Genomic DNA, 135,536 nt, shown 5'->3' on the forward strand with positions numbered 1-135,536 from the left:
AGGTGTCTTTGTTAGACCGGCGATGAAGAAGTGGCACACCCAGATATTTACCCAAATCAGAAGTAAGAGAGATCTGGGCTGCACTACTCAGCTGATTAGCCCGCACCCTGCTGATATTACGGGAAACCAACATCTGTGACTTCTCCAAACTAACGTTCTGGCCCGAGGCTTCGCAAAAGCGTTCCAAACAGGATCTCATGACATCAATCTGCTCAAAAGTAGCCTCCCCAAACAGAAGCAGGTCATCCGCAAAGAAGAGGTGAGAGATTTGTGGACCACCACGGGATAGGGCCACAGGCTTCCACGCACCGTTCTCCACCTCCGCCTGAATAAGATGAGCCAAGCGCTCCATACAAAGCACAAATAAGTAAGGAGAAATTGGATCCCCCTGACGGATCCCGCGAGAAGGAGTAAACGGGGTAGTCTTTGACCCATTAAACAAGACCTGAAACGAACAGAGACTAACACAGTTATGGACCAAGTCACAAAAGTCATGGTGAAAACCCACTGCCATCAAGGTATCCTTCAAGAAATCCCAGCTGATCCTGTCATAAGCTTTTTCAAGATCAATTTTAAGCGCCACCCAACCTTGCTTCCGCTTCAAATTCCGCATGGAATGAAAAACTTCCTGTGCAATTACAATATTATCTGAGCTATGTCGTCCCGGAACAAAACTGCACTGATTAGGAGAAACCAAGGAATGCAAAACAGGTTTCAGCCTATTAGCAAGCACTTTAGTCATAATCTTGTAAACCACATTACAGAGGCTGATCGGCCGGTATTGCTTCAAGTTATCCGGTTTATCCACCTTCGGTATGAGTACAAGCAAGGTCTCATTAATCTCCTGCACCTTGGCATGGTCAAGATAACAACCCTGGATTAATTTAACAACTGATTCCCCCACAACCTCCCAATGCTTCTGAAAGAAGATGGGTTGAAGGCCATCCGGCCCAGGAGCCTTGAGAGGGCCCATGCTGAACACAGCCTGCTTGATCTCCTCCGCTGTGAAAGGAGCTTGGATCTCCTCCAACTCACCCCACCAAAGCGGGTTAAAACCCCGAGCGGCCGGTAGTGTTCTAAGCGGGCCTGGGGACGTATACAAAGAGTCATAGAACGCCACTGTCATTGATCTCCTTTAGGTTTTTTTTAAGATATTGATATATTGATTGATGGCATATAAAGAAAGAAATACATCCTCGGCAGTCCTTACGATCGACTGATTGATCTTCACCTACACAGTTTTGGTCTATGGGTGCGGATAATTGTGGTCGTTCTCCTGATGATGATGATGTATTGAAGAAGAAGCTTGAGCACTTGGTGTCAAGGTACTCGCCGAGTTCATCATCGACTTGGGTCGTTCCTCTAAAAACCTTGAGGAATTCCACGCGAAGCTGATGGAAAACGGTGCCGTAATGTTCGATTATTTAGAGCTAACCCTCCTCACCATTATTCACGTGGAAGGGAGAATGTCGGTCGTAAGGATTCAAGACGTGAGCCTGAGTTGTATATGGTTTATAAAGGGACAGTTTCAAGGGTTATGGCTACTGGGTGCTTTGTTCAGTTCAGTTGAATGATTTCAGAGGGAAGGAGGGTTTAGTGCATGCTTCTCAGATTGCGGATTACTAATGCTATGGGTGTTGTTAAGAAGGATCAAGAGGTTTATGTCAAGGTCATCTCAGTTTCTGGTAACAAGTTGAGTCTTGCCATGAGGGATGTTGATCAGCATACAGGGAAGGATCTTCTGCCATTCAACAAGAGGATGAGCTCTCCGGAGATATGGGGGGAAGCTAAACAGTTGATTGCTGAGGAGGAAGAAAGTGCTGAGGAAGAGCTTGAGATCGAGTTGAATCAGGATGAACCTGTCTTCTTGCAAGGGCAGACCAGATACTCAATGGATACATCGATTTGTAAGAATCCAGAAGGCTCTCTAGGTCGTGCTGAAGCAGCTAGTGAAGCGTAGACCTGAATTGCGTTTGATTGTCACATCTGCTACTCTGGATGCTGACAAGTTTTCAGGATATTTCTTTAACTGTAATATATTCTCAATTCCTGGGAGAACTTTTCATGTGGAGACACTTTATACTAAACAGCCAGAGACTGATTACTTAGATGCATCTTTAATCACTGTCCTGCAGATACACTTGACAGAACCTGAAGGAGATATTCTTCTATTCTTGACTGGTCAAGAGGAAATTGATTTTGCTTGCCAGTCTCTCTATGAGAGAATGAAGGGGTTAGGTAAGAATGTTCCAGAGCTGATTATTTTACCTGTTTATAGTGCTCTTCCTAGTGAAATGCAATCTAGGATATTTGATCCTGCTCCTCCTGGGAAAAGGAAAGTGGTAGTGGCAACTAACATTGCTGAGGTTTCTTTGACTATTGATGGAATATTTTATGTCATTGATCCTGGATTTGCTAAGCAAAATGTTTATAACCCCAAGCAAGGTCTTGATTCTTTGGTGATAACTCCAATTTCTCAAGCATCAGCCATACAGAGAAAAGGACGTGCAGGGCGTACTGGACCTGGGAAGTGTTACCGCCTCTATACTGAGAGTGCATATTTGAATGAGATGTCTCCTACTTCAATTCCAGAGATTCAAAGGATAAACTTGGGGACGACTACTCTTAATATGAAAGCTATGCCTATGGGGATAAATGATCTTCTGTCCTTTGATTTTATGGATCCACCATCACCCCAAGCGCTTATTTCTGCCATGGAGCAGCTTTACAGTCTTGGAGCATTGGATGAAGAGGGCCTTTTAACCAAATTGGGGAGGAAAATGGCAGAATTTCCTTTGGATCCACCGTTGTCCAAGATGCTGCTTGCCAGCATAGACCTTGGATGCAGTGATGAGATTTTAACCATAATTGCCATGATCCAGACTGGTAATATTTTTTACAGGCCTAGGGAAAAGCAAGCCCAAGCAGATCAGAAGAAGGCCAAGTTTTTCCAGTCTGAGGGTGACCATCTTACACTACTTGCTGTTTATGAGGCTTGGAAGAATAAGAATTTTTCTGGGCCCTGGTGTTTTGAGAATTTCGTTCAATCTCGATCCTTGAGAATAGCCCAGGATGTTAGGAAACAACTTCTTGCCATCATGGATAAGTAAGATATTTTTCTATCAATCGTTCATTCCACACGTTTTATTTGCTTTTATGTTTCCCTTTGCTATGTGCTCGACATGTCTTTTATTTTTCTGCATATTTAGTTCCTACGGAATTGTTGTTGCTCCCAAGATTATTATCCATTGTTCTTTAATATAAAATTCTATATAATGATTGGTAGAAATTCTTCTCTGTATAGTACGTTGTGCTGTGACATGTAGTTATTATGTTGACATTGTTCTCATGCATTGTTATTTTATTAGATTGAATTGTGTTCTAACTCCCCACAACTTATATTCAGGTACAAGTTGGATGTTGTAAGTGCTGGGAAAAACTTTACGAAGGTTAGGAAGGCTATCACTGCAGGATTCTTCTTTCATGTAGCTAGAAAGGACCCTCAAGAAGGTTACAGAACTCTTGTTGAGAACCAGCATGTGTATATCCATCCAGGTTCAGCTTTATTCCAAAGACAACCAGATTGGGTCATATACCATGAGCTCGTGATGACTACTAAGGAATATATGCGCGACGTCACGGTCATAGACCCTAAATGGCTTGTTGAATTGGCTCCAAGGTTCTTCAAAGTGGCAGATCCCTCGAAGATGAGCAAGCGAAAGCAGCACGAGCGTATTGAACCACTTTATGATAGATACCACGAACCGAACTCGTGGCGTTTGAGTAAGCGCCGCGCATGATATGTAACTCATATGCTTCCTTTCTTATGCTATGTTTTGAACACTATTTGTAGATCATGTTTGGTTTCAAGATTAAATGATTTATAACCAATTCTGTTTAGAAACTTCAAGATTTAACTTCGGAGTGGACGTGCTTTAGACTGTCATTGAATGCTATAAGCCATTTGTGTTTGTTAGTTGGAAAATATAAATTATGCTTCTGAGTTCAGAAAGTTATTTTAATCGAAACAAAGTGTTTGGATCTTGTCTCTAATTCAAAGAAATAGAGACAAAATTCATGTTTAGTGTTACAGATCAAGCTTATGCATACTTGGCGCGAGGGAAACCAGGTTGCTGACTGCCTTGCTCACCTGGGCCAATTTGGCTCTGGAAATCTTAACGTTCTGGACCAGTCTCCAGTGGAGTGCTCTAGCCATCTCTTTTATGACATGTGTGGGACTTTGTTCCCTAGGGGTTTTGTTAGTTAGTCTTGGGCTGAAGCCCACCATTTAACCAAAAAAAAAATACCAAGCCTTGAAATATAGTGAGGTAAGAGGATCTGGTCTTGACATTTAAAGATTATTCAACTTTTTTGCTCTATTAGATTTTTTTAAGCTGTATGCAGCCTATTTCATCTTTGGAGACATGAGATGATAATTTCAAAAGGTTTTGAAAATATGAGAAGTAATTAGTGTTGAATTCTTGAAAAAAAGTGAGCCCGTGTTATAGACAGTGTTGTTAATTGGGGATGGTCGGTTGTGGCTGAAAGCCAAAACCTCGCTACACATAACAAACATTTCCGTCACAAATTTAGAGAAAACTGCGTGAATTCTAATCAAACGGGCCAACTCATTATCTTACATGACCCAAATAACTATACTTCTCTAAATAATTTATTTTGTACATAGATTCTCTAATTATTTTTTTAACAATATTAAAAAAAAAGAGATTGTTTCTATTTCTATGGTTTCTATGTTTTTTTATAAATATAAAACATATTTGTTTCATTTATTTTTCTAAACATATTTCTATTAATTATAATAATATATTATTACTTTATATTTATTTTATTTTATACATAAAAACAGTTTAAGATAAATTGGCTAGTCTATCAAGTTTTTTTGTAAGCCTAGGCTCAACTTTTTAAGTTGGTTAGACTTTTAACTTTTTAAAAAGTCTAAGCCTTACTTTTTGACTCAACAGCTCGAGCCGAGTTTGGCCTATTGTGGGTCAGGTCGTGGGCCCCTGCGAGCCGGCCTAGCCTACTTCTACCTCTATTCGTTGGGGACAATTTTTGCAAAAATTAAGCAACGTTGGAGAGTGCGAAGTGAGCAACTTGCTGGATGAAATCAAGTTTTCTCATGTTGTGGTTAGCAAGGTGGTCTTGCCAAAGGAGAGTGCGAGAAACTATGTGAACGTGCATGCAAGATATGCACTGTACAAGATCCTCAATCGCATAAAGGTAAACCCAGCATATCTGATTTGGGATTATTTGATAAGGTTATTGAATAAACCCCAAGGGAACTTGCCTCTGGGCTCTCTGATCACTGTTATGATTGAGAAGAAAGGCTTGATGGCTGCTTATATTGAGACAACAGACCGTCTTGATGATGACCTTTTGTGGCCTACTCCAATAAGGCTTTCTAATGTTCAGAGAATGAACATTAAATTTGATGTCTCATCTGTTCCTGAGGAACTTTTCCAAAATCCAAGAAGAAGACAACAAAATCTATCAAATGAAAAGGAAAGGAGAAGACAGTGGACACTGTCAAACGATCAGTTTAGGGAGGAAAGGGAGATGAATGGAGAGGGGACGAAGGGGAATGGAAGGTAAGCTCTGTTCGTGTTTGGAAGTCCAAAAACCTCCAATTTATTCAAAGTCTTGGGCACATTGGAGGGTTTTCAAAATTTTACCCAAAGTGTTTCTCCATTATTAAAAAACTCTAAAACGGGGGGGGGGGGGGGGGGGGTCTATCATAAGTCTCCTCTTCCCATTTAAAAGACCAATGAAAGTCGCAGTTTTGAGGGTTGTTCTCAATATTATATATTTATTATTCTTTTTGGTAAATAAGAAATAGTTGTAGTAGAAACTATTTATCAAAATCCTAAACCAATTCAAAAGAATATTAAAATATCTACTTACGATATGGTATAGTAAAATGAGTCAAGAACATTATATATCCTACTTGAATTTCTTCCCTCTTTTTAAATCAACATTCCAGAGTCATTATAATACTTCATGTTGCTGTGTTTACGGTGTCTGATTATATTGATCAAATAAACGCACAAAGATAACATTAAGGTTCCTTTAAGATTCTTCACATGAAAAGTTCTGCCCTTTTTTTTTCATGACACATTTTCTAATCTAACTTGTACATAGTTACTTCATAATAGAATGAAAAAAAAAGTGAAGATGAGCAGAAAAGAAAAGGAAGCACTAGAACAAATTATTGCAAGTCAGTGGTTCAGGCTATACCAGCGTACATTATGAGCTGTTTTGCTTTGCCACAAACTTTGTGCAATGTAGTTCAGCTTACGATTAATCAATTTTTCTGGGGAGGAGATGTCACTATTCGGAAGATGAATTGGATGTCCTGGGAGAAGCTTGAGAGGCCTAAGAAGGGAGGAGAGACCAGAGGCGCGACCTGCTGGACCAGCAGCAGCATGAGCTTCCAGTATGGAAAAGAGACGCTCTGGAGCTCAAAAGAGGAGTTATTGTAAACATTATAACCGCAGCTACAAAAAGTAGAATACAGTCCTACTTATATAAAATGTTTTATCAATCTTCCCGCTGTAAATTTCCAAATTAACAGACCACTCAAAATTTGTATATCAACATGTCAAAAATTCATAAAAATATTCAACAAAAGGAACCTCCAGATTAGTTGTCACGAATTCTTCATTCTGAAGAACCAAAAACCTAACCAAATAAACTCATCCAAATATTCTACTGATAAAGCCACCCTTAGCTTTTCTATCCTTCTTCATCCGACTCTCGATAGATGGGAATTCAATCATGTTATAGGCCAGATCCAGCACAATAGGATTGCGGGAGATTGATTGGAAAGCTGGAGGGAAAGCTGCAATACGGGGAGCACGTTTCACATTTGAATCACCCACAGCAGACTCATAGATATCAAGTTTCTCAAGAAGGAATTTCTCCAACTGAAACAAGCAGACACACGTCAGAATATATGAATAAATGTTTCATGCAAATACCACCCCATATTGAGATCATATGAGAAGTAGAAACTTATGTACCCGCTCAGCTCCAGTTAATGATATATTAGAGATCCCTTCGGAGAGATTCTCTTGAGCCTTCTTCTCCTCCATGATCCCCAACGCGTGCTCTATACAACTGTTAGAGCGGCATTCATTGCACAAGACCTCTAGCTCTTTCACCATAGTCTGCCAAACCAAAAATCAGGGGGAAATTTATAGGAATGTACATCAGCAATCAAATCATGTGAGGTTTGATAATTATTGATAGGGAATGTTAAACAATACTACTATACATTATGAAGTTTTTTTGTACGATGGATGTACAATGACAATACATGAAAGTTGAAAAACTAACTACACAGTGCCATGTTTCAATTTGTATCAGTTCACGTGAACTTCTTTTGTACTCAAGCATATCCCAGTCTTAAAACATGAACCTACCCCAAATACCATTAACCCACGAAGGTTCGATCGATACAAAAATTTCAACATACGAAGCACATTCTCATCTTACATATTACCAGAAAAAGATGAAAGAATAAACATTAGTAATATGGAAATACTGTGCAGACCTGAAGTTCTGAGTGTAAAGTCAATTGTTTTTCATAGTAAGAAATTTACAAAAATAAAAAAACCACTTGCACAATGATCTTCTCAGACTAGGCAAGGATTCAGAGATTGCAACCTATTGTGCCTGTTGTACATCGGAGAAAGCCACAAGACCAATAAATTGCCATCTATGTATCCTATGGCTAGTCAAAGGAGATCATTAGACAGACGAGCTTTCTTTACTTCTTTACCTTCAACGGCATTGGATTCCACATTCAAAATTTCAGGTCTACCAAGATGTTCCAAGGTATTATCAGTGAGGTTCATTAGAAAAAATATCACAATGCAGATGATGGCCCTGGTATTGATCAGTGAGGTTCTTCAAACCTGATTTAAGAAAAATAATTAAAATTACCTTATTATCACCATCTAACATTTGAAACTTTCTTAGGGCATCTTCTGCCAGTGTTCGAGCACGACAATACAAAGCATATGCTTCAGCCCTCTTTCCAGCAACACCATATGACTTCGCAACGTAAAAGCACCTACACAAGTCATAAGCACATGTACCTTTAGTTCAGGTAGGAATGTCTCTACAAAAACAAGATACACATTTGGCTGAACCAGCAGCGAGAAATCATCACCCTTCTACTTAACTGCCCTTTCCCTGGAGCCCTCAATGAAGGGTAAAAACTAAATCTTGATTACACAAACATCTAGGCATTAACCAAATAATAAAGGTGGTAATTGCACACACTGTAGCTAACTAAAAAGTAAACCACTTTAGGATTTATTTCTAATTATGTTCATCTGCTGAGATAAAAATAAAAAACTCTAAGGATGACAAAACTATGTAACTATCTATGACATATAACTAAAGCAATAACTGTCAAAACTGTTTTTCAGAGGGAAAACCAAAACCAAGAATATGAAATTTCACATTCGAGGAAAAACCAAATCAAATCCTAGACATTCAAACTACAGAGAAAGCTCTGATTATTAAAAGCATAAGGAAAATAAGTGAGTGGTCATCAATGAGCATATTTGTCAATGGGATGAACAGAAAAGCTCCGCAGCTCAACAGTAATCTGTATGTTCTTAATGAACTTTCTTCAGTGCTATTGGTACAAAGATTTCTTTTAGAATAGAAAGTGAAAAAATTTAGCTTTCAGAAAAAGCTGAAAATAACATGTGCGCGTGTGCAGTTTGTAAGCACCAAACTGAAAGCAAGGATATTTCTAAGATCAGGAAGAAAATATTCGGTTCTAAGAAGCAAACCTTTCAGCTCGAAAAGCCAAACTTTTGCACGAACACACTTCAGCAAAGTTAACTTCTTCTGAGTTTCTGTCCCTTCCAGAACTGACTAAATCTGATAGATCAGCTGTATTCTGCCAAATACATGATCCATGCAAGCATTGTCACTTCATTTGAGGAGCTAATACCTCAAAAAATAAATGCAGCAGCTCGGGGGATCACAAAGAAATGTGTTCAATTAATGCAAGTTAACAAACAAATATATGGGCACCTGTAGCAAGAGATCATATAAGCGAACAAGCTCTTCAGGTTTGGTGACTTTTTCATTTTTATCATCACTACGCCTTGCAAGTTTACTCTTCGCTACCTTAACCAACAAGAGGTTGCGCTCAATGGTTCTTTCTCCTAAGACAGCACTGACAGCCTTATCAAGGCCATTCAGATCATCTTTTACACTTTCAGCACTTCCTGTAGTAGCCTAAAATTTACAAAAGACCAAATATAGATTGAGAAAAACAGGGTATTATAGAGAATCTATCGTGAAAAGTATTAGTAACTTTGTATAACTAGTAAAAAGATTTGCTGGTAAATCATAATTAACAGCAAGAACATCAAGTAATTTCCATTACCAAATCAGCCCGAATAAAGCCTCTAGCATCATGATATGCGGAAAAGATTTTGTCAAAAATAACCAATCTTTTGTCTGCTGGAATAGAATCTGCCGAGGGACCATGTATATCTTTCTCCAGCTCCTGAGCTGAGAAAATTATTCAGATAGAAACATTACTTTATATAGTTAGTTCGAACTACCTAAGCTGAACTACGTAAAAAATAAAAGTTACCATATGTTAAATAAGTTAAGTATATTACCAAACTATTATCCCAAGGACTTGGTCAGCAGATTTACTATAATGAATGTCAGGTATATTACTAAAAAAATACTACAATATTAACCCAGCATTGCACTAACAAGCTCATCAACCAAACATTTTCAGCATATATTTTAATGTAAGAAATTGTGTATCCCGAACTGGCATTACAAACATCCACAAGAGGGAAAAGGCTAAGTTCTAAATGATAAAAATATATGCCATCTAGTCTATGGAAATTAGCAATCAATTAATTATAATAGCACGCTCATGGAAGAAAACACAGAAAAAGAATTCCTAGCCACACTAGTAAATGTCATTTAGCAGAGTGGTCAAAGACGCAAGTAGGTGGATTCACATGGGACAAAGCATGAGGTTAAGACTTGGAAATATGATTATGAAGTTTAATCAATAGATAACATTACTTTTCTTCCAGCCCTCTAATTTATATGAGAAGAAGGCTACCAACCTTTCAAAATGGCAACCCTTGTTTTGGCATTTGAAATTGGAAATCTATGGCCAAGCCAATGGAATTCAGTCAAGGAAGCAGCTTGTTGAGATCTTGCCTCAGCCATGACAGCCTGGAACAAACGCTATTCAATTATGTATTTCTATCATAGAAAGGACATGCATGAAGCTATCTATCACAATAGCAGCCTATTGATTCAAGTAACTGAACTGATTAAGACTCTTGCATGGAAATGAAACATTAGGAGTTTTAGAATTTCAAAAGGTTTAGTTAAATTAAAAAGATCATCTTATGTATGCATGTATGATTGTGTTCCCTTTTTGAATAGGCACGAAAATGAAAGATTATCTCAATGCAACACGTCCTTATAAGAAAAATTTGAGTATACTGATTTGCAAAGATATGCATATTACATTACTGGTTTCCACTATTTTCCAGTAACATATATAAATGAAATCTACACCAACCTCTAATTTAGCTTTAAAAAGGTCTAATGCAGGCCCTTCCATATCACCAATATTTAACAGTTCAGAGGCTTGTAGATTTGACTCGCCAATTTTGTGAAGGCAGTATCTGATACTAGGTTCGAGTTCCTCAACTCGCTCACGACACATCACTTGGTTATCCAGATCTCCATATTTGCCTAATTCCTCATATACGGCCCTGTTAAATATGGACAAGGTTGAAAACTTGAGCAAGGGGAGCAAAAAGAACGAAGCATCACAAAAGCTAATGTGCTAGATCACACAAACTAAACAATTTTTTGCCACAAAAAGGCATAGATTTTCAAATTATGTATGCAAAGATCTCATTTATGATTTAACCAAGCATAATCATCATGTTCCTTTTTTATGTTTTATGAAAAAGAGCATGGTCTCTTCTTCTTTTCAAAGAAGTATGTATAAATCAAGGAAACAGAGTAGATGTACCTAGCACTTTTGAAGTGCTTTAGCGCCACGTCCCAATTCTGATCTTGTTCAAACAACAAACTCCCCTTCATATAGGATTCATAAGCCTAAAAATCAGTAAATAAACAAAGAAAAACAGTTATCTGCTATAGATTAACAATAAAAAAGAGTAAAGCTATCAAAGCATTTGCATTTTGGAAAGCTTTTCTTCTAAATGTTTTTGTTGAAATTAATGATTAAAAGACACACCTCAGCTTCCAAAGATGTTCTAGAATCTGACTTGACTGCACACAATTGTGAAAACAAAGTAGCCCATTTTACTGCCTTCCGCAACCTGCCAATCAAATAGATACGTTGGCGTGCATTTGGCCCATTTGGAAGCTGCCTTTTCTCCATGGCATGACTCCATGCTCTCTCTGCGGAATAGAGAATCACATGAAGAAACCTGAATTGAAATCAAATAACTTACAATGTTAAACTGCATAGATAAGTAAAAAGGTTGCTAGACAGAAAAATGTTCATTTTCCAATTCCCAAAAGTAGTAAAAAAAAATTAAAACAAAAATAAAGCAAGCAGAAAGGAGACAAAGCAAGGTCTAAGTGATGGTTAATACTTATTGATGGTTTCAGATTCACATAATGATACCTGTTATCTCCAAACTCCAGGGGGTCAAACTCAGTGACCAACACACAGCCTAGCCCTCAGAATTAGAGAAAGAGTGAAGATGCCTTAATCTTTGTTATCTTAGGCTTTAAATAGGTTTAAGATTGCCTCATGGGCATTTAGCTGTTCCATGTTTTGTTACGTGATTTTTTGGATCATTAAACGGTATCACGGTTGGCTAATGAATGTGGGTATTACGAACCGCTACATAATTCAGGAATTACCGCATCACTTCAATTCGAGAAATAATTCAACAGCAACATAGATGATAAACCGACCAAAATACATGCAACCAATCATTCATTCTACTATCCTTTACTTCTATAACACAAATTCATAATAAGTCAACCACCACCAAAAAGTTTCAGAACTACAGTGTAAGAGAAGAGCTAAACAGTAAGCAAAGCATACCTTACTTCAGTGACATTGGACTCAGATATGGTTCTTTTTGAATATTTGCCGCGACCATGGGTAAACTTCAACGACTTATATAACCTCCTCAAACGAGCCGTGCAATACCTCCTACAATGTAAAGGAAAAAAAGCACATCAATTACCAATCTACAGATATTTCAACCCTTTACCCACTGAATTTTCAAAAAACGACAACGCTAACATGCCCCATGCCATTTTCCCTAGTAAAGTTCAGCTGTTTCAGCTATAGAAGTAGTAAATTGTGCCTCTCCTATGAATTAGCTGGGAAAATAACATAATTTGCTATTTGATAGCATGTTAGAGACGATCGAAATACATACATACCGATAGCGAGTGTAATCTCCATGACGCAAACCATGCTGCATTTGCGCAGATTTCAAGAGCTGCAGTACTGGAAATTTAAGAAGATAAAAAAAAACATCAATTACACCAAAATCGAAGTTTCAATACTAAATGCTGAGTTTTCAATTTCATCAGCAAGAAGAATATGAACGCGAATTGAACAGCATTGAACGATGAAGGATGAGACAAACCGTGAATGGAGAACTTGGGAACGATCTGATCTGAATTCGTCGATTTCTGATCATCGATTTCCATAGCGGACACTGGATTCTCCTTCACCATCGAATCTACGTTAGTTCAGAACATTCATCCAATCATTAAGCATAAAACAACAAAAATCGAATCAGAGCCAGTGTTGGAGGTAGATACGATGCATATAATCAAATTGAAGCTTCATTGGATGAGAATTCACAACGCTGTGATAGATCTCGAAGTAGATAATGGAAATGAGACAAACCTGGCGAGTGAGAGAGGGTTTCGAGCTTCGTGAGAGGATTGAAGCACAGAGGTTACTGCAGCGAATGTAAGCCGTGACAGAAATCGCCGAGAATGAACGGAACACAACTGTGCAAGGAAGAAACCGATGAAGAGAGATGACTTGGGCCGGGTCCATTTGGATCAACTCACTCACTCTAGGCCCAAAAGATAATTAGAAAATAAAACAATAAATTTGTTGACCTAAAAACTAGATAAGAAATCATTTATTTAAACATAAAAGTATTACCTAAAAAAATATATTAAAGAAATTCCACTCTTTTATAATATTTTATATATAAAAGTAAAATATATCATTTTTTTACCTTAAATCATTTTTTTACTAAATATATAATAGAATTCTATCTTATTTTATCCATATCTTATTCCATATAATAGAATACTATTAGAAATGGTTTTGTGAATATTGTCAGTGATCATTCCTATAAAATTTTCCAAATGCGATGCAAGAAAAAAAATAGATAACTTGGGTCAAGCTATAATTAGATTAATGGTGAAGGTTCGGAGTAGCACATCAAAAAATCAACACACATCAAAGCAATTAGAATTAGAATTGGTCTAATAATAAGGGGTCGGGATAAGTTAACACAAATTCCTATATTCAAACCCCCACTAACTTCATTATTTGGTCTAGTGTTTGATGCTTAGTTAGTTAGTTACATGTAAGAAAATTTATACCTGAAAAAAACCTTAACGGTTAGTAAAATATTAGTCGGTGAGCAACCATACATGAAGATTCACTAACACTCTTACATATGGCGGAATCTTTACTATATCCCAGCATGTCATTAACATTATTAGGCTAAGTTATGAGTTTAACTCTCACATTCTCATAAGTTGAAAGTTTGAAACTCTCAACATTAAAATATCAGTTGATGAGTAACTATCCTCATGAAGATTCACTAACACTCCTACGGGCTAAACCTTTATTGTCTCTCCGATATGTTATAGACGCATGACCAAGTAATCCGGATATGCTTTCTATCCGTTATACCATTTTGGTAAAAGTAAATGTAATTTTGTATATACTGATCCAAATTATATTAATGCAGGTAGGTAATGTGAGTTAGGGGTGTGGTGTGTGCAGTTCAATCCAAGTCATCTTTGAAAAGTAGGACCCACAAAAATCAGAGAAAAGCATGGAAGCTGAAGGCTATCTTATCCTGGATAACATTTCTACTTCCACTCCACACTCCCACCGGCCGGTGACACAAACCGGAACCAAAAAAAAACCAAAATGGCGTTCTCACCGTCGTTAGGATCTTCCCTCTTCGCTCCAAATCCTAACAGAACCAACCGTTTCCCTAGATTCTCTCCCTCTCCCGCCAATCCCAAACTCCCACTCTCAACCGCATTCGCCATTCCCCCACTCTCAACCGCAACCGCCGCCGACGTCACCGGCGCAATCGACGGGACCACACTCGCTGTAGTCAGCGGAGGCTTCGTCGCCGGCCTTGCCGCTCTCCTCTCCCTGACAGACCCCGAGAGACGGCGGCAGACCCAGGCCGAGGAGGTCGGCGGCGGCGACAAGGAAGTGGTGAGGGAGTATTTCAACAACAACGGCTTCCAGCGCTGGAAGAAGATCTACGGTGACACTGACGATGTCAACAGGGTTCAACGAGACATCAGAGTGGGCCACGCCAAAACGGTTGAGAACGTTCTTCAAATGTTGAAAGATGAAGGCTCTCTGAACGGAGTTACTGTCTGTGACGCTGGTTGTGGCACCGGTTCTCTGTCTATTCCCCTCGCCAAGGAGGGAGCTGTTGTTCTTGCCAGTGATATCTCCGCTGCTATGGTCTCTGAGGCTGAGAAAAAGGTAATCTATCCCTCCTCTTCTCTTCGAATTACAAGCTTCTAATTACAGATTGGTGAAAGGAATAAGCTCAAAACAGCTTATGGCCTACCATAAACTGTTTGCATAAGCTTTTCCAAACACTGACATAAGAGCTTATGCTTTTAGATAAGCTCAAATAAGCTCTTCCAAACGGGGCCTAATTTGAGCTCTAAAGAGCTTATGGGTAGGCTATAAGTTATTTCTTAAGTTTAGCCGAATAGTGTTATATCATGAGGTAAGCTCAAATAAGCCATTAGGAAAGCAGTCATACATATTTTTAAGCTCTTTTGATGGCATTTTAATAAAATTCAAAAAATTATATGATAAGTATTTATTAATATAAGCGTTTAATTAAAAACACTAACACTAGTATTTTCAAAGTAAATTTACAAAAATTGATTTTATTATAAATGGTAAGTAAGAGTAAAAGTATATGTGTTTTGAAGTGATTCTTACATGTTTATCAGGTATAAACAATCAAAACGTAAAAATAGGCTAAAATGATTATAATGGTCATAGGGCTCACCAAAATCAGTTTTGAATACTCAAGCATAAATGTGTTTGGTGCAGGCGAAAGATGAACTTGTAGGGAGTGCGAATGGGGCAGTGATGCCAAAGTTTGTGGTGAAGGACTTAGAGAGCTTGGATGGCAAGTATGACACGGTGGTATGTCTGGATGTTTTGATTCATTACCCGCAAAGTAACGCAGATGGGATGATTGGGCACCTTGCATCGTTGGCGGAGAACCGATTGATTCTGAGCTTTGCCCCGAAGACGTTTTATTATGATCTGCTGAAGAGGATTGGAGAGTTGTTCCCTGGACCTTCAAAGGCAACAAGGGCATATCTTCACTCTGAGGGAGATGTGGAGAGGGCATTGCAAAAGGTTGGGTGGAAGATAAGGAAGAGAGGCTTAATCGCTACTCAATTTTACTTTGCTAAGCTTGTTGAGGCTGTTCCTATGTAGTGCAGAAAGATTAGAGGAAGGATAAAAATCTTCCCTCCCAAAATTGTGTCTCATTTGTCTGTCCCACCAACAAGATTTTGCCATATATCAACTAAAAAGTATTCATGTATGTTTGTAATCATCTCACCTATGTCTTCTTCAGTGGCATGCAAATACAGGTAAGAAGGGAAATGGAACAGAAAAATAGAGACAGAAAATTTTCATCCATTAGAGGAAGTTCCTAATGTAAATTGTCAGGCATATTTTTGTGTGCTTTTGCATGCTCTCCTATGGTTCATTGCAAATAATTATATCATTATGTATATTTCTTCTTAGTGTAGAAGATGCTGATGTATTATTTTCTTAATTTCAAATTGAAATTCAAGTTTGAAACTGAAGAATGTTGATCCATTTTTAATGTATACCTTAGGTGATGACTCTGCTCTGTATTATTATTTGCCGTCAAATTTTCGAGCTTCCTTAGTCAAATATGCTCACTGTCACTCTAATGTTACTGTAAGGGTATGTCTATGGGTGCGATAGAGTGGAGTGGTTCATCATGTATTTCAGTGTGGACTGTGGAGCTAGGGACTGGAGAGGTGAACTTCCTTTACTTGTTATATAAGTGAGATTTTGTCACATTGACTTCAATGCGGATCAGACAGGCATTGAGATCAACCAAAATCTATACACACAAATGGCTATCTCCAAATCCTAGTCGGAAATTGGTGAAGAAAATAATAATAGTAATAATAATAATAATAATAATAATAATAATAATAGAGGATTCATAAGCTGCATCTAGAATTGTGTACCGAATAAAAGTCATCAACATTAACTTCATGATGATGAAAAATGGAGTTTTTAAAAAGACAATAAAAAAATTTTGTTCAACCAAAATCTCTAAGTACTTAAATGGGGAAATTCCATGATACTGAAAATTTAACAGCAACTGAAAGAGGTATGAAGAATCTTTAATAGTTTTTCTTGTGAATTCATTGATTCATTCACAGCTTGTCAGCAATTTTGGTGAGAGCATCTGCAAGTTTTCCAAGCGTTGCAACTAAGCTCTCTGTCTGCTGCTTCTGCTGCTCCCTAGCCAACTGCTGATTCATGTTCTGAGCTCCAAGATGGGCTTTCAGTATGTCGCTGTTCCTCCTCATCACTTTGACAATGTCATCTTCAGAATTTTCTGGTGATATTCTCCTTCTCTTTGGTCCCTCTTGGACAGGTTCTCCATGATAGCCTGAAACCAATACACACTTCTATTCAGATTGCTAAAACATAAGAGGGAATAATGCTTAAAATAAAGATACTAAGTCTAGATAATATCAATGAGTAGTGCTTTTGATTGTCAAATGAACAATAGATGTTGCATTGGCTTGCTAATGAAGACCAGTTGGCAATTTGACAAGTGAGAGTTTTAAGCAATAGATGCATGCAATGAGCTTAATTTTTCTTAAGTCATGGTATGTTTGGTTAGACATTTAAGTATTAGAAAATCACTTCTAGCTAAAAACGTAAGCCCTATAGTGTATTTGGAAAAGATCTAGTGAACTCTTAGGTGGTAGACGTAGCTTCTCACTGTATACACATTGAATTGTGTACGCGACGCAATTCCAATCAGGTATTTAATGTGTGTTTGAAACCGCGACTAATTTGTTTTGAATGTGGGTAAATAAAAAAGCTACAATAAAAAGGTTCAGAAAAAATGCACCTCTAATGAATGCATACGCCAATGTAAACCTTGCTAAAATCAAATGCTCCCTTATTATTTTTCCACACCCTTACTCTTACTATCAATTTTCACCTCTTACACTTACACAAGGAGAAATAGAACTAGAAAAGAGAAAAATAGAAAAATAAAAATATATGATAGGTAATGTAGGATTATATATCTGAAAATTTTCATCAACACTTTAAGGACACTCAAAAGTGAGAGGAGATTAAAGGAGAGAAAAATAAAATTTAAGAAAATTGATGTGATAAAGAAAAAGAAATAAAAAGAGAAAATGTGAAAATTGGACAAACGAAAATAAGAGTGGGAATGTGTCAAAATCATTTTATATTAAATCCTACTTCCTTACTTTCTCTATCAAAAGATGAATAGAAGTGTCACTGGAACTAGTAAATAGCAGTAGTGAGTTGATTTACCAGGATCACTATTCCCTTCGCAAGATGGTTGTTGCTGCCTCTCTACTTTTCAATGTAAAGCAACAAGAAAATAATTTATCAATAAGAAAAAAAGGTAGGTGATAATATCTCTATAGCCTTAGTGAAACTCAACCAAACAGGTTTTGTCCGTGCTTATATTTAAATATACACTGAAAATCAATAAAAAACTACTCAAAAAGATTTTTTTCAACTCTTTTCAAGCATCTTTTTTTTTGAGAGATTACCTTAAGCCTAAAATAAAATGAAAAAATAGAATTGAAATGAAATAGGCGACCAAGACCAGAGTAAACAATTTAGGCTTATTCTCTTAAAGTGAGGAACGTTTTCAATGCGGGTAAAATCATTTGACAAAGACAATGTGGTTGGACGGGGTGATAGACTCACTTCACCAAGTTGACGAGTTCAATTGGACTTAAGATTTTTTTTTTGAAATTCGCTTTCATTCAAACAAGAAGAAGCTATAGAGATGTTTTGTATTTGAATACGTCAGATGCGTATGACCTCCCCACTTGACACGTCATGAGGGGTCAGAGTGCATTTGACTAGGGTTTTGACTTTTGATGTATATAAGGGTGATTCGTGTTTTGACATGATTACTTTTATATAAAAAATGACTATTTTAAATTATATATTGATTTTTAGCTTGTCTCTCAATCTCACGTAGTTAGGTTCACTTCGTAAATATAAATGTTTATATTATTTTAACAAACACCGATAATTGGTATACACAACAACAAAAGTAAGGGTGAATAGAAAAATATTGATGTGAAAGTAAGAGAAAGATATGCGTATTTTATCATGCAAAATGTCACATAAATTACAATTCTTTAGCAATGCAAGCAAATAGACTGTAATATGATAACATAAATTAGAGAGATGGCACTGAAATTTCATACCTGAATTAGGCAAAGTGAATGTGGGTGTGAATTGGAGACCCCCCCTCATCCTTGTCCTCCTAGGAATTGGTGTTTTCACTTGACCACTCACCCTAACTCCATTTGAATTTGTCTCAAAGTTTTCCTCCTCAGTGCTCCACCCCATTTTCTCACTGTCAACAATAGCCTCATCCTCTTCCTCCTCTCCCTCCTCCCCTTCCTCCTCCTCACCTTGCTCTGCCCCCACTCCTTCAACACCATGCCCTGTTTTCTCTGTTTTTCCCTCACTCATTTTGACCAGAGTCAGAGGAAATGCACCAACAGTGCAAACCCCACCATCAAGCACATTGTACACCACAGCATCAAAGAACCCAGGAAGCTTCTTCTCCTTCCTCAGATCATTCCTCATGATCCAAAACGACTCCGTCTCCTCCTTGATGCTCGTTTCCCATTTCTTGATCTTCCTGAAATCAGTGAGAAGGTTCCCCCATCTCTTCCTACACTGCACAGCACCTCTCTTCACACCATGTTGCTGACACAGTGATGACACCAAATCCCATTTGTGATCACCGTGATGAGGAGAAACCAACCCAGATGACGATGCTGGTGATCTGAATCGGTGGTAACCACCATGTTCGCCATTTTCAACCAATTTCTTGGACTCTATGAGGACAAGTGTTTCTTGCCTTGTCCAACGAGGGTGTCTTGTGGCTTTGATCCTCTCAACTGGAGGAGATTCAGCAGCAGGAGCAGGAGCAGCAGCAACAACAACAGCAGAAGAAGGACCATTTTCTGTCTCAGAATTTTGTGGTGCCGCCATGATGACCTGATCAGAAGGTTGCTGAGACATTGCTGATGAAGTTTGAGAGAAATGAAGATAAGAATGAGACACACACACACATACACTCATTCATATATAAAAAAATTGTGCTTTAACTGAAAGTGAATGAACTTCCAAAGGAGGATATGCGATATTTTTCGTGTGGGTAACTTCTTTCTCCACAAAGTGATGATTTTCCAAAGATTGCACTAACAAAGGTACCCCTGCAATCTCCTTCCATGTAAAGAGCTATTTACTATAGAAACCAGAATAAGACCAAAATCTTTATTTATGGAGGTCAACAGATATGTTTGATTTTCATGTTTGGAGGAGAAGTGATTATAGAATAAGGCTCTCTTAGAATTAGATTTTGTGAAGGGAAAAGTGATTTTAAAAGGGTTAAAAATGAATGCAAACATGCCTAGGACTAGCTGTAACCATTACATTAGTGTGCTTATGTAAAACAATATTACATTAGTGTAAAAAAACTGTACGAGGATGTTGTACCATATATGACTCTTTCCTAAGTTCCTACCTTTATTTTTCTTTAAAATTATATTTCCAGAAAAAGAAAACAATCAGATTTTCTTAACGTAATATGATTAAAATATCTTAAAAATCAATAATAGGATAACCTACGATCAAACCCCACAGATACATGGACCTGGTTATGGTAGAAGATGGAAGCAGTCTAATGATAAAGAGACACTTGTCTTTGGATTTGGCAAAGAAGTTAAAGCACATCTCACTTAAAAGGCTAAAACTTCATGAATAAATATTTTTTATTAGTTTTATACAAGTTCCTTTTTCAGATAATAAAATAAAATGAGTATTATTTGTTACATTTAGAAAAATAAAATAAAATAAGATGAATATACTTTGTAACGGACATTATCTCTCTTTTTTATTGAACAAAGCAAAAAAAATCCCTCATTTATAAGGGGTCAATATAGTGTATGGAAATGTAGTTAAAGGTGTGATCATGTATTTTCTGTGAAATTCCATTTTGACTAACGTATACATGAGGAATAAAGCCTCTTTATTCAATTGCCAAATGAGCTTTAAAAAATAAATAAATTTCCAAATGGCTAAACCAAATAAATGCCATTGAAGCCTTAAAGTTAAAATGACTTCTAGGCCCTCTATCCTATAAAACTCTATAAAACAAATGGCTAAAACAAAACAAAACGAGCTTTAATACCAAAAAAATAAAACAATTCGTCTATAAATGGGTTTTATATTAAGCGGGTGGTGAAAAAAAAGCCCATTCAGTGGGACGAGATAAGACAAAAAATTGAGACCTCTACGGACTATGGCTCTTTATATAAGTAGAAATTAACATTGCTCCGGTATTCAATGAAAAATAGAGTTATAATATCAATTAGTTCAATTTTTAGCATATAAATGACCTAAACTTTAAAAAAGTTTGTTATGAAAAAATATAACAGATTAAAGTAAAATGTATGAAACCTCTTCATTTTTAGAGGGTTACTGAAAAAATTGCCTAGAAATTATATCACGTTTCTTATATTTATGTTACTAAACTCTTAACTTAGATATAATATGTGTGCATTATACGTGTATTGCACGAGTTTATTTATATAGATATGTAGATACTATTTAAAAAAAATTAACAAGATTTATTTATGAAAACTATTTAATAGTATAAAAAAGCTTATGTATCATTGTTTGAGAGAAGAACTTAATTGCCATAATATAGCAGATTTAATTTAAGTTTTTTCTAAACATGTATATTATTTTTTTATTTTATTTTAAAATACATCGTGAAATTAAAAGTAGTTAGTACGAGGTTATGTATCATAACGAAATTTAAACTTATCACCCATGGGGATGGCCTTTGTCTAGCTTAGAGTCACCCGCCTTTATCATGTCCCTCGTCTCCACTTAACTTTTAGTAGAAATATTCTTTTTAGATTGTTAAAAGTGTTGAAGTTATGACACTATATATATTTTGATGTCAGAACTTAGTCGACTATATTAGCCTGTTTGGTTTTCAGTTGGGTGAATGTGAAAGCACATTCACTGAACCCAATAAGTGCATTTCGTTGGCTGAATGTGCATTGAAAATTGTGGTCTCGGATTTCAATGCTTCAAACGGATTTTCTAACTGAAAACCAAACATACACTTGCTCAGTATCAACGCTAACCTCATGACCCGTAATGTGAGAACGTTTTGCCCCATTGAATGATGGAACTATCTGTGATGTTTCCCATCAACGGCATTAGATGTGAAACCTTTCAAGCCTATGATCACCCTCCCAAATTTCTTAGTAACATGAGCATTATAGTTTTCTCCCGACTATTGTGATTTAGATATGTATTATTTTAATACACCCATATTATAAAAACAACCTTAAATTGAGCTTTGATCTCTCCAACCGCATATATGGGAATCTCATGGTAGAGAAACCTTTATCACCATAATGGTTGATAAGAAGATGACGTCTGCATATGCCAAGGTTCTTTTGTATGCCAAGGTTCTTTTGTACTATATTTACCTTTTATTTTTTTATTGTGGAGTCTTACATTACTTTATTCAAAGGGTGTTGCTACGGCCACCCGCCACCCCCAATTGGCATTATTTGTGAACATGTGTTCCATCACTTTAATACCCCCGCTTGGGTTACAGGCAAGCGCAACTTTGCTCGGTACTATATTTATGTTTGAAGACCCTCAAAAGGAGCCAAGAGTCATCTTATCACGGCCCACAAAAATCTCACAAGGAAAATATTTTACAAAAATATGTAACTTAATTTGGATGTTTTTATGAAGGTTGGAATTCAAGCAATTAGCTCTTTGTTTTTAATTTCGAAGTATCACTATACTTACTTGCTTACATAGTTGTACATGCCTATGCACATTTGACATATACTTTTTTCAATCAAGAAATTAGAGTTAGTGAAGAATTCAGAGACCTTTTGCATATATAGAGTGTTGATTTGACCTAATATCCTGTATTTCTTGTCTTCCTTCGTATAGCCGGCCCCTTGATTATTTTTGCATTTATGTCAGAATCTATGTCTACGCTAACACACATTAATTGTATGTCCGATCCTACCACAATGAGTACAAACTTTGGTTCTCCCTAGTACACGCTCCACGAAGATTATTGTAGACATCATCGGTACAGTTTTGATTGGAATTTGAAGCCACTGCTCTAGCTTCAAAGCCCATACTTCCGAATTCCGATCATATTGTTCATAATTTGACATCTTGTTGCACGTACAGTTTAATGTGTAAGAAAATACATTCATGATTGATTGGTGATAAAGGATCTTGTGCTTTCCTTTCCAAAGCACCATAAATTGCACTACAAGTACACAGTAGAACAAATGGAAATTGGATTTGGTCCAAATTAGCAAGTTGGTCCCAAATTATCCAAATCTTTGTGAAGTAATCAGTCACATTAAGATCACCTTGTTTAATTGCTGAGACTTCTTTTACTTCATATATGAAATTTCACTTCAAACCACCTTGAGACTATCAAGAGTACTTTGTTGGATTGACACTAAAACTGAGTGAACCATATGTGGAATCACTGCTTTGTCACATCTCTTCCACACAGCATGGAGAGAATCTCTCCCTTTGAAGGTTGTGGATGGCTTCTGTCTAAAAATTCCATCTTGTTTTTTGGCACTCAATGATGTTATCATAGACCTACTCCATGAATTTTAGTTAATTTGTGGGATTGAGAATTGGTGATGTTATCATAGTCTAGTTTATTATTAGTGAATAACTAGTTTATTTTTTACTATTACAATGTAAGTAACGAAATAACGTTAGGGCGAAGTGATAAAGAAAAAATATTTTTATTAGAGTAAAATTAATAATTTTACCATTTATAAATTAGTCAATTTTTAATTAAATTTATATGAGTAATTAATAATTTTAACTTAACACTATCAACTAGCAATTGATTTCAAAAAAAAAGGAACTAGCAATGATAGATAATAAAATTAATATTTTATAATTTGTTAATAAATATATTATAAATTATGAGAATTATAAATATTAAAATAATCTTAATTTGGAATGAGAGTGAAAATATAATATAAATTAGTTACTCTATCATGTTAGGATGAGCTCTAACCCAACCCCCGTTAGGATAAGTTTCACACATAATAAATATATGATAGAACAAGAGATAAGAATGTGTTATCCTAGTATAGTATTGGAGCAAAATTAATATTTTCACCATTTATAAAAAATGACTCAATTTTTAATTGAATTTACATGCATGGGTAATTATTAATTTTAATTTAACATTATCAACTAGACAACTAATAGATGATAAAATTAATTAAATTTACCAATTAATATATTATAAATTATAAAAATTATGAATATTGAAACAATTGTACTAGAGAATGAGAGTGAAAATGAAACAAAAATTAGTTATCAATGATAAGTTATGACTTAGCTCTCTGCTCAAGAAAAGTTTTACACGTAATGAAGACGGTAGAATAAGAGATAAGACTCGTTCGGGATAAGTTTTACACGTAACGAACACGATATAATAAGAGATAAAACTCGCTCGGAATAAGTTTTACACGTAACGAACACGACAGAATACGAGATAAGACTCGCTCATGATAATGTTTACACGTAACAAACATTATGGAATAAGAGGGAAGACCCGGTCAGGATAAGGTTTACACGTAACGAACACGTTGAATAATAAATAAGGTTCGTTTTGGATAAGTTTTCCACATAAGGAACGAGTTGAATAATAAATAAGGCCACATAAGGAACGCGTCAGAATACGAGATGACTCGCTCATGATAATGTTTACACATAACGAACACTGTGGAATAATAGATAAGACTCGGTCAGGATAAGGTTTACATGTAACGAACACGTTGAATAATAAATAATGTTCGTTCTGGATAAGTTTTCCACGTAAGGAACGAGTTGAATAATAAATAAGGCCACGTAAGGAACGCGTCAGAATACGAGATAAAACTCGCTCATGATAATAATTACACGTAACAAACACTATGGAATAAGAGAAGACCCGGTCAGAATAAGGTTTCCAGTAACGAACACGTTGAATAATAAATAAGGTTCGTTTTGGATAAGTTTTCCACGTAAGGAACGAGTTGAATAATAAATAAGGCCACGTAAGGAACGCGTCAGAATACGAGATAAGACTCGCACCGGATAAACTGTACACGTAACGAACACAGTAGAATACGAGATAAGACTCAGTCAGGATAAGGTTTACACGTAAGGAACACGTTGAATAATAAATAAGGTTCATTCTGGATAAGTTTTCCACGTAAGGAACGCGTTGAATAATAAATAAGGCCACGTAAGGAACGCGTGAGAATACGAGCTGTTTTATCCTATCAGCTGAGTCATCAAACATGTTGCCTTGCTGTGATCATAGTGGGCAACTTAGTTGGCAGTTACTTCCTTAAAACCGCGCCTCTTCATCTTCCTTAAAACTTGTTCAGAAACTGAAACGACACCGCCATTGCAACACAACCCAGTACAGTAGCACCAGCTACTGCCGAAAATGGCATCCGAAGAGAAGAAGAAGCGAATGGAAGATCAGCAAAACGGTGTCGTCAATGTCACAACCACAACCGAAGCAGCAGAACACGAGGAAGCATTAGTCGATCTGGTTGAAAGCCGATCCCATGAAGTCGAAGGCCTCCGTTACCATGTCTCCTATTACACCTCTAAGGTTTCCATTTCCTCTTCCATTTTCTCAATTCAACCATTTCATTTCTGTTGAATGCCTATTATGTGTTTGATTTCATGTTTCTATGAATGCAAATGGAAAACTCAAAACTGATTGTTTGATGTGAAGTTGTGAATGGTGAACTAAACTTGTTTGTTTATAACGTTTTTGGACTGAAAAAATCAAATAAAACCCTAGAAATTGAAACTTTGCATGCAAATCATTAGCTGATGACTTTACATGTTTGGGAAAAATTTGCAGCTTGAGGAGGCTGAGAAGAGGTTTCGAGATGCCGAATCCAAACTGGCTCGCTTTCGAGCCCGAACTAATGCAGGTACTTCACATGAAAAAGTTACAGAGACATTGAATACATCAAATGGTCCAGTTCATGCAAGTGAAGGTTCTTCCAGAAACCACATTGCATATCCTTCCAAACCCCAGCAGCAGCGTCTTGTTCCTGCTGCGAGTTCGAAAATCGCGCAATCCGCTCGTTTGCCAGGTTCTCATTCTTCTGTGAAAGCTTTAATAAGTCCCAATTTCCATGTCAAACTATTAGAATTCACTTGTATGATTGTTGTTCTACAGTGGAAGGAAAGAATGCATCAACCGGTTCCATTTATAGAAGTGAAGGTTCTTACAGAAACCTCATTCAATCCAAGCCCCTGCAGCGTCTTGTTCCTGCTGTGAGATCGAAATTCTCACAATCCACACCGCGTTTGCCAGGTTCTCACTCTTCTGCAAAAGCTTCAATTAAGTCCCAATTTCCATGTTAAACCATTAGAATTCACTTGTATGGTTGTTGTTCTACAGTAAAATCTGATAAGCCTCAGAGACTTTCTACTGAGCAAAACAATATTGGAATCAAGGGAAGAGAGACAAAAAGAAAATTTGGTAAGACATTTCTTTCAAGGGTACCATTGTTTGTTGTTTGTTTTGCATAACCTTAACTAAGGCTATGTGCTTCTATTTTCGGATTAGTTAACTTATGTCAAGAATATGTTTGCTTTCCAGAACAGAAAGAACATGTGGCATTGATTCCTTTGGTATGTAAAAGCTCTTCACCAACCTCAGTGAAAAATCAAAAAAGTTGTTATATATCAACCCAGAACAAGAAGAGATTGCGAAGTATTGCTCTGTATCCTGTGAATGATCAACGTTTTGCGACCAGGTAATATACTTTTATTTTTTTAGGCAATGTGCTCAAGGTTTACTGAATAACAAAATTGTCCATTTTTCCAATTCTGCATGATTACTCTTTTTAACTTTTTATCTCTCAGCTTTTGGGATATGACAAAAGGCAGATCTTCATGCTTTAGTGAACATTAGTGGTTTAATATCTCCTTTTATCCTCAGATAAATATCTGCGGATATATATTATATATGATAATGATACAATGGAAGGAAAAGAATACCGTGCCAATCTTTGTCATCCTCAGTTTGAATTTCAATCTTATCAAAGTTATTTTTTTCTGGTGATTCAACATTGTTATATTCCTACAAGTGTGATGCTTGCTTCTTTTTGGGATACTTACAGTGCTTTGGACGGAGTTGTCAACTTGTGGGAAGTTCAGTCTCGGGGGTATGTCCTGATTTTTATTCTGAGCCTTTTAATATAACTCACTTTCTCCTTATATGTTTAAATATCAAGTAATGTGTGAGGACTGTACAAATGAGTTTAAAATATGTATCCGCTTAAGGGCTGAATGAAATGTGTTCATCTTGCATATAAATTGTGAAAGCTCTAATGCATAGAAGGCTTTTTTTTTGTCTTTTTTCATTATTATAATAATAATAATTATTATTATAATAATAATAATAATTATTATTATTATAATATGATCATTTTGAATAGAAAAAGACATTCATCGCATTAAACATGCATAAACATATCACTTAGAATATGGTAGGAGAAGCTGTTGAGTTCATTTGATTCTCCCTCAGCATATGCATTTTCAAGAAAATTCTTGATAATTCAGTGGTCTAATTATCAAATATGCAACTTGGATGTAGCAATTTGCAATATAAGCTTACTGCATCCTTCAATAATGAATACTGCAAAGAAATAAGGTGGTGAAGATTGCATGCTCGAACTTGCTTTAGTAATGTTCATACCATACTTGGAGTTCCTTCTTATTTAGTCAGTGGTACTTTAAAGTATGGTGTGCTTGGGCAGTTGGGCTGTTATTTCATTCAGAAAGGACTTCACATCTGGTTTATCTTTCTCCTGCCTTCACCAATCACACTTAGTCCCTCAGTATATTTGAACTTTTGTTGTAGAATGACATCATAATTAATGAACTTAAAGATATCTTAAAAATTGCCACTCAATTTCAGTATTTTTACATTTTCACTTCATCTTAATTTGTAGACCAGGAGCCTCTCTACTTAGCACTGCTAATTGTCTAACCTTAGAGAGAAGATGGCCAGAAGATATAGCTTGGCATCCAGACGGAAACAGGCTGTTTTCAGTATATAGTGCCGATGGTCAAGATTCTCAAATCTCAGTTACAAATTTTAGAGTACGAGGGGAAGGGGTAAGATTTTTTATGAGAATATGCTAGCAGAGATGTGGAAGGTTAGAATTTTTGTTTCTTTTATCTGGAAGGATATTGATATAAGTGAAACATGTATGTGATTGACAGAAAGCAGATGTCAAATTCTTAGAGGACAAGCCTCATGTTAAAAGTGTTATCAATAGCATTGTTTTCCTGCCATGGGAAAATACCAGCTTTGTAACTGCGGGGACTGATCATGCTGTTATGTTATGGAGTGAGAATGGTGAGAACAAATGGAAACCTAAACCATTGCATATGAATCTTCATTCTTCTTCGGTCATGGGAGTTGCTGGCATGCAGCAGAAGCAGATTGTATTGTCTGCTGGCAAAGACAGGAAAATTATAGGGTACGATGCCCATGTAGGAATACAAGATTTCATGCATCAGGTTGATACTAAATGCTTGAGTGTCCTGCCAAATCCATGCGATTTCAATTTATTCATGGTTCAAACAGGGTAAGTTACTTCTGCTTTATTGATGTATTTATTATATTATCACTGATTCTTTACCTTTCACAAGCTTTTCTATATTTCTATAATTCTATACCATACCAGAATCTATAGCATGTGTTATGTTTTGCTGTTGGTCTTGAATATTTCTTGATGGAAGTTTGTGCATGTTCATTTGAAAATGGAATTATAAGATTCAGTACAAAACACCAGATGAAATTTATTGCATTATTACCATTAGTTTATTTGAGTGTTGTGGTAAAACTATTTCCTTTTGTATATGGTGTATTGTGCATGCTGAAATGAATGTTACTATCATAGTCTAATGTTGTTATAATCAATCGGTAGACTGAATTGAGAGAAAGATTGTGGTTCATTTTATTGTGGTTCTCTAAATTTTCAATCTCGAGAAAGATGTTGGTTAAATAAGTTTCAGGTCCGTGTAAAATGCGTGAGGTTTGATTTTAGTCCCTCATCGGAGTAACTTTGTAATCCCCACGTTTAGATAAATTAGGTTGGCTTTAGTCCTCATCTAAGCTTGAGCTCCGATGACTTGCTAACTTGTTCGGCCAGAGCTTCTGTGACATACCCACATCATCCGCCACGTGGGAAATATGATGTGCCAGATGACATGATGGGTGACATATCAGTCGAGTGACTAAAACCAATTTTTGCTAATTTTAGAGGGACAACAAACTTATTTTACCTATAAAATTAGATTTTCTCCTTCACTCAAACCCTATCATCCTTCCCTCCTTTCTTTTTCATCACCAAGAACACTCAAACTCAGAACTCATACCAAGAATCTAGGATTATCCACACCTAAGATCACATATATTGATACTACTTACATGCATGCAATTTGTTGCATGCATGTAAGTTTATAGATGACAAATGAACTATATTCTTTTTCTTTGATTTGTTGCAGGACTCCAGAGCAACAACTTCGATTATTTGATATAAGATCGAAGAAGACAGAACTTCATGCTTTTGGATGGAAGCAAAGTAGCAGTGAAGCTCAGTCAGCTCTGGTAGACCAGGCTTGGTCTCCCAATGGAATGTACATAACATCTGGTTCAGCTGATCCCGTGATCCACATCTTTGATATTAGATATAATGGTCACAAGCCTTCCCAATCCATACAAGCTCATAAGAAACGAGTCTTCAGAGCCATGTGGCTTCACTCTGTTCCTCTTCTCGTTTCCATATCATCTGATCTCAGCATTGGGCTACACAAGCTTGAGTAGAAGTATAACATCTTGCCAATGCTCTTGTTGTAGCATGTTGCGATGTTCTGTCTCTCGTCTTTGTGAGTAAATCATGTAATTACTGTTTGTACCGGTATTGAAAAATGGAACCATATGGACCAATTTGACTGCAAAAGTGAACTGATTAGGTGTTTAGTTTATTTAGCTAGAAAGAAATGAATGATTCAAAACTCAAAAGTCATTACAGCTCGTCAATTAATATTGGTGGAGAATTGATTTGGACTTCTTATCTTTTTGTTTCTCAATTCAGTCAATAACTTTTTTTGAAGACAAATGAAGACCCGCAGACAAGGGTTGTGCGTAAATTATTATTATTCTTTGACCTATTATTTTGTTTTGTCAGACACAAACCATGGCTAGCTTCAGCTGCAGATTCATATTCCCAGCCAGCTGCTGGATCACATGTTTAAACGTGAAGTGATCTTGTTCTGTCAGTTTCACATGTTCCATTTCAGATGAAGCCATGTAAGCCTCTTTTTTACTCTACCAATTAATACAATTATCGGTGACCCGAAAAAAAAAAACGGTAATGGTTGTTGAACCCCAGAAATCAATCCGTGACATTCAATTGACATATCCATTCAGCGGAAGTTTTGGACTGTCACAAAATTTGCCTCCAAAACACGTGAATGTGTTTTATGTTTTTATTTTACACACTTCGCGATTCGCGTGTAGCAGTGGTTTTCAACCTCCGCTAAACTTTCCTCCAACTTTATTATTTGTTCAGTAAGAGCAGAAAAAAAGAGTAGAATTATGTTCATGCAGTGAAATGTTTGCATGCTAATTGAGCTGTTAACTTTTATGGGGTCAATAGAAATTAGAAAGCACGTCAAGCATTATAGCCCCCTGCATTACTCCTTCGCTGCTGACATGCATGACCCCGCCACAATTTGTTCTGTGACTAATTGTCTGCTCGGTCTCTCTTGTTTTTTCTTGCAAGATAACTTCATAGAATGATCCAAATCCCAAGACGAAATAAGTATTTCGTATTTTCAACTAATGATATCTTATACTCCGGTCCTATTTATAAGTAACAAAAAAAAAATTCACATAGTTTAAGAAATGTAGTTAAACTAGATAAAATGCATTAAATTTGTCTTAAATTAAAATGAACTTCCAAAATTACCCTTTGTTATTAGTGTTTGAAAGTGGAAAAGAAAGAGAATAATTAAAGAGACACATTTTACAAGTTAGAATTAATAAGGGCATCATTGGAAAAAATTAATTAATATAGCTCAAACTTTCATTTGGTTCTTATAAAAAGGACCAAGATTTTTCTTCTCTTTCATGCTTATAAATAGGACCGGATGGAGTATTTTAGTAACTGTATTTACTCACTATAGCCAATAAAATCCCTCATTAGTACTCCCTCCTGTCCTATTTATAAGCAACAAAAAAAATTCACATAGTTTAAGAAATGTAGTTAAACTAGATAAAATGCATTAAATTTGTCTTAAATCAAAATAAACTTCCAAAATTACCCTTTGTTATTAGTGTTGGAAAGTGGGAAAGAGAGAGAATAATTAATGATACACATTTTACAAGTTAGAATTAATAAGGGCATCATTGAAAAAATTTAATTAATATAGCTCAAACTTTCATTTGGTTCTTATAAAAAGGACCAAGATTTTTCTTCTCTTTCATGCTTATAAATAGGACAATTAAACATACGTGTAGTGTAGATATCTTTCCAATTTTAACCAAAAAAGTATTTATAAATTAGCTAACATCATTGTTCTAATTTAAGTATAAATTTGAGTTCGAGTCTATATATGTAAATGAAATTCATTAAATAAGGAGAGTTTTGCTACCGATGTGGTTCATCCGGTGGTTCAAAAGTGCATAGAGGATACTAAGGTCGGTTCTTCATTGAATCGCGAAACACACCCTTATATATGTGTCCTCCCTAGTAGGTTGAGAAGCAGAGTTGGATTTGGTGCATATGGCGGCAAATGGTGCATTGTTCCTGCATTTTGGCCCCTTATTTTTCTTTTCTTCTTTTATACTTTGATTTAAATAAGGGATATTTTCTCAAAACATATTGAATGAGCCACTTACTTAACTTTGCTTTATACGAGAGATACGCACAAGAACCAAACTCAGTTTTGCTTCATAAATCCATACAATCAAATTTCAAAGCAAGAAATTGTGTGTGTGTGTGTGTTTTTTTTTTGGGAAAAAACGGTAAACAACCTCATTCCTGCAGAAATTGCTGCGTAGAAGACGTGCTTAGCACGATATACAATGTAAGAACATCATTTTTTTCACAAGAAAAAAAAGTGCAGACATTGATCATTACTAATTTATAAGGCATGATAGTGGCCGGGTTAGAAATTTGTGTTTCATTTCATATTCTCATTTTTTTAAGAGTTCCATCTTTAGGTATAATGGTATTGAGTATTTCAGATATTACAGATTTTGATCTTACGCAGTTAAAAGATTCGAGTGAGGTTGATGTAGTGGTTTAATATTTTATCTCCTAAGAAAGTAAGTTGAGAATTCGAATCTCAACTTTTATGAATGAAAAAAACTCATTAATCAATCTTTTATTGCTTGCTTAATGCACTGATTATAGAGTAAAAGATTACGGGTTTTAGCGGTATGCATGCGGTTATTATGAAAAAATAATATCAAAAGAAAATATCTAAAATTAATCAAAGTATATAGGAGTACTATTATTAAAATGAAGTTAAGCTTAAAGAAAAAAACGCGGTTTTTCCTGAATTGGGGAAATTGCAAGGTAGATAAATAAATAAAAGGATATTCCGTGTCTGGTTTTGCTGATGTATTAATTTGTCGTCTCTTTCCTTTTTCTTTTCAATTTCCAAGTCTCCGCCACACCACATTCATTTCAACGCCATGGGTAACTGCTTCTCCGACGTCGCCGGTGGCCGTACAGCAATCGGCGGCACCGCCGGCGGCATGCTCAGGCCATCAGATGCTCCCAACGACGCCATCGACAACTTCCTCAGGTCTCGCGGCTACAACGGCCTCTTCTCTCAGATCGAGGTTGGTTGGTTTTCTCTCTCAACTTCTTTCACCACTTCAATTCTTCGTTGCAATATGTATCTGGTTTTCATAGAGCTCTTTCTGAATGTAACTGTGGTGTTGTTGTTGTTTTCTCCTGCAGTTGTCGTTTTCTGCTTCTGGCTTGCGTGATCGCGATGTGCTCTCCAAGGTTTGTCGTTTTCACTATTTCATGAATCTCAATTCTCAAGCTCCATTAATGCTTTTCTTAGCTCTGAAAAATGATAGTAATGATAGTAAAAGAGTAACTAAACAACTAGGAAAATTGGAATTTAGATTATTGTAACACTGTGTAGTGGCTAGTGAGGTATCTGAGTGTATGTTTGGAGTGGAGTTTCAAAATTTGACTTATGAACTTGATTTTGTAAAATTGATTTTAATTTTAGTCAATTTTAATCAATTATTCAGTCACATGGTTATTTGAGTAAGTGTCCTTGCTGTAGAGTGATCCGATGATGGTTCTATATGCAAGAGGGAAAAATGGAGCACTTGAGGAACTTTGTCGGACGGAAGTAGTTCTGAATTCATTGAGACCTACATGGATTACTAAACACACTCTCATTTATCATTTTGAGGTTGTTCAGTTTTTAGTGTAAGTTTCAATTTCGATGTTTTTACTTCTAACAATGCGGCATATGAGCATTTTTGTTGTTTCACCAGGAATTGTTCTATAAAATTTCTTTCATAACAGGTTTCGCGTGTATGATGTTGATACTCAGTTTCACAATGCAGATGTCAAGGTATAAAGTTTATCATATATACACTTTCTCTCTCTCACACACGCTTTCTGTTTACAAGATTGCCCCATTGATTCTGAGAATCCTGTGATCTAATTTGAATTAATTTAGGGAATCCAAGTTCTTTCCTTCACACGATATTAATTTTCAATAGATGTGAAATGTGATAACATATTGATATAGCATTAGTATAAAAGTGCAGGTAGTAAATATTTGGTTGACTTATGCAGATCCTTAAGCTAGAAGAGCAGCAATATCTAGGAGAGGCAACCTGTGCATTATCCCAGGTAATCGAGAGGCAGTTTAACTTTTTGTTGATTGATATTAGACAAAAGAAAATTCACTGCACTCTCACATCTCAATGAAGCTATATCATTACGACTATCATTATCTCAACATAAATGTTTTTCTTTCCAATATATGGTCTCAATGTATATTACATATTGCAGAGAGTCTGTCATTAAGACTTGACAGACTCTGTTCAATAGGCAACATACGCTGTTATATGGTGCTTGAAAATGCTTAACTTTTCAGTGTTTAGAGTCTTAGGTAACTACCAAGTATATTGAAATTTTTTGAATCCAATAATTGCATCCTCAAATTATGGTTCAGTATGCGTTACTGAAAATTGATTAGCATCTCAACAAATAACAATTGTACCCAACAACAGTAACAATTTTCCTTGTGCAGATAATTACAAAGCCTGATCGGTCAATGACATTAGATTTACAAAGAGATTCTATGAGATCTAGCCCCTCCCTAAACTGTGGGAAGCTCTTGGTGCATGCTGAGGAATCTATTAGCTCAAAAACTTCAATAGAGATGATACTTAGATGTTCAGATTTGGAATATAGGGATCTCTTCTCAAAAAGTGTATGTGCGTTAAAAAATTATATTTTTTTAGGCATTATGAGGAAATCAACTATGATATAAAAGTGGTTTCGTGTATCTTGCAGGATCCCTTTCTATTGATATCAAAAGTCGTGGAAGGTGGTACCCATGTTCCAATTTGCAAAACAGAAGCTATAAAGAATGATCACAGCCCAACGTGGAAGCCAGTGTACTTGAATATTCAACAAGTAGGAAGCAAGGTATAGAGTAAAGAGTTTGGCCTAACCCTAATTCTAATATCAAGAATTGAACTCCTAACCAATTAGTAGGCTTCAATACCACGTCAATAACCAACTCTTTAAAAGCTTAAGTTGTTTGGTAAATGCTCATTAATGGCGTAATATCTAATAGTCACTTTTTCACTGCATCTCGATCAATGCCTGTCATCAGTGATAATATGGATCTTTGGCTAGTGCTAACATATACAATGTTATTAATATACTAACAACAGCCCGTCCACTTAGAGCATGAAAATATTGCTATCATACTGGTGGCCCTGTGCACTAGGCTTCCACTGGTATGGGGTCTTGGAGGGTTGATCTACCCAACCTTACCATGTACTGGTGGTTGTTTCTGTGATTAAAACCTGTCACCAGTAAGTCAGAGAGCAGAAATCTTACCGTTACAGGAAGGGTTACTCTGTATTTCTTGTTACCATAACAATGGAAATTTTTCCTTACATTACATAACTTTATCTTCTATTTCAGGGCAGTATTTTGGACTATGGTATTAGACATACTGATACAGTGAAAACTATCTTTATTTTTTCTTTTTTATTGTATACAGGAAAATCCTTTGGTAATAGAGTGCTATAACTTTAATAGCAATGGCAGACATGATTTGATGGGGTAATCAGCAATTACTTTTTGTCTGTGTCCTTTTGTCCCTTAAAATCTATTCCTGGGAAGATTGCATATCAGGATGGTTTATTCTTTTTTATCAGAAAAGTGCAGAAATCTTTGGTGGATTTGGAGAAGCTTCATTTCGGTGGCCAAGGAGAAAATTTATTCTTGTCTGCAGCTGTTGGTCATAATTCTCAAAACAAGGTTTTATTATATTAAATGTTTATTTCAATCATGAATTTCTCTATCTTTCCGTAAAAGCATATTTGACTATAAGTTATAACGCAGGTGTTGAAGAGCAGGCTATTTGTGGATAAATTTTCTGAAAGTGTCCAATATACTTTCCTGGATTACTTGGCTGGGGGATTTGAGTTGAACTTCATGGTGGCCATTGATTTTACTGGTACGTCACATATCCTTAAACTTGTTCTACTTAATTATTTTCTGGACTGTTATAGATAATTTTTTTAATAATGCTTAGGTTCCAGTTTCCATTAAAAAGCATCTTTTTAGTCCTCGCTAATGCTTAGGTTCCAGTTTCCATTAGTGTGCCTAGTAGCGTGGGAGAGTTAGTCTGTATGCAGGCCACCTTGAGGGAGCATTTATGGGTTTCCTAAAGTGCTAATCTCAAGGCCCCTTTTGTCCATGTCCCCTTCTGATATGAGGTTGACCTTTGCCTTCCTTAACCTTTTTTTTTTCCTTTAGCAAGCCCCAACACTGCAACAACATTTTCCTTAGGATTGTAAAATAATATAAACCTTACAAGACATATTCTATGTTTCCAGCAGACATGCCAGTTATATATGTATGAGAAGTATGCTATTTATTTTGAAGGACTAACCCCTCCTTTTGTTTACCAGCTTCAAATGGAAACTCACGCCTTCCTGATTCTTTGCATTATATTGATCCTTCAGGACGGCCAAATGCATACCAGAGGGTGAGAAATGTTTTTTTATTTGAATTTTCATAATTTAATATGTAACTGACATGTAAAAATATCTTTCTAGGCAATTGTTGAGGTTGGGGAGGTGCTACAGTTTTATGATTCAGACAAGAGATTTCCTACATGGGGATTTGGAGCACGACCAATTGATGGTCCTGTTTCCCATTGTTTCAACTTGAATGGAAGCAATAATTACTGTGAGGTAGCAATGCGAAATCTGATCTTTCTTTTGTTGTCATATTGATATAGTTCCTTATTATAAGCTCTGTGTTTTGCAGGTGGACGGCATCCAAGGTATTATGATGGCATACACAAGTGCCCTGCTTAACGTTTCTCTTGCAGGACCAACTCTTTTTGGACCTGTCATAAGTAATGCTGCACTTATTGCCAGCCAATCTGTAGCAAATGGTGGAAGAAAGTACTTTGTTTTGTTAATAATCACAGTAAGAATCAAAATATGCAGTTTCTTTGCAGTATTTACCTGTGGAAGTATATTTGTGATAATAAGAATATGATCCTAGGCACACGTGTTGAAGCTATAGGATCATATTATGGATTACATTTCTTTAAAGAATATGATGCTAGACTGACTGACTTATAACATTTCTTTAATTAATGTCCTCCTAGGATGGAGTTGTGACGGATCTTCAAGAAACAAAAGATGCTCTCGTCAAAGCATCTGACCTACCATTATCCATCCTTATTGTTGGTGTAGGAGGAGCTGATTTCAAAGAAATGGAGGTATTTATTCCAATGTGCTTGCTCTTTTACTCATATAGAGAGTTATAATTAGTTTTCCGATGTATAAAAAAAAGAGTTATAATTGTTTGGTATCTGAGGTGTTGAGCTGTGTGACTGGTATAGCACCGCAGGGCATAATGTAATTTTGTTGTTCCATGTAGCAGATTTTGGATGCTGACAAAGGAGATAGGCTTGAAAGTTCGTACGGACGCATTGCTTCACGTGATATAGTCCAGTTTGTTCCATTTCGGGATGTTCAAAGTAGGTATTAATTTACAAATTATGACTTCCTCAAATGACTTCTAACTTACCAATCTCTTGCAAACTACTTCCTACTGCAGGTGGTGAAATTTCAGTAGTTCAAGCACTTCTAGCAGAACTACCTACTCAATTTTTAGCTTACATGCGGAGCAGAGATATCCAACCAAGTCTCTAGTCATGTAAAGACTTCTTTTTTGGTCTAAATACTGTACAGAAATGTGTTCTATTCATTGATCATTGTGCAATTCTCAGGCCCATTTCATTTTCAATATCATGAATCGGTAAATTTGGCTGAGAAGAACCCATGCTTTATGCTAAATGCTAACTAACGGGTCAAGAAGGGTTCATCAGCTAGCTGCTTTATCTTGAGTTTTGTACTTTTCCACTTTCCAGCCTTATGGTTGGAATTTTCTTTTCTTCTTGTGTTCATGTTTTTAGTGTTTTCTGGTTGTTTGGGCTTGGAAAAAGCCATAGTACAGATTGAAATCTCTATTTTCTTCCAGGCGAGGGCAAAATTTTAGTCCTACCTTTGTCTACATTGAACCTCGAAAAATAATCATTCAATTCTTCATCATACAATTTTTTTATGCAAGTCAACAATTTGCGGATCACAAGTTGAGTCTACTCATAATTAATTTCTGTAATTTGGTTAATTCACCCCTTTCAAAGATAGGCTTGGCAGTGGGAGTGTATTTGGGTCAATCTGGCCCCATGATCCTCATGGCGTACGTAATATTCAGGACTGAAATCTTAATTCATCTTGTAAGGAACATGTTAAAATCCACAGTAGTTGTACTTATATCGCATCGCTGCATTTGCAAGTTGCAAGCAAATATTCATTTCAAAAAAAAAAAGTTGCGAGCAAATATTAGATCAAAATTTATTATACTTTTAAAAATATATTATCTTATAAAAATTGATAATATTCAGAAACATTAAAAGAATAAATGAGTGTAACTAATTTTATTAATAATTAAATGAGTGTAACCAATTTTATTAGTAATTAAATTAAAATAACCACCAAATATGTGGGTCAGGGATTTATTTAACTTAAGGAGCAATCCTCGTGTATGAATAAGGTACTACCAGATGTTTAGCATCAACTTAAGTTATCATACAAGAATATTAATGGTTTCATAGATAAACTCATTACCAAGGCGTATTGTCTTAATTCGTTAGTCATGAAAATGTGCTCGTAGAATCATTAACACTGCAAGAAAACTCGTCGTTACCAATGGCCAACGAGCAAAAGCTGTTGGTAATGACACGTTTCTAACGGCTTTCTGGTAGTTGCGTTGCCGTTGGTAAATGTATTGTCAGTAATAGTTGCAAACGATTTATTTACAAGTCTTCGGTAAAGTATTAACAGGTTCAACTAAGTTATCAATTGTCTAGGCCAATCAGTAACATTTGTCTATGAGTAGATTACTGACAATCTAAACCGTTGGTCAGTATGAGACATTACCAAAAACAACTCTTTCTATTGTTGGTTGTTCGTAATCTATCGACAACTTATTTGGCATGGACGAAAATAACTCTTTCTACCGCAAATGGAAGTATTACCTTCATAGAAAGAACTTTCATCTTTTAATGTCATTCGAGACAATATTGCGATCCTCATTTATCTCAGTTATACATACATTGACATTTCACCAATAAGATATTTATTAAATGGTAAAAATTTCTTAATCGCTTTCAAATTTGATTCTGATCAAAGAGATTCAAACTGAACATGTGCATCAAGGCAGGGTATCGTTGTTGGTTGCTTGAGAGTCCTTGACTTGGTTGGTATCACACCGCAAGAGTACTAAATAAACTTTATTTCTCTTATATATATATATAGTCTAGCATTTTCTGCTTTCTTTTACTGTCTTGTTTCTCTTTTTGTCCTTCGTTGTTCTATATTTCCTTTTTCTTAGCTTGTTTTTTCTTGCTAGTTCCTGTATCAGACTTTGGCTGTTAAAGAAAATATCTCATAGGACCTCACACACAATTTGTGGTGAGAGTATCCAATCTTACATTAGCTTTGTCCATTTTTAATATATATCCTATTTATTTCTAAAAAAAAATATAGTCTAGCATTTTCACAAGAGATACACATATAAGAGATCAAAGCAACTATGATCTGACTTATTCGTATATGGAGATGGATATATAAATAATACCTGTAGGCCGGGTGAGTTTGGCTCATTAAAATATCAAGTTTTGGTTCATTAATTCATATAGAGTTTAACATGGTTCATTAATTTATTTTGGCTTTGGAGTTTATGTTTTAGACTATCCTTTAAATTGAGTGTCGTAAATTCTTAGATCATGATTTGTCTGAGGCTATATCCTGGCTTTGTAGTTTAATTTCTGCTCCTACAACTTAAAAAAAAAGATAATAATTATAAAAAATATTAAATATATAACATAACCTCATATAAAATATAGGAGTACTATGATATTATAATAGAATAAGTAATGTATATCCACAATTAGCTGGGAAAAAGATGCCGATTAACTAGGATTAGCTACAATAAACGTCTTTAATTTCCTACCTAATCAGTAATGTATAGTACACCATCCTTGACATATCCTGTAAACAATTTTGATATATTCGGATGAGTTTTTCTTATACCTTATTTACACTCAATTTTCTTCATATTCCTTTCTTATGTTTTAATGACATTATTTATTATATTTCTCATCTATATTTATGTCTCTCTCTTAAATTTGGACGTGAAATAGATGTCAAGGATACATTTTCCCTATGCAAATACAATATAAAATTAAAAAACACAAGATTTTTTAAAATTAAATAAGGAAGTAGACTATTGAGGAAGGGAGAAGACTTCTTGAACCACTACTTTATCCTGTTTATAGTTACGTGCCTACAAAATTCATTGCGGAAACCCTAGTCTCCTCCCCTTTCTTCTTATATCAATATCATATAGCTCGTCTATTTGTTCTACCTTTGATTCTTTGACCTACTTTGCGTTTGTTCCATCGACCTACAAAACCGATCCATCCACTCATAGTTTGTTAGAGTCAATCATTTTGGCATCCACCCTTCATGGAAGCATGAAGAAAAATATATAGTTACATAGTATTCAGAATCATTAATTGGTGAAGGACGACACAGTTGAGTTCACAAAGCAATTCTGGATCGAAAACATGGAAAGAGGCCACTTCCTTTGGAAGAAGCGGAAGAGAAATTAGAAGAGGAGCAAGTAGCTTTCCCCATTTACTCTACTCGTTCCCAGCAAGACATGTCAGCCGTGGTCTCTGCCCTTGTTCAAGTCATTGGTGGTGGTGGGACTGATTCACTGCATAATCAACCTCCAATAATAACACCATCGGAGGAGCTCACTAGTGATTCAGCAAAAGAACAATCCCAACCACGGCAAGATCAAGGTATGTTCATATAGCATGTTTGAATTTAGTTCATTTCATGAGATTCAATTCTAGAACTCATAAGAAAGCTACTCCTCCACGTTTAATTATGACTTTAAAATTAATTTTTGAAGAATTCCAATAGTTAGCTAGACTTTAATTAAACTTTAAGCATCTTTATTTCCTTTTGGATCCTGGTTCAAACCTGAAAATACATCATGCTTGCCTCATGTGTATGCCGTCTTTAGGGTTTGTTAATTTTTCTTTCTAAAAATCATCATATTTTCCCTTCAACTTCTATGATAATATAGCTGAATCTTTTGACTTTAGTTAAAAAAAATCTCAATCTCCTTTCACATTTCTAAAATAGATTCCTTATTATTTTTGGATAGTGGAAATCTCTTAATTTTTTTTTTCACATACCTAATTAATGCGCTTACATTTATCTTATAATTTTCTCATTTTGTATAACTTTTTGCTTTCTTATCTTCCCGGCCACTCTCCTAGCTCTCTCTCTTCCAGATTCACCAGAAATTTGGAGTCCTCGCCCATTATAATAATAAATGATAAGCCACTTTTACTTATTTATAGTATATATTATTTGCTTTTTTTAAGTGTTAGAAAGGTTAAAGAAGTGTGCAAATTATATTGTTGTAAGTTGTAATTAATATGTATAATATGTGAGTTTGTGTGTGTGTCTGAATTGAAGGAAACATTATAAGAAGAAAGTATAGAGGAGTTCGGCAGCGGCCATGGGGGAGGTGGGCGGCGGAGATTCGAGATCCAAAGAAGGCAGCTCGGGTTTGGCTTGGAACTTTTGACACCGCTGAGGCTGCTGCACTTGCTTATGATAAAACTGCTCTTTCTTTCAAAGGAAGCAAAGCTAAGCTTAATTTCCCAGAAAGAGTAGTTGAAGTTCAATGCATACAAGGACCAACACAAGGAGAAGAAGGAAAAGCAAAACTTGGTTACCTCACAAATCGTCCACAACTGATCCATCAACCACAACCACGTGCTCCTATTGCTCTTCCTTCTCAATCTGATCCAGTACTTCATGGCAACAATTTCTTAGTACCTCGTTTTTATGGGAGTGATCACGTGTTTGTTTCTTCTCGTCCTTCATCGGGTGCTTCTTCGTCTTCACCGTCATCTTCCGGAAACTCTCGTTCTCAACAAGAAAAAGAGCTTCTAACGTTTTCGATGCAATCTGGTGGTTCTTCTTCCACTTCTGATCCTCCTAAGTGATTTGGATGCATGCGGTAGACGTTGGAAACCATATATTTACTTTTATGCTCATGTGTTGTTAAGGAAATGTTTATTTGAAGAAGAAGAAGAAGATTATTTATATAAAAAATACAACTTTTAGTAAAAAGATGAGGGAAATTAAAAAGATATGCACTAATGATACACTGGCCCGAGATTCCAAAGACATATGCAAAAAGTGAAAAAAAAAACGTGTTAAGCAAGAGATTTTAAATTTCCGTAAAATAAATATGCATGTTAATTTTGTGTCGATCTTTGCTACACTTCTAAGTAGTTAGAATTTTTTTTTAGCAATATGTAAATTGTGACCGTAAAAAACCAAAACATCAGTATCCACAAATAGAGTTACCGCAGGCGGAACTTCTTCCGCATTATAGTCAGTAACCGCATTGTCATTACGGTGTACAACAATTGTTAGTCGAGAGTTATCTACAACAATTGTTATTGTTGTAAAATATGTGTGAAGAAGTTGGTGTGAACACAGACATTAATTTTGAAAGTTTAGAAGGATAGCGGAAACCGCGTCACAATAATATCAAATGTCGGCTTTTATTATTGATTGTTGGTCACCCAAACTACTACCACTACTAGCTTATTTCTGTGGTTCTAAGTTCTCATCACTACCAGCTTCAGTGTATATCTAGCTAGAAAGAGGCATGAAACCAAACACACAGAGATAGATGGCTTAATGGGTCATCATTCAATACTCGTTGACTTGGGGCAAAATAAAACAATTCAATTTCACTACAAAACAAAAGTGATGAAATATGAGCAAAATTCAAGTCACACAGATGCACTTGCAAGCTAGGACACACGTCGGCCAGACCAGGTCATATAGATATAGGTCATTAAGTCAATACTCAAAGTCAAAAGGTTGATTTGGATTCTCACGGTTTCGGCCTCATTCAATGATTTCAAACTTTACGGCCGTTTACTACAATTTACAACTTAAACTTCAAGTTTCATTCCTCAATCATTATCTTCCACGACAATATCAAATTTCAACTTGCTCAACCATCGTTGATCACTTTCGTGAAGGAAGCTTGAATCCGTTCAGATCATTAGGTGTCAGTTATGCCAAAAAAAAAGTAATTAGATGAAGCCGCAATTGGCTTTAATAAATATGCGCATAAGAAATGTTTCTGGATTCACCTGAGTCCTGACATGTACAAAGGAGATCAATTAATAACACTATTAGATCGATTGAGACTCTTTCCTTTCTCTATTATAGAAAGAGTCAACGATTGGGTTATCCATCTTACTTACTATTTGATTGGACGATTAGACTGGTCAAATCACTTAAGAGAATATTGATTGAGAGGATAGGATGGTGAGCTTCCTATCAACATAGTGCCTCTCTAGGAAAAAATGTAAACTTCCGTCATTAGGCAGTGAAATGACTTGTAATGACACTCTAACACCCGACCAAGTCAAAAAGTGAGGGAGAAGCAGGAAGTAAATTATGGAAAAAAGATTGTGTACCTTAAATAATGTGAAACCCGTCATTTATAGGGTTGAGTTTTGAGGGCAACGAGGTTTGATGTGTCATGATAAGTACGAGATGCAACTAAGAAGGGGGTTGTTGGATCGATGTTTGACACATTGTTTAGTCCAATGAGTAGGGAAACGTTGTTTGTGTAATGTAGCGAGGACTTTGAGCTCCACGCTCGCTCCTTGATCATAGATATGTTGACTTGGGATGAGACATGGTGGATGCAACGTTACAATGTGCCCTTGATTGAGGTAAGTGACTACAAGGAGGCAATCGGTTTTGCTGGACATATATGGTCGTGTGTGGGACGCAATCTATTGCAACAAATTAATGTTTTTGTATGACCTAAGTGGGATGGCTAGTCGCTCAACGAAATTCTACTCCGGGGCATGTTTCAAGGATGAATGAGATTGGATTTGTGTAATTGATCAGAGATTAGCTCGACTGGAGTGGTAATTGTTTATCGTGTATCGGAATCGTAGGCTCCTAACTCTGAGTATGCATGTATGCAACGCCGAAAATTACAGATAGTTTTGAGCGCCATCTAAACTCTATGGTGTTTGGTATGTTTCCATTTGTCACGATCTAGGAGAGTTTTCCTTTACCGGGTACAGGAACACTATTTTCTCAAGCCTACACTATTTTCCTTTGAAAGTGAAGACAAAGCAATAGTAAACAGAACTTGAAGAGCTAGATAGTATCACCACGTCATAAAACTAGAAATATTTTTATTCATGATACCTAGCTAATACAACAACAACAACAACAATGTCAATTATTGGAGTACAAAGAAACTGGAAAACAAACACTAACGGTAATTAACTAAACAGAAATTTTATTTATTTTTATGATGGTTACTCTGTATTTCGCCAGTGATTTTAATTAGTTGCTAATTGCTATCCTGGACCGATACTAATGGCAGTTTGCCACCGTAAATCTCTGGGAGCTGACTTTCATCTATATCTTCTAGCAGTGTTGATTTCACCTTATTGTTATCCACAAACACTATCTGCAAAGGAAATCTCAAATTCTAAATATTTTCATCTCAAACATATAGTGTAATCATAGCATGCATTGAGGTACAATTAATTTTGAAACTTCACCTTCTTCTTGGTTTTATTGTCAATGAAAGGGTAAATGATCTGCCAAATTTTCATAAATATGTAAGGTGCATGGACAATAAAAAACTTCCCCAACCTTTCAGGATAGTAGTCCTGCATCAAGAAAATGATCATAAGCTATGAGTGTACAGAGTTTCCAAGTAAACACACACAAATATATGCAAAAGGGAAGAAAAACTGTTGTCACAACTCAGGATTTGGATTCCCTGCAGGCAAATCTCCATACATTCATTGCAATTAGAGATTCGCAGTCGTTTGATTATATGATTGGATCACTCATATTTAAACTAGTTGTATATTTAATAAAATAATTTTAAATCTGAGTCAATCAGTTGGCTATTCAACCCTTAACCAATGATTTAAGAAAATTTACCTATAGGGAAATTGGATTCAACATTTTATGTGTGAAATTCTGACATGTCACTTAAACAAATATGGATAGGTTGGTTAAAACTTACAAGAGTAGTTTTTAATTAACGTGACAAAATCTTATTAGTGAAACTAGAGGGGAGAAGATCTTAATCTATGCAAAAGATGCACCAAGTAAGAAACATAGTTGATGTATGACTACTTTTATTTGGCATGTGAACAAGGGGCTAAGAGCAAACCATACAAGTTGATTAACATCCCATATGCTTAACTCAATCTTAATTTATTAGAACTGGGTCTGCTCATTTATAAATCGTTCAAAATTATCTATTTTATATAATATTCGACTTCTTACTCACATTTGCAATAAGGTGAATAATAGAAAACCATACCTGCAAAATGGACAGAGCACTGATGTACCCGCGTACATCACTGTTTGAGTATCCCCATCCCTTAAGTTCTGCTATGCCAAGAAACTTTTCTTGCCCAGGTGGCATGCTGCAGATACCAAAAATTAATGTAACATTACTAATAATATCCATTCAAGCTTCTAAAAAAGGTTCAGTGTTTTAAAAGCAGGGTCTAATATTGGAAAAGGGATTACCTTGCACATAGTTTATCAAGAAGATAGACCACGTATCCTGTGTTACAAACAGAGTTGAAATAACTAGGCTCTAAATTAAATTGTAATAATGTCAACAAGATCATTCAGGAATAGGAAATTTCATACGTTTGAATTCATCTAGACCATGTTTGTTTTGAAAATGATTTCGACCGAAGACAACAAATATAGGTCGACCTTGCTTATCACGTCCTTGGGTGAAGGCCTTGTCATGTGCAAGTTCATTAGGAATCTGAGACAGAGAGATAGAACCATTTGGAACAAAGGAACGTCTCCATTTCAAGTACTTGAGGAACATTGCTGAAGCTTTCTCCACATCTAAATCACGAGCGCGCAGGAATCTTCTAATCGTCAGGTCATCTTCTTCCTGCAATATGTACAAATGCCAACAAGTTTAACTTAAGCATATCTTGTGTTCTGCTCTTTTTTGTACGGACAGTTATTATGAGACTAATCATCACTCAGAAATCATATTAAGTAAGTAGACTTCTCTCAACAAAATATTTTTCCTCAATGGTTGAATATCTTGAAGTTCACATAGCCCGTGGTAGAAATCAAGAGATATAAAATCAATCCCACACGTTTAGCTCCACTCATAACAAACATAATTTTAAATTTTTAATAGACACTATTAGATAACACTATTTCGTCCATCATGTGTAAATTTAATGGGAATTCCACAATTCCCTAGTCCTTGGAGATTGATGCTCACGTTGGTGGAGTAAATGATTTTTGAATTTTCAAAAGACATTTGCTTAAGTTTTTTTTTTTTTGAACGTGCTTAAGGTTTTGATTCTTGAGAAGCATTGCACTTCTTTTTGTTGACCTTGTCCTTTAGAACTCTTTGTGAACAGCTAGCATCATTATGTTTTTGTTGCAAGACTCATAGTCATTTGGGCCGGCTAGCCCATTAGCTGAGAGACCAAAGTGATCCACTAAGAAACCGAACTGGATGAGTTTTTTTGTTTGATTTTAGAAATCATATAGGAGTAATTAATTAGCAATTTTCTATAATGCTAGAATATTCCCTTGTCTTAGATGTTGACATTTATAAGGCTGTTCATTTATCATGGAGCTAGCGTGAACCATATATTATTTTTAATTTATGTTATGAGTAAATATCCAGAATATGACATGTTGCACCCCATTTTTTTAGTGTGTTGGTTTTGTTTATTATAAAGTAGTATTTAACCTATCAATCTGCCAAATTAATCATCTAGAGAAAACAAGTACAGAAAGATATAATTGTCGTTGTCATCGATGCCGGTCTTCACTAAAGAAAATAGAAAAATACCCAAAATAGAAAAGACTAAAGCATTGTAATTTTTTTTTCGGTCAAAAACCATTGGAATATTGTAATGGGTTTATCATTTTTTGGTCAATTGTAATGGGTTATGCAGTTGTGTGCTAATTCAACTTTTTAGTTTTTAATTCAGTCCTCCATTGATTCAATATTAGATTATTAGTACCCTCATCAACATTCACGTTAGCATTTTGTTTTAATACATTAACCTTTTGTTGAGTTCAAAAAAAAAACATTAACCTTTTTGTTACTAAAATTTATTAGAGTCCACCAAATTAAGGATGTGACTTATATAATTCAGTGAATCTCATGTGAATTTCAACTACTCTATAGAAAATATAATATTGGACAAAAAATGCCAAAGTAAGTATTAATAACATTTAAAAAAATTAATAACAATATATATTAATAGTGTGTAAATAAATTCGAGGTTTTAAATAAATTTTCCACAAAAATCTAATTAAATTTTGTGATTTGATCATCTTATAATAAAAATGAATATAAGACAAAAAATATTATTCAAGCTGCATGTCTTGAATTTTACCTTGCCGTGTCTTAATTTTTTTTGAAACAGTGTCTTAAATTTTTATTCCTGCATGTGGCGTCAGGTCCCATTGTGTCAGTCGGTAGGTGCATAATATTGCATGCATTAAATGATATTCCCCACTTAAACTCAAGTCTTTGTACTCACTGACACTACAGCATTTAAGAAGCACAACAAAAATAGAGAGAAAGTAACAACATTTCCCAGGTTATTTTTCGGTTATTTTTCAACAAAAATAGAGTTTGATTCATAAGTTTTATTGTTTTTTTTTAATATTCTGCACATGATTATAAAAAATAATTGACATATAATAAAAAAATGAACAGGAGAATTTGATTGAATAATAAGCATTAACCCTCCCAAGTAGGGACAAAAAAACAGAAAATAAGTAATCCCCTTAGACCACCCACACTATGTAGCCATATCATATTTTATTGACATATAATAATATAATATCTGAACTAAAATATGTATTTCTTAATTTCATTTATTACTTTCCCACTTTAATCAACAACAATATACTAAATGAGAGTAAAAAAAAAGTTCTTATTATTGTCCTCTAGTACTATATATTGGGTTGTTATCTCTTGTTCTCCTTTATGTTTTATACTAACCTACCGCGAGTATCTTGATATTTTTTTTTTTTTTTTGAATTCGATATTAAAACAAAATGCTACTCTGAGATAGCACAACACCGCTATAGGCATTAGCTCCTAGGCAAGAAGCGGGGACCAAACTCATTGGGGGATCGAACAGATCAAATCCTAAGAGTACTATGCAAACGTAACTCCAAAGAGGCTACTCAATCAGCATATAAATTTGCTTTTCCCCGAATGTGTTTAAAGGAGATGCTCCAAAGGTGCAAAATAATGGAAAAAATCTTATTCAACATGATAATCAAGGGTGAAGGCAGTGCTGGAGCTTCCAACAATCGAACTTTAAGTATCTTAATAAATTTAAATTTATAACTTAGTACTTATTGAATTTACAAATTATACTTTTTTTTTGTTTTTATCCTAATCCAAGCTTTGGCAAGTATATTGTGTGTTTTGAATATGTAATAAAATCTTAGAAGAGGACTTCTATTTATTTTGAAAAATGGATGAAGCTTTGCTAAAGAAATTTTGTGTGGTTTATGATTCCTTGGAATTTGGATTATTAATTAGTGGAAGGGTTTTGACTTTCATTTGTTTAAATATATTAAGTTTTCGGGACATTAATTAATGTGGTGGGTGGTTTGGCCTTTATAGAATACTCGCTTGAGAGATTTGTTCAAGAAAATTTATCATCTAAATAAAATTATTTTTCTGTTTGGAAAAAAAGGAAAAAGTGAGTTATATATCAAGATGTGTTTGTCTAGCAATATATAAACTAGATATATGTTAGAATGAGACCACAATTCGAATCCTAATAAAATCATTTATTAAGAGGTCATGACAGACAGATACAGTTTTATGAAAGAGAGATATCTGAAAAGAAAAAAAAAAGAGTTGTTTTTGCTTTCAACAAAAAGCAAACTCCACACAAACACATGAAGTACTATTTAGCTATTAATCATGCATTTGGATGGATACAAGATGTTGGAGATAGAAAAGGAAAAGAAGGGTTAGTTTCATAAAAAAAAAATCAGAAAAAAATCCTTGAGAATCCGTAGAGGGAAAAAGTACAAAATAAACTAATCCTTGAGAATCCGTAGGGAGTATTATTTAATTTGTTAAAAAAATTGTCTCTATTTCTTGAATCTGGAGCATCCTAAAACACATGTAATTGTACTGCGTTGTAACTAACTAAATACGTGTTTGGATGAAGACTAGACTAATTAACAATCTTCTACCTGATGAGCATTCCAAAACAGAAAAGCCAAAAGACCCTTTCCTTCTTAAAAGTACTTCTTTTATTCATTTTTTTTGTGTAATTAAAAGAATTTTCACACAAACAAACAGTGCTTAAGAGAATGGTTAACGTAGTAGTACCTTAGAAGAGGGATCCTGAGACTCAACGAAGCGTCTCACAAGGCGAATTTTGGTGAGTTCAGTATTGTCGACTTTCACTCCAACATCCATTTTCTTCTTCTTCTTCTTTGTCCTCTCGTACAGTGAAAAAGAAGAAGAAGCACCGAAAGCAAGGTTTGAGCTTTGAATGAAGTTCCAGCTGGTATGTTACGTATATGTAGGAAAAGTAGAGTTCTCATAGCAATTAATGCTTGTTCTAATTCTGAGATGGATGTTGATCAGTTCTAAATTTGATTATGGACTTTCATTTTCGCCACTAGTTTCGGAGTTTATTAACGACAACTAATTGGGCTAACCAACATTCAATAATTAAGGGGTTTTGGGTCATTATGCATGCACACTTCTTAGTTTAATCTTGTATGACACTTCTTATAAATGCTGACAACAATGCAATTTTTTTAGGTAAACAATTCTGTTCAAGCCAACTAAATTAACATCATGTACTCAGTACTCCAACTCAATCCTTTACTAATACTTAGTGTGGGTAATGAATCGATTTTTACATTTAAAATTAAACTTGGATGACAAATAGTTTAAGCTTATAAATAACTTTGTTTAAATATTTGATTTGTGAGATGTGAGTATATTGGGTATTCAGATAAGATTGAAAGAAGTACATGTTCTCTAAGAATCTTCAAATATGTGTTTATTATTTTTTTATAGATCAAAATTTATTGATAGTAGTAAAAGAGGGGTCATAGACTCATAAGACAAGGTGGTCAGAGCCTATATGTCTATGTCTGATAGCAATAAAGGCCAAAGATTAGAAATAGTAAATTCTCAACCCAATCCTTAGACCATCTCCAATGGTTTCAACATTTAACACCCTCAACACTCCACTTTTTCTCTTCCCAACACTCAGCATCACCTTCTCTCTCTCCAGTTCAACACTTCATTCAACTTTTACCCACTCCAATGATTTTTCACTCAACACCCTACCCCCTACCCCACTACTTTTTTTATTTCATATTTTGATTTAATTTTATATTTTTTTTTTATAATTTCATAAAATTAAAATTTTTGATAAAAATTAAATTAAATAAACTATTATTGATTTAATTTAATTTAATTTAATGTTTCTTTTATTTTTTTAAATTAAATTAAATTAACGTAATATTTTTTTTAACGTAAATTAAATTAAAACACTTAACAATTTAATATTTTTTAAAAAAAATATACATAATAATTTATTTTATTTTATTAACTTCAAATGGAAGAAAAGAAACTAAGCACACAATAAGATAATAAGATGATAAGATGATGGAAAACTTTGTTTTTTTTTTCTGTGTCCAAATCAAACGAACCAAGTCTCTATTTATAGAGAAAAAAAAAATCATGAATTTTGATAATTTTTTTAAATTTTTTTTTGAATGAAATAATTGAGTTGGAAAGATTAGGATAAACGAAAATCGCCCGGACGAATAAAAATGTGACACGTGTAACGCTGCAGGCCCTCTCTCTCTCCTCTGACGCGTGCGTGGCACGCGCCTGTCGGTGCCCAACGGTTGCGTGCCACGCGTCCCACGTCGGGATGCACTGGGACCCACACGCTGCCAAACCTGCAGCGTTACGCGCCTCGTTGGCGCGTGTGTGGCACGCGCCTGACGGTCACCAATCAGGGCGTGCCACGTGTCTCCGGACACAGGTTTCAACTCTGTTTAATTTTTTCAACTCCTCTCTTCCCCTTTCAACTTTCAACACTTCAATTCAACACCATTACACACCCCTTTCAACATTAAACACCCCCATTAAACACCATTGGAGGTGGTCTTACAAGTAGAACCAAGAAATGACACAGCTAGAAGCTATAGGGAAGCACCTCAACACATATGTGTTCATATCATATATAGTTAATAGTTTATACAACGGTTGTGATTTTTCGTTGATTTTATTTTATTTTTCACATTAAGTTCTTGTATTTTAATTATGCTTATTTTATATTTTTGGTTGTGTTATTTCGTAACACTGACCACTCGTTAATCGTAAAAGTCTCATATTATTTAGGATGTTGAAGTAAGAGGGACGTTAAGACTATATATTAGACCCAAGTTATTTATTTGAAGTCTGAAGATATATAAAATTAGTAGCATTTTCATTTAGCTTATATATATTTAACTTAGTTTAAATATTTATTTTGTGAAGGTGTGAGTGTACCGATGTATTAAAGTGATATTCGGAATAGTTTATGTGTTGTAAGTTGTAACAATCTTCACTAGTACTAATTTTAGCCGTGATTTTTTTCTTCATTAATTTGTATTTTTTCACGTTAAACTATTGTGCCTGTTTATTTTATTTCTTCTTCTCCTTAATTTCTTAGCACCCTACCACTCGTTGGCACAATGGAGTAGGTTATAAATAAATGATTTTTTTCTTTTAAAAATCATATGTAGGTGTACAATAAGTTATAGAAATATCTATACTCTCTTAATTTTTTTTTCAGTTAAAAAGATAAGAAAATTAAAAGATTTTATTGAAAATGAAAATATTTATTAAATTGAAAACATAATATAAATACTTTCATTTTTATGGTTGAAAACAATCTAAATATTGATGTTAATTATAAATCGTATTTTTGTTATCAACAAATAAAATGCTTTACTGTTTGAATTTAATGGGTATACACTGTCAGTGTAAACTTTGTTTACACAGTCGCCCAATTGAATTCCGCCACATCATCAAATATATTCTTGTTTTAATTAAAATTTAAGATGAAAGATATTATTTCACTTATATGGCATGTTATGATTGGTTGTCAGTGTAAAACAGTTTTACACTGACAGTGCATATCCATTAAACTCTTACTGTTTTTACATCCCGAATACCAGATCTAAATAAAGTTGAGTTAGTACTCACTACTATAAAAAGTGTAGATACAAAATTTGTCGCGCTGATTAGATAATGGATACCAGATCTAAATAAAAGTCAACTGGAGTATAAAAGCATATGTATACAAAATCTCTATCTGGTTCATTTTGATGGTGACTTACATGTTGGGTTCTGGTATATGGAGGATTAGCAACTGGGTTTTGGGTGGGTTGATAGACTTTTTGTAAACTTCCTTGATAATTTAGTCTTGTCTCTTCATAATCGGTACTCTTTTTCCTTGCTAGGTTTTCTCAAGGGGTTTTATCCTAGTAAGGTTTTAATGAGGCTGACTCTAGAGAGACTATTTTCAAGGAGGTATTAGGTGGGGTAGCTTTGACATTGGTAGGTTCTTACTATCGTTCATTCTTTCTAGCTCTTTCTCCCTTCTTTCTCTGTATTGGGTTGAAGTACCCCTTGTACTTCTATTCAATATATTTCTAATTGCCTAAAAAAAAATATGTATACAAAATTTGTGGCCTGGTTAGATAATCCATTTACTTGTTATATCAGCTAGCTAGTTTGGTGAACAACGAACCACAATTAATACAGTTCGTTCCAGAAACCGAATACAATTAATTCGATCTGGTCAAGTGGTCATCTATACTATTCCATAGACAGGTGTTGTCTATTATGCATTACCCCAATGATATTGCAAAAATGTTAGTACTTGAATATCTTAATAGTAACAAACCCCTAATGACCCATTTTATTTGATGCAATTAAGAAGTCATACTGCCACATGACATTCTCTCCATCTTTGATCTTTGCAAATGTTCTTGGATCTTGATGTCTAAAAATATTTGTCACTATAAGTAGTCTATATATCAAAACTCATATGTTTCAGTTGATGAAATTCAGTATATATCCTCCATGATTCATGTCTCAAGTTCTTTTTTTTGCAATCGTTGTCAGACTTGTTACCCCTCAAAATTTCATTACAATTCTCTTAATAATTTCATTGATTGACATTGACACTGTATCGATCAACCCAATTAGCCATATTGTCAAATTAAATTTCAGCCAACTCAAATGTCTCATAACCACATAAACACCATGTTGGTTGATCAATATGACCGCCAGCTAGATTAGCATAGGAAACGACATGACACAAGGGACATGTGCCAAGCAAATCTTAATACTATAACTTTGCCAATCTTTTTTTTACAATTGTCATATTTCTAAATAATCAGAGTAAAGTAGTGATGAAAATGTATCAAAATTCTCTCATGTGAAAAATCTCTCATATTCCCTCATATTTAAGTTTTGTATTTATTTCTCTTATATGTTAAATATGTGCAACCCTTAACCTATTTACAAAAATTGAGAACTACACAAGTGTTTCAATTGAAATTGTCATATTCTTTAAAGAAAAAAAAAAGACATTATCATATCACATGTGATGTGATAATCGTGATAATCAAGATTCAAAGAAAGTAAATGATGCTCCATAAAATTCAAGTATAAATGCATCTTTGACTTTTCATTCATGAAAACTTATCCATTCTTTAATTCCCACGAAACTCGAGAAAATAGTCAAAATACTTTCAACTATTATTCAAAGAAGATACACAAAAAAACATTGGATTATTCTGACCTGTTTATGTTAAACCCAATCAAGTGTCTTAAGATAACGTCACGCAGTTGAATTTTGGTACCCAAATGGTTCTCTGAGATTGACTTCTCATCAAACCTCACACAAACAAAACATCACCAAACCAGAAAAAAACATTACAAAATCCACCTTCAATCTTCATCTTCAACCTCACTCTTCAAACATTGTTTGTTTTCTTCAAATCAAATCCACTCTCTCACTGTTCATATCTGTCTCTCTCTGTTTCTGCTGAGAACAACCCAATTCCCTTTCCTTCAACCTGTTCCTGTGAACCCCCATTGCTAAGAAACCTCTCATCACATTCACAACCACTTCCCCCTGTGACATCTCAACCTTCTTCTGCTGACCACCATTGACTTCATTATAGCACCTTCATTTTCCTTGTTCTGCATTGGCACCTCCCTCTTCCCATCACTGAGATTCATCATTCCTCCAATCAAAATCACATCTTTTCTTGAAGGACCATAATGGGTGTCAGAAATTTGGGATTTTTAGGGCTTCTCTGTGCTGCTTTTGTCTTTTCAATTGGTGCTGTTGAATTGGGCAGGAATCAGCCACCAGAAAGAATTTCAGGTTGGTTATTCTTCTGATTTCGGATTTTATAGCTTCTTTCTTTGCTTGCCATGTTCTAATTCTATTGATTCGGTTTAGGTTATCTTCTGTTTAAATCTTTTGATTGTGATCAATTTTTTCCCAGTTTGGTGTTGTGTTGGTTTCAATGCAAGCCATTGGTTTATTCAACTCTGAACTTATCTAGTTGTTCTTGAGATCCTGAATTAAAAGTGCCAAGCTTGCTTGTTAGATAAAAGATAGCATGAATACAATTTAATAGAGCTTTTGCTTTTAGTTGGTTGCTTAAGGTCCAATGCTCCATAGCAATTAGGCTAAAATATAAGAGTTTGGAAGATGTATGACTGCATAGATGTTGAGAATTTTAGAGGTAATGCATGAAAATGGAACTTTTAATAGGTTGTGCTTAATTCTCAATTTTGATAGCTGAATCAAAACATGAGCCTTTCCACTTCTCTCCCCAAGAGTATCTTTTTTTTTTGGTTTATGAAGAGAAATTTGAACATTGTAATCTGCAGAATACCTTGCTCTTACAATCAATACCTTGATCATTTTCTTGAAATTTATGAAGCCAGTAAAGGGAAAAAGTGATAACCAAAATATGAATGTTGCTCCCTAACAGTATGTAACTATGTATGCTCAAATGTTATGAAGACATTAATATCAACTCAGCACTGCGGTATTCAGATTTTAAGAATGTAGTATCAGTTTAGATTTCAATTCACTGGGGAAGTAGCTAGAATGGAGGTTGGGTAAAAGAGGACAGCTTTAATAATTTGAGGTAATTGATATGTACAGATAAATGCACATGCTTTGTTTCTTTGTTTATCAGCAGTGTTGTACTATTTAAATTCCCTGTGTTAGTGTATTTAAAACAAGTATAGTGTATTTAAAACACGTATATATTTCCTTTTATTAAAGATGAGACTACTAAGCATGTTGCGGTTGATCCAATTGTAGGTAGCGCTGGTGATGTATTGGAAGATGATCCGGTGGGAAGGTTGAAGGTTTTTGTTTATGAACTTCCAAGTAAATATAATAAGAAAATTCTGCAAAAGGACCCCAGATGCCTCAATCATATGTTTGCTGCTGAGATCTTTATGCACCGGTTTCTTTTATCTAGCGCTGTCCGAACCCTTAACCCTGAAGAAGCTGATTGGTTTTATACCCCTGTATACACCACCTGTGACTTGACACCAAATGGCCTTCCTTTACCTTTTAAGTCACCGCGAATGATGAGAAGTGCGATACAGCTTATTTCTTCAAACTGGCCTTATTGGAACCGGACAGAGGGGGCAGATCATTTCTTTGTGGTTCCTCATGACTTTGGGGCATGTTTTCATTACCAGGTACTGGATTTAGTATATAATCATACTTCATTTATTATTTATATCACTGTTAGTGCTGCAAATGCTGAAGATGGATCATGTGACATGCACCTTTCTTATATTATTTTGTTCCAGGAAGAAAAGGCAATTGAAAGAGGGATTCTTCCACTGCTACAGCGTGCTACCTTGGTTCAAACATTTGGACAGAGGAATCATGTGTGCTTGAAAGAGGGCTCAATTACTGTTCCCCCTTATGCTCCACCACAGAAAATGCATACCCACCTAATTCCTGATAAGACTCCAAGGTCCATTTTTGTATACTTCCGAGGGCTGTTTTATGATGTGGGAAATGACCCTGAAGGTGGTTACTATGCAAGGTAGGTCTTATTATTACAACTTACAACTTCAAAGGAGGAAATTTGAATGCATGGTGGCATTACATTTACTTTCGTATATTATCTGCATTAAGAAAGTTGATTTGCATCCTTTTACTGAAAATTTGAATGAAGAATAACTTTGATTTATATAAATATGTAATTAATGAAACTGCCTAAGAAGATTGAGATTTACTATTTAACTGTATTGGCGAGTGCATTGCTGCTTTCATGACAAAGTGCATGTTTGTTTTCATGATTTGCACATTATAAAAAGCATGTTTACTCAGAAAATAAAACTTGTATCTTCTAATCAGAAATGATTCTAGTGCATTTTACCGTGGAACCAAACATGCTAAAAACAAACTGGATCAACAAGTAATCCTAAGTGGTTAAACTGACTGTGTTTTGCAATCTTGCAGAGGTGCAAGAGCAGCAGTCTGGGAGAACTTTAAGAACAATCCACTGTTCGACATCTCCACTGAGCATCCAACCACATACTACGAGGACATGCAAAGAGCTGTGTTTTGTCTATGCCCACTGGGATGGGCCCCTTGGAGCCCGAGGTTGGTCGAAGCTGTGGTGTTTGGTTGCATTCCTGTTATCATCGCAGATGACATTGTTCTGCCATTTGCTGATGCAATTCCATGGGAAGATATTGGAGTGTTTGTTGATGAGGAGGATGTACCTAAGTTGGATACCATACTCACATCTATCCCACCAGAAATTATATTGAGGAAACAGAGATTGCTTGCTAACCCTTCTATGAAGCAAGCAATGTTGTTCCCTCAACCCGCTCAACCCGGAGATGCTTTCCATCAAGTTCTAAATGGACTTGCTCGTAAGTTGCCACGTGACAGAAGTGTTTTCTTGAAGGCGGGTGACAAGATATTGAACTGGACTGCTGGCCCTGTGGGGGACCTTAAACCTTGGTAGCAAAATTATAGTAGTCTTCTGAGGCCATTAGGATTCTTTATATTTCTTGGTATATCCTCCCAAAATGTTTATAGGAGTTGGTAACCGAGATGCCTTTTTTTTATTATTGACATTGTAAATTCTGATATTTTTACATACAAATTCATTAGATCATGTTATCCATTTTGCAACATGATTGTTCTCATTTTATGCTCACAGACTCACAGTTCATGTTTCCCTGCTCTAGTGGGATTGCTTGTTGTCTTTGGTTTACCTTTTGGTGCACCACATATATTCTCCATGAGAGGAAATTTTGAGTTAGGAACATCCACATCATGGTGAGACTAGCTCTTTCAACAAGAAGTTTTTTCCATTCACGAACTCGAACTTGAGACCTTGTATTAGGGGAATCGGACATGTTCCACCTAAACGGCTGAACAAACCATTTGTGGGTTATTGTCTTTGGTGTATTGTTTGCTAGAGTTGGTAATTTGGGTCATGAATTTGGAAATCAAAATCATAATGGTAGCTAGCAATGCATATCTTTCTTATCCAACTCCACCTGTTCTAATGATAGTAAATTTAGGTTAATCATATTAGTAACCATAATGGATCATATAAACTTATTGAATAGAATGCATTGGTTATGGTATCAAACTCATGATCTATTACACACTCCTCCTTTTTTAGTTTTTAATTTTTAATTTTAAATTAATATGTTATGTTAGTTTTTCGACGCACCAAAAAAAACTTCTAAGGTTATAACTATATCATGGTAGTTGAATCGTGTATCGTATCGTGTATCGAAAGACCTATTTTTCGTCTCGTGTATCGTATCGTATTATGTATCGTACGATACAAACACACACAAAAATAAGTCATAAATGAAAAATATACGATATATATAATATAATTAATCAAAATATGACAAATGCAAGTCTTCATCTCCTTCAAAATCATCAATAACATGACAAATGCAAAGCACTTCCATACTTGCTAAATTGTGCTTTAAACCATACTGCAGTAAAGGTGAACAACGTTGAAGTTGAACCCGTAAGCGTTGAAGTTGAACCCTTGTCAAGAGATGAAATCGGGGATTTAGGGTAATTTCAATCCCTAAATGCATTGAGTCGACCCACTTTGGCCCAAATTCATAAAAAAAACCCGTAAAAAAACGCTAAAAAAATTAAAATATCTGAACTGGGTCTCGAGCATGACCCGGTTTGCCCAGTTTCTGTATCGTGTGATACAATTTCGTATCGCGATACAATGATACATGATACGATACGGCCGATACGGACGTGATACATGGACAATTCGATACACAGGTACGATACGTATCATTTACCTAAAAAAATGTATCGTATCGCGTATTGTATCGGTGTATCGGTCGATACTTACTACCATGAACTATATTATTCATTGGTTATGGTATCAAATTCATATGATCTATTACTACTCGCGCTTGTACTTTTTTATATGTAAATTATAAATATGTAATAATAATTGATATAGGTGAATTAAATTATTTAAAGTAAGAAGTTTAGTAATTAAGTTAATAAATCACATGATAAATATTGAAACAAACATCTATGAATAAATCAACATATTAATTATTAATATAACAACATGGAGAAAATTTAAAAATAAAAAAAATATGAAGTTTAAGTCAAATATAAATGTCTCATGTTTAGTGCTCAAAATGGGCCCATGATAGTGTAATTGTGGGATAGCATAAAGTGTGTGGAAAAAAAACTTGTTGAATGAATAGTGGTTTGAAAAACTTGAAAATAAGGGATTGTAACACAATTGAACTAACATTGCAACTCATTTTCACACATTCTGATTTGTGAAGGTTTTTGCTACAAAATTTTGTGGCATTCAAAAACCGTCACGCAATATGGTGTATCAGTGTATGGAAGTAAACTTCAGAGTTGAGTGGTTTGTGTATCTTTTATCTACTCAAGTTAACTCTTGGATATCACGGGTTTGCACCTCGAGTTTAATTGTGATGAATTTACATTATGTAGGTGGTTGGAGGAACGCTTAGATTCGTTCACATGTGTGTAAACAAAGTTGACATGTTATTACCTTTAATCCTTGCATCTGATAGGCTAGTACTTTCAAGCACACTTGTAAAGTTAAGTAATAACAGAACAGCATAAACTATCTTAACGAAATCCACCAAAACAATCTTATTCTAAGTTCTAACCAACCAATTGCATGCTTTTCTCTACAGTCCTGTCCTGTCCCCATAGACAAGCCATGGCTGTAGTCAACCCCTCAATCATCTCTTCACTTCACATTGAAACCTCTCATGTTTTTCCAGTTTCACGGTCAACCTCATTCACTCCGACAAGGTGGGTTCCCCCCTTCAGGTTTGTTTGTTACTTCCTTCCCTTGATCTCACAAAACCAATTTTTTTCTTCTTTTTCAGTTACTAAATATAGTAGCATCCTTTTTTCTTCTAACAGATTGCTTTGTTTGAGTGGTAAAATGGACAATGTTAACGGTACAAGGATTAAAGAAGGAAGAACTATTCTGCATGATCTCTATGAGAAGCACGGACAGAGCCCTTACTATGACCATCTCTGTCGCCCTGTTTCTGATTTGCTGCCATTCATTGAGTCTGGAATCAGAGGTGTCACTACCAATCCAGCGGTACTCTCATTTTTTTTATTCTTTTAATTCATGGTTTTAAATTACGGCTGCTATGTCGCGGAATTGCAGGTAAATGCAAGGTGATGCAGCTGCAATTGCGGTCGCAATGCCTATGCGGAGACTCCAAAATCCATTAGGTTGTGGCCGCAATTGCGGTTGCGAGCTGCAATTTGAAACCCTGCATTTTAGTTTAATCTAGTTCCTCTAATTTGGATTTTCATTCCGGTACAATTTTTTCTTGTTGCAGATATTTGAAAAAGCTATATCATCATCAAATGCTTACAATGCACAGTTGAGGTAGGTACTTAGATTTGCCTTTTTTTTCAACCTAATTAGCAGTGGTAGAAGAAGAACCAGAAAGACTTATGCTTGTTAGTTGTTACTGTTATTATTTTTTACTATGTTTTTTGGTCTTTTTTCTGACATAACTAAGCCTATGGTTAGGACTTAGGATAGGATTTTTTTATTCGTTAAGGGTATAGAGTTTAGGGTACCAGAAATGTAATTTAATTTGTTATCGAGAATGTGCAACTGATGATGCTTGGTAACGTTTCTTTAAGTGCATAATATAAACTATTATTAATTTGATCTATGTTCAAGCAGGGAGCTGGTAGAGGCAGGGAAAGACATAGAAAATGCTTACTGGGAATTGGTTGTGAAGGACATACAGGATACTTGCAAGCTCTTGGAGCCAATTTACAATGAAAAGGATGGGGATGATGGGCGTGTATCTCTTGCAGTTTCCCCCAAGCTTGCAAATGATACCAAAGGGACAATTGAGGCAGCAAAATGGCTTCATGAAATGGTTGGCTATCCAAATGTTTATATCAAAATTCCTGCAACTGAAAGATCCATCCCTTCTATAAAGGAAGTCATTTCTCTGGGGATAAGTGTGAATGTCACTGTAAGTTTGTTATGAGCATTCTGATGTCATGAAATTTGACCCTTGCAAGGCTGTAGAAACAATATGCTCATTGTTTGTGTATTTGAACAGCTCATATTCTGTCTCCATAGTTATGAAGCAGTCATTAATGCTTACCTGGATGGCCTTGAAGCTTCTGGCATGGCTGATCTCTCTAAGGTTTCAAGTGCAGCAGCTTTCTACATCAGTAGAGTGGATGTTACAATTGACAAGAAGCTTGAGCAAATTGGTACTCCTGAGGCTCTTGAACTCAGAGGAATGGTTTGAAGCCCTTCTCTTTTATACTTTGGTTACCTTTTTTTTGTGTGTGTCGGTTCCTTTTACTTTTGCCTCGAATTGTTATAGTGTATGTTTGGAAATTCTTCTACAATTGATTCTGAAGCCAAAATTAATTATGGGTAGAAACTTATGTGAGTAACTTCTGAGTATCAGAATTAATTTTGAGGAAAAAGAAGGTGATCTGACTATGTTAATGATGATTCTTTCAGGCTGCGGTTGCTCAAGCAGTCTTAGCTTACCAGCTTTACCAGAAAATGTTTTCCGGTCCCCGGTGGGAGCACCTGGAGAGGAGAGGTGCCAAGAAGCAGAGGTTGATGTGGGCCTCAACAAATGTGAAGAATCCAGCTTACCCTGATACTTCTTATGTTGAATCTCTTATTGGACCAGATACGGTAAGCCATATCAGTTACTTTTTTATTACCTTGATTGGATTCAGTAAGCATAAGCTAAAAATTGTAGTGATTCTTTATTAGGTTCTTAAATAATATTGTCCTTCTTTTGTGCCTATGCAGATTTCAACCATGCCAAGTCAAGCTTTTCAAGCATTCATGGACCATGGTGTTCTTTCAAGAACCATTGATGCAAATGTTTCAGAGGCCCAAGGCATTTACAATGCAATTGAGAGGTTGGGGATTGATTGGAATGCTGTTGGATCACAGCTGGAACATGAGGTGCTAGATTCATTCACAAAAAGCTTTGACAATGTGCTTCAATGCCTGCAAAAGAAGGCTAAATCTAGTGAATTCATCAGCCAATAGATTTTGCTTCCAGGATATATCAGTACAACTCCATGCCAAAAGTATTTGGCACTTTTCTTTAATAAAACTGGATGCATATGCAGCATGGGATTGATGCTGTCAAAGCTTGGAGTCAAAATAAAATTATAAACAGTGATGAATTATATTACAATTTACTGTATTTCTTTTATTATAATTATTTTGGGAAGTTTTAAATCACAAGCATAGGAATTAAAAGGCACATGCCTATAAGATTATAACCACTATCTATGCATGCCAGATAATCAAAGTCCTAATTTAACAATGTTGACATTATCCAGTTAAATGTAGACAATCAGACTAATTACATTGCATTCCCCCACTCAGCAGGATGCAGAGACATGAATAGTTCTAGTTTTGATTCCTTAATCTGTAGAATCCCTCAACAAAAACAGGGGAAATGATCACTTGAAACAAGTTTCTGCTTGTTTGCTACATGTAAAGTATGCTGGATGAAGATGAACTTATCCCCTTACACATGAGAGGAAAAGAAAGGAGAATTATTGTTGCTCTACACATTTTTCTATCAGCAAGTTTGGATTTACTTCTAGCTCTCCTAAAATTACTTAAGTCTCATAAAAACTATTTCTAGTAGCCTCTTTGAGACTCACTTCTCTCATAATAGTGTAAAGTTACCCGTTTGGTATCCTGTTTGCATTGACCATGACATAGAAACACACATCATAGTACATCGACGGAGAAGTAAGATTTTGTCATGTTAAATCAAAAGTGGATTGTCGTTTAGTTCAATGGAAATTTAAATATACACCACTAGGGATAATGGCATGAACTAATACGCGTTTGGATATTGGTTGAATTAATGTGACATTCATTTCAATTAATAAGAATACTTCCGTTAACTTTTTGCCTCAAAATAAGAGCTAACGCCCATCAACCCTAACGCTAATGAGTATCAGATGACTTTCCTCCCAATTCATAAGAAGAGCTTCATTCATTTTTAGTCGTGAAGTGAATGTTTATGTGAGTTTACACTAGTGTCAACCGATATTCGTGGTTTATGTGAAATATTATGTCCAGTTGTCCACTATGTCCTCAAAGGATAAAACAAAAGAGAGTGGAAAAGAGCTGGTGGTGTGTGGTGAGGAGTAGAGGAAAGCCACACTTTCCACGTAGGCTTGGGACACAATTGGACATTGACCCTTTGTTTCCACAACCATTCTCTTATCTTCTACTTGTCTTTCCTTCTGTTCTGTGTGTTGCAGAGGAAGAGCAAAGAAAACATGGCCTTACAAATGCAGTCACCCACAACAACAACCACCCTTCACAACACCCTCACTGTAAATACTGGGCTGCGACGACCCTTCAACCCTCTTGCTCTCAAGTCACCATTTTTCTCTGGTTCACTCAACCTGTATCTTCATCCTAATCACCAACAACTTCTAACTTCAGTAGCACCCAGGATTTCCATGCGTGTGGCTTCCAAGCAATCCTATATCTGTCGTGATTGCGGGTTTCTTATCACCTTTAACTTTTTTCCATTTTGATCATACTATATATAGAGATTGATGATGTCAATGGACTTGTTTTTTTGTAAAGAAATTTTATGCATCTGTTAATGTTTGATTGATGCAATTGCAGATATATTTACAGTGATAGAATTCCCTTTGAGAAGTTGCCTGATAACTACTTCTGCCGTGGTACTTGCTTCTGACTACAGGAATTGTCGAATTCTTGTTATTTGTCTATCAGAAATGCAAATTTGCCATGTTCATATAATCATATGGGTTCTTCATTACATGAGTTTTATAAATTCTTTATTTAGTCCTATTTTTTAACAAAAAGAAAAGAGTTATGATAAATTAGCCATATATCCACAACAAGTGTGGATATGTGCATTTCAATCTAGTTTTACAAATGTCCAGCGTAGGAATGTAGCATGTTTAAATTCGTGTTCAAATCTTCCAGAATCACTTCTGTTACCACAAAAGCTAATAGGAGTAGCCGAGTAGCTTTTCCCTAAAATCAATTGTGTGTTTACCTTGAAAATCTACCGTGAATATAAAGATGCGCTAAGGGCATAAGGCTCACGATTGATAGGGGAACAAGCAATGCTTAGAAGAACTCATTTGATGAGTTTATCTTATAGCATAAATACTAAAGTTTAAGATATATGTGTAAGCTCTTTTGAGTTTATTTGATTAAACTATGAAGTGTGCATAAATTTACATATCTTTTGAAATAAGGTTCTTACTTTGGTGTATGATGAGTTGAGTTGAGCTCTCATAATGATAGTGATAAGAAAGAAAAATGTGGTTTGGAATGGTTAGGCTGAGGCAGCTCTTGTTAGAACTTAAATTTGGAGCAAAAGGATTGAAAGAAGTAGGTAAAGTACATTATTGTTGTTGCCATAAATAAGTATTCTAGTGTTTTGCAGTTTGTGGTGCTCCAAAACGAAGATTTAAGCCCTATGCACCACCTGTGACCAAAAATGCAAATGATATAGATGTTAGAAAGGCACGAAAAGCAGAACTTCAGAGAGATCAAGCAATTGGGTGAGTCAGCCATAAATCTACTACTACTACTTTACCATGTTTCTATGTGTGTGTGTGACACTTGCATGATACTGCTATCTCACTCTGGCAGCTTCATTTTGGCATTAATGTTATGTGATAAATTGTACACAGGAGGGCACTTCCTATTGCAGTTGCTGTGGGAATTGCAGCGCTTGCTGGCTTGTATTTCTATCTGAACAGCGTATACTAGGCTCAATGTTAAGTTGCTGGTCCCTTTGAAGGCTGAAACATGGAATTTATTTTCTCTGTTATCCTTTTCATTTTGTTCTCTCTATTTAGGAGTCATGATGGCCATACAATAAATGGTACAATTAATTTGAGAGAGAAGACTGCTCATGTTTAGCAATGTAATTATAGCTGGAAGAATTTTCCTTTTTGTTGTATAATGGATGTAGTACATTTCTTGTGGCTTTGTTATAGTGGGGAGAATTATTTTCTTTGTTGCCATTAAGAAGCATTATAAATTTTCAACAATGTTCAAATGAAAGGTAGCAAAAAGTTCCAACAGAAGTATATGGAGAGTTATGCAGACCAGTGTGTGTCTGATTGGATCATGATTGACTCATGTCAAAAATTCCATGTTGAATATTTTATTTGACATTATCATGTGACATAACAAGATTCTAAAATGTTTTTGATTATTTGTTTGAAAACAAACAATCATACATACCTATTGAAACACGAGTGATTTAAATAACCCCTAAAGATAAAGATGAATGAAGCTCTTCTGATGTATTAAGTACAGTTCATAATGCAATATTGAAACACACACTTACATGTTCCACGGGACATAATTCTTCAGATAGAATCACAAATTACCTAAAATTGTTAAAATATAAGGTATAGATTTTCTTAATTGATGGTTTTAATACTGTATTTTATCACCTAAAGTGTACCTTAGAGCTGCAAATCCTGACAATCAACATGCATCCCAACAAAATAAGAGAGATACATTATTACGAATATGCTAATGAGTAATTCCAGTCTTACAGTTACAGCTAAAATATGTAGACACCGGAGTACACACACCCCTCCGTGATCACTCATTTTTTCTCTATCTCTCATTTTTCATCACATCACATTCATTACTTTTTTATGTTCTCTTTTTTCTTTATGTGGACAGCCCAATCGGATGTCTATCCAACATTTTCCTCACAATTACTTAGCATATGCATGTTGAGTTGTTATCTCTCTCATAAAAGAACCACCAAGAGCAGCAGAAGCTTCTGAATCTAACAGGGCCTTGCTACTGCTACTTTTCTCATGTGTCTCAGCCTCATTAAAACAGTACACAGGAGCCTGCCATTGTGCATCTTCAAGCACAGCACCAACCTCAAATGTCATCACATGAGCAATCATCCCTGCACCACTCACCAAATTAGACCCAAAATCAAAACAATTAAACCTAATTATCAAATAACAGCAAACATTCCAATTTAGAAAAATCCCTTTATCTCATAGCATAAACGCTTATACAAGTGTTTGGAAAAACTACAGCAAGTAGCTTATGGCCTAGTATTTTAAGCTTATTTTCTTAAGTTGTTCAAATTAGCTTATGATCATGAATGATAATTTTGAAGAGCTTATTAAAGTTTATCTTATACCATAAGCGTTTACGCAAGTGTTAGGAAGAGCTTTAAATAGCTTACGACCTACTTATATAAGCTTTGTAAGCTTATTTTTATAAAGCTGTTAATAATATCTTATGGAAGCTGTTTCAACTTACATCAATAATTTTTTCAAAATAGGTTATGAATAAACACCTGTATAATAAGCTTTTATGTCCATAAATGCTTAATTTAGCTGTTTTCCCAAACACACCTAAAAACTTATATTTATCTATAACTTATTTTCAGCATATTTCAATAAGTTTATCTAATTAGCTTATAAATAAATACAAATACTTACGCGATAAAGCATGCGACTTTAATTAACTTGTTTACCCAAACGCACTCGAGTGGTAGCACACAGTAGTTAATTAACTAACCAGAGTAGAAGATCCACTTAACAGGTCTTCGAGTGAGCACATCCTCATAGTACCAGATGAAATCCACCTTCTCCCAGACATTGCAGAGGAAGTTGTCGGCATAGTGCTGGCCCAGGTAGTTAGCACCGTCGAGCCAGTTAGGGCGGAGAATACCCACATCGAAATGGATAACCTTGCAGGTGTGGTTGAAAGGGTCGAGGGTGTAGTAGAAGGAGGTGCCATTGTTCCATTCAAGGTCGTATTTGAGAACGCCGAGCTGGTGCTGGATGATGTTGAAGTTGCGGCCGTTGGGCCAGTCGTACCACAGGTCGGTTTTCTGGAGATTGCCGCTGCTGTTGATGAATAGGACTGAGTGGAACTGGTGCGGCCACGCCGTTGGGGTTGGTGTTGATGAGGCTAGTGCCGGCGGGAGTGGGAGAAGGAGGTGGAGGAAGAGGAAGAGGAGCAAGCACAGATAAAGGGATTGGGATTCTGCCATTGAATTGCGAATTTGTGTATGAGGAGGGATTGAGGAGGAGATGAGAAATGAGAATGAGAGGTGAGGTTTTGTGGAAGGGAATGAATTTACTATTTAGTTTTTTAATTTTAGTGAAATTTAAAAAATAATTTTCCTTTATATGCATTAATTGAAATGAAAATAAAGCATCAGTAAAATAAAATACATTTTATTATATCTTATTTAACAATTCAACTAATCTCGAATGATAATTCAAGTGGTAAAATTTATCTGGAATGTTATAGATCGGGTGTGAGAGATTTATGTACGGTGCAATTTATCTTTTTCAATGTACCAAAAAACAATTCAACTTATAATAAAGTTTTATTTTATTCTATTCTATTGTACTCCCTCCGTTTCAGAAAGTTTGTAGTTTAAGGTTGTGGCACAAAGAGTAAGAAAACAATTATTGATAGCATAATTTGACTAGATTGCCCTTATTTAATTTTACTAGTATGATGTGCAACTATTAAATTATACTTAGAGCATCTCCAATGAGAGTATGTAATGTCAAATACATACTCTCACCAATATCTATTACCATTGGAGCAAATTTTTAATTCCAACATGGCTAGTTAGAGTATGTGAATGTAGATACTCAATTTAGTCATGAAAAGTGTGTTTGCATTTATTATTGCTTAATGTAAAATGTTTAAATAAAACTTGCAATTAATAAAATAATTTTTTATATAAACTTTTAAGAGTTGTTGGGTTGGAGTAAAAATTAATTAAAAGGTGTAGATGATGTGGCATTATTAAAAGTTGTAAAAAGTAGAATGTAAATACTTTAGTGAGTATCATGGTTAAAGATGCTCTTAGATAGAGAATAATGTAATTAATAGAGAAGAGTTGTGGTTGGTTAATATGAAAGGTGATAAGTGGGAGAAAATGTATTAAATGAGGGTAGATGTGGAAAAAATTAGCAAAAAATGCATTGATTTTCTAAAACAACAAACATTTTGGGATATTGAAAAATAGTGCAAAACAACAAACTTTGTGGAACGGAGGGAGTATATTCTTTTGCTTTGCTGTTGGTATATAAAATGTGTTCGGAGATAAGTTCATCACTGGTGTCACCCTTGATTTTGGATAAAATTAATTTTTACAACATTGATTGTGGTCAAAATGAATCGAAAGTGAAGTAATATATGTTTTACTACATTTATGAGGCTATCAAAAAATACATTTGTAAGAAATGTGAATTTTTGAGGATAATGTTGTTGAATTCAATTGTGAAACCTCATAATTCATTAAAGCAAGAGTTTCTATCTCTAACTTCTTAATCCATTCTTCAAATGAATCTCAAACATCTATACAGTTTGGTTATGTGTTTGCAACACATAATCGATTTTATAATATATAACCTCTCACAACAGATGATATATACTACAAATACAAATGTCGGGCAGCAATAGTTCATAACTCACTTTGATCTAGTTTTGATCCCTTTCACTGATCTCTCCAATAGCTATTACAAACCTTTAAGTTGGAGTTATCAGCCCTTATTTATAGTAATGAAAATGCTGGACAAGATTTCATTCATTGTTACAAATGATAATGTCATTTATTCCCAAACTACTGATTCCCAGTCATGGGACCTTTCTTGGTATCCCAGCGGACTCTTACCCATGGTTGGCCAGGAGTTGCTCTTGTTTCAGGGGCAGAGTGACTATCAAGATTTTTCATTACTCTTTCCCGCACTGCAGCAAAGACCTAAGCAACAGAGGAGTGGCATGAGAATTGCATTCATAAGAGAAAAGAATCCAACGAAGCAACCAAATTTAAAATCATCATTTCGTTTAAGTGATGGAATGAGACTAACTGGGTTTGAGTTTATTGTCTCTGGAGCTTGCTCCTGCCCTGATATCCACTTCCATAAATCTGGATTTTCCTGCATAACAGAAATAGGATTTTAAAGTGACATGGACTCCAGTCAACAGCCCTGGAATTCTCATTTACAAACTTCAGCACACTCACCCTTACCATTCTAGTTTAGAAAATAATGTGAACAGAGTAGGTATGTTCCAGAGGCACTAACTTAGAATTATTCTGATTAGCATGCATCTTTGAATTAATTCCTTTAACTAGCAAGATGCAAATCACCACTTCATTTTTAACTTATATACCACAAGATGCTACATTTTTTATGTACAAGATTCCAAACATAATCTTAAAGAGGTACATCAACAGTTACAAAAGAAGATGAGAAAATTGATACATCATGACATACCACGTCGAGGACCTGAACGCGATTCTGATCCAAGGAGTGGATATTTTCCTCCACCCATTTACCGAGAACCAAGTCGAGTTCGAGGAACCCTCGCTGCTTGCTTCTATACAATAACCTGTTGAACAAGCGCTTTTTGGATTCTTCGTTGGAGAAATCGATGTCAAGCGGAGGATCATTCCCACTCTGCGTCTGCGACTGCGAACTGAAACAGGAAATCGAAGAGGCCGCGTTGATATTCGCAACTCTCCTAGCGGCGTTGATCGCAGCAACTCACCTCACAAACAGAGAAGCCATTGTTAACTCACTCTTCCTCTCTCTAAGCAAGTTCCCTCTACCGTATATAGAATTGCAGTGTTGCCGCCGAATCGAGTCCTACCGTGGCTTTCTTTCCTCCACAGCCCCCAACCTCTCTCATTTCACTTTTTTTTTTTTTCTTCATATTAAGGTATTCTTTTCTGGCTTAAATATGTTTCGTCCCTAAAAAAATGAGGGTTCTTTGGCTTAAGATCCTTAAATTTTTTGGAAAATCTTAATGAGATAAAGTTAATTAAAAAGTAAAGTAAAAACTTGTTGGATTTAGAAACTTGTTTATTTAGCAGTATTTTATAAAGCAAAATAAAACAAGAGAGTTGGATAGTGACATAATAAGATAAGAGTATAATAGATTTTTTATTTTTTGAAATTAATATTTTATTTTACTATCAAAACTACCTATACGTTGGGTATAATTTTTGCGAACACTGAATTTTGCCTCGTGTCATTCCATTTCCACTCTTCATTTTATTCGTTATTTAAAATAAAACCCAAAAAAATTAAAAAGCTGAAAAAAGATGTGAATTTTATACTTCATCATAGATTTCCTTCTCATGTAACACACATTGATCAATTTTTAAATATAAAATAGAATGAAAAGAACCACAAATTTAAAACTACCCATTCTCCCGGGTGGGGATCCTCTCATGTGGAGAAAAACTTGAGGAAATAATGTGAGTAAATCTCAACCATTCATTTCTTTTAAGATAGATCAAAGGCTAAAATTAAAAGAAGGTTAAATAGTGTGTCTTATGTGTGATGTACCCAATCATTTCCTAGTGTGGATTAGATAGGGTTATGTGTGGTTACAATTACTTCTTCTATTTCCTTCACCTGTTCTCTGAGAATGAGCACCGCACAACCCACGGTGGCCATGGATGCCGATGAGCAACTCGAATCACCCACGACAGCCAAGGACGCCGACGAGCACCGTACATCACCCACGGTGGCCATGGACGCCGACGAGCACCGCACATCAATCACGGAAGCCACTAGGTACCAACTGTTGCTCGGTTTTCTTTGCTCCATGTCTGCAATGCTTTATCTCTTGGGGTTTTAAGTGCTTTGTCATTGTGGGTTTGGGTTTTAAGTGTTTTGTTGACATTAAATGGTTGTTTTGGTGGTGATCCCATGGGTTGTCGTGTTTGTGGGTGGTGGGGGTTATCTGTTTGCTAAAAGAAGGAGCTTGGTGGGCATGTGTGGGGTGCTGGCGTGAGTTTGGTGGGCATGTATAGGGTGGGTGCTTGATGAAAGGTGTTGTAATATTTTGTGTTGCCTTGCTGTGTTTGGACCATGTTGTGGTGCTGGTTTGGAATATCTAGTATATATAGGTATAGTTGGTTTGGTAGTTTTAAATTTCAATTCTTATGTGTGATGGGGATATGTAGTTTAATGAGGTGCGTTGAGGCTGGTTTTAAATTTCAATTCTTATGTATGCTGGGGGTATGTAGTTTAATGTAGTTTAATGTTGTAATATCTAGTTTAATGTGGTTTAATGTTGTAATATCTAGTTTAATGTGGTTTGGAATATCTAGTATATATAGGACCCTGATCTCTTTTCTTGTTTCTGCCCCTGTTGCTTAGTTTTCCTTTGTGCTTTTAGTGTTCTTTTTTACTTTTGCTGGCCTTATAATCCTAGTCTTGTGTGGATCCTTGGTGCTATGTTTTTGTATTGGTTCCTTGGGCTCTCTTTTTGCTCTTGGTTCCATTTCTATTTTAATAAAGTGTCTGTTTCCAAAAAAAAAACAGCATATTTAGAATTTATGGTACATCTATTTTGTCATGCTTATTAAAGCTAGTTTTTGTATGTAAATTTTCATTTTTTCAACAGAATGTCAAATGATTTTGTTGCTGCACAAAGAACTTCAAATAAGGATGATGAATGGAAGCCTCAAGTAGGCCTACTATTCAACACTTTGGAAGAGGCATGGAAACTTTGGAATGGTTACGGTGGAAAAAATGGATTTAATGTTCGGAAGCAATATTTTAACAAGAACAAAGATGGAATGATATTGACTACTAGATATGTGTGCAGCAAAGAAGGAATTCGTAAACCCGATAAAAGGGATTGCTTGACAACTAATCATCGGCTTGAGACAAGAACCAATTGTCCTGCAAGGATAGGACTCAAATACATGAAAGAGATTGGAAAGTATCAAATTCATGATGTTGTTGATGAGCATAACCATTATCTGCATCTTCCAGAGACGACTCACATGCTAAAATCTCAGCGAAAACTATCACAAGTTCAAGCTCAAGAGATTGATTTAGCAGATGATTCAGTTATCAAGCAAAGAGCTGTATTTGAACTAATGAGTAGACAAGTTGGCGGGAGAGAAAGCCTTGGTTACACACGGTTAGATCAAAAGAATTATCTTCGTGGCAAAAGATTGAGAAACATGGCATATGGGGAGGCTGGAAGCTTATTACGGCACTTTCAACAAAAACATATAGAAAACCCATCCTTCTATCATGGAGTCCAATTAGATGTTGATGAACAAATAACAAATATTTTTTGGGCTGATGCGAGAATGATTATGGACTATGAGTACTTTGGTGATGTTGTCTCTCTTGACACTACATATAGTACTAATAATGCATATAGACCTTTGGCTGTTTCAATGTGTTTTTAAGCAATTTGTTTAAATTTCTCAATCTTACTTCTTTTGCTTTATTGTGTTTGCATAGGAAAACACTTGCCCCAATAACAATCTTGGTGTTTCAAGTTCTCAAGAGCAACCAATCAATCATGGTGATTCAAGCTCCCAAGTTCTCAGTAACAATCACGAGTTACATAATATGATAACCCATGAAAGCACTCATAGTTTTACTAGACTATTAACTGTAAGTTTCCCCTTTTATTCATGTGCTTTAATAGTATATATAGTTATTACCTTTTCATTTTAAAAATTTAACTTTAACTATATTTTATTCTTTTTATAATATAGGCACCGCTTGATGACACATTTCTCCGATCACTAAGTTTTGACTTGAATCAAGTATCAAGTCATTTGCCAGGGTGGCTTCCTCAACATGATGGGTGTTAGATATGAAGAACCAACTTACATGACAACATTTTTTGTAATTGTTAACATCATGGTGTCAATATAACAAACTTTTTTTGTAATTGTTTATATCAACCATAGGAGATATTAGATATGGTAGAAAGTATTAACAATGTTTTTTGGTGTTGTTCAGGTGTTAAGACATCAATTATTAACTGATATGACATCATTTTTTTTGTAATTGTTAAGTTTTAATATTGAGATGATAAGAAGAAGAAATAGTATGAAGTAGAATTATCTAATGTTTTTTTTTTGTAGTAAGATATGACAAGAAGTGGATTGAGATAAAGATATGTTTGAAAACATTTATTGGTTCAAAATAAAAAATTATGAAAATGGTAGTCAGAAACTCAAAATACATGAGTTTTGAAATGCCATGTAAATATTTATTGGTTCCATAATAAAAATAAAAGCATCACGAAAATGAAGCTTTGCTGTTAACACTATTTACAAACTTACACGAAAATGAAGTGAAATTTGGCTGTGTTAATTTATAGTATAAGGACTACAAAAGCTCACTAGGAAATGATTGGGTACATCACACATAAGACACACTATTTAACCTTCTTTTAATTTTAGCCTTTGATCTATCTTAAAAGAAATGAATGGTTGAGATTTACTCACATTATTTCCTCAAGTTTTTCTCCACATGAGAGGATCCCCACCCGGGAGAATGGGTAGTTTTAAATTTGTGGTTCTTTTCATTCTATTTTATATTTAAAAATTGATCAATGTGTGTTACATGAGAAGGAAATCTATGATGAAGTATAAAATTCACATCTTTTTCAGCTTTTTAATTTTTTTGGGTTTTATTTTAAATAACGAATAAAATGAAGAGTGGAAATGGAATGACACGAGGCAAAATTCAGTGTTCGCAAAAATTATACCCAACGTATAGATAGTTTTGATAGTAAAATAAAATATTAATTTCAAAAAATAAAAAATCTATTATACTCTTATCTTATTTTATGTCACTATCCAACTCTCTTGCTTTATTTTGCTTTATAAAATACTGCTAAATAAACAAGTTTCTAAATCCAACAAGTTTTTACTTTACTTTTCAATTAACTTTATCTCATTAAACCCTAAACCCTAAACCCTAAACCCCCATTCTCCCATACTTTTCCTCTTGATTTCCCATATCTTCAAAGTGTACCACACAATGCATTTTGTGTTGTGTTGACTGAAGACTGTACCTGCAATGTTCCATTTTCTCACATAAGCCAAATCTTCTTTCTCTGATCGATGCTTTTGCCTTTTTTTTTCCTTCCATTTCTTGCAAATGGAATAGCATTCAAGATGGACACAACACGACACTGAACACATGGCTCAATTCAGAGAGCATATCTCTTGCTCTTTGATACCAAAAAAAATAAACTGTTAGAAGTCCGACATTGGCTAGAGATAGAGCATAGATAGCCTTTATAAGGGTAGTGCAAACCTTAACTCTTGAGCTAGCTTTTGTGGTTGAGTATAGGTCTCCCAATTTCTAATATGGTATCAGAGCCTATCCTAGATCCATTTGTTGTTTGTTGTGGAGACTTCCCATATTCGGGGCACCCGTTGTTATTGATCTCACGTTCCAGGTTGTTCAGTCCTGGACGTGAGGGGGTGTGTTAGAAGTCCGACATTGGCTAGAGATAGAGCATAGATAGCCTTTATAAGGGTAGTGCAAACCTTAACTCTTGAGCTAGCTTTTGTGATTGAGTATAGGTCTCCCGATTTCTAATATAAACAAACAATGAAATCCTTAATTAATTATAAAAGGGTTCGAGGTTTAATGTGTATTAGAATTTACAAGTACAAACACAACATTATTGTGCACAAAAAAGGGGTCAGGAGGCATTTCTTTTTTCCTTTTTTTCAAAAAGGGTACACTTACCTACCCCCCTTCCCCAATATATAGTTATATACAAACAGGGGGGGGACTTCATCTTCTAAAACCAAACCTCCAACTTATCACTCGCTTTCCTTTCACTAGCACACTTTCTCGGTTTCTCCTTCTCCCCTTCTATAAACCTTCACCTCATCACATAAACCCAGCTCCAACAAGCACCTCTTTATCCCAAACTTGTCACTGCTTCACCATCATCCAAAATCATCATCTTCTTCAACCCACCGTACCCCTGCACGTACTCCATTCTCTTCTCTTTTTTTTTTCACCGTCCTCGTTCTCCCACTCTATCACTCCCTTGCCGCGCTTTGTTCAGAGAAGGGGTTTTAGGTTAGATCTGAATCCGTTACTCTTTCTTTTGTTTGGAAAAAGAAAAAAATAATGGTTAAGGCCCAACATGTAGTTTAGGGTATCTTTATTTTAGTGGTAGTGTTAAGAACAAACCAAAAATAATTTTCTTAGACCATCATTATCCAAGAAACTCATTAGAAACCTAATTTAAATTTTTGTAATATCACGTCATTTAAACCACTTTAATCAACTCTATTTATTTTTTACTCCAACCCAACAACTCTAAAAAGTTTCTTAAATTAACCCCACAATATACCTCACCTTTATATTTTTATTATTTATATTTCATTTTAATTAATTCTTATTTTTTATTTATTTTTTAATCATTAAATTTGGAAAAGAAACTTTGAACAAAGTTTCTCACACACAAATAAATGACAATGTACTTTTAGATTCCATGAACCGGTTAACTCGGCCAGTTTGGTTGAACCCGCGAGTCATTATTTTTTTCCCCGCTTGGAATCGATCTCGTTCCCTTGAGGTCTATAACTGTGAACCTTACCACTAAGCTAGCAAGTGTTTTTTTTCATTCCTTCGAAAAATAGCTAGCAAGTGTTTTGAAATTATAGTTACAATTAATTATATATATAAACAGAAATAATAAGCAATACCAGCTTTTCACATTTTCATATTTATTTATATAAGTTTATTCATCATCATAGTATATAATTTGTATAAAAAAACTTGCATAGTGTGCATCTTGATTCTATCATTTAACCATTTATTCATTTTCTATTATAGACTGTAATTGAAGAATAGGTTTTTTACATTTTTATTTTATTTTATTTTATGTTAACTCTTGGATTTCATCATTAAAGTGTTTCTTTTACTATAACTAACATGATAGTGTCACCTTCAACAAACATGATACTATCATGATGAAAATAAAAATTGTATTTTATTGAACAATCAATATATTATGATGGCACAAAATATGATGATTATAAAATATGAATTAGTCTACATTAAAAGTTGGATGGTAAAAATTGATTTCAAGATGTTCCAAAAAATTACTAATTTCTTTCATTTATGGAGAATTATAATAGATGAAAATAAGCGGTAATATGTGAGAGATGTAAATTTAAATGAGTTATAAATGTAATAAAATAAGATAAATAGTCTTAGGTGTGTAAACCATGGTCCTTTCTTAGGTGTGTAAGACATAAAAATGGATCATGGTAGTTTAAGAAAGACTATGGTAGTCTTAGTCTTATTGTCTTACAAACTTAAGATTACTTAATTTATATATTCCATTTATATTTAAATTTACATCTCTCATATTACCGCTTATTTTCTTCTATCATAATTCTCTATAAATGAAAGAAATGAAATGAGTTTTTTTTTAGTTTATCTTGAAAGAAATTTTTACCGTCCAACTTTTAATTTATGCTTATTTATATTTTATCTTCATCATACTCATAATATATTGGTTGTTCAATAAAATATGATTATTATTTCCATCATGATAGTATGTTTGTTAAAGTGTTATTATTGTGTTAGTCATAGTAAAAAAATACTATAATTATGAAATTCTAGAGTTAACATAAAAAAAATTAAAATGAAAAGAAGTTATTCTTCAATTACATCCAATAAAAAATGAATAAGTGGTTAAATGATATAATCAAGAGGCTTAGATGCACACTGCACATGTCTATTTACAAATTGTATACTATAACGATGAATAAGCAAAATAAATAAAAGAATTTGTAGAACTAGGGATGACAATGGAACCCGAACTCGTGGGGTCCGTTCGAGCCCGTACCCGATTTTACGGGTAAACCCCGATATGATTGGGTTTGGTACTGGTGAAACCTGCACCCGAACCCGAACCTGAACAATATATATGAAATTGTAAAACTACTCTTATATATCATGTTAATAACTTAATTTGTTAACAATTTGATCATATTTGAACGTTGCCCCGTATGATAGCTCAAGTGGTATGAGTTGGGGACATAAAGGTAGGATAGGGGGAGGTCCAGGAATCGATTCCTGGCAGGTGCATTTTATATTTCCGATGTACCAAAAAAATCATATTTGAACGTTAAGGTATCATATTTTTTTTGGCAAAAAAGATATAAAAGTTTTTTTCACAACAAAATAAATACAAGTTGCATTTTATTTTGCAAAAAAATCTATATATCAAATTAGGTTAAGACATGAATTTGAGGCTACAACGAGTTTGAATTTGGATTTAATATGAGAGTTTGAGTTTGGGATAGATAAAACTCGAGCCCGACCCGACCCGTTGTCATTCTTATGTGGAACAGTTATAAAAAGAGCCACAGGTCCGTTTTATGGAGATTGCCGCCGCGGTTGATGAACAGGACAAAGTGGAACTGGTGGGGCCACGCCGACAGAGTTGGGGTTGAGGTCAGTGCTGGTGGGAGTGGGAGGAGGAGTTGAATGAAGAGGAACAAGAACAACCACTGATAATTGGCTTCTGATTCTGCCATTGATTTGCGTATTTGTGTTCAGTGGGGTGGGAGATGAGAATTGAGAAATGTGGTGGGAATGGTGTGAGAGTGATGAGGTAAGGTTTTGTTCTTTGCCAATCACTCCCCTTTCACGCCATTTTTACACGAGGAATGAAATGAAATCATTGAATGAAGTCACGTGGAAGGGAATGAATTTACTATTTAGTTTTTTAGTGAGATTAAGGAAAATTCTTTTATATATACACTAAGAAAATAAAGTATTACTCCATTTTTCCTATACTACAACTATATAATAACTAATACTCCCTCCGTTCCTTATTATAAGAACCAGATGAGGGGTATAACTTAGTTTTTTTTTATAAGAACTAATTCAGATTTTAAGGTGCATGAATTATATTTTGGCAACAATACCCTCATTTAATTGAGGTTTCTCTTTCTTTCCACTATGCAACTCATTAATGATAAGTAGAAATTAAGAAAAATAAGTTGGGGTAATTTTATAAAGTCAAGATAAATTTGAACAAATTTAATACTACCAACCACTTTCTTAAGAGGTGTGCATTGGTGGATTGGTTCTTACATATAGGAACGGAGGGAGTACTATTTTTATTTATTTTTTCTTATATTATATAACTGATACTTTTACAATTTTAAGAGAGCATTAATTATACTTTACTAATTAGATTGTTCCTTTCATTTATTGGTGGTAGGAAAATTGAAAAGTTAGAATTGATATTTCTTAACTAATACTTGTTCAACAACCTTAAAGTATCAGTTATATTACTTACTAGGATTATACCCGTGCGATGCACGGAGCCAGATTTCTTATTTCATTCAAGTTTATTCAAATCATCGTAATTAATGTATTAGTTATATTAATATTAATTAACATTAATAAATTATTTAAATGTAAGTGCATACTACTACTAATTTTATAAGTTCTTAGTTTTTTTTAGATATATAAGTTCTTAGTTGTTTGTTCTTAAATATCAAGTTAAAATTAGCTTTAAAAAAAAAAGTTAAAATTAGGCTTAACTGCACTTTTGGTCCCCCACTTATACTATTTGTGCGAAAATGATCCCTAAACTTAAAAATTACAATTCTAGTCCAATACGTTTACATCTGTTTGCACTTTTGCACATCACACACGAGTCAAGAGAGTCTCACACACCATGAGATGTGTAAACCATCCGACCATTGGTCCAAGCCCAATAGCCCAGCACTCTTCTCAACGTGACTCACTTGCAGTAATTTTGCACATGTAGCCGAAGCAGCACCTAGTCATCCCTTCCAAAATTATCTGCCTAATAGTTAAAGCTTAGTTAGAATATGCTTCTTGTTTTTTAAAAATAAATAAAATAGTTCACCCACCAAATCAAAAACTTTTGTAGCAGCAGCCATGACTACTACACCCCTTCTCAAAAACCATCACCGAAAAAGAATTTGGTTTGGAACTATCTAAGGTATCAGTCATGGCATCCACAAGCAAGCTTCCAGATTCAGCAGCTTACCCTAAGAAAGTCAGTGCTATAAGTTAGAAGAATGTCACAGTGCTGAACAAATGTTCTCTAGCCGTTCTGCAAGAAATCACAATGAATGCTAAAGTCATTGATAGTTGAAATTGTAAAGAAAGGTATAAATTCATGGAGAAGTTTATTTGGTTGGATTTATTAAGACACACAAGTAAAGGGAAGGTCATGAAGTGGAGAAGGAAGTAAAAAATCAAACAAATATGAATTTCTGGAGGTTTTTCAAAGGAGGTTTAACCTCCCCTATATCAACTATGTTATTTTCTTGATTTATAGTGTTTACATTGCAGCAGTTTTTGACGCAATTTAATATTAAGATTAAGTAAGAAAATTCAAACATTCTATTACACTTAAGCTTGATTTATAGTGTTTACATTGCAGCAGTTTTTGACGCAATCTAATATTAAGATTAAGTAAGAAAATTCAAACATTCTACTACACTTAAGCTTGATTTATAGTGTTTACATTGCAGCAATTTTTGACGCAATCTAATATTAAGATTAAGTAATAAAATTCAAACATTCTACTACACTTAAGCACTAACAAAGTTAGCCTAAGACATGATTGGCCCCACTATCTTATTCCTTAAGAGTAATGTTACTCACACACCTCTCTTTTGAGGTGTGTGAGGTGGAATGATGAGAGAGATAGGAAGAAAAGAAAAAGTAAGGGAGAGAAAGTATGAGATGTGATAGATGGTAAGAGGAGAGAGATAGAAACAAAAAGAGGTGGAAATGAAGTGTTTTAAAAATGAGGTGTGTATATATCATTACTCACTATCATATAAAATGATGAAAGACACAATAAGGGTCATATAGAGGATTCATGTTTAGCCAGCGTTACCAATGGCCAAAATTAAACATCTTTTTATCATTATAAAATGATGAAAGACACAATAAGGGTCATATAGAGGATTCATGTTCAGTGACCAATTTTTGATGCGGCAACAACATGTTAAAGGAGCATAATCCAAATCAGGTAATGAACCAAGGTCCACAAACCCTTGTTGTAACATGTTCTAGGAGGAACAAAAATCAGAGTGACCAGAACGGTATTCATGAATTATAACTGCTAAGTAATTAAAGAGTGAATTCCCAACATCAATCAGGTACAATAATTTATTAGAACCATATCTTTCTGCTTTCCTCAAACCAAATCCAACGTTCCTTCATTTTTTTTTAAATATTGAAACTAAATCTTGTACACCAACATTTTTTTTAAATATTGAAACTAAATCTTGTACAAACAAAGTGAGTATGTACAAACTAATCTTAACAAAGCAACACCAGAGTAACAATCATAGCAGCTGCAACTTCTAAAGCCTTCCTCAGATCAATCAAATTGCACACTGAGTGTTATCAGTCCTGCTTGTACCACGTCCAGCAGCCCAGCCAAGTCTGATCAGTCCTGCTTGTATCACGTCCAGTAGCCCAGAAAACCTCTATGCCTTCTGTCACTCCTTGCTGCCTTCATCACAATCCGAATTCTCATTCACCACCATGTGTCAACAACCTCTTACTCATTTCCAACTTCAGCATAATTTGATCCATTTGTGTTTCCATTATTAAAATGTTTCAAACATGTTCCCATTAATGAAGGATCTGCAAATATCAGTCATATTATATTGAGAGAAGTCACAATTTAGAAATTATACTACAATACTTTATGCAATAAAGAAAATAAACTGCAAATTCTACCTTATTCTATTCAGAGAGAGAGAGAGAGAAACACTGTAAGTATTTAATAGCCTAGAGAATGGATAAAGGAAGTCAAGTGCAAGTTCTAGAAAAAAGCTGCTGCTTAATTTCAAACACGTCATGCAAGGTTGAAGAGCTAGAGCATTACCATTGCCCAAATCTTAAAGATGATTTTTTTATTGAAGATGATTATCATAATAAAAGATCATGAAGGGTAAGACTTTGGCTAAAATTCAAGGTCTCAGTATTCAAACATCAAGAATTGTTTTGATTTTTCAATCATATGATAATCAGTTTTACTTCATGGTTCAACACCTAAACAACTATAAAATTTTACACAACAGATACCTATTGTTTTTCAAAGCAAGGTTGAAGAGGGCCATTGCTCCAACTTCCTGAGCCATCAAATTTCCTTCATGCACAGCTGATTGTAAAACTGCAAAAGGGCTTCAACAAACTCATTAGCTCCCATAAAAATTCAGGCTTCCAGCTCATCCCTTAGCAACAACCTTTTCTATTCCACCACTTCACTTTTCTAATCATAGAGAAAAGTAGAAACTTTTGGTAGTTTACTGCTAATGTCCAGTGTTGTAAAAATTGGTCTGAATTATTCAGAATCAATGTTTAAAGATTGGAGCAATCATTTATGAGTTGAAATTAATTATCTTTCATGTTAGAACCTGCAGAAATAGTACTGAAATACCAACAAAAAGTAAAGATAAAATCCTTAAGACAAAATGACATCCACCAAACCATCATGCACTTCAGGATAGTCTTTCAAGTAAACATTATGCCATCAAAACATATATATAACACTAATGTACTGTAGCTGAAGGCAGTGAAGAGAACAATATCGAAATACATTAAGAGGCTACACTGTTAGGCATTGAGAATACACCAGTTCATTGAAGATTTGCAGTCTAATGTCTACTGGAAGAATTGAAAAGGATTTATATTTGAGAAAATCACATTAAAACTTTTAATATGAGGGGAAAGTACTGAATGGAAACACATTAATTTAAAATAATCATCTGTATTGTATCAGTTAGATGTCTCAATTCATCAACTTACTTGTCCATGAGAAGAAGCAAAACACACGAAAGCCAAGAACCCCAAAAGAAGAGTGACTCTTGAACATGCATGGATTGTTGACAAACCAAAACTAAGATTGAACATGAATTATATTAACCGTTGAAGGAAAATAAAGATATTACATATCGACAAATGACGTGGATACCTAAGAAGGAGAGGGTAGTGTGTGAGCACCTCACTTTTCAGAGTCAGTACTCAATAAGTCATTTGACATTGAAAAACCTGTCAAAAAATACAAATCCATGGTTAGCTTATAAGCTTCATTAGAGGGTCAGAAAATACTTGGAATATTAAGGATTAACATTCAGCACATGATGATAAATATTTAAATCATAACAGAGCTAAAGATGAAGGGCATTTGAAATAAAAAAAAAAATTACTGCTATTTTCTTTGATAAAGAAAGAAAAATTATCTAATTGTTAAACCAAACATACGATTAGCACCATTAAAATGATCAAACATTTGACTAAAGGTCTGTTGTTCTAAACAACTGAATAAGGTAGTGATGTTCATAAGCCACTATTAATTACCATTCATTGATTATTATTTTACGAATAAATACTCCAGATTACTGAAAAAATAAAGTATTAAATGCTTTTCGTGTTCTAATGATATTAAATGCTTAGAAGTTGTCATTTAATACATTTTATTTCAGTCCTGTATCACTCAACTCAAACTATAAGCAAACACATAGAGATAAAGCACTCTAATGGCTTGATATATTTACTACTTGGCACAGGCTACAAATTCTAGTATTTATCATGATAACTGCAATGGAAAAGGCTGTTTTTATCAATAGTAGCTATTAAAATTTGTAATTGTAAGTCAAAAAAGAATTGCTCACATGCCTGCTGAAGTCTCAAAGCAACTTTCTGGTACACTTCGTTCATCTCTGTGAAGTAATTTTCTTTTATGGTTTGGATCTGTAGGTTGAAATAAGCATAATCAAATAATCAAAACATTAGTAACCTCGAGACTTCTCATGATTTAATCTGTAGGTTGAAATCGGTAGAATCAATTATCAAATAATCAAAATATTAGTCACCATGAGACCCCTCACGCAAGGCATTTGTATCACCGTTGCATCAACACTTTTGGAGGAAATAAAAGAGGTTCTTTTTCTTTTTTTAACCTTTTGTTGGGTATCATAAATTGCAAGTTTCACTTCCATTCTCAAATTTAGATGTCTAAACAATAGTACCAACTTGCAGTGGAGAAATGCCATTTATATCACTATAACATTTGATTAATAATTACAGAGTCTTTAAACTGCAGAATGGCACTAAATAAAAGAGGATAAAAAAGTAGTAATAAATAAGCAGTTGCAACAGTAGAGTAATGTTATGCTCAGAAGGATGAATAAAAGATTCCAGTCCAATGGGTATATTTAGAGAAAAAAAAATTATATCATGATTTTTCCTCAAAGACTAATTAAGATGTCACATTCTTGTTAATTAATATTTTCACCATAAAAGTCATCATATAACTCTTATTTAATTTACATCACAGTTTGCTTTATCAATATCTGTTGTCATAGCAAAACTATATAGTGAGGAAATAAAAGTAAATAGCACAGTACCTTTTGGTACACTTCTTCTCGCCAATCAGCCCCACTTGGTTGTGCAATCTGTGCTGTAGAATCCAAAGAAGCTACAATAGGTATGATATGAAGCAAACATAAGAATGCATGAGTGTGATAGCAGACCAGTAATGAAAAGGACCAACACTATGTGCAAACAGCAGAGGATACCACCCCACTATCTATAGTTATTTAGAAGTAGGGAATACTTAGTGGGGGTGGGGGGGAGAAAAATATTGGTGTTCATTAGTTAGTTGAGAAAGGGTCAGGGTCTCTAGAATATCCTGAGGAATTGTTAGTTTATGTATCATCTTCTACCTTTAGATCATCTTGACCAGAGGGGGTACTACTAAATAACACAACATATTCTGGCTCTTCTCCCTATTTTCACTCTGCCACTAATCCAGTTCTATAGAGTGCTTGGCTTTTTCCAATAGAACCATAAACTACAAAAATATAATGACAGAGATAAGTAAATAGATTCATATTCATACTTGTTGATGATTCTGGAAAAGCTCTTTGAGATTCATATAATTTTTTGTTTTGATCAGAAGCATTTTGCTGAAGTAAAGACCCTGATGCTTGAAGTCTTTGTTGTATATCTCGTAAGAGTGGCTGCGGCTGCAAATATAGACAACATATATGACCCAAAATTCGAATAAGTGGAACAAATTAGAGAAAAATATGGTTCGGAAGCAGGACAGAAGACTGGTACACAATGTGAGAATTTCATGAGAAGAGGGTTCAATTTATAGAAACACTCTCAGCATTCATTCGAGTTCCAATTCAAATTCAAAATCAAAAAGAGAAATTTGACACATCAAATCAGAACAGCTGTAAAGAAAATAGGGGATGCATTAGGGTATAGGAAAAATACCTGTAAAGTGATGTCCATAGGGACGAGAAGAGTAGAGGAAAGCGCATAGCTGAGGGAAGGGTAGCTGCAGAACGCCGTCGAAAACGGAAAAGGAGTAGAGGGACGAGCAGACCCTACACGGTAGAAGCAGGAGAGGGTCGAGCAGAGCGTAGAGGAGGGGAAAGAGCATAGCTCAGGGAAGGGTAGCTGCAGATGACATCAGAGGCAAACAAAAAAGCAGTAGAGGAAGATTGCAGAGTCTACACGGTAGAAGCAGGAGAGGGAGAAAGGGAAAGATTGATTTCTGCTAACCTATCATTCTACCAAAGAAGCCCAAATAAGAATAGGCCCAACTATCTAACAACTACAACAACAAAAAAATGGTGCACTATGAACAGTGAAATTGCATCTTGCATTTTAAGTTAGTAGATATAAGAACATGAGGAGTAGTAACAACGGGTGGAACACGATTGCTTTTGAATGAAGATACCTGTAAGTACAAAAAAAATATGAGTCTTATTTAACAATTCAAACAACAATAAATTTTTATTTTATTTTAATTCGAGATAAAATTAATTTTGACAAAATTGATTGTGGTAAAAGTGACTTGAAGTGATTTATGTTTTGTACACTTAAGAGAAATGTGATTTTTATAGGGTAAAGTTGTTGAATCTAGTTGTAAAACCTCATAATTTACTAATGTTAGAGCTACTCTCTCTAACTTTCTAAAATCAATTCTCCAATATGACTCCCAAACATCTATAAATCATGTTTGGTTTTGTGTTTGCAAGTTAGAGTCGATTATGCTTCTATAAAAGTTAGAAAAGTAGCTTCTTTCCACCATGATTTAATTTTGACTTTAAAATGGTTTCTTAATGAGTTTTCAAATATACATTATATAGTCTTTTAAAAGTGATTTTGCTCGACGAGAATTGTTTGAGGTTACTCAATGGAGAACCAAACACACATATTAGATTGTGTAAATGTGCTTTCAAGATCTTAGAACCTTACGGTCCTTTAGCAAGTTTACAATCTAGATCACATGTAGGATCTTGAATAGGAATGACTCCTTGCTGGATCGCGACCTTTTCGAGAGGATTGTGGGATCCCAATCCTTGAGGCTGGATTTCAAAGTTGAGATTTAGGGTTTCAGCCACCCATTTGCAATCAATAATCGTGATTCGCCCAAGGAAACCCTAAACTCCTAACTAAACTCTGCTTATACAATTGTCAAGCACAAGTGTGTAAAAATAGCTACACATTATATACCGTAAGCATTAACGTGCATTCACCATGTGTGTAAAAATGTTTCCAAACATATTCTTGAATGATTAATTCTTATAACAGGAAAAGAAGAGTCCAGAATCAAGTATTTTAAGATACAATATGTAACCACTCACAATAGATATATAATACAAATACAAATGTCGTGCAACAACAGTTCATAACTCACTCACTTTCATCTAGTTAACTAGTTTTGACCCCTTTCACTGATCTCTCCAATAGTTGTTACAAACCTTTATGTTGGAGTTATCAGCCCTTATTTATAATGAAAATGCCGGACAAGATTTCATTCATAATGATAATGTCATTTATTCTCAAGCTACTGATTCCCAGTCATGGGACCTTTCTTGGTATCCCAGCTGACTCTTACCCACGGTTGGCCAGGAGGTGCTCTTGCTTCAGGAGCAGAATGGCTATCAAGATTCTTCATTACTCTTTCCCGCACTGCAGCAAAGACCTAAGCGACTAACGAGTGGCATGAGAATTGCATTCATAAGAAAAACAAACGAGTTTAATTTTTATGCACCGACGGTGTAAAGTTTTTTAGACTATCAACCAATCAAGAGTCAAGGATGTGAGAAAATCTTTTTATTTAATGTCATTAATTGATGTTGCACATCCTTAAAATCTAATTGATTGGCGGTGTAAAAAACTTTATAGGTGCATTATCTTTTTTCTCAAAACAAAATCCAACGAAATAATCTCGGAAATCGTCATTTAAATGATGGAATGAGACTAACTGGATTTGAGTTTATAGTCTCTGGAGGTTGCTCCTGCCCTGATATCCACTTCCATAAATCTGGATTCCCCTGCATAACAACATAAATAGGATTTTAAAGTGACATGGACTCCAATCAATAGACCTGTAACTCAAACTTCAGCAACTATAGTTAGCTATCTCATTTCCAATTAGGAATTGCAACAAAACCATCACACATTCTACATATTAGTGCGATAACCTTTGCGCTGCACGGAATTTTATGTTGTAAATTTTTAATAAATAAATAAGCTATTGGTTTATAAGTCAACCGTGTAAAGATAACGAAGAGAAAGATGAAATAAATAATTGAAATTGTATTGTATACATCAAACATTTCCAAAAACTTCCTTAAACACTACATTTAGAGTAGTGATATGTTGTTTGTCCGCCTCATCAAGTATACAAAGTTTAAGACTTTTTCTTGAGCGTACTCTAGAGAGAGCTACATATAATTGACAATGTGTGAAGACGGGCCTCGGGAGGAAGAGCTCTGTAACACCCCAACTTTTGGGGGTCACAATTAGTAACCTATTAAATAAAATGAAATGATTTTACAAAATGATTTACAAATAAGGGTATATTTTTTTTTTCATTTGTTTTCTAAAACATTTCTAAAACCTGATATGCATATACTTGCCCCAACCCATACATCCGGCCTTAACTAGGCAAGCCTCGTGAGTGACGACGGATGTTCTATACATGTAATATACAATAATGTAATGCATTAACAGACAACAAGGTTCAGAATGCGATAACACCCTAAGTCCAATATACTTCCTACAATCCCCGCACTGGAGAGTTGCAGAAAAGCAATGCATCGGAACCTACCCAAAATCAAAGTAAGTTATACAGCCATCCCTATAAGCTTTAACCAATAACAGTAAGCTTCTCTACCCAAGGCTCTAGCCTTACATCTAACTATTACTTCTACCAGTCTTCGGTTAATCTACTCACTCCAAGAAGTCTTCCCGTAAGTCAATCCAATCACCTCCTGGCAGCGATCAACAGCTACACGCAGCAATACCTGTTAGGGCCTGGCAGTTTGCCGACCGCCCAAACACAAACAAAGCAAACAAGGCAAGAAAGGGTCAACTTCCTAGAATACTGTAATATAACACTACAAAAAAATTGGCATTTTGCGGCGGTTTGAACCGCCGCAGAACGCTTCTCGCGGCGGTTTGTCAACCGTCGCAGTTACTAGTGTCGCCAGGCGTTCTGCGGCGGTTTGTACCAACCGCTGGAATAGCCGCCGCTAATAGCATCTCGCGTTTTGCGGCGGTTCCAACCGCCGCAGATAGCTAACAAAAACCGGATTTTAACAACTTTTGGCGGCGGTTCGAACCGCCTTGATATACTTTGTGGGAGAATTGATATAATCTTTAGCGGCGGTTTAAACCGCCGCAAGTTGTTAATTTTTTTTTTTTGCTTTTTTTGGTTTTTATAGAAAATGAAATTTACTATCATCATACCTGTTTTCTAGATCAACCCAGATTCTGTTAAAATTATTATAACTTGTAAATGTGAAAAACATATAGGTAAAAATAAGTTCATTCATTTGCATTCAACATAAATCCAACTACTAAAGTGTTAAATTCAGTACAAACATGTAAATGGTCCAACATTAACATCATCATAAGAAACACTAGATCCAACTACTAAAGTGACAAGTTCAGTAGAATAATCCAAAAAAAGCTCAGTCTTAAATCATTCCCCCAATCCTACATGAAGCTAAGAAGACGGTCCATTGTTTCCGGGATTATGACTAGCGGACGAAGATGGCCTTGGTTCGTTTGGAGAGCCTAAATCAGTAACCTGCAAGTAGTTAATTTTTATTAATATTCAGCTAAATGGACAATGGCAAAAATATATATAATAGAGAAGTACTAGGTGTACTACAAACCAAATAACAATGAGAGAAAAAACAAGGATAGTACTAGCAATCCTTCTGCAATGGAGCCTGTGGGTTGTGCCCTGTTGTGCACGTATGATTTTAGCAATCCTAAGTACCTAATCAAAAGAGACATTTGATAGTTAATGTATATCTAGGTAGAAATCACGAAATTAAAAAAAAAAAACTTAGAACTAGTTCAGGTTTTACCTTTCTACAGGGTACATCCATCGGTAATATACGGGGTCTCTAGGATGCCTAATCATGCCATCATTATTAGCAGACACAGCATGCCATCTCATATCATTAGCAGTCTTTGAAGACAAAAACAATCTTTGCAATCGAGGCTTCAGAGGAAAGTAACGAAGAACTTTTCGAGGCACTTTCTTCTTGAACTTGTCAACTTCTGACACCGGGTTCTCACCATTTCCACTCGGTTCTCTCCATCTAGACATGGTACAAGTTTTGCATTGTTCCCTGTTTTCATCCTCACCCCAGTACAACATGCAATTTCTTGGACATGCATGTATCTTTTCATAGCCCAAACCAAGTTTGGTTATATATTTCTTTGCCTCGTAAAATGAACTTGGAATTTGTGCATGTTCAAATGCATCATGTAGTAGCTCTATTATCATTGTCATTGCCTTATCAGTCATCTTACATAGGCATTTGATATGATACAGCTTGACTATAAAAGAAAGTTTAGAATACCGTGTGCACCCTTCGTACAATGGTTGTTCCCCATCTTTTGCCAAATCATAAAACTCTCTAGCTTGATTTCCTTGTGGCCCAACATTTGGCATTGGTCCTTCACCTTGGCCGACGCCTTCATTTGAATCATTGTCACGATGCATATCGACCCCAAAAGCTTCATTGACCATGTTTCGGATAGGATCTTCATCATTCACAATGTTTGGTCCTAAACTTGACAAATTGGCAGTACAATTGTTTTCAGTTTCCACTTCATGGGACTCGCCATGATCAAACCAAAAGGTGTAATTTCTCGGGAATTGCTTAATAATTAAGTGCTCATACACTACATCTCTAGTCAGCCACTTTCTAAAATTGCATAGACCACAAGGGCATAATATTGCACCATCAACAGAACTACGCTCAAAGGCAAAGTCTAAAAATCCCTTAACCCCTTCCTGATATGCAGGTGAATTTCGTGGCAACAAAATCCATGACTTATCCATTGCTACTTTCTGTAGTAATCAATAAAAAATAGTAACATTTACAAGTTATTAACCAACAAGTTATCCAAAACATGACTCTTTCATGACTCCTTCAAAACATGCTATTAACCAACAAGTTATCCAAAAAAAATCACTTACTGTTCAGTTATTGGCACCCAAGTTGCTGGCTTTGATGGAGTTCTTTTGAGATCTGCACATTATATATCAAGGTAGAAAAATTAGTATATATCAAGGAGTCTCTAACGCTGGTATTTTATTTTCTTTATGACTTATCCTATGCTTGTTATTTTACTTTGAAAAGCTAAAGTTAGATGCTCTAGTCTCTTTTTCCCCTTTAAAAGTAAAACCATTATGTGGCACAAAAAGGTATACATAACAGATACAAGCAAAAAAGAAACCAAACAAAAGGTTACTCCAACGTCTCATCCCATCATCATGAAATCAAACACACAGTTACAAGACAAATACTATGCACATAAAGAAAAGTTTCCAAACCTTGCACCTACATTTTAAACAGCGAAAACCAGAACATACAACTAGGTCATGAAATCTGGAGAACCATATAGCACAAAATCATCAAGGTGTTAGCATTTAAGTTATAAAAATAGGCTAGAAATTACTCAGCAGTTATGCCAGTTTCCTCACATCCTTAGCATCATATACCAACCTTTGCATATTATAAGAGAAATGAAACACGATTCACCGTTCATTTCAACCTTGGCTAACGAAACTATGTATATGAGGCTGGCTTAAAATGAAATTAAAAGACACCAAACAATGAAATAGCCCAGGATTCTCAAAACATAACTACCATCTCTAGCTGATCGATCACCAGCTTTAATTAATGAAGCATACCTATTTTTTATTTTGTGGAAACAAATTCCAAGCTTCACCTGAAACAAAACCCAAAAATGCCACTTGATTGAGATATTAACGTCTATGAATTTGAGAATAAACCCTAACCTTCATTACAATGCAGGCTTACACATTACCCTCAATTTGGTGATTTAAAAATAGCTTAATTTGGCATATTACCCTTACTGAGTAATTTCATCGAGCACCTTATGTACCATTTTGTTTCCAATTAGGAACCACAAACTGTTGCTGAATAATTTAGGCATATCAATTAACATAGGCAGCTTTGTTCCCAATCAGTATCATAATTCATAAACCACGTTGACATTGGAAGCAAAAAATCAGAAAATGTATTAACTCCTCAATAACAAATGCAAAATCTTACCTTAAATCTCAAATCAACGTGGAGGTTCTGCAAGGAAAACTCAAACAGTGAACACTGAAGATCTGAAGTGCACAAGAGAACAGAGAAACAAGGTGTGGAGCGACGATGAGGAAGCTACTCAGTAGAAAAAGTTACCTGAACAAACATGAAGAAATCAAAATTAGGGATTGTGAAATAGTGAAACCAGACGCAGGAGAGGAGAGGAGAGGAGGGGAAAAGAGAAGAGAAGAGAGGAAAGGAGAAGAGAACAAACCCTACGTGAAGGCAACAAGACGCTGAAGCAAGGAAACAAAGAAGAGGCCAACGTGAAGAGAACCAGACGCTGAAGCAAGGAAACAAAGAAGAACCCAACGTGAAGAAGCTCGGTTTTAGGGATCGGTAGGTTTTTTTTTTTAACAAGAGGGAAAGAAAAATTGGGGAAATTAAAATAAGTGAGGGAAAGTAAAATTGGGAGAGGGAAACTGAAATCTTAGATTTGGGCCAAATTTGTATGAAATTGTAAGCTTGCGGCGGTTATAAAGCCCAACCGACGCAAGTTATTTTAAAAAAACAAACAAACAAACAAACCGCTGCAACAACCGCCGCACATTATTAATCCACTGCGGCGGTTGTAACCGCCGCGAACAATCTGATATTATTTTTTTAAACAAAACACCTACCAACCGCCGCTAAACACCTTACAACCGCCGCCAAATTAACATACTTGAGTCGGTCGCTTAAACCGCCGCAGGAAACACTTTTGCGGCGGTTAAGGGAAACCGCCGCAAAAAGACCGCCGCAAAATGTCCTTTTTCTTGTAGTGTAAGTCCTAAAGAGATTTAGCATAGTTATGAACACCGTATAATAACTATTAAGGTCGATGTGTGTCCATCTCTATCATCAGAGCGTCAATCCCTCAACCCATCGCTCGTCGCCTAGGCGTAGGTAAATCTTCATCTCATTTCTAAGGCAGCACCACGTGTTACTAACGTAATGGCACGACCCAGAAGCAAAACAACTAACGCAAGTAAGGTCTATCCTCTCTAATCAATCAACATGTATTATGTTGAGGGTCTAACCTCTAAACCCAATAATCCATAATGAGATTAAGGACAATCCTCCTAATCCAATAGCGAATGGTATGATCAAGGTCCAACCTCTTTAATCAACCAGTATGTAATATGATTAAGGTCCAACCACTTTAATCAGGTAGTAAATAATATGATTAAGGACAAGCCTCTTAATCAAGTGGGAACTAATAGGATTAAGGACAAGCCCCTTAATCAAAGGATAATTAATAGGATTAAGGACAAGCCCCTTAACCAGCAAATAAATTATAGGATTAAGGACAAGCCCCTTAATCAAGGATAAATAATATGATTAATTAATGGGATTAAGGACAAGCCACTTAATCAGAGAATAATTAATATAAGGTTCAATCCATTAACCAAAGTGGAGTCCGATCTTCCGATCATCTCCCTTCAAGTGATGCATGCAAGCAAATGCTAGTAACAACGATTCGTCCTTGCCCGGATACGTGTCTAGCTATGGTTCATTGCCTCTATCGTTTTTGCCTAAGGTAAACGTCGGTCCTTTGACCAATTACTTCACACAAGGAGTAGCACCTGCACTTAATGGTGGTTCTACTCATAACGGCTCCTCTTCATGATGTTCACAACTCGAATCATTATCTTTCCTCGAACCTCGAATCTTCGACCCTTCCCATTTTCGAACTCATTTCATATCCTAAGTTTTCCTCGAAAGGGGTTATCTTTATCATTCAAAGTGTTCTATCTTGAGTTAATTCATTATGGAATTTATTCTCAAATCAAGTCTTATGCATTTATTTGTTTCAAAATCTAACAAGTCAAAAGATCCCCATTATCCCCAAGTTCCATTTCCTGAGAAAGCCCCAATCCATCACGTCAGCAGCATCTCAAACCTTCCGTCGGATCCTACTTGCTAACTCTTATAACACTCCGCATTCGAAGTCGATATACCCATAAGGTTTGGGCATAAAACAAGATTCATGCACTTTTGCAATTTAAAGGAATAGAACATGTCTATCCACTATAAAACAATAAGACGGAAACCAGTAAACGGCCGAAGCCTCCAGAAAACGGAGACGCACGTCTCTATCAGTTCACAACGGCTGAAGCCTCAGAAATCATTTTCTCAGTCCAGTACAACAGTCATAATCACAAGCAATAAACATGTCGAAGTTATCGATGCCTAAATCATATAGCTAATAACTAGGAGAGTTGCCCTTACCTCGAGTTGTTCTAGTTTTGCGGTGCAGGTCTCGCTCACAAGCTTGCTCAGTCAAGCCCAAGGTTTCCACAAACGAACCTTAGGGCAAACAAAGCAAAAAAATCAATCAAATTAAGTCGATATAATCGAAACAATACTAACTAAAGTTAGACAAAGCTCAAGAAGCTTCAGAGTACGACATTTAGGCACGAATGAAAGGGTTTTCCCCGAATGGATGAGTTTTGACTCGATTCAAGTTTTGTACAAAAACACTTTATTCACTGAAACGTGCATAACTCGAGCTACAGAACTCGGAATGACACGAAACCAAAGCCAAAATTTTGACAACGGAGGGAGCTACGCTACAGCTCAGGCCATACAGACCCAAAAATTATTTTTGGACACGGTACCCTAACAAACAGGTTTCGGCCACTTTAGAAAATAGGGTTTCCGAACTTTTTCTTCGATCTAAATCAATTCCTAGGTATTCTTAGGCAATATCTAGGCCAGGGAAACTCTCAGAAAAATTATCGGGTCGAAAACTGTCGCAGGGGTATTTTGGTCAATATTTTTAGCCCGGAAACTCAAAATCAGAATTTCGAAAAACTAATCGGATAGAAATGTCGCTAACGACGTTTATGACAACTAATCCTACTGGCACTAAGCTCAGTCGAGAGTTTTAAACCGAAAGAACGGAACTTTGCCCCAAAATGGGTATTTCAAGCAGAATTTGAGTTCGACGGCATTTCGGCGACATTCTGAAAAATGTAATCCGCTAAACATGCTCAGGGGCACGCAGGGAATAAGTTTAGACAGAAAAATCAAGTTATTTGGACAGTTTTACAAAAAGCTCAAAACTTTGAGCACAGAAAAACATAGAGAAAATTGACGGAATTGACGATCAGAAGTATGGAATAGCATCTATACCTCGAGGTCTACGCGTAGCAACGAACGATGCAACGATCAGGCAAGAAACGGCGAAAAACTTTTTCTTCCTCCTCCTCCTTCAAGCTCACGGCCAAAATGGGTTTGGTGGCGGGTTTTTTTCTTTTTTTTTTCATTTCTTTGCTATTTATAGGTTTTGGAAAATGCGGAAAAATGATTATTTTGCGATTCCGATTTTTCCTGCGCGTTACTCTGTGAATTCTAAGATAGGGTCTGGCGACAGAATTCCAGAACTCAAAACAGGTTTCTTGGAATTAAAGCAAACGATCCAAAGTCGGTGTAAATCTATTTTACCCGAAAAACTACTTTTTGCAGTGAATGTCGGAAGAGAAAACTTCCTTCTGAAGAAAGATTGGAAACATCAAGAGAAATGGGTGTACGCGTGTGGAATCTTCGTTTGAAGCTCCGAATAGAAAAAGTCTTCATCGTCGGTTGATTTTAAGTTTCTTGAACTATCAGGGATTCGATTTCGGCAAATTTCCGAGAATTGGAATTTAACGTTCGTACATTCCAGGGTTTCGTATCGAAACGCTTGTCATGGAAAGGAATAAGATAAATTCTTATATTCCTCTTGAAGATTTTTTTGGAATTTATTCCTATAGTGTTCCCAGGGTTAAATTAATCGTTTCCTAAGGTTCTTGTCCTAGGCGTAAACGAATAATACTTGCGTCATAAGTTTCGTCGACTCGAATCTTATCCTTAACCTTCTCGTGAAATATCTTCTCCATACATTTATTACATTTAATAAACGCTGGTCCAGTTTTCTTACTTCATGTTACATCGAACTAATCGTGAATAGGAATTTTACTAATTTATTCTAAGCTTAAAAACTTGGGTCTCACAAGCTCAACCTAAGATAGTGTTTGTCCTTGGCTTTTATTTATGGTCATAGCAAAACATACTGCAATTGGAAACTGTCTTCTTCTGAATTTAATTGGAAATCTAATTGGAAATCTGGAGAATTAGAAGGAACCAAGTCCATTCTTAAAATGTGGACTTTGTCGTTAACATTTGTTCCCGCGATAACAGTTGCACCAATAAAACGTTCACCAAGTTCATCCACAATTAACATGGTTCCATTGCATAAACATGCTGTTTGGTCTATATTTCTCAAAAGCATGATTGAAGTACCAACTTTCAATAAAAGTTTGTGGTTTGGCATTCCTGAACTTTTAGTGTCGTTTAAAAATTCTGTGGTAAACCACTCACCTTGGATTTCAGAATCCTCATCAGATCGCAAGGCAGAGTCGGAGCTCAGATATTCATGTTCTGGTGCATCTATCATCACAAGCATGTAAGTGTTTATCATTTCAAAAGCCCCCAATGTGGGGCCAATATTGCTCTATCTTGAAATAATTGATGGTCTTTCATTTTGTGCGAATGGTCAGAATATGTATATCTAATCAATTTCATTAATGAGTTAAGACTAATTGGGATGAGCATATTTGGTGGGATTTGAACATCGTACTCTCCTACTCCGGAATTAGGATGATCGCCATTTCCAATTTTAAGAATCCAATCTGCAAACTCTTTGATTTCTTTTGCTTCACCAGCCGTCTCAGCTGCGGTTAGCCGCATGTTCTTAGTCAATTTCATAACTTTGCAATGCTTCCACAATGAGGAAGAGTTTAGAGTAGCTTTGACGATTTCTCGCCTGCTTCCTCTAGTTATTACAGGCAGTATTTGTCTAAAATCACCTCCAAGTATTACTACCTTTCCTCTAAAAGGCTTATGGACGTTGTCTTCATTTTTCGACCTCATTAAATCTCAGAGTGTAACGTTTAGAGCTTAGAAACAATACTTTTTCAACTTTGAAGCTTCATCCCATATAATAAGACTTGTTTCAAGTAGAAGCTTTGCTCGTAGACTTCCCTGCTTTATATTACATGTTGAGGTCTTTGTAGCATCTAATTGAATGCAAAATTTAGAATGAGTTGTTCTGCCTCCAGGTAAGAGTAATGACGCTATGCCACTGGAAGTAACAATAAGCACAATTAGTCCTTTGGATCTAAGTGACGCTGATAAAGTGTTCCACACAAAAGTCTTTCTAGTTCCACCATATCCATATAAAAAGTAGAAGCCTCCTGAGTTTGACAACACAGATGTGACAACCCTCTCATATACAGACTTTTGCTCAGGTGTAACCATACTAAGAAACTCTTCAAATTGTACCTTTAATGCATCTTTGTCATAGTTTAGTTCATCGACAATAAATCTATTGTCAAATTACAGGACTTCATCATATTCTGGAGTTGGCAAACATGGGTAATCATTTAATGACTTACCATTTCTTTGGAGCAACTTCTCAATTTTAATGATACATAAATTTGTCTGCATGTAGAACTACAAAATTCTGCATTTCCATGGATTACAAAAAATAAAATTTGAGTGAAAAAAGAATTGAACAGTAGAGGCCCAGGGTATTTTTTTTTGGTGGTAAAATTAGTATGAACATATGAATTTATATAGCCATGAATGTTTGAAAAATGCAGGATTTCAGAATCCTCATCAGATCGCAAGGCAGAGTCGGAGCTCAGATATTCATGTTCTGGTGCAGCAATCATCCCAAGCATGTAAGTGTTTATCATTTCAACAGCCTCTAGTGTAGGGGCCAATATTGCCGTATCTTGAAATAATTGAGGGTCTTTCATTCTGTGCGAAAGGTCAGGATATGTATATTTAATCAATTTCATTAATGGGTCAGGACTAATTGGGATGAGCAGATCTGGCGGGATTTGGACATCGTACTCTCCTACTCCGAAATCTGGATGGTCGCCATTTCCAATTTTAAGAATCCAATCTACAAACTCTTTGATTTCTTTTGCTTCATCAGTCGTCTCAGCTGCGGTTAGCCGCATGTTCTTAGACAATTTCATAACTTTGCAATGTTTCCACAATGAGAAAGAGTTTACAGTAGCTTCGACGATTTCATGTCTGCTTCCTCTAGTTATTACAGGTAGTATTTGTCTAAAATCACCTCCAAGTATTACTACTTTTCCTCCAAAAGGCTTATGGGCTTTGTCTTCATTTTTCGACGTCATTAAATCTCGAAGTGTAACGTTTAGAGCTTAGAAACAATACTTTTTCAACTTTGAAGCTTCATCCCATATAATAAGACTTGTTTCAAGTAGAAGCTTTGCTCGTAGACTTCCCTGCTTTATATTACATGTTGAGGTCTTTGTAGCATCTAATTGAATGCAAAATTTAGAATGAGTTGTTCTGCCTCCAGGTAAGAGTAATGACGCTATGCCACTGGAAGTAACAATAAGCACAATTAGTCCTTTGGATCTAAGTGACGCTGATAAAGTGTTCCACACAAAAGTCTTTCTAGTTCCACCATATCCATATAAAAAGTAGAAGCCTCCTGAGTTTGACAACACAGATGTGACAACCCTCTCATATACAGACTTTTGCTCAGGTGTAACCATACTAAGAAACTCTTCAAATTGTACCTTTAATGCATCTTTGTCATAGTTTAGTTCATCGACAATAAATCTATTGTCAAATTACAGGACTTCATCATATTCTGGAGTTGGCAAACATGGGTAATCATTTAATGACTTACCATTTCTTTGGAGCAACTTCTCAATTTCAATGATACATAAATTTTTCAAATCAGCATCTGTGATTCGTAGGCCTACAGTCGAGAACAAAGATTAACAAATTATTTTTAACTTGTGTTGTTCACATATAATTCATTAATTATATTGCACAATGTGATTTTTTAAAGTTTTGAATTTCAATAAAATTAAATCCAAGCAATAATTAACTTATTATAACAACATTTTAAATCTTAATAATTTAACTTGAAAATTTTCATACCTGGATTATGAAATTCTTTTCTTCTATGATGTAGAATGCCTTCTGATAAGAGTAGCCAACATGCTTCCCAAACATCATTAGGTTTTGAGATTGAATTCATCATCAACGTTCTTACAAAGAGTTTCTCATTTGTTCTCCGGAAGCTAAATCAGAGACTTCTTTAATTGCATAAATATATTCTTTGTCAACTGTTAGCAATCTCAATTGATCGCATGCTTCGTTAAAAGTATCATATGTTATTCCCTTCACTGTTCTGATACTTCTATATGATGTACAACCCTTTTGCATAGTTGGTAAGATTATCATGTAATATAACTATCTGATGCCTGGAGGGATATACTGTAGTCTGCCAATTTAAAACCACTCTTTCTTGGTTTACAGATTCTATCTTTTTTATGATAAACAAATCTACTGGGAAATTCAGTATATGTCAGATCCTGCCCTTCTCGGTATTTTTTCATTAGCTGCAAAAAGCCATAAACATTGTGGATTTTGTACCACTCTTTTCTATAACATCTCCAACGTCTTCGTCATCATTATAATATACCAAATATTCATTTGGAAGATGAAAATTAAGTTTTTGCACAGACGACCATCGTTTGTGTACGGTAAAGCCAAATGTTCTCCAAGCTGCCTCACACGGAGAAAGATAACGACAATCATAATATTGCTTTACATCATCCACTGGCTCTTTCGCTTGAGCATCGTTGTCCTTATGTGAAATTTCAAGCATTGCTCGGCCTGCGCCTTTGTTGATATATTTGAACAAATATTTTATAGCATTGGACTTGTTACAATACTCTACATTAATGTGAGCTTGATACCTCATAAGGAGCGTGAGATTGTAAGGCACAACATACCTGCAATGTAGAACATGTCGCATACATATTACAATTGTAATAAATAACATATCTGAGGTATTTTTCATTTTTTCACGAAGTTATGTTTTTTCAAATTGGTATCAATTTAGTTTACTCGGAATGCATATTACATTTGTAAAAAATTACATACCTGTTATCAATTTCAATGTCTTTTTTCTTGATTACAATCCCTGTTTGCCTTCTTCTATACTGCAGATAGCCTTCTTCATCAATCGTGGTGGTGTTTTGAAATTTCTTTGGAAAGAATTCAGTGCACCTACCCTTCTGTGATTTTTTGTTTGCACTACCACACGGTCCATGTATCATGAAGTTAGAAACTATAGCGTGCAATTTGAGATATAACACTGGATCAGGAAGCTCGGCACATATGACTTTGTCAATGTTGTCCTCAGTCTTCAACTTATTTTCTCCTTGCAACCAAATCAATATGTTCGCGTAAGGAAGTCTTCTTTTATGAAATTCAATTGTATACATACCTAAAAAAACATATTAATGATTAATAAAGGATGCAGGATTGATGAGACAGTGCTAGTGACAACTGTGATATCTATCAGTAGGCTTTATTGGACCCTTCTCTGGACCGATTAAGGCCAATTGTGCTTATGAGGATGCCTTGATTCGCAGCCCTTGAGGACTCAAGCAGAAAGTGGTGTGAAGAGCACAGTTTGGTTTGATGCTTTCTATTTATGTGATTCACGCTGCTGCTAGAATTTGTCCACAGTTCTCAAGTAGAGTTGTTTGACACCTTTGTCTACAACATTGTATATCCGCTCCTTTTATTCTTTCTGCCCCTGTTTTTATTTTTCTTGTATCAGGGAATAGCAACCTTGTTTGCTATAATTTGGCATTTTATTAAAAAAAAACCATGTGAAGAAAGAGAGCAGATTTTAAAACAATAGAAAGGCAAAAAAAAAAAAAATACGTGTTGTGTGTGAAGTGTAGTCTGGTGTTTTAATAGCTCTGTTTAGGTTTTCAAAATTTAAAAGGAAGGAATAAGTTAGTATTTTAATTGTAGATATTTTTAAATTATTTATTTTATGGAGATTTAGTTCAGTTTTGATTCTATCATCTTATGTTGTTGTGTACATTAAGTCAAACTATAAGAGTGAATAAAATATTTGTTGAACCACAATAATTAATAATGCTTAAAGGAAACGGTAAAAAATCTATAAAAATATTTTTATATATGGTAATTATTTAAAGCAATTAAATTATTAATTTCAAAATTACTAAAATGTTTAATATTAGTCTTTAAATCAAGAAAAATCTTATTATTTAAAGTCTTTAAAATTGGCATCTTTTCTCCTTTTCTGGCATATCATCTTTTTTTATAATTTTATAATTTTCTCCTCAATACTGTGTGGGTTGTCTGTGATCTTAAACTTGTCTATCCAGTGCTTGTGCCTATGCGTCTGAAGCTGGTTTATTTGCAGCTGGCCCTCCATTTAATATATTTGGGGATTATTATATGTATGGTCTATGGTTTTGAGGATGCCGTGGTGAGAGACAGTGGCCTTGGTTGGATGGCTTGCATTTGACATTTGCTTTGTATGTTAGAGTGATCTGCTGGTTAATTTGATATAGGGACAGTATGGGTCTTGTTCTGTTTTGCTTCTTAGGTAGTGCGATATGTAATCTTAGTTCTTTTTCTTCTCTTTCTTTTATTCTTTGTATTCTTTGGTTTTGAGAGTATCCCTAGTACTCCACTTAATATATTTTGCTTACCCAAAAAAAAGACTAATATCATATATTTTGCAAAAGCAGGACACAATCTTGATAAGTTCATAGTGGCACTTGTTTACATATTCAAGGGTAGCATATGTTTTAAAATGGGTGAAATGAAATTTTTAAGGACCTTACATTACAATTTACATGTAGTCCATCCTTAAATTTCACTCCAATTTTATTTGTTCTATTCAAACTTCTACTAAGCACGCTCTAAATGTGGCCATTCCTTTGCAGCTTCAACCAATTAACAAAAGGATGTCATTTTAACTTATCGTTAATCTTAATATTTTGCTAAACCATTCAATCACACTTAAGCACATATCATATAGCAAAACGTGATGAGAAGTTAATGTAAAACTTTTATATTAACAATGTATCTAAATTAACCTCTTCATAAAATTCTCAGATCCACAAATGTCCCAGTGAAATTTCTCTTCCAGAACTGTATTTGCCAATAGATAGTTCAGATACTCCGCAAGTTTCTAGGTTCTTAGATGCAGTAGACCGCAAGACCTTTTAAAGCTGCTGTTTTATCACTTTGCTTTCGTTAAGTAAGCCCTGTTATATATAGACAAGGCTACAATCTTATGTCTATAAACATGTTTAAATATTTGAAGGGTACACCATCACAACAACTATATGCCACCAAGAATCCCACTTCTTAATCATCTCCACCATTATGCTTTCAGCCGAAGACTTCAAGAGGTAATTTTCTATTCTGCCACTCATTTAGGATTTATTCCTATCACTATTAAACTCCACTATAATTACAGAACTTCTTCTTATTTGATCATGAAGAAAACTTAGAGAAGAACTGCGAAACTTTTGTGCAAACTATAATTGCAGAACCTATTTTAATATTTTTTCTTCTTTAGTGGGTTCGTTTTGTACTAACTATTCATTGGATCTCCATGATTTGTTGCATGTGAATATCCGCAGGAAAGAGGAGATGATATTTTAATCATCAATTTGCAAATAATATTTTAGATAGTAGATACTACATATGTGCCCCCAACAGAAAGAGATTTGGATTCAAATGGTAAAGATCCAGAAGTATGCTCATATTGTTTCCACTTACTATCTTTGCATTGTGACTATCGATAGCCCCGCCCTACAAATACTAGAGGAAATGGTTAGAGACTTATTTTAGATTTCAATCCAGATAAATGAGGTTGTCCGTCTAAGTCAGATGAATCAGACTTATTTAAAATTTTGCACTCATGTTCATTTTATAATTTATATGTTAGTGATTTATCATGTTCTTCTTCATTTTCTTTAGATGGTGAACCAATTTGAATCAAGTTTGAAATAGATTGTTTTTCTGCAAAGAAATCTCAGTGCCTGGTTTATTCTTCTAATTTTAAACTGATCCTGTATTGATTCACTTCAGCTGCTTCTGGCTTTTCATTTTTCTATGCTCTTTTAGCCAACCTTTTTTAACTCTTATTCCTTTTAGAGAATTTTGTCATCTATTCCGTACCCTTTTTAAATTGCGTCTTTGTGTGGAATCCTAATGCAGAATGGAGTGATGTTTAAGCATATGGTTTCACTAGAAGAATGAACCTGGACATGATTCTCTAAAGAAGGAAGTGGCTTCACCAAGAACTTGACCAAAGTTAGATGAATGTGTTTTCCACATAGTTAAGTTTCTGGTATTAATTTTTATAGTACTTTTCACTTACTTTATGTCACTCACAGAAATGGGTTCTGAAATCATGTACATTTTTCTGAGTTCAGGTTGGAGTGTTTAACTGACTTGAGAACATTTGGTTTTCTGGGGTGTTTTATGTGTGCTTAAGTAACATATTTAGTTTTGGGGCAGCCAAATTAGTTTAAAGTTCATATTGTTTCTTTTAAGTATTATCTCTTATGGTAACTCATTTCCTTCATGAATTGTTATACGGTGGTAGTATGGCTTATATGTTGGCTGCCATTTTCATTTACTGGTTTGATTATATCTGGTACTTGAAATTGACAATGGGTTTGATGTATAATTTTAGGGAACTATTTATGCTATGCACATGGTTCAAATTGCTTTGTTTGTAGTGCTGGAATCTCTTTTTTACAGTAAAAGAAGTGTCTTTGTTGGATGGCAGAAGCTGAAGTTGGAGCTGGATTTCAATTGTATTTGTACTGATTCCAAGAATAAATTAGAGAATTTTGTCAGATTTTTGTAAAATAATTGTGTGATGAACCTGAAATTCCTTTTTTTTAATAGCAAAAATAGCTTTTCAATTGAAGGTCCTAAATATCATAGATAGTTTTTTTTTTTTGGAGTCCTTAAATGAACAAAACTTTGTATTTGTCAACATACATAGAGTACTCCCTAAGTTTAATACAATCTACATCTACATGATTACTACGAGAGCAGCAATTGGTATAACAATCCATTGGTATGAGAAAATAAAACACTACTATGATTTAAGTATTTAAATTATATATAGGGTTTAGGTATGCACATATATTATATTTACTTAGTTTTAAATTAGAAAATAAATAACTTCTACGTGAAGGAACATATTATATAAAAATATTTAAATTTAATAGAAATTAATTTTTATATAACGTTAGTACTTTTTTCATATTTAAAAAAATATTTAAAAAGTAAAATATATTATATTAGAAAATTAGACGGTGACAATATATATGTCGTGCTGAGATTAAACCATTAGAATTTTAAAATATTTACTCTAATTATATTGGAAAACATTAATATATATATATATATGATTAGAGAGATAGAATATATTAATACATATATTTTAATAGAAGGAACATTTTAACAAGAAAATAGTATCATGTTAAACCTAATAGAAATATAAATTTCCATATAATTTAAATATGTTTTTCATAATTTTATAAATTATATTATGAGTAAATATGTGTAAAGGTTGTGTGAAATTTTGCAGGTTGTGTGATATAATTTAAATATGTTTTTCATAATTGTTGTTTTATTTTGTTGAATGCTCCTTTTTTAGTCTCTTAATTCTAGCAACTAAAAGAATTGGCAAATAATGATTTTAGTATATCATTTTGGATTTGAATCTTTGCATTGGTACATGCCTAAATATGGAAAAATCCACCACGCACGGGTGAGAACATTCTCCATGAAAACACTTTCATGTTTAAACTAATATAAAAATTTATTTTCAAATAATTTAAGTGCACTATCGATTTTAAAATAAATTTAGGTTTAATTATATATATATCTATGTATTTTGGTTTCACTTTGTAAGTCCCCGCTCTAATAGTTCTAAATACATGTATTTATATCTTCAAGGTAAAAATTATTTATACGCCACATGTGAAAAATTGAAGATTTTGGCTATTTAATTTCTTTTTTTGTCTAGAATTTTTATATTGATTAAATCAGTGTTTAAGTACAAAACAGTATAAATGATCTACCTTTTTATTATGATTGTTCTTTTATTTTTCTTAAATTATTTATAATTAAAATAATTATTGATTTATCAAATGCAATAAAAAAAACTTCGTCGTGCAGCGCACGGGTAAAAACACTAGTATATTATTAAGATGTCACTCACCCTTACCCTTTCCATTTCCAGACTCAGGATATAGTTAAGATAATAAATATGAACAGAGTAGGTATGTTCCAGAGGCACTAACTTAGAATTATTCTCATTAGCATCGTTGAATTAATTCCATCAACTAGCAAGATGTAAATCAACACTTCATTCTTTACTTAGAAGATTCCAAACATAAATGTTAAAGAGGTACATCAACAGTTAGCAGCCAAACTAACCAAAATCAAGTATTTGTGCATAGAAAGAAAAATATGGAATCTGGCCCTTGGAAAAATTGAAATTAAGGAAAGAGGAACAGAAAGCCTGAAGAAGAACAGAGCTGGGCTGAAAAGAGAGGACTTGGGCTGGAAAATATAGGGCTTGGCTGGAGCGAACAATGGGTTGCAAGGTAGCTATTGATTTTTACCAAACCACCATCAAAGATATGAACAAGGGTTTCAATACTTTTAAACATTATCATCTAAACAAACAAGGGATGGGATCCCTATATTCTTCGCAAAAAAATGAGTCATCCAAATTGCAGCCACGTGGCAAGGGAAAAGCCGCTACTTCTGCTCCTATTATCAACGGTGATAACCAAAGCACAGTTGCTCCGTGCGTACTGTGGTGCTTTACACCAGTGACTGTCATGATGATTAGTCGGCGAAGAGCAAACACAGTTTTATATGTTTATATAGGCACACCAAATTTTATCGCTTATATAGCACACCAAATTAAATAGCTCACGGATTGGTCTTCATTGCGCACCATCCGGCTGGTGCCAAATCGTCGCCTGTTTCCTTATTCTTCGATAATAGAGTTGACTATCTTTGTGGCATCGATTGTACAAGTTCGCGAAGAGGCTGGACGAGTGGCGGGAAAGCGGACTGATGAGCGCACGTTAGCGAAAAAGAACAAGATTTCTAAATCTCAACCCTTATTAGTCAGTCTAGGACGTCCATAGCATAGGGGTACCCTGCAGGGCTGGTCCCGGTTCGATCTATTCCGATGATCTATCAACTAACGGAAGCCGCTTGAGAAGAAGCGGCTATTTCATCCCGTCTGTCTGTAGTAAGCAATTCCTGTTAGGGATGTGATTGAGAAAATCTCCCCGGTCGCAAGGTTCAGAAGATGCCCCTGTGGGTGTGGGGTAGGATTCAGCTTTCTCTTCAAGTGATGTCTCAAGGAAGTCAGGTATGGTAAAAGAGCTCGCTCAATCTCTTTATGCCAAAGATAAACCCGCCGTAAGGGCGTTGAGACCATAGCATGTTAAACGAAAGCGTCGCTTTCTCTGTAGTGTTGTCACACAGCAGCCCCGCCTTTCTTCTCTTATGAATTTTTTTTTTCTAGTTTGTTTGATCGAGGGCAGTACACTTCTCCCCAATATGAGATAGGAATGAGAGAAAAGGTCAGTCCTTCTCCTGTGAGAGACTCCGAAGTGGGCTGCTTTAAAGCAAGCAAGAGAGCAGAGCTTCTCACTTATTTAACCGAGCATCTTTGAGCTGGAGATTGCTGTTCAGTTGTTCCCCGGTTTTGAAGCTCGCCCCAAACTCTTAGCTGCTACCAAGAAATCATACATGCAAAAAGAGAACTTTTTCGTATTTTTTGGATACTTCCTCGATCTGGAGCTGGCGAAGTGGGGTTTCTTCCTGGCTTTCCACCATTCAAACTTGGTTACTTCCTACGCTATTCGCATGTATGACAATCATGAAGAAAGAAATAAAAAGGATCGAGACAGGAACCTTACTCTCTTAGCCCCAGAACGAAAAAAAAGGTGGGGGAACCAGAGTTGTCACGATAGGAAAGATAAAAAATAAATGACTAGCGCCCTATTCGAAGGGTCTCAAGCCCAGCCCTACCCTAAGGGTCAAATCCCCTAGTCTCAGCTAACCTAACGAGCTTCTATCCGGCCGGTGGCTGTCATGCTGGCAAAAGCAGGGCTTTCGGCCTTACCTACTATTGGATTTGAACCAATGACTCTCGCCGTATGAAAATGGGAGTGAAGTCCGCCTATCCATCAGCAAGAGCTAAGGCACCGGAAGCTTCATGTACAACCGGGTAATCCATCATCCAATATAGTACTTTCTCTTGAGATCACCCCGGGGATGGGTAGGCCCACCACTTCACTTTCACTTAGGCCTGGGCCAAGTCAGTGGGGGGACCCTGTCGGGCACCTCCCCCCCCCCCAAAAAAAAGACAGACTGTAACTCGGGTAAACAGATGAGCCGGTTATAGTAGGTAGGCTTCTATCCGACAGGGTTTGATGGCTGATAGAACCAAGGGGTATTTCTGTGGAAACCTTCACGAACAATCGTCGTTTTTTGATGGTTTTTCCGCTTCTCACCGCTGCTCTTTCCATGTAAGGCCCAAGTTTTTCAGTTTATACCAAGTGAATAAATTCTTATTCACAAGTAGGTTGATGTATCGTGAAAGGAAACCTGAACTAGAGTTTACCAAATGAAATAAATTTATGAAGGAGAAAGTTCAGGAAAAGTCAAAGGATTGTATCGAAGTCGATAAAAGTTATAGCACGATCGTTATACGCTTAAACCTAGGTCAGAAACCCTAGAATATAGCTAGTTTTCACTTTTAGGCACGATGGAAATTAATTCCAAAAATCTTCAGAGAAATGTTAGAACTTCTCTTTTTCCATATATCACAATCGTTTCGAGGCGAAACTCTAGGATCTACGAACGTCCGATTCCAATCATCGGAAGTTTGCCGAAACCGAAACCCTGGTATTTCAAAACCCTAGAATCACCCGACAATGAAGACTTTTTCTATTCAGAGCATCAAATGAAGATTCTACACGCGTACACCCATTTCTCTTGATGATTTCAATCTTTCTTCAGAAGGAAGTTTTCCATTCCGACATCCGATGCAAAAAGCAACTTATCGGGTAAAATAGTTTTATACCGACTATGCATTAGTTGCCAAAAATACAAGGAGACCTCTTTTTAGTTTTGGAATTCTTTCGCCAAAACCTATCTTAGAATTCATGGAGAATGACGCCGGAAAAATCAGATTCGCGAAACTTTCATTTTCCCGCGTTTTGCCAACCTCTATATATAGCCAAGAAAGGAAGAAAAACACAAATTTTCCACCATTTTCCCCACCCAAACCCGCGGCCAAGAAGAAGAAGAAGGAGGAAGAGATTTTGTTCAATCCTTGCTTGATCGTCGATCAATCAGTTGCTGCTTCAAGGTTTCGAGGTATAGTCGCTAATCCTTACCTCCGATCGCTTTTTCCATAGCTTTTCTGTAGACTTTTATGAGCTGATAGTTTTGAGGTTTTTGCAAAACTATCCTGAATATTTCATTTCTGATTCTAAACCTCTTCCTTATGTGCCCAAGATCACTTCTGCCGGGTTAGGTTTTCCGTTATGCCGCCGGATTTCCGCCGGAATCAATTTTAGCCTTAAATACCCATTTTTGGAGTTTTTGGAGTAAAGCTTCAACCTTTAGGCTGAAAACTATCGCCTTAGCTTAGTGCTAGTAGGATTAGTTGTCATAAACGTCGTTAGTAACGTCCCTGTCAAATTTGGTTTTTGGGATTTCAGTTTTGAAAAATTCTAAGTTAAAAATCATGACCAAAATACCCCTGCGACAGTTTTTGATCCGATAATTTTTTCGAGTTCAGAATACCCTTAGTTACGGCTTATGATAGCATAGGAACCAAGTTTGATCGAAGAAAAATCGAGTCCCCTAATCACCTAAAGTGGCCGAGCCTATAGGGGGAGGAGGAGGAAAATTTCCTTTTCCGAAAACTTGTCCTTTCGCGCTAGATTATCGTACCTCGGAGTATGAACTACTTCGAGTAACCTTAGTAAGTATCGATAGCTTAGTTTTCGATAGATTCTGATTGTATTTCTGTGATTTTGCTTTAAAGGAGTTTTTGAGGAATTTCCTGAGGAGCAACGCTTTGCTTGTGAGGAAGAGTTTGAAGTTCACCCTGGAGAATCTACAGGTGAGGGCTTCTCACTGAATCTCTAGTTAATACTTAGGGTCGATGCTTTCGACATTGTTTACTGTTTATGCACTGGATTGTGTGTGATTGGAAAATGTTTTCTGAGGCTTCGGCTGACAATGTAGATGATTCATCTACTGAATGCTTTTGAGATTGAATCTTCATGCTAAGTGCTAATTGGGTAATTTAGGATGTGTGGTGCATGCTTATATGTTAAGTGTCATGTGGTTATTGCTTAATATGTTGATATATGACATGTTGACTGATTGTGTTGAGTTAATTCTGCTTTTGCAATGAAATCTGAGGTTCTGTATAGTGAGAATTGCGGGCAGGTCATGCCGATTTTATTTTGAGAGCTTTGAGACGGTTTGATAAGACGAACGAGGTTCGGGCCTTGTTTTTTGTTTAGTGGATCGAGACATTCTCGGGAAGTGATTTGGGATTTGGAGATCCTTAAATGTATAAGTGTTGCGATAAGACTAAAAGGATATTATTTTGAAAAGAAAACTCATAAGACATTAAATAACCTCTAAATCTTTAAGTAATGATAACAATCTCGAAGGAAGGCATTGGAAGTCAAATCTTAGTTTTTGGAAAACGAGAAGTGTCGTCGGATCCCAGTGTTGAGAAAGTTGAGAGGCTTTGAGTATGTAGATGTTGCTGTGCTGTTGGAGGAGCTGTTGTTGTTGTGCTGTTGGAGCAGCTGTTATTGTTGTGCTGTTGGAGCAGCTATGTTGTCAGGCTATCCAAGGGATGAGTCGAGGAGCTTCACTGAGGCGTGAGACCTTGTGAATGCGGGATACTCCACTGAGGCGTGAGACCTTGTGGAAAGCATGGATCTTCACTGAGGCGTGAGACCTCGTGAACAGCATGGAGCTTCACTGAGGCGTGAGACCTTGTGAAAGCGTGAATCTTCACTGAGGCGTGAGACCTTGTGAAAAGCATGGAACTCCACTGAGGCGTGAGACCTTGTGAGAGCATGAAACTTCACTGAAGCGTGAGGCTTCGTGCAAGTGTGTAAATTCACTGAGGCGTGAGACCTTGTGAAAGCATAAAACTCCACTGAAGCGTGAGACTTCGTGAGAGCATTGATGATTCGAAGAGTTATCGTGAGTGGTTGCATTCATTTTATGATTATTGTATTTTGTCGCAGAATCGACTTTTACCTTAGGGTAAGCTTTTAGAGACATTAAATTACCTAGAACACGTGGCGACGTGTCGAGTGAGGTCGGAGACGTTGTTTGCTTAATCACATTGCATTCATGCATACATAGGAGGTTAATACACGGCGTGATACCGGACCTCGGAGAATTCCAAATGTTGTCGGATTCCAAAATGGTCATAAGACCCGGATTTCCGTGTAAGAGCGTTTATAGACGTCTCTTGTAGCAGACCGAAATGGCAGACCTACGGGTTACGGCTGATCTGACTACCGCTGTTGTTGGAGTAAGAGGCACGCGGGCCGAAATGGTCCCACCGTGGCTGGTGCTAGGGCTGATCCGTTGATGTCCATCCGTTCCGGATTGCATATTGGTTGACTGGGTTAACCTGCATATCATTTCATGCAACATGCATACTGACTTAGTTGATGAGTGTGTGTGATACTTGTTAACTCTATCTGAGACATGTTAAATGTTATTGTTGTCGTTTATGTGATTGTGGATTATGCAACCCTAGGATGTTATCCCTAGCTATAAGCCTAAGTGGCTATTCTCTTATCTGTATCTATTGGTGTAATATTTACATAATTCTTTGGAGTTGACCCTCGCGTCTTCTGTGTGTGCTTTGGCGAACAAACGCCCTTTGTCAGATGTCTTTGGCGGGCTGGTTCACGACGGTTCACCCTTCGGGGGAAACTAGAGTTGGGATGCTGGAACAGGAGCGCATCGCGATAGCGAGCGGAGGACGGAGGATGTACATAGACTAGGTCGTTCTGGATTTCGAATTCGGACGACGATCATGCTAGCATGTAGGTTTTAGTGCTGGTGTGAGCTCCTCGAGATGAGATTAGTGTAGGAGTAGAGTCTTAGCTCTGAACATCATTTGTTTCTTTTGGGACAGGGTAGTTTCCCACCTATAGCTTTTTGTGTGGTTTCTTTACAGGAATCACAGAGAGTTGGTTGGACTTAGGAGGTCTTGCTTTAGGCCGATGGGCCAGCTGATTCTCAGTTTTGAGGGATGGTGTTGCGGACACTTCACCTTTACTTTCAGTCTGTACATATTGCCTTCGGGCGCTACACCTTTCTTTCCGTCACTGGAGGTTACTCGTGACGAGGTTGTTACTTACAGTGGGGGCTGTATTATATATTGTACATTAGTTCTGTTGCTTGTCGCTTTTGGGTTTGATTTAATTCAGTCTTGTCTTAGTTATTATAAAAAAAAAATATTCACGTTTTTCCGCATTAAGTTTACTTTTGGTTACTAAAGTGACGCCACCGAAAACGGGGTGTTACATTCCACACCTCCGGATATCTGGTGCCAAATCGTCGCCCGTTTCCTTATTTCTTCGATAATAGAGTTGACTATCTTTGTGGCATCTATTGTACAAGTTCGCGATACTTCTTCGTGAATCTCCGCTATTTGAATATGGAACATCATAACAACGAATAGGAATGAAACAGCTATCTCGTCTTCCTCTTGGAGCAACAAGGAGATGAGAAGGATTGATATATTTCTTTGTTAGAATTGATATTGATTTTTTATTTTTTTTTGTAAAGATATGATGATAGAATTGTAAAAAAGCCTATCAAATCTGTTTAGCTTAATTTAGGGAAATATATTGTATATTATAATCTAATCTATTTTATTTTATTTTATTTTATTTTTACAATCTAACTTAATATAATATAATCTAGAAATAGGAATTGTCCACGGTTTAATATCTCCTTCACTTTGTAACAAAAAATCTCTCCTTCGTTTCTACACTCTCAAGTCTTATCCCTTGGATGCGTTATTCTCTCTCCCTAAATCCTCGCACTGTTGAACTCCTTTTCCCTTCTCTGCCGTTTCAATCGAAACCCTTTCTTCCCGTTTTATCTTGTCCAATTTGGTTACAGTAAGCTCGCGTTTCCTTCTTTCAATCAACAACCTAATCTAATCTAATCTATTCTATTGTGTATGTATTCCGTTTGGTTTATTGTCCTTCAAAGGAGTTGATGACTTGATTTTTCACCTTTTTCATTCCTTTACACTAACAGGCTCCCTATCCTCTTCAACGTCTATTAGGTTTCAAGTTTAGAACAAAAAATCATCAGATGGATTTCCAACCAAGTAATTTTGTAGACATGTTTCCATTATATGATTTGGTGATTTGTGACTCAATATTTCTTTTCTTGCTGGTACTGATAAATTGTATGTGAGAGAGACATGTTTCCATTAACCAAGCACTTCAACTTGTGCAAAATTGTAGAAAAAGCTTTTGATAGGCACTGCACTGCTACATGATGGTTCAGGATCAGTTTTTAAAAAATAGTTGATTCAATGAGTAAGTTATGCCATTTTATTCACAATTACAACCACATCAACATTTGTTGTGCAAAATTATCAAATATAGAAGAACCTCTTTTGATCAATGTTTTTCTTTTTGTCCATGTCTGCCTGTTGTTTAATCGAATGTGCACTTGAAAAGGTTGCTCTTTAACCTGTACCTGTGTCAGCGACTTTTCTATTAGGGAATGTTCATGGAGAAATTGCTGGCGAGAAGGCTGATATTTTCAAGGTACTTTTGGCGTGGAAGATGAATGCAACAGAGTTAAGGCCTTGAGTAGAGAGGGTTGAAGGTAGAGCTACCTCACTGCTACCTCTCTTAACCTGAGCCACAGGTACATGATTTTTTTCGCTGCCACTGTTTGATTCACTTTGTAGCATTAGTTTTGATTCATTATCATTTGTTTCTCTGAACTTATTTTAGCAAAATGATGGCAGGGGTATTGAAGGATGCTTAAGGATCCCTGTTTGTGTTTTTAATTTTGATTTGATATGTTGTTGAGTCAGATTTTAGAGATTGTAGTTTGGAGGAGTTCAGAACGGCTCAGATATTTGTGATTTTTTTCAAGTATCAACAAGTAATAGAGTTTGATATGTATTCAATAATAATAATTACCATCAACACATATTTGACAAATCATTGAGTTCATTAAGCACAATGCTTGCTACATAGCATTAATCAGTTAGCATTATCACTCCCTTTTCTTTGCAATCAATTAATCAGATAGCATTACCAATCCAATCATGATCGATTCATTTTCCTTCCCTCTTCTAATTTTGTTATATTGAATTCATGCTTTGTGATTTGTATTTCAATTAATCAGATGTTTGTTTGATTCATACATCTGCTCTTTGTTTTAGATTTTCTTCTGCCATTTTCAAGTGCTTTTCTTAATCACCAGTGAATAACACCTTTTTTTTTGTTTTGAAATGGACAGATTATGGGTAAAAAAAGTTCATATTGTTTTCAAATCAATTAACACTCTGATAGCACCATTCATGATCTGAAATGTGCTGTTTTTGTTACTTATGTATATTGTTGTCTTTCACTAATTCTTTTTGATCTTGCTTTTTTTTGTCTTTACTGTCTGTGTTCATAAAATCTTTCCCTATTTTTGTCTTGGACTTGCAGATGTCAATCACATACTGTACTCAGGGCTATAGTGTGTTGCATGTTGCTGCAATGAAAGGAGAGCCCCAGATTATAGTGTCTCTCTTGACAAATGGCTTATTTTGGATGGTAGAAAAACAGTTCATGTTTAAAAGCATCAATAAATCTACAGAGGAAGGAGAGGTATCATCTAAAGATCGATAATGCATAGATATTGGAGCAATCTGAGAGTAGGGAGTCTTTTATTGGGGATACATGTTTCTCCCGCTATGGCCGGGGATGATTTCCGTATAAATTTTGTAATATCATTAAACTTCTCTTTTCACTAATTGAAGAGCTATACAGTTACTGAGTAGAGATTTACCTACTATATTTTTCTATGTTTCTCTGTTTTCTATATCTTTTCTGTGGCTTTTTCTATGATAAACACAATGGATAGCAAAACTATAGCAAAACTATAGTCATTTAGATTCCTAAAATATGATGAAAATTTTAAATTGAAACGTAAAAGAGAGATTGTTGCACCTCAAAGTCTGCCTCTATTGTAACATATGTCCACTTTCAGGAAATTTAATGGATGATTTCTGATCAATTATCACAGCAACTAAATGGTAATAGCCTTTCACATGTATTGGAATCTCTGTTGTATGAATGCCTTCACTTGTGCCTTTATTTGTATCATATGTGCATAGATCCAAGAGTAGATTCAAATTTATACAAGATTGGAAAACCAATACACCACTCTACAGCACCTTTCCCCCAAGCTTCTTCAATTTTGCATATTCTTTAACAAGTTTTTCCTTTGTATGCTTCATCTCTTCTAACTCCAAAGAATAGCAATCCACTATTTCTTTGAGGGCCTTATACTCCAGCTCTTTCATCTCTGCGAGTGGTTCTATTTCAATTGGATCAAACCTGAAAAAAAGACAACAAAAATAGAAACTTACAACAGTTCAAATTGATGAAAAATCATTCAAATCACAGACAACAAAAATTGAAACTTACAATAGTTCAAATTGAATGATTTTTGAAACTTACAACAGTTCAAATTGATGAAAAATCATTCAAATCACAAAAATAAAATATTATTCTGAAATAGGGGAAGGAGTGGTTCGAACCCAGTACCAGCAAGCTATGCAGGATAAGTGTAAGCCACTGAGCCAACACATTTCTTCTGTTAGCTTGTGCACCATTTTATATATATAGAGAAAGAAATCAATACAAAAATATGTAAGTACCACCCATCCTCTGAGATTTTCTATAACTTTTTGGGGGGCATGGCCATCCCCAGCCCCAAGGGTATTTCCACCAACCACTGTCGGATCCAGAAAATTTTAGTCGTGGGATAAAATGTACCTATAAATCTTTAGTACTAAAATATTACATTTGAGTTTTTTTGAACTACATTTGAGTTTAAAAATACATTATAATTAATTGTCCTATATATGCTGATTTGTATACTTAAAAATACTGCTTAAATTTCAATTCAATTAAATGTTTCTTATATTAAAATTTCAATAAAAAATAGTAAAAGTGTATTATGAAAGCAACATTAGTTATATGTATACTATAAGCATATTAGTAAAAATTCTAAGCCCCCATGGTGTTGTAAGCAAATCTGTCTAGCTGCACCACAAGTACCCTGCTACTTCATTTTTGGTGACTCTTTGGTGGACAATGGGAAAACTTTGGCCAGAGCAGATTACCTACCTTATGGGATTGACTTCCCTAATGGATCTTCTGGGAGGTTTTACAATGGGAAAACTACTATTGATGCAATTGCTGAACTCTTGGGATTCCATGATCAAATACCACCCTATGTATCAACAAGGGGGGAAGAAATAGAAAAAGAAAAAAACCTTTGACTAGCATGGTTCTTGGGCGCTGGAGTGGCCGGAGTGGTGGTTTGGAGATGGGTGGGCAAGAGGACTATGGGAAATCTGGGAGGTGTGAGAGCAATTTTAGCCGGAGTGATGGTCGGAGTCGGAGTGGTGGTTTGGGGCAGGAAGACGATGGGGAATTTAGTGGAGAGAGGGGAGGGAATGCAGTGGCGGTGAGCAGAGTCTTGAAGTCCATTTGTGGGGCAAGCAACCTTCTTCGTCGCGGGTTTTGATTTTGAGGGCAGTTAGAAACGTATGTATTTAATACTATTGGACGCAGGATATCATGCAGTTGCTGTAGTCTAGTGGTCAGAATTCCATGTGGGGTCCGTGTAGACCTGGGCTCGAATCCCAGCAGTCACACTTTTTATTATTTCAATTCTAAAACTATATGTTTCTATTTTGCTTAATAGTATGCACTTACATCAATAACCATGATAATTTAGCAACAAACTATAGGAACTAGGAAGTCCTCTTGTGTGGGATAATATGCTAATAACTTTTTATTCTTTAATGATTTTTTTAATGGACAAAGCTAGATCGAAATCTGCCGGGAATAAACCTGCGAAAGCCTCCAAACTTGAGGACAAGGACCATGCAGATAAAGAGAAGAGAAAAACTAATGAATTATGAATGTGATATATGATGAATTTGATACGTGCGAGATAAAAAAAATTGAAATGTATGTTGAATGTTTACACATACATGTTTATATACAAAACTCTGTTTGGTTTAAAGGAGGTAGGAATCACAATTAGGTTTGAGTGTGATAAAAAATTTCATTGAAGCCCCCATTATTTTCCTCAACATTCAAATTAGGCTTAATAGCTCTTTTGGTCCCTCACTTATCACAATTTTGCACTTTTGGTCTCTTTAGGAAAAAATTAGCAAAATTAGTCCCTCATATTTACACACTTTTGCAGTTTTAGTCTAAATAGGGATCATTTTTGCAAACAAATAAGCAAGGTGGAGGACCAAAAGTGCTAATTTTTTTATTGGGGACCAAAAGTGCAAAACCGTGATAAGTAAGGGACCAAGAAAGCTATTAAGCCTTCAAATTATATGTGATGTTGCCTAGAGCCTAGAGGTGGATTATGGTAAAGATAAAAAAAAAAATCCCCTAACTGCACCCAAAGTGTTACTGGAATCAGCAAACTCCTATCCCCTCACCCCCTCTCTAAATATTTTAGCGTGTTGGACCAGAAAAGGCTTTATACATGACATGAATCATGATCTTTTTAATTAAGTAAACTTTTCAAAAGCCTACTTTATACATATTTAGTAATTCTTCTACACTTGATTTTAAGACAGTCAATTTGAGGAAGAAATTTCTATTAATAGCTTATCACAGTTTCAAATTTGATTATAAAAAAAAGAAAAATATATCCAAACATCCTTTTTATGTGTTATAGGCTTCATGAACAGCCCTATCTGTTTTATCCCTAAAGACAAGTATAGATTAAGTGTTGCTCAAGTATTGTTTTTAATTTCAATGTACAATTAATCCAACAGTTGCACCAAGTTGTTACAACTGTTTTAATTCTTCCCCTTGAAGAAACTTATTCTGGGTTTCTTTGAAATCATTCCTGCATACTTTGATTGTCTCAAAGTTTATACCTTTAAATTGTTCTCTCCCATTACTGTACTTGTTATCAACAATTATCATCACACAACACAGTTACTATAATAATATTTCAAAAAAAGAGGGAAAAACACTCAAGTTATTCATGAGGAGTTCTGGATTGAGAAACCACAATAATGTGCAGCAGCAACAATATGGAATAACAGAACCCATCTCATTGAGTGGACCAACTGAATATGATGTGATCAAGACCCTTGAACTTGAGAAGGTTCTGTTTGTGCTGCTATATAGTGAATTCTTCTTAGTTTTTTAGCTTTTTACAAGTTTTACTTTTGTGCTGAAATTGGACTCCCGATTTTCAGTACTTGCAAGATGCCAGTTTCTATGAGAATCAGCAGGAGACAATTAGTAGGGAGGAAGTGATTGGAAGGCTAGACCAGGTTGAGTTTAGTTTGTTGATAGCATTGAATACTCTCAGTGTGTTTGGTTCTGCATTAGGAATTCTCATAATCACTTATGGGATTAGCTACAAATTAAAGTGTAGCTTCTGGGGTTACTTATGGGATTAGCATTGAATACTCTCAGTGTGTTTGGTTCTGCACTAGGAATTCTCATAATCACTTATGGGATTAACTACAAATTAAAGTGTAGCTTCTGGGGTTTCTGTGCTTCAGATTGTGTGCCCACTGAAAATCCAAACACATTGTGATTGCCATACTGAGAAATTGAGGGAAAGAAAAGAATATAGCTTCTTGGGAGAGAAATGTTCTAGTGCTTATCATTTGTGGAATTGAAATTTTTTATTTGGTTTTTTTATTTCATCTTATCTCATCTATGGCATTCAATGGATCTCCTTATGAATTGATTTGTTTTGGATGTGATGTTGTAAAATGAATTAGATTGTGAAGGTTTGGGTCAAAACCATTAGCCATGCTAAGGAACTTGACAAACAAGTGGTACAAGAAGCAAAGGCCAAGGTTTTTACCTTTGGCTCCTATGGCTTGGGGTATGATTAAGAAGCTGTTTTATTTTCCAAACCCTTCTCACTATCTTTGCATCTTGCATTAAGCTTTGACTATTACCATTTTAATTCAAATTTTGCAGGTGCATGGTCCTGGAGCAGATATAGACGCTATATGTGTGGGACCTATATATGCATCCAGAGATGTATTTTAATTCTTCCCATTCTTTTTATTGCAAATAGGCTTTAAGGTCATATTTCCAACCTGCTAAAGTTGTTATTTGAATTGGCCTTAGAAGGATTTCTTTGGCCAGCTACCTAAAATGTTATCTGAGATGCGAGAAGTAACAGAGTTGCACCCTGTACCTAATGCTTATGTTCCGCTGATGAAGTTCAAGTTCAATGGTGTTTCTATAGATCCCATTTATGCAAGATTATCCTTGTTGGTTATTCCGGAAGGAAGTGATTTATGGGAGATTAATAGGTTCAAGTTGTTCCATACTTCCATCTGTCACTCTTTTAATTTAATTTGAAAGGTGATAATACCTATTGCATACCACTTAATGGTATGTTTTTTCTGTTGTTGGACAGGACTTGGATATTTCACAGGACTCAGTATTACAAAATGCAGATGAACAAACTGTTCGTAGTCTTAATAGTTGTCGAATGACCGATCAAATCTTGCATTTGGTTCCAAATATTCAGGTAATGTATATAAATTTTAAAGACAAGAGAAATTATCTTCAGCTTTCTGTGACTTTCTTCATTGATTGGGTTTCTGTTTATGAAATGCAGAATTTTCAAATGGCATTGAGATGCATCAGGCTATGGGCGAAGTGTTGTGGAGTTTATTCAAATGTATGTCAAAGCTCCTACTCTAGATGATATCTTTGGTGTTCTTTTATGTTTTGGCCTGAATTTATTCACTGCTATTTGTTATGTTCAGATTTTCCTAATGCTTCTTCATATGTTGTGCCCAGGCTACTGGTTTTCTTGGTGGTATAAAGTATAAACTACACATTGCTTGCTCGAATATATCAGCTATTTCCCAATGCACTGCCGAATATGTTAGTGTCTCAGTTTTTCAGGGTATATACTCAGTGGCGTTGGCCAAATCCTGTAATGATTTGTCCTATTGAAGAAGGATCTCTTGGACTTCAAGTTTGGGATCCTAGTAAATATCCTAGGGATAGATCCCATCGGATGCCGATAATTACTCCTGTTTATCCTTGCTGGAATTCTAGTTACAATGTGTCTTCAAGTACATTGCGTATTATGAAGGATGAGTTTCAGAGAGGGAGTGAAATATGTGAGGTATGATTCTTTATTTTGTGCATGTTTGAGCTACGATTCCAGAAATATACTAGCATGTTTGTTGTGTTTTCTGTAAAGGTTGGCCAATACTTTATTAATAATGATTTAATTTATAATTATACATGTTATTGAGATTGCTTAATGAGATGTTTCTGATATTTTTAGGCTATGGAGGCTTGCAAGGCTGATTGGGATACTCTTTTTGTGTCTTATCCCTTTCTTGAAGCTCATAAGAATTATTTGCAGATAGTTATTTCTGCTGAAAATGTGGATGATCTTAGAGAATGGAATGGTTTGGTGAAGTCTCGTCTGCGCATGTTGACATTGAAGGTTTGTGTTGTTAGGGTATGATTGGATACATAGTGAAAAACTATCGTGAATCACCATGATTTTTAACCAAACGAAGTTGTGACTCACCGTGATTTTTCATCGTGTATCCAAACATGCACATAGATCTTTAGATATAAATAACCTTACTTCATTGTCTGTTAAACATCTAGATTGAGAAGCACACTTATGGCATGCTTCAATGCCATCCACATCCTGGTGACTTTTCTGACAAATCAAGACCTTTATACTGCTATTACTTCATGGGTCTGCAACGGAAGCAGGGTCCTTTCAATGAAGGTGAACAATTTGATATAAGATTAGCTATTGAAAAATTTAGGCACACTATCAACATGTACACTCTACGGAAACCTGGAATGGATATCAAGGTCTCCCATATAAAACGCTGAAAGATACCTAACTTTGTCTATCCTGGAGGGGTTCAACCTTCCACCCGCCTAAACTAACTTGGGAGAGAAAGCAAATTCAGAGTTAATTATTTCTGGCAAAGTGGCAATGGTCAAGCAGAAAAGTATCAAGAAGATAAAGTTTGTATTAGGAGCAAATGATGATAGGAAGGGTTGAAGGGAAAGCTAGCACAGGATATATGACTGATGACTTGAGAAATTCTAGGTGATACATCTAGAGAACCTGATGAGCTTGAAGATGATCTTGAGTATAGAAATCAAGTCAGAGATTTTGGTTAACATAAAAAACAACATCCTGGACTCTTCAAACTCAACGTCTGCAGCAGCAGTAGAACCAGTTGTTTCTAAAACAAAAACCACTTGTTGAACTAATCTATATACTCTAGTAGGGCCTTGGAGGAGCTTGAGGGTAACCTCTTAATATATCAATTTAGTACCTCTGCAGCAATAATAGATCATACTACCAGCTTTTCCTAATTGAGTGTGATTGTCTGAAATATGTGTCAAAGTTGCTCAAAACTTGGTCAGATCCGTGTATATTTGCTTCTTGATGTTGGTAGTTATTTTAGTATGTATTAGATAGAACTTGGATGATATCCTTTTCTCAAATGATGTGAGGTTAAAAAACGGTGAGAAATTATCAATATGTTGGTATGAATTTGCATTTCTTATTTTTTCTTTGATTTTACTGATAACTAGTATACCGACCCGGGACCCGTGCCATGCACGGGTAGCTTTTTTCCTAAAATTTTATAAAATTATTATATTTGAAATAATGTGGTAAAATTATATTTGAATTAATTATTATATATTTCTAATCTTTGAATTCTCTTGTGGTTGTTATGTGGTTACGTAATATATTACAATTTATGGCCACCTGAGCTCCGGAGGGACCAAAACCAAACCTTTTGACAAAAGTTAGGGACTAAAGCCCACCTTTACTCCGGCGAGGGACCAATGTCAAACATTTGGTAAAGGTTAGGGACGAAAAACTTATTTAAGCCTAAAATTAAATACTCCACATAGGTGCAATGTTTCGCTTCAATTCCCTTCTATGACAATAAGAAAAAAAAAACCCTTCTTATAATCAAATAAATTTGTCTTGCTATAGGTGTATTGGGGAATTTTTGTTGGGGTTAAAACTGTAGAAATCATACTGTTAGCTGTCATCATATTAAAAGGCAAGATATGTTTACAAAGCTCAAGTTTAAGCAGCCTACCAAACCTCAATTGTATTTCATGAATAGCATGTCGAATAGCATAAGGTATAGAAGTTGTATTGTTCAACGTTGAAAATTAACTTATAAAATCTTGAGACAAACCAAAAACACTAACTTAAAGTGCTCAAAGTCTAATCAATATTCATTTAAGAGAGATTCAAGCAGCAGATGCTCCTTGAACAACAATCATTAAGCTTCCTCCATAATAAATTGCTGAGTACCCTTGCCGTTAGGAAAAGATATCCATGTCTGGAAAGTGGAAACTACATACCAATAATACCCTATCCATGTCTGAAAATTGAGCAATACATTGCTCTAATTACAAAAGTTAATAAATAGAAAAACTAATATCACTAAAGAAAATCTGAGGCCAAATTTTCATTGATAGACCTCAACAACTTAGGACTGCTCCCTACAACCTATGCAGCTTTTACAACTTCAATGCATAAGGATAAACATAAAGCAGCAACCTAGCTGCCTCCATCATTTCCAAGATAAAGGCAATCATATTCTCTAGAAGGCTTCTTCTATATTTCTGTCACATCTTCTCTTAAGTGTATTTCAAGGGGCTCTTCCAAAAAAGAAAATAATCTGAATGATTAATTAATAGAGACATACTAAAGAAGCTAAGTCGGCTTTAATGGAGCTAAAGTGACACCAAAAGCAAAAACATTTCAAATATCTTCCCCAACATGATACAGTGTCCACTACTCCAGCTACGTCCACTCCTCTAGCCTTAGTCAGTCACAGCTTCTACAGCTGCTCTTCCAAACTCCAAGGCTGCTCCATTTATCGCAACTTGTTCAGAATTGGGTGTTAAAGCACTTGTAGTTTTTGTTTACAGAATCAAATAAGTTCTGAAAAATCAATTCAACTTGGAAATGAAGTTAAAAAGTCACTGTTTAGCAACTTTGAAAGCAAGCACCAGAAAGAAATCTTGAGCAAAATGAATACTCAAAGTGCAGAACAAACATAGAATATACGTATATACTAAACTTAGCAAAACGCCATAATCACAGCAAATCAGAAACATAAAAAGCCAGACAAATTTTTTAACTCTAAAGCAATACTCATATTTGTTATTATTGCAGCAACAATGTCTTATAACCACTTAAGAGACCAAAGAAGTGAAGTGCTTTGCAAAATATATCAAAAGCAAGCTATTATCCAAACTTAAAGGTATCCCATAAAGCTTCAGCATTAAAACTTAATTGGACAAAAAACAGTTATCATAAAGGAAATGCTCAAACTCATTCTTTTGGACTTTTCCATGACCCTAGTAGCTATAGAAGAAAATAAATCTACTTCAGCAAATCGTGACACATAAATTCTTATATTAAAATTCAAAGAGCACAATACATTTTCTTTTTGCTCTGCTTTTTTTTTCCTAACAAATGTTACTGAATTATTATCTTTACTGAATCAAGAACCATAATCATCCATCAAAGATGCACCAATTAAGAATTTTTAAGTTGCTTCATGTGGAATTGTGAGATTGCAGTTTATAGGCTTCCATCTCATACAAACATTACAACATGAAAAAAGTAAAGCCCTTCTTTCTTAAAGGTTTTGCAAACAAACCTGAATTCTGAAAGCAACATGAGGTTGCAATTTATAAGTAAAGCTTAAATATTTTCATTCTAATGAGTTCAGCTAGAATATTTTCATAATAATATCAGTTCAGATAAGATCTCATCCTCACTGCCACCTGCAAAATATAAGCTAGAGTAAATCAGTTGACGGTGATATCAGAGATGAAAGGGAATTTCAATAGGGGAGGAACTGAGTGAGGTTCATAAAGGTTTGTGGACCAATGCTTAGTTTAACATAGCACCAACATATTCTTATCCCTTCATTTATGAATGTCTCCTAATCATGAGTATTTCATATTGAATTCACAAACATATAAAGGAAGGGGAAAATCACTTTAGTTCGATAAAAGTCCCGCTCACTCAACATTTCAATCCTCTTGCTCCTCTACATAGAGTCCACCAACCATTATGCACTATCACTAATAATCTTTCAACATATCAACCCATTATAGTAAAGAAGCATAGTTCTAAATCCAAAATACTTTTCTAGCAAAAGCAACATAGTCCCACAGGTCATGTTTTAAGAGAGGCCAAATAAGGATTTTTGACATCATCAGAAAGCTCTTGAAAAGAGAAAAACAATGATTCACAATAAGTGACAATAACCTAGGAAATAAATGCATCGGAAATAAAGGTGGGTCAACCTGAGATATCTTCACACATTTAAGGCTTTGGCAATCTCTTTACCAATAGAAACCAATACCATATGCAACCAAATAGAGCGTTGGCAAAAGCCACAAAGGAACCTGGTTATTCATCACTGAATCAATAACTTCCACACCTGCATATCTTAAAAAAATTAGCACGTAGTGATCATGATCATTATTTTACATACAAAGATGCACTAAAACAATAGAATAATAGAATCGTGCTACTAAGTAGCTCCCAAGACAACAACTTTCCCAAATCATTTATTTTTTTCAAACTTCTTAGCTAATTTGCATATCTAGTCATAGTGCAGCCTTCATTACCATTTTAATAGCCAATAGTTACTTGTTAAATTTCATCTAAATAGCATTACGGATGGGGTGTATTTTAAGTCGTCAGGTGCATGTCCTAAGATTGTCAATAACTCAGCAAGTCCAAGACAGGTTTCCAAAAGCAGACAAAAAAATTCTTAATGGAAAACAATCTATCTCTCAATAATCAAGTTTGAAACAATACTTATGAATGTGTGCATGGTTTGAATATAAAACCAGAGATAAATAACAAACAAAAGCTTAGGGGATATGAGGATCCATTTATCCACAAACACTTACCTACCCTGCCAGATTAACATAATACCCAAAAGTGTCTATTTAAGAGGATCCTGCAAGAAAACAATTAAAATTATAAAAATCAGATTTTGAAGCACAGAATGAGAAAAAAAGTTGCATGATCAGAGGGGAAAGTAACTCTACGCATTATTTCTTTGAGATTAGAAGGTAGCATCTCTGCAAAATTGGTATAACCTTTAAAGACAGGAAGTTCCAAAACCTTGTAGTGTAGTTTAGACAAATCTCAATCACTAAACCACAAACACCGTAATCGCTCAAATGTGACTATGTGAGTAATACATGTAAATTATATATTATACACGTGTACAATTAAACACGTGATTAGTTTAGTCTGTTAGTTAGTTTCTAATTCTGTTAGTTTGTTAGGTTTGTTGTTAGTGCAGTTAGAAGAGTCTCTCTTAGATTCTGTTAGATTAGCACTTGTATAAATAGCTGATTCAATCAATGAAATATTATCTGATTCAGAATCTATCAAATTTCTCTCAATAGTGAGAGTCTGAGATATGTGGTGGAGATGATAGAGCAAACCAACTTACCCTACCCGTTTTAGGAAAAGAAACCGTATGAGAGAGACCTCCTTTTGCAGAGAATTTCCTCCATACCTTCATCGTCTTAGCATTTCCCAGGACATGCAACAGAATAACATCTGCAAGGAGGGGAATAGCATCTTCTTCCTTGTTGACAATTACATCTGTCGTGAAAAAAGAAAAAAGAAAAATTTCACTAAGCTAAGCACATATATGATGGTAGGTCTTACATGAAAATTCCACAATAACGAAATTGGATAAGTGCTGAATCTAGCACGGTTGAGAACTCACCTTTGGCTCGATCATCGACTTCCAAATACTACTTTTGTATGAAGCACGTTTAGAGTTCAGATGTGAGGAATTGAGAAGATTGCAAATCATCTAATTCATCCCTATTTATACTATGTTGCAGAAAGGTGCTGCAAAAAATTTAAATTTCAAATTTTGAATTAAACACATCTTACCAGCAAAACTTCACATGATTTCAAAAGCAAAGTGTGCATTAGGCTTAGAGAGGGTTCGGTTTCCGAAGGTCTAGGCTGCTAAAGTTCATCCTTGCAGCAGAAAGAAGACAAATGAAGAAAAAAACGTGTCTATTTTCTAATTGGATGGTTGTGGGTGGTTTACTAAATGGATAAAGATCAAATATGGTGAACCACTTAAATTTGAATCAATGCATGTTTTTTTTTGGTACACCAATTCATGTTCCACGTGTTGAATTCTAAAACTTGCCAAAAATAGTAATTCAAATTTCATTTAGAATTTTTTTTAATAATTCTGCTAACGTGGCGCAAGAATGGGGTGGTTCCTCTAGGCAAACTTTCCTTCTAATGGTTTCCCCTTTTATTTATATAATATAATATTTATTTATATTTATTTATTTATTTATATATATTGAGATGAGATGAGAGAATCAAATTGACATACTAGTAGCAAAGTACACAAAAGACATACAAGTTTGTATTTTCATTCTCTACATTCAAGCCCCTATCAACAAAAAATTTGCTTCACTGCCATCATTCACAATGGACAAAACATGCACATATGAACATTAGATTCATTGCAAGTAACCATTACGGACTTCAAAAAATGTAACAGACGCTTCTCTATGGGGAAGAATGACTCCATATTAAATAACTTTGACTATGCAGCTGACTTACTACATGTATCATTTCTGAAAAAACAAAATTGGCCTATTGAAACCAGCCTTGCTACCAGTCAACCCTGAAGTGATATCTTCTACTGTTCTAAATCCAATCTACAATGAGTTAAATATTGCCTGTTAGAATCTGAATAAGAGTGTAATAAATAGGCAAAGAAGAAGAAATGCTTGTTTATTGCTAGTTGAGCAAACTTGAAATATGGAAAGCAACATTCCAAACAAATACTTGATACAAACCTTATCTAGCAGTATTTCCTGAAACTGTTCTGGACGAAACATAATATTGCGGAAGTTGGCAATGGTGGTCTGCATAATGAAAAAAAAAAATTATTTGATAACCCCATTTCTTATATTTAGCAAGTGATATCTGGCTAGGGGTAAGGAAACTTAAAAGCATAACAAAAAATTCAAACATTTGCAATTTGATAATGCACTAATGCATTAGTTGTTCCCCGAACATAAAATAGAATAGAACTATGGACGAACAAAAACAGAAGGACGTCTATCCATTTAAGCTAAGATTTGCTTTGTTCACAAGCAAAACCCTAAACAGCATAGAGTAAGATTTCAGGAAATGATTCCACGCCATGCAGAAAATTTACAAAATGAATAGTTCCAAGAAATTTCTAGAGTAAATTTAATAAGTTAGCTAGGTTTCCCCTTCTCAGAACTCTTTGAAATATAAGATTGATAGTCACAAAAGGCAAGCTAATTGTTACCTCAGAGACATTACGATTGCTTACATATGACTTCCATGGCTGAGGTTCCAACACAAAAATGTCACCCTGCTCAGAAGATAAAAGGTTTTACATATACAACATAATAGATTTAAAGAAATGTAGGGATGTTCGTGCGTGGTTTACCAGAGAACATGTGCACTACTAATCAGTCAAGTTAAGAAATGAATCATAGCCGGAACAGATAGAAGAACAGAAAAAAGGCATTGGAATAGAGTGGAGACATGGGGCCTTGAGAAAGAGTGCAGAAGAAAGCATCCATGATTACCGAGATAAATAGAATAGAAGGCGATGGTTGTGGGCTGTTTAGAATAGAACATATGCGGCCATGAATTTTAGTCTAATTCTTAATTCACCATATAAACCACTTCCTATAGCTAGATAGGTCCCATATATCATGCCTTTTTCTTTGTCCAACAACACTTTTTATATAAGCAATTAAGACTTCAAAGAGTAGATGGAAGGAGATGATACTTACAGGTTTGAGCAGCTTCCAAGTCTCTGAAAATAATGTAATTAAACCGTCATCCCCCCAATTTAGATGTATCCATTTTGAGACACTCAAACTGCATGTCAGAAGGTAATTTATTTTCTCACAGATGCATTGGATATTAATTTAAATAATCATATTCAAATAATATGAATTTCATAGCAGAGAGGACATGTCAAGCAAATAAATGAAAATGAAGCAAAGGCTTGACAAATATGAAGGCAAGTGCACTCAAGCTGGAAAGGGCAAATTTTATAAATTCTGGGCATTAAAACATACAAAACTATAACATGAAGGTAATCCATTCAGATAGCAACTATCATGAAGAAGTCAACCCAAAAAAAGGCTGGAAAGGACCTCAAAAAGAAATTTCAAAGACACAATTTTAAACAGGACTGTTAGCATCCTAAAAGACACAGGGACTGGCAAATTTCTACCTTCCTCCCTTACAAAGTTTTATTTAGTTAAAATAAAAACCAACAACAACTTACCAAAGAATTGTATCATAGTGCTCTCCAGGTGGGTGTCAACTCTGAACAAAATTCTCTCGTTTAAATGAAACTATATCCATCAGATCAATTTTCTCCGAAGAAGATGGTTCTTTTGAAGTCTCATATGTATCGGCATTAGACACCACCGCAACATTGTTCTCTGAATTATCTGCATGGTCCTTGTCCTTGACCACTAAACTACAGCCACTGCATGATATCCTGCGTCCAATAGTTTTATGTATTACATACGTTTCTAACACTGCCCTCAAAATCAAAACCCGCGACGGCGACGGCTCCTTTTGCCCCACAAATGGACTTCAAGAAGGCTCTGCTCACCGCCACCGCCACTGCATTCCCTCACCGCTCTCTATGCCGCCGCAGGCAGAGGAAGCAGCGACGAAGAAGGTTGCTGTCGCAACGCACACTTCTCACCCCTCTCCGCCGAACGAAGTGTCACCTCTCCGGCCACCTCAGCGCCCAAACGCACCGCCACCGCCACTGCATTCCCTCACCTCTCTCCGCCGCCGCAGGCAGAGTAAGCGGCGAGGAAGAAGGTTGCTCTCGCAACACACACTTCTCACCCCTCTCCGGCCACCTCAGCGCCCAAACGCACCGCCACTGCATTCCCTCACCTCTCTCCGCCGCCGCAGGCAGAGGAAGCGGCGACAAAGAAGGTTGCTCTTGCAACGCACACCCCTAACCCCTCTCCGCCGAACGAAGTCAAGAAAAAGGTTAGAGGTCTGAAAGTTAGTAAGATAATTTTTATTCAAATAATAGAAAATAAATAACTCATCTAAACTTTACACACCAGTGAATTTTCCTTGACAGCATAATAATTCTGCAAAAAAACTTGAACTTGAGTGGTGAGATCAGTTTCGATCTCACGAGACATTAAATGTTAAAGAAGTTACAAACTTCAATTTATGGTCCATGCTTCCATAGCTTAAAGCCTCAAAACAGCGTCGAAAACACGAGAGAATAACTCCTTAGCTAAAATGACACAGTACAAAGTCTTTTGAAAGCTAATGCATATAGATCTGAAATGAGTTTACTGTGACCTCATAAAGCCTAACTTCTTAACAGCTAAAATAGAGAATTGATATGCTAGATCAGAAACATCCCAAGAGAGTACTTACAACATACTGACTCTAGATTTTTTTTTCTTAGTTGAAGGCCTTGAGCATCCACAAAAACACCTTTTATTGTGCTTTTGCCCACTTCTCCTACCATGGTGAATGAAGTCCCTCAGCAACACCTCTCAGTGTCCAGAGATTATGCTTTTCCCCTTGCTCTTCTTTTCGTCAGCCAATTTCAGCAGAATATATTGTATGCACTGCACTTTAAACTACAATCTTCCTATATGTTCAAAACCTTTTGATACCTGCTCCATCACTCTTTTTCTTTGGACGTGTATGCTCTTTTCCATCTCAGCTGAAGTCTGTTCAGACATGGGGCAATCTCATTGACATCCTTTGTCAGTTGATCGTTGGTATCAACTAATTTCCCAACAGCTCCTTCAACTTCTTCTATTCATCTTTTGACTATTTCATATTCAGTGTCATCTCCCTGCTTGCCTCTCTTCTTTTTTCTCCATTTTTGTTTTCAAATCTTGCACAATCATCTTAAGAGTCAGTTTCGGCAAATCCGAGACAAGCCTCTCCAATATGTTTCTCCTCTTGCCATCTTGAGGTCATTCTTTTATACTTATTGACAACTGAAGCTTGTGAACACCCAATTCCTTTTCTGCTTTCAATTCTGAAGGGGTATTTAGGATTTTACCTGAATTATCTGACTGATGAGCCATGATAACATCCACTGTTATCAACACCCAAATCCTTTTCTGCTTCCTTTTCTAACTTTCTTTCGTACATCTAATTTCACAGATACCATAATTGGAGAACCAAGACTGTTTCAAAAGAAAAATTGTTCATACGGTATTCAAGATCCTTTTTGTTAAAAACAACTAAGTGCAATATCTAGACACCCCAACCTATTAATGCTTCCAAAGAGACACAATCCCAACTAAACCAAAACAATACCTAAAAAACCATAAAACACCCTAAAATATCAGCTCTAGCAGCATTATAACATCAAACAATAGCTTTTGAGAAGATCAAGATAAACTTTAAAAGCACTTGCAACCAACACATAACCAATTTCACCAAATTTAGAGTTTAGCACACACAACTCAGAATGATGTTTTGTTATACAAAGATGCTAAAATGTAAAAGAGAGTAAAATAGGGTCATGAATTATAACACATTAACACCTATGTCCAATCTGCAAGGAAATAAAGAAAAGGAAACAGTATCCATGCAAGCAAATCCAATAAATTAATGTTAGTTATGACATTACTTTTTAAAGTTAATTCCAATAAGAGGAAATCTTTTCATACAACTATTCACAAAAACTTGTGATCAAAGCTCTTCCACTCACTTGATCCTAAAAATACTTTTAGGAGCACTCTCTTGTGATCAATATTTCAGGATCTTTCCGGGTACCTGCACTTTATCTAAAGTCACAAGTGCAGGTACCTCCCAGAAATTCTGGAAACTCACTATGATGCAGTGGCCATTAGGATGGGGGGGGAAGAGTATAAAATGGAAAACTCTAACCCACTAAAAGATGAACATGTTAAAAAAAATAGATATTCAGTAACCGGCAATGGCATCAATCATTTCAAGCAATTTTCTAAGATACTTGTTTCCAAGAACCTAAATAAAATTTCCAAAGCAGCATCAAGCAATGTGAACAGCCTTATGTATCATTAAATAGAGCTTTAAACAGCTAGAACTTAGAAGAAGACAACATTTTTAAATAGGTAGGACATGAGAGATCGAACCTCATGGTAAATCAACCTTCAGCCTTCATGGTGAAGTTGTTAATAATTAAGATCCTATAACAAACAAATGATTTATAGAACTTTAGTTTGCTGCAAATGTAAATAGAAAGAGGAATAATTTCAGGTATCATACTACTCATTTAACATCTAAGATCCGGGTGCCTGAATCTATGTACCTCTTGGCAGCAATAGCCCAACACGAAACTTCATTGCAACTCTTGCACATGGTACCTCGCAGATCTGTACAGTACACACTTTAGTTGCATTGAAACTCTTGCTTCTCCAAATTTTCACATCACATTGCAGAAGCAATGGTAAGTTCTGGGAGGAAACTATTGCAGAATTAAGGAAGGAAACTGTTGCAACAATGAAAAACAGCCACTTTGGTCCCTGACTGTGTTCACTTATGACGGAGTGGTCCTCATACTTTGAAAATGGTAGTTTTTCATCCCTAAATGAGTAAATGTGTTGCTGTCCATCCCGTTCGTACCAAAATGGTTGTTTACTCGATGAAAAACTCTAGCAGAGGGATATCAACTAACGAGTAAATGAAAGAGAGAGAGTGAGAGAGAAGATAAGGGAGAAATTTTTCAATATTCATTAGATAATCCTTGTCAGCATATTTCCTTACATTATATGGGTTCACAACAGTCTGGGCCTTTTAGGAAGGTCCAACATATCTAAGTGGCCCAATTCACAATAATAAAAGAGGAAATACATTTTCTTGTATTATTTAAAGCAAAAAAATTCTCCTTCAGTAGTAATCAGTGAAATCATTCAAATATGTTGCTCTCTTGGGCCTAAGATGTGTGACTGAAGGAATAGGCCCGTTTGCATGTGCAAAAGATATGTTATTATTCCCACAGTAAGTTTTGAAAATTTAAATAACCTAATTAAGAAGGGTGTGATTTTTTTTTTGAACGTAGGGTGTGATTTTCAATATGGTAAATCCAAGTTGCTTAGCTCTAGTTTGAGAGCTCAGGTGACTGGTCGAAGACTAGCGGTGGTGAGCAAGAGCCAGGTCTCCTCCAGCAATTCTACACATAAAGGGGATGTGAAAAGGGTCCTTGATCCGGAATTACTAAAGAGGTTTGAACGTCTCTCTATGGGGAGAAGAAACCATGCTAGTGCTAGTGGGTGTGACACCAGGAAGGAGATAAGAGAAAGTGTTGTTGAAAAGGACGTTCATAATGAGAAAGGGGTCTCTCTCCAATCATTGGGAGCAGGTGTTGGGGACTTTTCTCTCCCCATTCCCGAGGCTTTACAGTTGGACCATGTGCAGCATAGTAATCAAGGTTCCCAAGAGACAAAAGGTGAAGATACGGGGACAATCAACAAAGACATGGTGGCGGACAAACCATTGTTCATTAAAGGACTTCCTGAAAAGGTGGTGGTAGATCCCGACAAGGACACTAAATCCCTGAAAGTTACAGATGGGGGAATTTCAGGAAATGGATCCGTGCAGGGACATAGCTCCTCTCCCAATAATCCGGGCCATGCAAAGACAGGTGGAAGTAAATGGCATAGGCGTGCTCGGGGCTTGGCGAAAGGGGATGAGTCGGAAGGTAAGGAGGTAGCAGTGCAGAAGAGAAAAAGTGATGGAGGGAGTACACAACTAGAGGAAGATGACACACAAGGATTGGGGAAGCAACAAAAGCTTGCCCATCCTTTTTACCTTGAACCATCGGCGATGCTGGAGGGCCAGCATTGTCGGACACAATGAAACTACTAAGCTGAAACTGTCGGGGGCTTGGGAACCTACCGGCAGTGCGAGCTCTAACAAAGCTCGTCCAAGAAGAAGCTCCTGACATTGTCTTCCTTATTGAAACGAAGAGGAGGACTGTGGAAATGGAAAAAATTCGTAAGAGAATCGGTTTGGAGAATATGTTGGTGAAGGATTGTGTTGGGTCGCAAGGTAGAGCGGGTGGTTTAGCCATGATATGGAGGGCAGGAACAGAACTGGAGTTGATGTCTTGGTCACAGTATCATATTTGCATGAGATGGAAGCAAGCAGGGGAAGAGGATGTGGCGGTGGTGGGTTTCTATGGACACCCTGAAGAGAGACATCGTGAGGGGTCCTGGGATTTATTGAGAGCCATTAAACAGGAAGTGCAACATATGGGTTGGTTGTGTGTTGGTGACTTCAACGCCATCCTATCCAACAAGGAAAAGCGAGGGGGTGTGCAAAGATCTTTTTCCCAACTAGAGCATTTCAGACAATGCGTTTTAGATTGCTCTCTAATAGTTGTGGGCTTTGAGGGAATTCCTTTTACTTGGACAAATGGCAGAACATACGAACATAATATCCAAGCAAGATTGGATAGATGTTTTGCTAATGAGGGTTTCTTGTGTCGGTGGGAAGGAGTGATGGTACAACGTGGTATCCAGTTCTTGTCTGATCACACTCCTTTGATCATCTCAATCCACCGCACTCGAGCAGAGAATAAAAAGAGGAAATGGAACATAATCTTTCGAATGAACGAGCATTTGTACAACGACGCTGAGCTGGAAGAACACTTATCTTGGGCATGGAGGGGAGGGGGACAGGAGTGCAATGATAAGATTAAAGCAGTTCAGGAGTGCGTAAAAAATTATGAAACGGTAAACGGCAGACTGGGAAAACAGTTGAAGGAAATGCGTGAGAAATTAAAGAAGGCTCAAGGATGGGAGCAAACTGCTGTGAATGTGGAGAGGAGGAAAGCTTTAGAAAAACAGTATGCAGAATTGCTCGAACAAGAAGAGGTTTACTGGAGACAAAGATCAAGGGTTGTGTGGCTAAGAGATGGGGATAAAAACACTAAGTTTTTCCATGGGAAAGCTAATCAGAGGCAGAAGGTAAATAGGATAAAAAAGATCAAAGATGAGCATGGGAATTGGGTTTACGGTGGGGAGGCTATTTCCCAGGTGATGCAAAAAAAATTTGAATCCTTGTTTAGCACCTCCTCTCCCTCTGATATTTCTCTTGCATGCTCAACCATCTCTCAATCTTTTAGTGAGGAGGCGGTGGTCAAATTGAGTAAGCCTTTTTCAGGAGAGGAAGTAAAACAGGCTCTATTTATGATGCAGCCTTCCAAATCCCCAGGCCCAGATGGATTTCCGGCTGGTTTTTTTCAGCGGTACTGGCATATTACAGGAGGTGATTTTACGAGCTTGGTTTTAGCTATTCTTAATGACGGAAGGGACCCATCGGAGGTAAACCATACCTTTATCTGCCTAAATCCAAAGGTGAAAAATCCTGAAACTCCTAAAGAGTTGAGACCCATAAGTCTTTGTAATGTGTTGATGAAGGTGGTGACTAAATGCATTGCTAATAGAATGAAGAATTTTCTTGATGGGGTGGTGGGAGAGCAATAGAGTGCTTTCGTTCCAGGTCGTCAGATCACAGATAATGCTTTGGCGGGATTTGAGGTATTTCACTACATGAAAGGAAGAAGAGGGAAAACGGGATTCATGGCCTTGAAGCTTGATATGTCGAAGGCGTATGACAGAGTGGAGTGGGATTTTCTTCGGATGGTGTTGTCCAAGTTGAGATTCCCACCACCTTTCGTAGAGCTCATAATGAGGTGTGTCTCAACCGTTTCATATGGAATTTTGGTAAATGGAGAGCCTTCCAAATGGTTCAAGCCACAAAGGGGACTCCGACAAGGTGATCCACTTTCTCCTTATTTATTCATTCTTTGTGTGGAGGCATTTTCAGGTTTGATTTTAAAACAAGTGGAGAATAGGAGAATTCATGGGGTGACTGTGGCTAGAGGGGCTCCTGAAATTAGCCATCTTTTCTTTGCTGATGATAGCCTAATCTTCTAAAGAGCCACCATGGATGAAGCTTTGAGTGTGATGAATACAATCAGGACTTATGAAAGAGCTTCTGGACAATTAGTTAACTTAGATAAGTCAGAGGTCATGTTTAGCCAAAATGTGCCAGATAACCAGAAAGTTATGATCCGTGAGAGGATGTGTGTTAAGGCTGTTGCGACTCATGACAAATATCTGGGTTTACCTACCATCATTGGAAAGTCCAAGAAGCAAGTCTTTGAAAGGGTACAGGAAAGGATGTGGAAAAAGCTCAAAGGTTGGAAGGAGCAAACTTTATCTAGAGCGGGCAAGGAGGTTCTGCTAAAATCAGTTGCTCAAGCGATTCCTACATATATTATGAGTTGCTTCAGATTGCCAGTAGGGGTGTGCCAGAAAATGGAGACAATGTGTGCAAAATTTTGGTGGGGCCAACGGGAAAATGAAAGGAAAATCCACTGGAATAGCTGGAGGAATTTGTGCAAACCCAAATCACAAGGGGGACTTGGCTTCCGGAATATAGAAGACTTCAATACAGCACTTCTGGGTAAGCAGTACTGGAGGATCCTTTCAAATCCTGAGTCGTTGCTAGCACGCATGTGGAAAGCTAGGTACTTCCCTAGGACATCTATCCTGGAGGCTTCTTTGGGACACAACCCAAGTTACTCTTGGCGTAGTGTATGGGGGGTACATAAGGAGATGAAGGAGGGGTTGAAGTGGATAGTTGGTGATGGAAGGGAGATTAAAATTTGGGGTGATGCTTGACTGCCCGGTACCTCTGCAGGGCGTCTTCTATCATAACCTCGAGGAGATCTAGAACTTAACATGGTAATGGATCTTATGCATGCAACTCTTGGATTGATGAAATTGATGACGGATGCACTAGAAGATTTAAAGCGTGCCTAAGCACTAACCTTTAGGTTCAATTCGCCCCCACCAATTAATGTATATTGGATGCAATTGAGATAAACCGGCGAATTCCCTTCAGGATACTATGAATCCCTTGATGTGGTTTGCACTAACACACCAAACGTATCTTTGATAATAGTTGACAGAAGTATGATTCCCACACTTCACTCATGCATTAGTGAAGTGGAGGATGATTTAGCATAAAGTAAATGGAAGAGAAATTGGTCAAAATAAAGACCAATTTCGTGCATATTTTCTATCTAGTTTTCTGCCCAAACATCTCTTTATATAAAGATACTAACATCTCTTGGTGAAGAGATATATTTCTTTGAGAAACAACTTCCAGACAACCGTTATATATAATTAATGTTCACCAAAGTTCATGACTGTTGTGATAGCCCAACTGGCAGACGCGTCCATACCCCTCATGATAGAGGTCGCGAGTTCGAATCCAAGGGGTGTAACTTTTTGCTAAAAATTTGAATTTCAAATTAATAAACAAACAAAAGGTGCCACCAGGAGGAATTGAACCAATGACACGGAAGTACATGACCAGTGACAAATCCACTATACCACTATCAACATGTTGTTAATACTTTGAACATTAATATTACTAGTACTTTTACCCGTGCATCTTCATTTTTGTTTTTTTGTGTGTACTTTTTCCAAATTTATGTGTTCTTTTAAAAGATATTTTATAGATTAAAAGAATTAAATTTATTTTATATATATGAAATCATAAATTTGTATGTTTTATTTTTGTATTGAAAGTTTGAATTTGTTTTTTGAGTCGCTATTTTGTTTTTACTTTTGTACTTATTTTCCTAAATGCTTGACTGATAGTTTTTCGATATTTATAAAATATGTGCTAAAAATAGTCATTGAATATTTTTTTTAATTGGAATAATTACATTGATAGTAGAATAGAAAGTGTATCGTTCACATTTCTTGTAAGAAATCTTCTTCCACATTGCGAAAGACTTCTTCATACCATAATATCAATCTTTCAAATTCTCATATTAAAGTGTATTTAACTTTCCTTTTTATTTGAAATTATAGCAATTTAAAAATGGAAAAAAATAAAAAAATAACGCCTTGCCTTCGTGATATTTTTTATTTTTTATTTTTCATTTTCCGGTTTAAGCTTTTTATTTAAACATTTAGAAATACTACACCTTTTTTAATTTGGAATTCAACAATAGTAAATTTTAGTTTCAAAGAAAAACAATAGTAAATTTCCAGCATTGATATAAATTTAATTTTAAAATAATCAAATTTCAGTTTTTTGGATTAATATATTTTATAAATTCTAACTAATTAATCATATCTTTTGAAATTCCTAACTGATATTAATCACATATTAACCACTAAAATTTTCAATAAACACATATATTTTTTTGACGGGCAATAAACACATATTAATCACATGTAAGTGAAATAATTGTAGTGCAAAGTTTTTTTCCATTAATTAATTAATTATTAAGGAAGGTATTTTTTTGTATTTCCATTATAAGCATGAATGTGAATGTGTTGTGTGGTTTTTAAATTATAAAACCAACATAAAAAATTATTTTGCATTGATATCAAATTTATGTTAAAACTCTTTTCAAAAAACAAATTATGTTAAAACTATCAACTTCCACTTTTTAGGATTAATATTTGAAATTCCTAACTGATATCAATCACATATTAACCACTAAATTTTGCAATAAACACGTATTAATCACGTGTAACTGAAATACTCCCTCCATTCCACAAAGTTTGTTGTTTAAGGTTGTGGCACAAAGATTAAGATGACAATTATTAATGGTATAATGTTACTATTGTACCCTTATTTAATTTTACTACTAAGTGCAACAATTAAATTTTACTTGGATAGAGAAGAGTTGTAGTTGGTTGATATGAGAGGTGATAAGTGAGAGAAAATTTATTAAATGAGGGTATAGTTGGAAAAAAATTAGCAAAAAATGCATTGATTTTCTAAAACAACAAACATTTTGCGATATTGAAAAATGGTCAAAAACAACAAACTTTGTGGAACGGAGGGAGTAATTGTAGTGCAAAGATTTTTTTTCCATTAATTAATTATTAAGGAAGATATTTTTTTTGTATTGTCATTATGAGCATGAATGTGTTGTGTGGTTTTTAAATTATAAAACTAACATTAAGTTTTTTTTTTTGCATTGATATCAAATTTATGTTAAAACTATCAACTTCCACCTTTTTTTTTAGGATTAATATATTCTATAAATTCTAACTAATTAATCATGTTTTTTTTTTCCATTCACCAAAAAAAAAATTAATCATGTTCTTTGGAGTTCCTAACTAATATTAACCACTAATTTTGTCATGAACACAAATTAACCACATGGAATAGAAATAGATAGTTGTAGCGCAAAGGGTTTTTCCATTAATTAAGGGTTTTCA

General features: G+C 35.6%; 16 protein-coding genes, 1 long non-coding RNA gene and 3 pseudogenes across 26 annotated transcripts; 12 read left to right on the forward strand and 8 right to left on the reverse strand.

Moving 5' to 3' along the window:
• Positions 1-1,248: 1,248 nt before the first annotated feature.
• On the forward strand, positions 1,249-3,871 carry LOC130713430 (probable pre-mRNA-splicing factor ATP-dependent RNA helicase DEAH5; annotated as a pseudogene).
• Positions 3,872-6,193: 2,322 nt separating this feature from the next.
• On the reverse strand, positions 6,194-13,087 carry LOC130712034 (uncharacterized). 2 transcript variants are annotated; one of them, XM_057561856.1, is made up of 14 exons: positions 12,947-13,087; positions 12,681-12,776; positions 12,472-12,538; positions 12,125-12,235; positions 11,300-11,495; positions 11,072-11,157; positions 10,610-10,805; positions 10,143-10,254; positions 9,434-9,561; positions 9,076-9,282; positions 8,829-8,938; positions 7,966-8,095; positions 7,041-7,187; positions 6,194-6,944 (listed from the first exon to the last, which is right to left on the reverse strand). In XM_057561856.1, exons 2-14 carry the CDS (start codon positions 12,769-12,771, stop codon positions 6,714-6,716), a joined length of 1,812 nt encoding a protein of 603 aa, XP_057417839.1. In that variant the 5' UTR covers positions 12,772-12,776; positions 12,947-13,087; the 3' UTR covers positions 6,194-6,713. The 2 variants fall into 2 exon arrangements, with proteins under 2 accessions (XP_057417839.1, XP_057417840.1); XM_057561857.1 differs by having other exon boundaries at positions 12,681-12,752; positions 12,947-13,082.
• A 996-nt stretch (positions 13,088-14,083) lies between these two features.
• Positions 14,084-16,161, forward strand: LOC130714561 (magnesium protoporphyrin IX methyltransferase, chloroplastic). Its single transcript, XM_057564468.1, has 2 exons — positions 14,084-14,800; positions 15,389-16,161. The coding sequence occupies exons 1-2, from the start codon at positions 14,222-14,224 to the stop codon at positions 15,782-15,784; spliced, it is 975 nt and encodes a 324-aa protein (XP_057420451.1). The 5' UTR covers positions 14,084-14,221; the 3' UTR covers positions 15,785-16,161.
• A 609-nt stretch (positions 16,162-16,770) lies between these two features.
• Positions 16,771-19,777, reverse strand: LOC130713431 (trihelix transcription factor ASR3-like). Its single transcript, XM_057563199.1, has 2 exons — positions 18,835-19,777; positions 16,771-17,009 (listed from the first exon to the last, which is right to left on the reverse strand). The coding sequence occupies exons 1-2, from the start codon at positions 19,721-19,723 to the stop codon at positions 16,771-16,773; spliced, it is 1,128 nt and encodes a 375-aa protein (XP_057419182.1). The 5' UTR covers positions 19,724-19,777.
• A 5,293-nt stretch (positions 19,778-25,070) lies between these two features.
• Positions 25,071-29,834, forward strand: LOC130713941 (uncharacterized). Its single transcript, XM_057563771.1, has 9 exons — positions 25,071-25,343; positions 25,602-25,839; positions 25,926-26,063; positions 26,151-26,231; positions 26,352-26,508; positions 26,875-26,919; positions 27,709-27,874; positions 27,983-28,350; positions 29,273-29,834. Exons 1-9 carry the CDS (start codon positions 25,173-25,175, stop codon positions 29,589-29,591), a joined length of 1,683 nt encoding a protein of 560 aa, XP_057419754.1. The 5' UTR covers positions 25,071-25,172; the 3' UTR covers positions 29,592-29,834.
• Positions 29,835-32,370: 2,536 nt separating this feature from the next.
• Positions 32,371-37,590, forward strand: LOC130710683 (protein BONZAI 1-like). 2 transcript variants are annotated; one of them, XM_057560027.1, is made up of 16 exons: positions 32,371-32,621; positions 32,743-32,790; positions 33,083-33,231; positions 33,331-33,379; positions 33,607-33,663; positions 34,067-34,249; positions 34,333-34,467; positions 35,054-35,115; positions 35,211-35,313; positions 35,398-35,512; positions 35,970-36,046; positions 36,117-36,254; positions 36,331-36,495; positions 36,680-36,793; positions 36,955-37,054; positions 37,135-37,590. In XM_057560027.1, the coding sequence occupies exons 1-16, from the start codon at positions 32,472-32,474 to the stop codon at positions 37,227-37,229; spliced, it is 1,740 nt and encodes a 579-aa protein (XP_057416010.1). In that variant the 5' UTR covers positions 32,371-32,471; the 3' UTR covers positions 37,230-37,590. The 2 variants fall into 2 exon arrangements, with proteins under 2 accessions (XP_057416010.1, XP_057416011.1); XM_057560028.1 differs by having other exon boundaries at positions 36,958-37,054.
• A 698-nt stretch (positions 37,591-38,288) lies between these two features.
• LOC130713432 (ethylene-responsive transcription factor ERF114-like) lies at positions 38,289-41,801 on the forward strand. Its single transcript, XM_057563200.1, has 3 exons — positions 38,289-38,322; positions 40,184-40,450; positions 41,139-41,801. The coding sequence occupies exons 1-3, from the start codon at positions 38,289-38,291 to the stop codon at positions 41,672-41,674; spliced, it is 837 nt and encodes a 278-aa protein (XP_057419183.1). The 3' UTR covers positions 41,675-41,801.
• Positions 41,802-43,892: 2,091 nt separating this feature from the next.
• LOC130715038 (sec14 cytosolic factor-like) lies at positions 43,893-49,294 on the reverse strand. The gene is made up of 6 exons (XM_057565029.1): positions 49,117-49,294; positions 45,405-45,663; positions 45,279-45,315; positions 45,067-45,172; positions 44,288-44,398; positions 43,893-44,193 (listed from the first exon to the last, which is right to left on the reverse strand). Exons 1-6 carry the CDS (start codon positions 49,204-49,206, stop codon positions 44,074-44,076), a joined length of 723 nt encoding a protein of 240 aa, XP_057421012.1. The 5' UTR covers positions 49,207-49,294; the 3' UTR covers positions 43,893-44,073.
• Positions 49,295-53,573: 4,279 nt separating this feature from the next.
• Positions 53,574-57,035, forward strand: LOC130715932 (probable beta-1,4-xylosyltransferase IRX10L). The gene is made up of 4 exons (XM_057566087.1): positions 53,574-54,205; positions 55,163-55,551; positions 55,666-55,907; positions 56,327-57,035. The coding sequence occupies exons 1-4, from the start codon at positions 54,100-54,102 to the stop codon at positions 56,838-56,840; spliced, it is 1,251 nt and encodes a 416-aa protein (XP_057422070.1). The 5' UTR covers positions 53,574-54,099; the 3' UTR covers positions 56,841-57,035.
• A 1,960-nt stretch (positions 57,036-58,995) lies between these two features.
• On the forward strand, positions 58,996-61,617 carry LOC130710593 (uncharacterized). 2 transcript variants are annotated; one of them, XM_057559919.1, is made up of 7 exons: positions 58,996-59,179; positions 59,294-59,480; positions 59,728-59,777; positions 60,084-60,384; positions 60,475-60,663; positions 60,891-61,073; positions 61,194-61,617. In XM_057559919.1, the coding sequence occupies exons 1-7, from the start codon at positions 59,043-59,045 to the stop codon at positions 61,437-61,439; spliced, it is 1,293 nt and encodes a 430-aa protein (XP_057415902.1). In that variant the 5' UTR covers positions 58,996-59,042; the 3' UTR covers positions 61,440-61,617. The 2 variants fall into 2 exon arrangements, with proteins under 2 accessions (XP_057415902.1, XP_057415901.1); XM_057559918.1 differs by having other exon boundaries at positions 58,997-59,197.
• A 967-nt stretch (positions 61,618-62,584) lies between these two features.
• Positions 62,585-64,501, forward strand: LOC130710595 (uncharacterized). Its single transcript, XM_057559921.1, has 4 exons — positions 62,585-62,928; positions 63,057-63,115; positions 63,853-63,970; positions 64,103-64,501. Exons 1-4 carry the CDS (start codon positions 62,699-62,701, stop codon positions 64,179-64,181), a joined length of 486 nt encoding a protein of 161 aa, XP_057415904.1. The 5' UTR covers positions 62,585-62,698; the 3' UTR covers positions 64,182-64,501.
• A 415-nt stretch (positions 64,502-64,916) lies between these two features.
• On the reverse strand, positions 64,917-66,568 carry LOC130710594 (uncharacterized protein At4g14100-like). The gene is made up of 2 exons (XM_057559920.1): positions 65,979-66,568; positions 64,917-65,352 (listed from the first exon to the last, which is right to left on the reverse strand). Exons 1-2 carry the CDS (start codon positions 66,454-66,456, stop codon positions 65,150-65,152), a joined length of 681 nt encoding a protein of 226 aa, XP_057415903.1. The 5' UTR covers positions 66,457-66,568; the 3' UTR covers positions 64,917-65,149.
• Positions 66,569-67,736: 1,168 nt separating this feature from the next.
• LOC130711854 (succinate dehydrogenase assembly factor 2, mitochondrial-like) lies at positions 67,737-68,974 on the reverse strand (the record flags this gene model as incomplete). Its single annotated transcript, XM_057561621.1, has 3 exons — positions 67,737-68,187; positions 68,297-68,365; positions 68,705-68,974. Coding segments are annotated over 3 exons (477 nt in total), but the record flags the coding sequence as incomplete, so codon positions are not given.
• Positions 68,975-69,792: 818 nt separating this feature from the next.
• LOC130711853 (protein FAR1-RELATED SEQUENCE 5-like) lies at positions 69,793-72,262 on the forward strand. 2 transcript variants are annotated; one of them, XM_057561619.1, is made up of 4 exons: positions 69,793-70,012; positions 70,848-71,602; positions 71,705-71,860; positions 71,965-72,262. In XM_057561619.1, exons 1-3 carry the CDS (start codon positions 69,864-69,866, stop codon positions 71,722-71,724), a joined length of 924 nt encoding a protein of 307 aa, XP_057417602.1. In that variant the 5' UTR covers positions 69,793-69,863; the 3' UTR covers positions 71,725-71,860; positions 71,965-72,262. The 2 variants fall into 2 exon arrangements, with proteins under 2 accessions (XP_057417602.1, XP_057417601.1); XM_057561618.1 differs by having other exon boundaries at positions 69,794-70,012; positions 70,848-71,860.
• Positions 72,263-79,380: 7,118 nt separating this feature from the next.
• LOC130715369 (mediator of RNA polymerase II transcription subunit 15a) lies at positions 79,381-83,842 on the reverse strand. The gene is made up of 7 exons (XM_057565460.1): positions 83,540-83,842; positions 83,157-83,283; positions 82,663-82,733; positions 81,932-82,006; positions 81,228-81,304; positions 80,339-80,426; positions 79,381-79,894 (listed from the first exon to the last, which is right to left on the reverse strand). The coding sequence occupies exons 1-5, from the start codon at positions 83,555-83,557 to the stop codon at positions 81,278-81,280; spliced, it is 318 nt and encodes a 105-aa protein (XP_057421443.1). The 5' UTR covers positions 83,558-83,842; the 3' UTR covers positions 79,381-79,894; positions 80,339-80,426; positions 81,228-81,277.
• A 3,252-nt stretch (positions 83,843-87,094) lies between these two features.
• On the reverse strand, positions 87,095-92,148 carry LOC130714843 (uncharacterized). 5 transcript variants are annotated; one of them, XM_057564805.1, is made up of 7 exons: positions 90,145-90,297; positions 89,887-90,021; positions 89,502-89,539; positions 88,785-88,836; positions 87,661-88,655; positions 87,497-87,569; positions 87,095-87,374 (listed from the first exon to the last, which is right to left on the reverse strand). In XM_057564805.1, the coding sequence occupies exons 5-7, from the start codon at positions 88,644-88,646 to the stop codon at positions 87,291-87,293; spliced, it is 1,143 nt and encodes a 380-aa protein (XP_057420788.1). In that variant the 5' UTR covers positions 88,647-88,655; positions 88,785-88,836; positions 89,502-89,539; positions 89,887-90,021; positions 90,145-90,297; the 3' UTR covers positions 87,095-87,290. The 5 variants fall into 5 exon arrangements, with proteins under 5 accessions (XP_057420788.1, XP_057420787.1, XP_057420789.1 ...); XM_057564804.1 differs by having other exon boundaries at positions 90,140-90,294; XM_057564806.1 differs by lacking the exon at positions 89,502-89,539 and having other exon boundaries at positions 90,140-90,294.
• Positions 92,149-100,129: 7,981 nt separating this feature from the next.
• LOC130714322 (uncharacterized) lies at positions 100,130-101,264 on the forward strand. The gene is made up of 2 exons (XR_009011248.1): positions 100,130-100,530; positions 101,011-101,264. It is a non-coding gene; the product is annotated as an uncharacterized LOC130714322 (long non-coding RNA).
• A 13,913-nt stretch (positions 101,265-115,177) lies between these two features.
• On the forward strand, positions 115,178-118,358 carry LOC130710514 (nuclear poly(A) polymerase 1-like; annotated as a pseudogene).
• Positions 118,359-119,431: 1,073 nt separating this feature from the next.
• LOC130713433 (probable RNA methyltransferase At5g51130) lies at positions 119,432-125,883 on the reverse strand (annotated as a pseudogene). Its single transcript, XR_009010919.1, has 8 exons — positions 125,567-125,883; positions 125,064-125,151; positions 124,568-124,633; positions 124,086-124,154; positions 123,847-123,944; positions 122,978-123,105; positions 122,696-122,850; positions 119,432-122,191 (listed from the first exon to the last, which is right to left on the reverse strand). The product of XR_009010919.1 is annotated as a probable RNA methyltransferase At5g51130 (transcript).
• Positions 125,884-132,224: 6,341 nt separating this feature from the next.
• On the forward strand, positions 132,225-132,965 carry LOC130713434 (uncharacterized mitochondrial protein AtMg00310-like). The gene has a single exon (XM_057563201.1). The coding sequence runs from the start codon at positions 132,225-132,227 to the stop codon at positions 132,963-132,965; it is 741 nt and encodes a 246-aa protein (XP_057419184.1).
• The last annotated feature ends 2,571 nt before the right edge of the window (positions 132,966-135,536 follow it).

The sequence above is a fragment of the Lotus japonicus genome, chromosome 4 (assembly GCF_012489685.1).
Source record: "Lotus japonicus ecotype B-129 chromosome 4, LjGifu_v1.2".
Lineage (NCBI taxonomy): Eukaryota > Viridiplantae > Streptophyta > Magnoliopsida > Fabales > Fabaceae > Lotus > Lotus japonicus.

What these genes read in the sequence shown, in the direction of transcription:
- LOC130713432 (XM_057563200.1), top strand. Translation starts at nt 38,289, where the DNA reads ATGGCCAACGAGCAAAAGCTGTTGGTAATGACAC. An exon ending in AAAGCTGTTGGTAATGACAC is followed by an intron (nt 38,323 to 40,183) that starts GTTTCTAACGGC and finishes GACACAGTTGAG; the next exon opens with TTCACAAAGCAATTCTGGAT. An exon ending in CCAACCACGGCAAGATCAAG is followed by an intron (nt 40,451 to 41,138) that starts GTATGTTCATAT and finishes TCTGAATTGAAG; the next exon opens with GAAACATTATAAGAAGAAAG.
- LOC130715932 (XM_057566087.1), top strand. Translation starts at nt 54,100, where the DNA reads ATGGGTGTCAGAAATTTGGGATTTTTAGGGCTTCTCTGTGCTGCTTTT. An exon ending in GCCACCAGAAAGAATTTCAG is followed by an intron (nt 54,206 to 55,162) that starts GTTGGTTATTCT and finishes ATCCAATTGTAG; the next exon opens with GTAGCGCTGGTGATGTATTG. An exon ending in GGGCATGTTTTCATTACCAG is followed by an intron (nt 55,552 to 55,665) that starts GTACTGGATTTA and finishes ATTTTGTTCCAG; the next exon opens with GAAGAAAAGGCAATTGAAAG.
- LOC130715038 (XM_057565029.1), bottom strand. Translation starts at nt 49,206, where the DNA reads ATGGATGTTGGAGTGAAAGTCGACAATACTGAACTCACCAAAATTCGC. An exon ending in GTGCTCTGTCCATTTTGCAG is followed by an intron (nt 44,399 to 45,066) that starts GTATGGTTTTCT and finishes TTCTTGATGCAG; the next exon opens with GACTACTATCCTGAAAGGTT. An exon ending in ACAATAAAACCAAGAAGAAG is followed by an intron (nt 44,194 to 44,287) that starts GTGAAGTTTCAA and finishes TTTCCTTTGCAG; the next exon opens with ATAGTGTTTGTGGATAACAA.
- LOC130710594 (XM_057559920.1), bottom strand. Translation starts at nt 66,456, where the DNA reads ATGGCAGAATCCCAATCCCTTTATCTGTGCTTGCTCCTCTTCCTCTTC. An exon ending in TAAGTGGATCTTCTACTCTG is followed by an intron (nt 65,353 to 65,978) that starts GTTAGTTAATTA and finishes TGAGTGGTGCAG; the next exon opens with GGATGATTGCTCATGTGATG.
- LOC130713434 (XM_057563201.1), top strand. Translation starts at nt 132,225, where the DNA reads ATGGATGAAGCTTTGAGTGTGATGAATACAATCAGGACTTATGAAAGA.
- LOC130711853 (XM_057561618.1), top strand. Translation starts at nt 69,864, where the DNA reads ATGAGCACCGCACAACCCACGGTGGCCATGGATGCCGATGAGCAACTC. An exon ending in TCAATCACGGAAGCCACTAG is followed by an intron (nt 70,013 to 70,847) that starts GTACCAACTGTT and finishes TTTTTTCAACAG; the next exon opens with AATGTCAAATGATTTTGTTG.
- LOC130714561 (XM_057564468.1), top strand. Translation starts at nt 14,222, where the DNA reads ATGGCGTTCTCACCGTCGTTAGGATCTTCCCTCTTCGCTCCAAATCCT. An exon ending in TCTCTGAGGCTGAGAAAAAG is followed by an intron (nt 14,801 to 15,388) that starts GTAATCTATCCC and finishes TGTTTGGTGCAG; the next exon opens with GCGAAAGATGAACTTGTAGG.
- LOC130715369 (XM_057565460.1), bottom strand. An exon ending in TTTTCCAGAATCATCAACAA is followed by an intron (nt 82,734 to 83,156) that starts GTATGAATATGA and finishes TACCTATTGTAG; the next exon opens with CTTCTTTGGATTCTACAGCA. An exon ending in TTGCTTTGAGACTTCAGCAG is followed by an intron (nt 81,305 to 81,931) that starts GCATGTGAGCAA and finishes ATTTTTTGACAG; the next exon opens with GTTTTTCAATGTCAAATGAC.
- LOC130710593 (XM_057559918.1), top strand. Translation starts at nt 59,043, where the DNA reads ATGCTTTTCTCTACAGTCCTGTCCTGTCCCCATAGACAAGCCATGGCT. An exon ending in GGATAAGTGTGAATGTCACT is followed by an intron (nt 60,385 to 60,474) that starts GTAAGTTTGTTA and finishes GTATTTGAACAG; the next exon opens with CTCATATTCTGTCTCCATAG. An exon ending in CTCTTGAACTCAGAGGAATG is followed by an intron (nt 60,664 to 60,890) that starts GTTTGAAGCCCT and finishes TGATTCTTTCAG; the next exon opens with GCTGCGGTTGCTCAAGCAGT.
- LOC130714843 (XM_057564807.1), bottom strand. Translation starts at nt 88,646, where the DNA reads ATGGATAAGTCATGGATTTTGTTGCCACGAAATTCACCTGCATATCAG. An exon ending in TGGATGTACCCTGTAGAAAG is followed by an intron (nt 87,570 to 87,660) that starts GTAAAACCTGAA and finishes TCTTTTGATTAG; the next exon opens with GTACTTAGGATTGCTAAAAT. An exon ending in CCATTGCAGAAGGATTGCTA is followed by an intron (nt 87,375 to 87,496) that starts GTACTATCCTTG and finishes AACTACTTGCAG; the next exon opens with GTTACTGATTTAGGCTCTCC.
- LOC130713431 (XM_057563199.1), bottom strand. Translation starts at nt 19,723, where the DNA reads ATGAGTGTATGTGTGTGTGTGTCTCATTCTTATCTTCATTTCTCTCAA. An exon ending in ATTCACTTTGCCTAATTCAG is followed by an intron (nt 17,010 to 18,834) that starts GTATGAAATTTC and finishes TATTGGTTTCAG; the next exon opens with GCTATCATGGAGAACCTGTC.
- LOC130713941 (XM_057563771.1), top strand. Translation starts at nt 25,173, where the DNA reads ATGGCATCCGAAGAGAAGAAGAAGCGAATGGAAGATCAGCAAAACGGT. An exon ending in TCTCCTATTACACCTCTAAG is followed by an intron (nt 25,344 to 25,601) that starts GTTTCCATTTCC and finishes AAAAATTTGCAG; the next exon opens with CTTGAGGAGGCTGAGAAGAG. An exon ending in GCAATCCGCTCGTTTGCCAG is followed by an intron (nt 25,840 to 25,925) that starts GTTCTCATTCTT and finishes GTTGTTCTACAG; the next exon opens with TGGAAGGAAAGAATGCATCA.
- LOC130710683 (XM_057560027.1), top strand. Translation starts at nt 32,472, where the DNA reads ATGGGTAACTGCTTCTCCGACGTCGCCGGTGGCCGTACAGCAATCGGC. An exon ending in GTCATAATTCTCAAAACAAG is followed by an intron (nt 35,314 to 35,397) that starts GTTTTATTATAT and finishes GTTATAACGCAG; the next exon opens with GTGTTGAAGAGCAGGCTATT. An exon ending in GGCCAAATGCATACCAGAGG is followed by an intron (nt 36,047 to 36,116) that starts GTGAGAAATGTT and finishes ATATCTTTCTAG; the next exon opens with GCAATTGTTGAGGTTGGGGA.
- LOC130712034 (XM_057561856.1), bottom strand. Translation starts at nt 12,771, where the DNA reads ATGGTGAAGGAGAATCCAGTGTCCGCTATGGAAATCGATGATCAGAAA. An exon ending in TTTTTAAAGCTAAATTAGAG is followed by an intron (nt 10,255 to 10,609) that starts GTTGGTGTAGAT and finishes CGTTTGTTCCAG; the next exon opens with GCTGTCATGGCTGAGGCAAG. An exon ending in GCTTTATTCGGGCTGATTTG is followed by an intron (nt 9,283 to 9,433) that starts GTAATGGAAATT and finishes TGTAAATTTTAG; the next exon opens with GCTACTACAGGAAGTGCTGA.
- LOC130710595 (XM_057559921.1), top strand. Translation starts at nt 62,699, where the DNA reads ATGGCCTTACAAATGCAGTCACCCACAACAACAACCACCCTTCACAAC. An exon ending in TATATCTGTCGTGATTGCGG is followed by an intron (nt 62,929 to 63,056) that starts GTTTCTTATCAC and finishes ATGCAATTGCAG; the next exon opens with ATATATTTACAGTGATAGAA. An exon ending in TGATAACTACTTCTGCCGTG is followed by an intron (nt 63,116 to 63,852) that starts GTACTTGCTTCT and finishes AGTGTTTTGCAG; the next exon opens with TTTGTGGTGCTCCAAAACGA.